The following is a 130,852-nucleotide window of genomic DNA, read 5'->3' as shown; positions in this document are numbered from 1 at the left end:
TGTGGATGGGGGTGGGGGGGGAAGAGCTGGTGGATGGGATGGGGGGGGGGAGAAGAGCTGGTGGATGGGATTGGGGGGGCGGGAGAAGAGCTGGTGGTTTGGATGGGGGGGGCGGGAGAAGAGCTGGTGGATGGGATGGGGGGGTGGAGAAGTGCTGGTGGATGGGATGGGGGGGGGAAAGCTGGTGGATGGGGGGGTGGAAGAGCTGGTGGATGGGGGGTAGAGCTGGTGGATGGGATGGGGGGGGGGAAGAGCTGGTGGATGGGATGGGGGGGGGGTAAGAGCTGGTGGATGGGATGGGGGGGGCAAGAGCTGGTGGATGGGATGGGGGGGGGGGGTAAGAGCTGGTGGATGGGATGGGGGGGGGGTAAGAGCTGGTGGATGGGATGGGGGGGGGGGTAAGAGCTGGTGGATGGGATGGGGGGGGGGTAAGAGCTGGTGGATGGGATGGGGGGGGGGTAAGAGCTGGTGGATGGGATGGGGGGGGGTAAGAGCTGGTGGATGGGATGGGGGGGGTAAGAGCTGGTGGATGGGATGGGGGGGTAAGAGCTGGTGGATGGGATGGGGGGGGTAAGAGCTGGTGGATGGGATGGGGGGGGGAAGAGCTGGTGGATGGGGGGGGGGGAAGAGCTGGTGGATGGGGGGGGGGAAGAGCTGGTGGATGGGGGGGGGGGGAAGAGCTGGTGGATGGGGGGGGGGGAAGAGCTGGTGGATGGGGGGGGGGGAAGAGCTGGTGGATGGGGGGGGGGGAAGAGCTGGTGGATGGGGGGGGGGGGAAGAGCTGGTGGATGGGGGGGGGGGAAGAGCTGGTGGATGGGGGGGGGGAAGAGCTGGTGGATGGGGGGGGGGGGAAGAGCTGGTGGATGGGGGGGGGGGGAAGAGCTGGTGGATGGGGGGGGGGGGAAGAGCTGGTGGATGGGGGGGGGGGGAAGAGCTGGTGGATGGGGGGGGGAAGAGCTGGTGGATGGGGGGGGGAAGAGCTGGTGGATGGGGGGGGGGAAGAGCTGGTGGATGGGGGGGGGGGAAGAGCTGGTGGATGGGGGGGGGGAAGAGCTGGTGGATGGGGGGGGGGGAAGAGCTGGTGGATGGGGGGGGGGGGAAGAGCTGGTGGATGGGGGGGGGGGAAGAGCTGGTGGATGGGGGGGGGGGAAGAGCTGGTGGATGGGGGGGGGGGGGGAAGAGCTGGTGGATGGGGGGGGGGGGGGAAGAGCTGGTGGATGGGGGGGGGGGGAAGAGCTGGTGGATGGGGGGGGGGGAAGAGCTGGTGGATGGGGGGGGGGGAAGAGCTGGTGGATGGGGGGGGGGGGAAGAGCTGGTGGATGGGGGGGGGGGGAAGAGCTGGTGGATGGGGGGGGGGGGGAAGAGCTGGTGGATGGGGGGGGGGGAAGAGCTGGTGGATGGGGGGGGGGGGAAGAGCTGGTGGATGGGGGGGGGGGGGAAGAGCTGGTGGATTGGTGGATGGGGGGGGGGGGGAAGAGCTGGTGGATGGGGGGGGGGGGAAGAGCTGGTGGATGGGGGGGGGGGGGGGAAGAGCTGGTGGATGGGGGGGGGGGGAAGAGCTGGTGGATGGGGGGGGGGGGGGAAGAGCTGGTGGATGGGGGGGGGGTGGAAGAGCTGGTGGATGGGATGGGGGGGGGGAGAAGAGCTGGTGGATGGGATGGGGGGGGAGGAGGAAGAGCTGGTGGATGTGATGTGATGGGATGGGGGGGTGGAGCTGGTGGATGGGGGTGGGGGGAGAAGAGCTGGTGGATGGGATTGGGGGGGCGGGAGAAGAGCTGGTGGTTTGGATGGGGGGGGCGGGAGAAGAGCTGGTGGATGGGATGGGGGGTGGAGAAGTGCTGGTGGATGGGATGGGGGGGGGAAAGCTGGTGGATGGGGGGGTGGAAGAGCTGGTGGATGGGGGGGTAGAGCTGGTGGATGGGATGGGGGGGGGGGAAGAGCTGGTGGATGAGATGGGGGGGGGGGGGAAAAGAGCTGGTGGATGGGATGGGGGGGGGAAAGAGCTGGTGGATGGGATGGGGCGGGGGGGGGGGGAGAAGAGCTGGTGGATGGGATGGGGGGGGGGGAGAGAAGAGCTGGTGGATGGGATGGGGGGGGGGGGGGGAGAAGAGCTGGTGGATGGGATGGGGGGGGGGGGAGAAGAGCTGGTGGATGGGATGGGGGGGGGGTAAGAGCTGGTGGATGGGATGGGGGGGGTGGTAAGAGCTGGTGGATGGGATGGGGGGGGGGGTAAGAGCTGGTGGATGGGATGGGGGGGGGTAAGAGCTGGTGGATGGGATGGGGGGGGGGTAAGAGCTGGTGGATGGGATGGGGGGGGGTAAGAGCTGGTGGATGGGATGGGGGGGGTAAGAGCTGGTGGATGGGATGGGGGGGGTAAGAGCTGGTGGATGGGATGGGGGGGGGGGTAAGAGCTGGTGGATGGGATGGGGGGGGGGGCAAGAGCTGGTGGATGGGATGGGGGGGGGGGCAAGAGCTGGTGGATGGGATGGGGGGGGGGTAAGAGCTGGTGGATGGGATGGGGGGGGGTAAGAGCTGGTGGATGGGATGGGGGGGGGTAAGAGCTGGTGGATGGGATGGGGGGGGGTAAGAGCTGGTGGATGGGATGGGGGGGGGGTAAGAGCTGGTGGATGGGATGGGGGGGGTAAGAGCTGGTGGATGGGATGGGGGGGGTAAGAGCTGGTGGATGGGATGGGGGGGGTAAGAGCTGGTGGATGGGATGGGGGGGGGTAAGAGCTGGTGGATGGGATGGGGGGGGGTAAGAGCTGGTGGATGGGATGGGGGGGTAAGAGCTGGTGGATGGGATGGGGGGGTAAGAGCTGGTGGATGGGATGGGGGGGGTAAGAGCTGGTGGATGGGATGGGGGGGGTAAGAGCTGGTGGATGGGATGGGGGGGGTAAGAGCTGGTGGATGGGATGGGGGGGGTAAGAGCTGGTGGATGGGATGGGGGGGGTAAGAGCTGGTGGATGGGATGGGGGGGGTAAGAGCTGGTGGATGGGATGGGGGGGGTAAGAGCTGGTGGATGGGATGGGGGGGGTAAGAGCTGGTGGATGGGATGGGGGGGTAAGGGCAGGTGGATGGGATGGGGGGGGTAAGAGCTGGTGGATGGGATGGGGGGGGGTAAGAGCTGGTGGATGGGATGGGGGGGGTAAGAGCTGGTGGATGGGATGGGGGGGGGTAAGAGCTGGTGGATGGGATGGGGGGGGGTAAGAGCTGGTGGATGGGATGGGGGGGGTAAGAGCTGGTGGATGGGATGGGGGGGGTAAGAGCTGGTGGATGGGATGGGGGGGGGTAAGAGCTGGTGGATGGGATGGGGGGGGTAAGAGCTGGTGGATGGGATGGGGGGGGTAAGAGCTGGTGGATGGGATGGGGGGGGTAAGAGCTGGTGGATGGGATGGGGGGGGTAAGAGCTGGTGGATGGGATGGGGGGGGTAAGAACTGGTGGATGGGATGGGGGGGGTAAGAGCTGGTGGATGGGATGGGGGGGGGGTAAGAGCTGGTGGATGGGATGGGGGGGGGGTAAGAGCTGGTGGATGGGATGGGGGGGGGTAAGAGCTGGTGGATGGGATGGGGGGGGGGTAAGAGCTGGTGGATGGGATGGGGGGGGGTAAGAGCTGGTGGATGGGATGGGGGGGGATAAGAGCTGGTGGATGGGATGGGGGGGGATAAGAGCTGGTGGATGGGATGGGGGGGGGTAAGAGCTGGTGGATGGGATGGGGGGGGTAAGAGCTGGTGGATGGGATGGGGGGGGTAAGAGCTGGTGGATGGGATGGGGGGGGTAAGAGCTGGTGGATGGGATGGGGGGGGTAAGAGCTGGTGGATGGGATGGGGGGGGTAAGAGCTGGTGGATGGGATGGGGGGGGTAAGAGCTGGTGGATGGGATGGGGGGGGGTAAGAGCTGGTGGATGGGATGGGGGGGGGTAAGAGCTGGTGGATGGGATGGGGGGGGGTAAGAGCTGGTGGATGGGATGGGGGGGTAAGAGCTGGTGGATGGGATGGGGGGGGTAAGAGCTGGTGGATGGGAGGGGGGGTGGTGGATGGGAGGGGGGGTGGTGGATGGGAGGGGGGGTGGTGGATGGAGGGGGGGTGGTGGATGGGAGGGGGGGTGGTGGATGGGAGGGGGGGTGGTGGATGGGAGGGGGGGTGGTGGATGGGAGGGGGGGTGGTGGATGGGAGGGGGGGTGGTGGATGGGAGGGGGGGTGGTGGATGGGAGGGGGGGTGGTGGATGGGAGGGGGGGTGGTGGATGGGAGGGGGGGTGGTGGATGGGAGGGGGGTGGTGGATGGGAGGGGGGGTGGTGGATGGGAGGGGGGGTGGTGGATGGGAGGGGGGGTGGTGGATGGGAGGGGGGGTGGTGGATGGGAGGGGGGGTGGTGGATGGGAGGGGGGGTGGTGGATGGGAGGGGGGGTGGTGGATGGGAGGGGGGGTGGTGGATGGGAGGGGGGGTGGTGGATGGGAGGGGGGGTGGTGGATGGGAGGGGGGGTGGTGGATGGGAGGGGGGGTGGTGGATGGGAGGGGGGGTGGTGGATGGGAGGGGGGGTGGTGGATGGGAGGGGGGGTGGTGGATGGGAGGGGGGGTGGTGGATGGGAGGGGGGGTGGTGGATGGGAGGGGGGGTGGTGGATGGGAGGGGGGGGTGGTGGATGGGAGGGGGGGTGGTGGATGGGAGGGGGGGTGGTGGATGGGAGGGGGGGTGGTGGATGGGAGGGGGGGTGGTGGATGGGAGGGGGGGTGGTGGATGGGAGGGGGGGTGGTGGATGGGAGGGGGGGTGGTGGATGGGAGGGGGGGTGGTGGATGGGAGGGGGGGTGGTGGATGGGAGGGGGGTGGTGGATGGGAGGGGGGTGGTGGATGGGAGGGGGGGGTGGTGGATGGGAGGGGGGGTGGTGGATGGGAGGGGGGGTGGTGGATGGGAGGGGGGGTGGTGGATGGGAGGGGGGGTGGTGGATGGGAGGGGGGGTGGTGGATGGGAGGGGGGGTGGTGGATGGAGGGGGGGTGGTGGATGGGAGGGGGGTGGTGGGAGGGGGGGTGGTGGATGGGAGGGGGGGTGGTGGATGGGAGGGGGGGTGGTGGATGGGAGGGGGGGGTGGTGGATGGGAGGGGGGGTGGTGGATGGGAGGGGGGGTGGTGGATGGGAGGGGGGGGTGGTGGATGGGAGGGGGGGTGGTGGATGGGAGGGGGGTGGTGGATGGGAGGGGGGGTGGTGGATGGGAGGGGGGGTGGTGGATGGGAGGGGGGTGGTGGATGGGAGGGGGGGTGGTGGATGGGAGGGGGGGTGGTGGATGGGAGGGGGGGTGGTGGATGGGAGGGGGGTGGTGGATGGGGGGGGGTGGTGGATGGGAGGGGGGGTGGTGGATGGGAGGGGGGGTGGTGGATGGGAGGGGGGGTGGTGGATGGGAGGGGGGGTGGTGGATGGGAGGGGGGGTGGTGGATGGGAGGGGGGGTGGTGGATGGGAGGGGGGGTGGTGGATGGGAGGGGGGGTGGTGGATGGGAGGGGGGGTGGTGGATGGGAGGGGGGGTGGGGTGGAGGGGGGGTGGTGGATGGGAGGGGGGGTGGTGGATGGGAGGGGGGGTGGTGGATGGGAGGGGGGGGTGGTGGATGGGAGGGGGGGGGTGGGTGGGGGTGGTGAGGGGGGGGGTGGGGTGGGAGGGGGGGTGGTGGATGGGAGGGGGGGTGGTGGTGGGAGGGGGGGTGGTGGATGGGAGGGGGGGTGGTGGATGGGAGGGGGGGTGGTGGATGGGAGGGGGGGTGGTGGATGGGAGGGGGGGTGGTGGATGGGAGGGGGGGGTGGTGGTGGGGGGGGGGTGGTGGATGGGAGGGGGGGTGGTGGATGGGGGGGGGGTGGTGGATGGGAGGGGGGGTGGTGGATGGGAGGGGGGGGTGGTGGATGGGGGGGGGGGTGGTGGATGGGGGGGGGGTGGTGGTGGGAGGGGGGGTGGGGTGGGGGGGGGGTGGGTGGGGGGTGGTGGATGGGGGGGGGGGTGGTGGTGGGGGGGGGGGTGGTGGGGGGGTGGGGTGGTGGGTGGGGGGGTGGGGGGGTGGGTGGGTGGGGGGGTGGGTGGGGGTGGGGGGGGGGGTGGGTGGGGGGTGGGTGGGGGGGGGGGGGGGGTGGGGGGGGGGTGGGGTGGTGGTGGGGGAGGGGGTGGGGTGGTGGATGGGAGGGGAGGGGGTGGAGGTGGTGGATGGGAGGGGAGGGGGTGGGTGGTGGGGATGGGAGGGGAGGGGCTGGTGGATGGGATGGGGGGGGTAAGAGCTGGTGGATGGGATGGGGGGGGGGTAAGAGCTGGTGGATGGGATGGGGGGGGTAAGAGCTGGTGGATGGGATGGGGGGGGGGGGTAAGAGCTGGTGGATGGGATGGGGGGGGGGTAAGAGCTGGTGGATGGGATGGGGGGGGGTAAGAGCTGGTGGATGGGATGGGGGGTGGTAAGAGCTGGTGGATGGGATGGGGGGGGTAAGAGCTGGTGGATGGGATGGGGGGGTAAGAGCTGGTGGATGGGATGGGGGGGGGTAAGAGCTGGTGGATGGGATGGGGGGGTAAGAGCTGGTGGATGGGATGGGGGGGGGGTGGAGGTGGTGAATGGGATGGGGGGGGGTGGAGGTGGTGAATGGGATGGGGGGGGGGGTGGAGGTGGTGAATGGGATGGGGGGGGGGGTGGAGGTGGTGAATGGGATGGGGGGGGGTGGAGGTGGTGAATGGGATGGGGGGGGTGGAGGTGGTGAATGGGATGGGGGGGGGTGGAGGTGGTGAATGGGATGGGGGGGGGGTGGAGGTGGTGAATGGGATGGGGGGGGTGGAGGTGGTGAATGGGATGGGGGGGGTGGAGGTGGTGAATGGGATGGGGGGGTGGAGGTGGTGAATGGGATGGGGGGGGTGGAGGTGGTGAATGGGATGGGGGGGGTGGAGGTGGTGAATGGGATGGGGGGGGGGGTGGAGGTGGAGGTGGTGAATGGGATGGGGGGGGGGGGTGGAGGTGGTGAATGGGATGGGGGGGGTGGAGGTGGTGGATGGGATGGGGGGGGGTGGAGATGGTGGATGGGAGGGGGGGGGTGGAGGTGGTGGATGGGAGGGGGGGGGGTGGAGGTGGTGGATGGGAGGGGGGGGGGTGGAGGTGGTGGATGGGAGGGGGGGGGGTGGAGGTGGTGGATGGGAGGGGGGGGGGGGTGGAGGTGGTGGATGGGAGGGGGGGGGGGTGGAGGTGGTGGATGGGAGGGGGGGGGTGGAGGTGGTGGATGGGAGGGGGGGGGTGGAGGTGGTGGATGGGAGGGGGGGGGGGGTGGAGGTGGTGGATGGGAGGGGGGGGGGTGGAGGTGGTGGATGGGAGGGGGGGGGGTGGAGGTGGTGGATGGGAGGGGGGGGGGTGGAGGTGGTGGATGGGAGGGGGGGGGGGTGGAGGTGGTGGATGGGAGGGGGGGGGGTGGAGGTGGTGGATGGGAGGGGGGGGGGTGGAGGTGGTGGATGGGAGGGGGGGGGTGGAGGTGGTGGATGGGAGTGGGGGGGGTGGAGGTGGTGGATGGGAGTGGGGGGGGTGGAGGTGGTGGATGGGAGTGGGGGGGGGTGGAGGTGGTGGATGGGAGTGGGGGGGGGAGGTGGTGGTGGGAGTGGGGGGGGTGGAGGTGGTGGATGGGAGTGGGGGGGGTGGAGGTGGTGGATGGGAGTGGGGGGGGTGGTGGGTGGTGGATGGGAGTGGGGGGGGTGGAGGTGGTGGATGGGAGTGGGGGGGGTGGTGGGAGTGGGGGGGTGGATGGGAGTGGAGGTGGTGGATGGGAGGGGGGTGGTGGATGGGAGGGGGGGGTGGTGGGATGGGAGGGGGGTGGTGGATGGGAGGGGGGGTGGTGGATGGGAGGGGGGTGGTGGTGGGAGGGGGGTGGTGTGGGTGGGGGGTGGTGGTGGGAGGGGTGGGTGGTGGGGGAGGGGAGGGGTGGGGTGGTGGGAGGGGTGGGGGGGGTGGTGGTGGGAGGGGGGGGGTGGGGGTGGGGGGGGTGGGTGGGGGGGTGGGGTGGTGGGTGGGGGTGGGGGGTGGGGTGGGGTGGGTGGGGGGGGGTGGGGTGGTGGATGGGTGGGGGGGGGTGGGGTGGTGGATGGGAGGGGGGGGGGTGGTGGTGGTGGGAGGGGGGGGGTGGGGTGGGGTGGGAGGGGGGGTGGGGTGGTGGATGGGTGGGGGGGGTGGGTGGTGGTGGGTGGGGGGGTGGGGTGGTGGATGGGAGTGGGGGGGTGGGGTGGTGGATGGGAGTGGGGGGGGTGGAGGTGGTGGATGGGGTGGGGGGGGTGGGGGTGGTGGGGGTGGGGGGGGGTGGGGGGTGGTGGATGGGAGGGGGGGTGGTGGGTGGGTGGGGGGGTGGTGGATGGGGGGGGGTGGTGGATGGGAGGGGGGGTGGTGGTGGGGGGGGGGGTGGGTGGTGGGAGGGGGGGTGGTGGATGGGAGGGGGGGGTGGTGGATGGGAGGGGGGGGTGGTGGATGGGGGGGGGGTGGTGGATGGGGGGGGGTGGTGGTGGGAGGGGGGGGTGGTGGATGGGAGGGGGGTGGTGGTGGGGGGGGGTGGTGGATGGGAGGGGGGGGGTGGATGGGGGGGGGTGGTGGTGGGGGGGGGGTGGTGGGGTGGGGAGGGGGGGTGGTGGATGGGAGGGGGGGGTGGTGGATGGGGGGGGGGGGTGGGGTGGAGGGGGTGGTGGTGGGGGGGGGGGTGGATGGTGGGGGGGGTGGTGGATGGGGGGGGGGGTGGTGGATGGGAGGGGGGGTGGTGGATGGGGGGGGGGGTGGTGGATGGGGGGGGGGGGTGGTGGATGGGGGGGGGGGTGGTGGATGGGAGGGGGGGGTGGTGGTGGGGGGGGGGTGGTGGTGGGGGGGGGGTGGTGGTGGGGGGGGGGGTGGTGGTGGGGGGGGGGGTGGTGGTGGGGGGGGGTGGTGGTGGGGGGGGGGTGGTGGATGGGAGGGGGGGTGGTGGATGGGGGGGGGGTGGTGGATGGGGGGGGGTGGTGGATGGGGAGGGGGGGGTGGTGGATGGGGGGGGGGTGGTGGATGGGGGGGGGGGTGGTGGGAGGGGGGGGTGGTGGATGGGAGGGGGGGTGGTGGATGGGAGGGGGGGTGGTGGATGGGAGGGGGGGTGGTGGATGGGAGGGGGGGTGGTGGATGGGAGGGGGGGTGGTGGATGGGAGGGGGGGTGGTGGATGGGAGGGGGGGTGGTGGATGGGAGGGGGGGTGGTGGTGGGAGGGGGGGTGGTGGATGGGGGGGGGTGGGGGGGGTGGTGGGGTGGGTGGGGGGGGTGGTGGTGGGGGGGGGGGTGGTGGATGGGAGGGGGGGTGGTGGATGGGAGGGGGGGGTGGTGGATGGGAGGGGGGGTGGTGGTGGGGGGGGGGTGTGGATGGGGGGGGGGGTGGTGGATGGGAGGGGGGGTGGTGGATGGGAGGGGGGGGTGGTGGATGGGAGGGGGGGTGGTGGATGGGAGGGGGGGTGGTGGTGGGAGGGGGGGTGGTGGATGGGAGGGGGGGTGGTGGATGGGAGGGGGGGTGGGGTGGTGGATGGGAGGGGGGGGTGGGTGGTGGATGGGAGGGGAGGGGGGGGGTGGAGGGTGGTGGATGGGAGGGGGGGTGGTGGATGGGAGGGGGGGGGTGGAGGTGGTGGATGGGAGGGGAGGGGGTGGAGGTGGTGGATGGGAGGGGAGGGGGTGGAGGTGGTGGATGGGAGGGGAGGGGGTGGAGGTGGTGGATGGGAGGGGAGGGGGTGGAGGTGGTGGATGGGAGGGGAGGGGGTGGAGGTGGTGGATGGGAGGGGAGGGGGTGGAGGTGGTGGATGGGAGGGGAGGGGGTGGAGGTGGTGGATGGGAGGGGAGGGGGTGGAGGTGGTGGATGGGAGGGGGGGGGGGTGGAGGTGGTGGATGGGAGGGGGGGGGGTGGAGGTGGTGGATGGGAGGGGGGGGGTGGGGTGGTGGATGGGAGGGGGAGGTGGAGGTGGTGGATGGGGGGGGTGGAGGTGGTGGATGGGGGGGTGGAGGTGGTGGATGGGGGGGTGGAGGTGGTGGATGGGGGGGTGGAGGTGGTGGATGGGGGGGTGGAGGTGGTGGATGGGGGGGGTGGAGGTGGTGGATGGGGGGGGTGGAGGTGGTGGATGGGGGGGTGGAGGTGGTGGATGGGGGGGGTGGGGTGGTGGATGGGGGGGTGGAGGTGGTGGATGGGGGGGTGGAGGTGGTGGATGGGGGGGTGGAGGTGGTGGATGGGGGGGTGGAGGTGGTGGATGGGGGGGTGGAGGTGGTGGATGGGGGGGTGGAGGTGGTGGATGGGGGGGTGGAGGTGGTGGATGGGAGGGGGGGGGTGGAGGTGGTGGATGGGAGGGGGGGGGGTGGAGGTGGTGGATGGGAGGGGGGGGGGTGGAGGTGGTGGATGGGAGGGGGGGGGTGGGGTGGTGGGATGGGAGGGGGGGGGTGGAGGTGGTGGATGGGAGGGGGGGGGTGGAGGTGTGGGATGGGGGGGGGGGGTGGAGGTGGTGGATGGGAGGGGGGGGGGTGGAGGTGGTGGATGGGAGGGGGGGGGGGTGGAGGTGGTGGATGGGGGGGGGGGGTGGAGGTGGTGGATGGGAGGGGGGGGGTGGAGGTGGTGGATGGGAGGGGGGGTGTGGAGGTGGTGGATGGGAGGGGGGGTGTGGAGGTGGTGGATGGGAGGGGGGGGTGTGGAGGTGGTGGATGGGAGGGGGGGGTGGAGGGGGGGGTGGAGGGGGGGGGTGGGGGTGGTGGATGGGAGGGGGGGGGGTGGAGGTGGTGGTTGGGAGGGGGGGGTGGAGGTGGTGGATGGGGGGAGGGGGGGTGGAGGTGGTGGATGGGAGGGGGGGTGGAGGTGGTGGATGGGGGGGGGGTGGAGGTGGGTGGATGGGATGGGGGTGGGGGGTGGATGGGATGGGGGTGGGGGGTGGATGGGATGGGGGTGGGGGGTGGATGGGATGGGGGTGGGGGGGTGGATGGGATGGGGGTGGGGGGGTGGATGGGATGGGGGTGGGGGGTGGAGGTGGTGGATGGGGGGTGGAGGTGGTGGATGGGGGGTGGAGGTGGTGGATGGGGGGAGGGGGGGTGGAGGTGGTGGATGGGGGGGAGGGGGGGTGGAGGTGGTGGATGGGGGGGGGGGGGTGGAGGTGGTGGATGGGATGGGGGGGGGGGTGGATGGGATGGGGGGGGGGTGGATGGGATGGGGGGGGGGGTGGATGGGATGGGGGGGGGGTGGATGGGATGGGGGGGGGGTGGATGGGATGGAGGTGGGGGGTGGAGGGTGGTGGATGGGGGGAGGGGGGGTGGAGGTGGTGGATGGGGGGAGGGGGGGTGGATGGGGGGAGGGGGGGGTGGAGGTGGTGGATGGGAGGGGAGGGGGTGGAGGTGGTGGATGGGAGGGGAGGGGGTGGAGGTGGTGGAGGGGAGGGGGTGGAGGTGGTGGATGGGAGGGGAGGGGAGGGGGTGGAGGTGGTGGATGGGAGGGGGGGGGTGGAGGTGGTGGATGGGAGGGGGGGGGAGGGGGTGGAGGTGGTGGATGGGAGGGGGGGGTGGAGGTGGTGGATGGGAGGGGGGGGGTGGAGGTGGTGGATGGGAGGGGGGGGGGTGGAGGTGGTGGATGGATTCACATCGACCCACCTCTGAAGTTCTTGATAAGCAGCTTCTTGGAAGCAGCCTGTTTGCCGCCGGGACCTGCCGCCCTACTCAGGCCATTGGTGTGTCCGAGCAGCGCCGAGAAGTTGGCCTTCCGCTGCCCGTCGTCAGCCATGCCGGCCTCGGCCTCTCCCAGGCCCGGAGCCTGAGTAGGGGCCGCGGCCGCCGTGTCCCCCGCTCGGACCCGCTTCTTGCCTTGCCCAGCCTGGGGTCCACTCAGCTGCTGCGGGGAGGCCGCTTTGCCCGGGGATGAGCCGCGGGTCCCTGCCTCGCCCGGCTCCGCTATCCGCACTCTCTTCTTTGGGTGGCCGCGGTTACTGACATCGGCGAGCCGCTCCTCCTCGGGGGAACTCTCACAGGGAGCCGCCGGCCGCAGCATCAACAGCGGCTGCACTCAGGCCCGGGGGTGCAGGGAGCAGCCGAGGAGGCCCGGCCTCACCGACCGCACTCTGGGACTCAGCCTGTGAAACCAGCTGCTGCCGACTCTTCACCACATCGTTCGGCCGAGTACTGGGCCGCACCCTCCGCTCTGTCCTGTCGCCAAGCGTGGGGAGAGAAGCGGGCAGATAGGCCCGGCACCACCGGAAGTAAACAGCCGCACCCTGACCCCTCACCCTGCAGATGACTGTTTCCGCTGGGTGGTTGGGAGGCGAGTGTGGTCCTGGCACCCTCAGGCTGGGGTAGGAGAGGCACTAACGGCACCCTCAGGCTGGGCCTGGAGCCGCTACTCCCGCTTCCACACGGGTCCCGTGTTGCAGACTGACCGCTGCACCAGGCGCTGCCCTCCCAGGTCAGTACGGGGTATGATCTTGAAGCAAGAGTGGGAGAGGGTGGGGATCTGAATTGTTATTAGGACGGACTGGGTGGATATTGGTAACTATTTGCGCCACACAAGTGCCAGGCAATGACCGTCTCCAACAAGAGAGAATATAACTGATATCAGTGTGTTTTATATATAATTCAACAGGAGCTCAGACACCAAGTCTTGACATAGGGAGGAAGTATTAGGGCAGGTTAGCTTGGTCAAAGAGAGATTTTATTGAAGCGTCTTGAAGGGAGGGAGAGAGAGGTGGACTGGTTTCAGTAAGAAATTCCAGGGCCTTGGCAGCAGAAGGCATGGCCACCAGTGGTGGACTGAAACAAGTCGAAGATGCCCAAGAGGCCAGACGTGGAGGAGTGCAGAGTTCCCCGAAGGCTGTAGGTCTGGAAGAGATCAGAGTTCGGAAGGGGCAAGATCATGGAAGAATTTGAACATGATAACTTTAAAAGTCCAGGCATTGCCAAACCGGGAGCCAGTGTACGTCAGTGGACTTGGGTAGCAGAGTTTTGGGTGAGCTCAACGTTATGGAGGGTGGGAGGCTGGCCAGGAGAGCATTGGAATAATCAAGTCTCGAAGTAACAATGGTCTGGATGAGGGCTTCAGCAGCAGGGGTTATGGTGGTGGAAATTGGCAGTCTTGATAATTGATATTATGGGTTTGGAAGCTCAGCTCGTGGTCAAATAAGGCACCACGATTACAAACAGTCTGGTTCAGTCTTGTATATTGGTTAGCGAGCGGGTGGAATCAGCAATGAGGGAACAGAATTTGTGCCAGGAACACAACAGTGACTGTCACTAACACAGACTGATTGGCACACTGGCCTGTTTCCATGTTGTAATTTCTATGGATTGAATTGATACTTCTGTCCTGTGCCTTTTATTGCAGACGTTGAAACTTATTTACTGTTCCTGTTGTATTATTCCCTACTTACTAGCTAATGTCCTGTGAAGTTGCACATAATGAGACAAAACCCAGGTGTAGTGGGGTTGAAAAGTCAGAGATAGTGCAGGTATAAATAGGACTGAATACTTGTCTTTATTATCGGAACCTGAATGTCGTCTATGTGGCCTGATCTAATAATCCCTCGCCTTCCATCTCTACTTCATCCAAAAGTTACTGTTCTTGAATCCCTGTGACTTCGTAATGTCAGAAGCTGCTTCTAGCAATTGAGTCCTTTCATTGTTTTTATCTTTATTGTATAATTGTTCATTCTACTTTGAAAAGTAAACTGGCGGTTAAACGGGTAAAAGGAAGTTAATGGCTGGAGGTGGGAAGCAGCAGTAGTATAGCTCACAAGCAAGACACCACTGGTGTCTGCTGGATTAATTCATTGATTTCTTAGTGTGCCTGCTATTCTGTGAACATATTCAGTGCAACTTTGTGCTCCATTAACCCATTGGTGTGTTTATTGCTCTATGTATTTATTAACTGGCACTTGCTCCTTTATTAATTTATTAAGTTTATGTGCACCTTGTTGATTTGCCCAATATCTATAGATTTACTGCTCCTAATAATATTTTATTGTTTTGTTGGTGTGCCCACTGCTCTGACTTTATTAACTCTCTGCTGCCTACTCTTCCACATCCTGCTGCCATTTTCTCTTTCTGTTGGTACTCATTGTGGTCCAAGTTTATTAATTGACTGCTGCTCTATATTTATTACTTCAATGATACCCATTACTCATTCATTTAATGACTAACGCATTGCCTGCTTCGCTTTGTTGCACCCTGTCACCTCTCTTTCAAAATCTTCAGTCTATACTCCCCACCCAAATAAGATAAAAATGTTCTCACCGAGATATCTTCACTGCTTTCCTCCCTCAACCCTTGCATTGAATGACTTCTGATCCTCGGTGATTTCAACCCCCATCTCAAATCATCGTGTTCTCTTTCCTCTGAGTTCACTGCCATCTTATCCTCCCTTAATTTCATCCTCCATGTAAACTCTCAAACTCATGTTCAGCCACCCCTGCTAGATCTGCTTCACTGCTAGATCTGGCTGGATCATCCTGGAATGCAAAAATAACGCCCGGCTTCTTTTCTGTACGGCAAATTATCATCTTAAAACCCCTCTCCCCTGTCTTCTCCACCCTTTCCTCCGACAATAAATTCAAAAAGCTCATGGACCTTTTTGTCACTAAGATCGTGACCATCTGATCAACTGCCTCTGCCACGAGCTCACCGGGTCAAAGTTGCCCGAAAACACCCCATGCCCTATGCCTTAAACTCATACCTCTCTCTAGTTTCTTTCCTATATCCCCTCATGTCCTCTCCGAGCTCATCTTGTCCATGGAACCTACCTCCTGCTCCCTCAACCCTATTCCCACTAACCTGTTGACCAGCCAGCTTTCCCTCCTCATCCCCACGTTAGCTGATATTGTTAATGGTTCTCTTTCTTCGGGTGTTTTCCCTCTCTCCTTTAAATCTGCAGTCATCACCCCTCCCCCAAAAACCCAACCCTGACCCGCTGTCCTTGCAAACTACCGTCCCATCTCCAACCTCCCTTTCTTCTCCAAAGTTCTTGAGCCTGTTGCCTCCCAAATCTGTCCCCATCTTTCCCAGAACACCATATTTGAAGCCCTCTGGTCAGGTTTCCTCCCCTGCCACGGTACCAAATCAGCTCTTATCAAAGTCACAAATGACAAATGTGACTGTGACAAAGGTAAACTATCGCTTCTACACCTTCTCGAGCTGTCTTTTTTTTAATTCATTCATGGGATGTTGGCGTCACTGGCCAGGTCAGCATTTATTGCTCCTCCCTAATTGCCCTTGAGAAGGTGGTGGTGAGCTGCCTTCTTGAACCGCTGCAGTCCATTTGGGGTAGGTAGACCCACAGTGCTGTTAGGAAGGGAGTTCCAGGATTTTTACCCAGTGACAGTGAAGGAACGGCGATATAGTTCCAAGTCAGGATGGTGTATGACTTGGAGGGGAACTTGCAGGTGGTGGTGTTCCCATGTATTTGCTGCCCTTGTCCTTTCCAGTTGGTAGAGGTCGCGGGTTTGGAAGGTACTGTCTAAGGAGCCTTGGTGCATTGCTACAGTGCATCTTGTAGATGGTACACACTGCTGCCACTGTGCGTCGGTGGTGGAGGGAGTGAATGTTTGTAGATGGTGCCAATCAAGCGGGCTGCTTTGTCCTGGATGGTGTCGAGCTTCTTGAGTGTTGGAGCTGCACCCATCCAGGCAAGTGGAGAGTATTCCATCACACTCCTAACTTGTGCCTTGTAGATGGTGGACAGGCTTTTGGGAGTCAGGAGGTGAGTTACTCGCCTCAGGAGTCCTTGCCTCTGACCTGCTCTTGTAGCCACGGTATTTATGTGGCTACTCCAGTTCAGTTTCTGGTCAATGGTAGCCCCTAGGATGTTGATAGTGGGGAATTCAGCGATGGTAATGCCTTTGAATGTCAAGGGGAGATGGTTATATTCTCTCTTGTTGGAGATGGTCATTGCCTGGCACTTGTGTGGCGCTATCGTTACTTGCCACTTATCAGCCTAAGCCTGGATATTGTCCAGGTCTTGCTGCATTTCTACACGGACTGCTTCAGTATCTGAGGAGTCATGAATGGTGCTGAACATTGTGCAATCATCAGTGAACATCCCCACTTCTGACCTTATGATTGAAGGAAGGTCATTGATGAAGCAGCTGAAGATGGTTGGGCCTAGGATACTACCCTGAGGAGCTCCTGCAGTGATGTCCTGGAGCTCAGATAATTGACCTCCAACAACCACAACCATCTTCCTTTGTGCTAGGTATGACTCCAGCCAGCAGAGGGTTTTCCCCCTGATTCCCATAGACCTCAGTTTTGCTTGAGCTCCTTGATGCCATACTTGGTCAAATGTTGCCTTGATGTCAAGGGCAGTCACTCTCACCTCACCTCTTGAGTTCAGCTCTTTTGTCCATGTTTGAACCAAGGCTGTAATGAGGTCAGGAGCTGAGTAGCCCAGGTGGAACCCAAACTGAGCGTCACTGAGCAGGTTATTGCTAATCAAGTGCCGCTTGATAGCACTGTTGATGACACCTTCCATCACTTTACTGATGATTGAGAGTAGGCTGGTGGGGCGGTAATTGGCCAGGTTGGGCTTGTCCTGATTTTTGTGTACAGGACATAACTGGGCAATTTTCTACATTGCAGGGTAGATGCCAGTGTTGTAGCTGTACTGGAACAGCTTGGTTAGGGGCGCGGCAATTTCTGGAGCACAGTCTTCAGTACTATTGCTGGAATATTGTAAGGGCCCCATAGCTTTTCCAGTATCCAGTGTCTTCAGTCGTTTCTTGATATCACATGGAGTGAATCGAATTGGCTGAAGTGTGGCATCTGTGATGCTGGGGATTTCAGGAGGAGGCCGAGATGGATTATCAACTCGGCACTTCTGGCTGAAGATTGTTGCAAATCCTTCAGCCTTATCTTTAGCACTGATGTGCTGGGCTCCCTCATCATTGAGGATGGGGATATTTGTGGAGCCCCCTCCTCCAGTTAGTTGTTTAATTGTCCACCACCAATCACGGCTGGATGTGGCAGGACTGCAGAGCTTAGATCTGATCCGTTGGTTAAGGGATCGCTTAGCTCTGTCTATCGCATGCTGCTTACGCAGTTTGGCACGCAGATAGTCCTGTGTTGTAGCTTCACCAGGTTGACACCTCACCATGCCTGGTGCTGCTCTTGGCATGCCCTCCTGCACTCTTGATTGAACCAGGGTTGGTCTCCTGGCTTGATGGTAATTGTAGAGTGGGGGATATGTCGGTCCATGAGGTTACAGATTGTGGTTGAGTACAATTCTGCTGCTGCTGATGGCCCACAGCGCCTCATGGATGCCCAGTTTTGCACTGCTAGATCTGTTCGAAATCTATCCCATTTAGCACGGTGATAGTGCCACACAACACGATGGACGGTATCCTCAATGTGAAGGCGGGACTTCGTCTCCACGAGGACTGTGCGGTGGTCACTCCTACCAATACAGTTATGGACAGAAGCATCTGTGACAGGCAGATTGGTGAGGACGAGGCCAAGTAGGTTTTTCCCTCGTGTTGGTTCCCCCACCACCTGCTGCATACCCAGTCTAGCAGCTATGTCCTTTAGCACTCGGCCAGCTCGGTCAGTAGTGGTGCTACCGAGCCACTCTTGGTGATGGACATTGAGGTCCCCCACCTAGAGTACATTTTGTGCCCGCGCCACCCTCAGTGCCTCTTCCAAGTGGTGTTCAAAATGGAGGAGCATTGATTCATCAGCTGAGGGAGGCCGGTAGGTGGTGATCAGTAGGAGGTTACCTTGCCCATGTTTGACCTGATGTCATGAGACTTCATGGGATCTGGAGTCGATGTTGAGGACTCCCAGGGCAACTCCCTCCCTACTGTATACCACTGTGCCACCACCTCTGGTGGATCTGCCCTGCCGGTGGGAAAGGACATCCCCAGGGATGGTGATTGCAGTGTCTGGGACATTGTCTGTAAGGTATGATTTCGTGAGTATGACTATGTCAGGCTGTTGCTTGACTAGTATGTGGGACAGCTCTCCCAACTTTGGCACAAGCCCCCAGATGTTAGTAAGGAGGATTTTGCAGGGTCGACAGGGCTGGGTTTGTCGTTGTCGTTTCCGGTGCCTAGGTCGTGCTGGGTGGTCCGTCCGGTTTCATTGCTTTTTATTGATTTCGTAGCAGTTAGGTACAACTGAGTGGCTTGCTAGGCCATTTCAGAGGGCATGTAAGAGTTAACCACATTGCTGTGGGTCTGGAGTCACATGTAGGCCAGACCAGGTAAGGACAGCAGATTTCCTTCCTTAAAGGACATTAGTGAACCAGATGGGTTTTTACAACAATTGTCAATGGTTTCATGGCCATCATTAGATTACCTTTTAATTCCAGATTTCCAGAGAAATACCCTGGGTCTCTGGGTTACTAGTCCAGTGATAATACCACTATGCCACTGCCTACCCCTGCAGCCTTTGACATGGTTGAGTATACCATCCTGCTCCAACGCCTCTCCACTGTTGTCCAGCTGGGTGGGACTGCTGTCACCTGGTTCCATTCTTATCTATCCAGTTGTAATCAGAGTATCTTCAGCAATGGTTTCTCTTCCTACTCACACATCGTTACCTCTGGCTCCCCCCAAGGATCCATTCCTGTTCCCCTCCTGTTTCTGTGCTGCATTTCGGAGACATCATTCGAAAGCACATCGTTAGTTTTCACATGTACTCCGACGACACCCAGCTTTACCTCTCCACCAGCTTTTTTGATACCTCCACTGTTGCTAAATCATCAGACTGCTTAGCCACATCCAGTACTCGATAAGCAGAAATTTCCTTGAATTAAACATTTGAAGATGGAAACCATTGTTTTTGGTCCCCGCTCCAAACTCTGTTCCCTCGCTATTGACTCCCTCCTCCTCCCTGTCTGAGGCTGAACAGACTGTTCGCAAGGTCGGTGTCATATTTGTCCCCGACATGAGCTTCCAACCACATTCTCGTGGCATCACTAAGACCGCCTATTTCCACATCCGTGACATCAGCCAGCTTTTTCCCTGCCTCAGCTCCGCTGCTGCTGAAACCCCTCTGGACTTGAATATTTCCGCGCACTCATGCCTGGTCTCCCACATTCTGCACTCTAAACATAAGGTGATTCAAAACTCTGCTGCCTGTGTCCTAACTCTTACTATGTCCCATTCACCTGTTGCCCCTGTGCTTGCTGATCTACATTGGCTTCTGGTCAAGCAATGTATTGATTTTAATATTCTCATCTTTGTCTTTGAATCTCTTGCCCCTCTCTGTCTCTGTAATCTCTTCCAGCCACTCAACCCTCAGAGATATCTGCACTCATCTAATTCTGGCCTCCCTGATTTTAATCGCTCCACCATTGGAGGCCATGCCTTCAGCTGCCTAGGCCCCAAGCTCCGCAGTTCTCGTCCTAAACCTCTCTGCCTTTACCTCGCCTTCCTCCTTAAGACACTCCTTAAAACTTCTTTGATCAAGCTTTTGATCATCTGCCCTCATCATCTTATGTGGCTGTGTATTGTTTTGTTTTATGATGCTACTGTGAAGTGTCTTGGGATGTTTTATTATGTTAAAGATGCTATATAAATGCAAGTCGTTGTTAGCAAAAAAATACTGATGAACATTCTAGCATTCACTTAGTCATGATGCATGTTGTTTGGGTTGGTTTAGGTGGGTGCAGTTTTCTTGTAATTATATTGTGTTTACACTAAGCTCCCAGTTTATTGATTGGTTTTGTATCTGTACGTTATTGTATATCGAAGCTTGCTTTCACTGTTTTCCGGTGCATTGTCATTACATTTGTAAGCGTTGAGATAAATCTCTTTAACCCTGGTCTTGACTCTTCATGTACCATGCCACTGGAGATTGTCTAGTAACTATAAAATAATAACATTATTCTGAATAAGAAGTCTGCAAATTTCCATTTTTCCAGAAATAGAGTAGGTCAAAAACCAGAATAGGTCATTTGTTTGTTATCTTAACTCGAGAATCTTACTTATTTTGAAGTAAATTGGTGGTTTAGTGACAGCTGTAAAGCAGCAAATAACCCCTGCGAGAGACCTGGGGTCAGCTTCATATCTGCCTCAGTTTTGAAGTATTTTTATCTATTTGAGAAAGTAAGATGAAAGACCTAGGCTTACAATGCAGGACAGCACCAAGATCAAAAGAAAAGGCTAGGGTTACATTAAACTAAGTTTAAAATCTGACATAAAATACCATCATGTTGTGACTTAAAAAAAAACTGCACTTTGGATTCCATTTAATAGGATTAAATTTTATAATTTGAAATAACTGCTTCATAAAACCAAACTTGCTGGTTGGCGAGTGTTCCATATTATGTTCTCAGGCCCATATATGGCGATACAGTTCTGTTTGGCACTAATTGCGACATAGAAAAACAGTGGTAGCATTTGTTTATAGAACCATCAAAATGACAGTACAGAAAGAAACCACGTAGCCCATTGTGCTTTTTTAACTGAAGTCATCTACTCTATTTTGTTTCCCTACCCTTTCCCCATATCCTTTTCCAATTCCCTTTTAAACAGTGTTCTACTCTGTCTCTAGACCCCTTGTGATAAAGCTTTTCATGGAAATCTGGAACTCCCATCTCCAAAAAGTGGTTGAGGCTGGGGGTCAGTAGAAGATTACAGCACTGATTGATTGACTTTTGTGAGGCGAGGGTATTAAGAGTATTGTAAACAAGGTGAATAAGTGGAGTTAAGATGTAGATCAGCCATGATCTACTTGAATGCAGAACAGGCTAGAGGGATCCTGGGTGTAAACATGTCTTCTAACGTCTCCATTTGTTATATAAATAATACTCACTCTCTCCCCTCGTTGCTGATTCACCAACTAGTGCAAATAATCTTTCCTTTCAAAGCCTTTTTTGTAATCTTGAAAACTTCTGTTAACCTCGTTTAATGAAAGAAGTCCAATTTTTCAAGCCTCTCTTTGCAATTGTAACCTCTTATTCCTGGTGTTATTCCACTGAATCGTTGCTGTCCCCTTTCAATGGCTGGAATATTCTTCCTATAATGGGAAGCCTAAATCTTTCTACAATTGTGTCCTAAACCAGCTGTAGTGGAAACAATGTCTTGCACATGTTCAACATCATTTCCTTGCTTTTATAAGCAATGCCCCTGTATATTAAAACAGAATCTGATTTGCTTTTTTATGGCCTTTACTACCAACACACCCATCTTTTAAACATCTCTTTATTTGCACCCCTATATTTCTCTCTTCCTCCATTCTTGGGAATCTTAGCATTTAGGGCATTTTTCCTTTCAGTATACTTGTCCCCAAAATGTGCCACTTCACGTATTTCTGCATTAACATGAATCTGTCACTCTTTGTCCTGGATGTAAAGAAAGCTAAGATACATTATTTGTTCAAACAGGGTTGTCCTATATATGGCCTGCTGAAGGTTTCCATCCGGCCCTCGGCTGTAAACTGTATCCGGGGCTGTTCCTCATCCTCGCTGGGAGTCCGTGACTGGAGTTAGGAAATTCCGGCTTTTGAAAAAGATCGCAAGTCAGCTTCACAGCTGACTGATCCTAACATCGGGGACAGCAGTTTCTGAACTTTGGATAGATTTGGGGTTTTTTAAAAGCCTGCAGGAAAACCCCGAATCTGTCCGAAGTTCAGAAACTGCTGTTCCCGATGTTAGGATCCATCAGCTATGAAACTGACTTGAGACTTTTTTTAAAAACTGATCAACCATCTGCTGAGTGTTCCTGCTGTCTGCAACTGTCACAGAGAGAAAGAGGGGGAGGGGGCAGAGAGAGAAAGGGGCACAGAGAAGAGGGGAGATAGAGGGAGGGAACAGAGAGAGAGAGTAATCAAGATTACTTCTGACAGAATGACATCTATCCGTAATACTCCGCATTGCTGCAAAAAGTGCATGCAAACATTGACTACTTGTGCAAGCAAAAAAAATGCCAGGTATCTCACTAAATCAGTGTCCAACATAGTGACCAGAAAGTAAGTCAGTAAATTAGCTTTCTAATTTAAAGCGTCTTCACAAAAATGCACATTTGTTGTTCTGATTAATAGTATAAATTTTAATGCCTTTATCTTTCTGAAATTCTCTCACCGCCTCCCCCCCCCGCCCCTCCCCCACCAATGTAAGATAAAAATTGTAATGTGGCCCCCCCCCCCACCCACCCCATGTTAAAAGGTTGGACAATGCTGTGTTAGAACAATACAGACACAAACAATTATTTCCTGTGAAACAGATGATGTGACCGAGAGCTTACGAACAGGAAGTGTTGCAGTTTGGTGGTAAATCAGATCATGTCCATTACATTCAATGATGGTAATTGGTTGCTCATGTGGTTTTTCCTCAGACTAATTCTGTCACAGTAGCTGTACCATCTTGCCCATGGGCCTATATTTGTAGTGTTAGCAGGCCCTCTAGAAATTGGGCATGTCCCATATATCTCAGTGACACAGGTGAGAAAGGGCAGCATCCAGCATGCAAAGAAAAATGGGAAATAAACCAAGACTACTGAGTTGACTTGCATGCAGCTTATCAGCCAAAAATCGTGCTGCTGATTGGTTGCGAAATTGTCCTGGTTGGATTGTTCTCTCTCTGCCAGCTGAAGGTGCTCAATGAGCATTTTGCATCAATAAGTGGTATTGAGGGTATGCAGGCAGCCTTTGTGTCCCGCTCCTGCCCTGCCAACTGGTGCGGAATCTGTATTCTTATAGTGCAGAATTAGACTTGCTGTAGAAATTGATCTGGAGCTGCCACTGGTTAAAGGGTTGTTGGGATGGCAGATAGGAAAGAGGAACTTGAACTTCTTGCAGCAGCTTTAGCAATGGAGAGGAATTGGCAGCTCCATTTCTGATCAGAGATGACAAAGCCAAGAATGGTGATCGGTGCCGAAAGGGTGGAGCTGTTGATTGTAAGAGGTGGTAGCTGTTGGTAGGCTTGCAAAAGACATGAAGAAACTGAAGAATTGAAAGCAAAAAGTTTTTCATTTCCCAATTGTAGGACATGGAGCTCATCAAGATTTTTGTCAATCTGAAATTAGACAGGGAAATAATCAGAGCTGGCATTACAACATTCATGTCTGGCAAGGCAGAAATCATGGAGTGAATGGATTTAATGATTTTATATAGGAGTATAATCTTGTATCATCCTGGTATAACCATAATGGAGATGTTGTTGACTGTGTGTTGCACTTTCAGTGTTAGGCCAGTGCATGCATTGTGCTTGGAGGGATCAGGTTCTAGGATTTAGTGAGTGAAGCAAGACAACATCTTCCCGATCAGATTGATGGATAGAGTCTGGCTGAAGATCCCTGCTTCTTTCAATGTTATATTCTTTCGCTTGTGACTATAGTTAAAAAAAAAAAGTGCTGAATTCCACCCCTTTCCCCCCCCCCCCCCCCCCACCCCCACCCCCAAACATATAAAACCATGGGTAGGGTCTACCGTGAAGGAGCTTGTTGGGATCATAGCATTGAAAAAGATTGTAGCATAAATGCCTACAAACGGGTAATTGTTGCTGTTTTTCCCTTTCAACTGTAACAGTTGCTTGTTTATCTGGTAATTTAACGATATCAGAATGGGCACTTTTCATTGGAAAAGCACATGGGCTGCATTGCATAAGTACTGATCTGCAACAGGCTAGCATGGGGGGAATGTATAAAAAAATATAAAGCATATATGCTATCGTTTGGAGAATAAACTTTCTCTTTGGCTGGTGAAGGATGAGTCAGGTGGCAACAGATGGTTAGTTACCCGAAGACAGGCTGTTTTGCAGGGTACAATCAATACAATGCATAGCATCCCCAAAGTCTACTCTATTGCCAATTCACTTGGCAATTGTATATTATCTACGCAGGTTCAACCTTGGCTGGTAGAAAGTGGAGACCTTGGTCCTCCTTTGATGCCCTGAATCTGCCCAGAGCTGGAATTTCTGAGGCCATCAGATCTTGTTTCTATACCAGGCACAGCCCAAAATACTCTGTCTGATATTCAGTCCTCTACAAGATCAAGGCTGGAGCAGACACATGGTGCTCTGTCAGTGGGGAAAACCTTCTGCACTCCCTTATGTACTATCTCTTTGTATTTCTTTTTTTGAAAGAAAGCAACTGAACCAGTAATGGTGCACCAGGCCCCGTTGTCCCTATCATCATGAGCCTGGGTAAGGCAGAACTGGATGTATGTATTCAGATGAACAAATGAAATTCTGCTCAGTGCCCTCTCCCCCCAATACCAGTGAGCTTCCCGCGATTACATTGACACCCAAATCATCACCTACATAATATAAGTAACTTGGACTGGCCTCTATACTTGTAACTGGTACAAATTGGTTCCACATAATTTAAAAAATGAAATAAATTATTTCATCAGTATACCAAATATTGTATCAATGATAGAAGTGTATCACTCCCAGAATTCTGACTACAATTTCCCGAATTTTTTGTTCTCTACATTTCCTCAGATGATCTCGTGCTACTTTGCTTCGGGGCTGTCTGAACTGTGATCCATCACACTCTGCGCTGCCACAAATGGCACATATCACGCTGAATCAGTATTTACAGCAGGTAATTCTATCACTAGCTTTTGGCAAAGAAGCACTATCAAATGAAGTGAAGCAGAGGTCGCTGAGCTAAGGCTACACAGACTCTTCACTGTATTTTGTGGTAAATTAATGAGCATATGCCTGTCCTGTTCGCATTTTCGCATCATTAATTGTGTACACTTCCTATATACACATGCTGCTGGTATTCTAACATCTTTCATTACTTGTTGCTTTATTAGGTTTTGGAATTCATCGACAGCAGAGATGGTAATTCCTGTGCTGAATTTATGTCGTTTAAACACCCTCATGTTGCAAACCGTAGGTTACAGGTAAGATACAGTACTCCCTCTGTGAACATGGTTGTAGCGGAGACGGGATATTTGAGAGCCTGGATAATTTACAATTGTTTTAGCATATTAAACCTACTAAGTAATCTATCAGAAAAATGCATTTATAACCTGTAGCTCTGCATGAAATTACTCATGGATTAGATGAAAAACCTCATCCATACCTTTGTTACTGCTAGACTTGACTATTCCAACAGATTCCTGGCCGGTCTCCCATCTTTCACCCTTCATAAACTTATGTTCATCCAAAAATCTAATACCCGAATCCTAACTTGCACCAAGTCCCTTTCACCCATCGTCCCGTGTTTGCTCGCCATCATTTAAGCAATGCCTCAATTTAAAAATTCTCATCTTTATTTTCAACTCCCTCCACGGCCTCTCCCCTCACTATCTCTGTAAGCTTGTACACCCTCTAACCTTCCAAGATAGCTATGCTTCTCCAGTTCTGGTCTCTTGCTTTTAATTGCTGTACCATTGATGGCCATGCCTTCAGCTGCCAAGGCCCTAAGCTCTGGAATTCCCTTCCTAAACCTCTCTACCTTTCTTTTCTCTTTCTTTAAGATGCTCCTTAAAACCTACCTCTTTGACCAAGCTCCTTCTGAGACTTGCTATCAAATTTTGTTTGATAACTCTCCTGTAAAGCATCTTGGAACATTTTAGTTAAAGGTGCTATATAAATGCATGTTCTTTTTGATTAAAGTAAGACCGCTTTCCCTGTTCAAAGCAATGGAAAGTGTTGACTAGGTAAAAGAATGAGCAAAGAAGCAGAGGGCATGGTGCAAAATTCACAAGCCTCGAGCAAGTTCAAGGAGCAAAAAAAGCTTTTTACCTCCTCAGGATTGTGGGGACAGGTTCCTAGGGAGATGATTCAGGACCTTTGAAAGGAGCTGCATCAATATCTGTTGAGCAGGGGGATTAGGGAGAGATTGACAGCAATTTGTTTTTTGTTTCAGGTATAGTCAGGCAAGAAAATTTGTGTTTCTTGAAGTAAAGGATCTGTCGGTGGGTTGGAAGGCAAGTTCATCCTGGAATCTAACTCGTAGACCTTGACCTCCACTCACTGGGCCCTATGCCCAGCCCCAACTTCCTCCCTTCAGTAGAAATATTAGTAATTGGAAGATGAGGGGGAGTACAGCCTGTGTAGTCGGAACAATGGGAGTGTGATATATACAGGGGAGCAAGAAAAGCACACCAGGGCAGCAGGGAAAGACAATATAAACTGGTTGGTCTTGCAAGATGATATGAATAGAATCATAGAATTTTATAGCACAGATGGAGGCCATTTGGCTCCACATATATGCTGGCTCTCTGGGAAGAGCTATTCAACAGAGTCTATTTCCCCTGCCCTTTCCCTGTATCCTCTTAAATTTTTCTTTTAAATGCATTCCCATTTCTCTCTTCAAAGCAATCTTCTTCCCCTGTTGTTTCCAGTGAGGCATTCTGTGCCCTAACCATCCTCTGCATGTAAATAAAAACAGAAAATGCTGGAAATACTCAGCCGCTCTGGCAGCATCTGTGGAGAGAAAAACTGAGTTAACATTTCATCTGATGAAAGGCCATCACCCTGAAATATTAACTCGGTGTCTCTCTCCAGAAATGCTCCCAGGCCTGCTGAGTATTCCCAGCATTTTCTGGTTTTATTTCAGATTTCCAGCATCCACAGTATTTTGCCCTGCACCTAAACATTTCTTCTAACCCTCTCTTTTTTGTTCTTTGGTAATGATGTTACTCTCTAAGTACCAACTATCTGACCAATAGAAATCGATTTTCCTGATTTACCTATTCAAAACCCCTCAGATTTGCAAATAGCTCTAATAAATCTCTGAGCTTTCTTTGCTCTAATGAAAAGAGCTCCCATTTCTCCGATCTCTTTTATCAGAACAGTAAGAAATTCAATTTATCCTGTAGCATTTAATTTAACGCAGACAAGTGCAAAGTGATGTATTTTGGGAAGGTAAACCAGGGTAGGACATATACAGTGAATGGCAGGGCCCTGGGGAGTGTTGTTGAGCAGAGAGACCTTGGGGTGCAAGTACATAGTTCCTTGAAAGTGGCAACACAGGTAGACAAGGTGGTGAAGAAGGCGTTTGGCATGCTTGCCTTCATTGGCCGAGGCATTGAGTACAAGAGTTGGGACGTCATGTTACAGTTGTACATAACGTTGGTTAGGCTGCACTTGGAGTACTGTGTGCAGTTCTGGTCACCGCACTACAGGAAAGATGTGATTAAGCTAGAGAGGGTGCAGAAGAGATTCACAAGGATGTTGCCTGGTTTGGAGGGCTTGAGTTATAAAGAGAGATTGGATAGGCTGGCTCTGTTTTCCCTGGAGCGAAGGAGGCTGAGAGGGGATATGATAGAGGTATATAAAATTATGAGAGGCATAGATAGGGTAGATAGCCAGAGTCTGTTTCCATGGTAGGGGTGAGTAAAACTAGAGGGCATAGATTTAAGGTGAGGGGGAGGAGGTTTAAAGGGGATCAAAGGGGTAAATTTTTCACACACAAAGAATATCTGGAATGAGCTGCCTGAGGAGGTGGTGGAGGCAGGAACAATAGCGACATTTAAAAGGCATCTGGACAGGTACTTGAATGAGAAAGGCAAAGAGAGATATGGAATTAATGCAGGCAGATGGGATTAGTATAAATAGGCATTATGGTCGGCATGGACATGGTGGGCCGAAGGGCCTGTTTCTATGCTGTACAGCTCTATGACTATCTGGTCATTTATGTCTACAATATAGTGGAGTGCACTATATTATATATAGTTGTCACTGAGACTGCCCTCAATGCAGCCCAGCCTCTACCAGTCATGGATGACCTGGACGTACAGCCAACAAAATCGCAACTCAGTGATGCCATTGATTCTCTAGCCAGCGGAAAAGCCCCTGGGAAGGACAGCATTACCCCTAAAATAATCAAGAGTGCCAAGCCTGCTATCGTCTCAGCACTACATGAACTGCTTTGCCTGTGCTGGGACGAGGGAGCAGTACCACAGGACATGTGCGATGCCAATATCATCACCCTCTATAAAAACAAAGGTGACCGCGGTGACTGCAACAACTACGGTGGAATCTCCCTGCTCAGCATAGTGGGGAAAGTCTTTGCTCGAGTCGCTTTAAACAGACTCCAGAAGCTGGCCGAGCGCGTCTACCCGAGGCACAGTGTGGCTTTCGTGCAGAGAGATCGACCATTGACATGCTGTTCTCCCTTCGTCAGATACAGGAGAAATGCCGCGAACAACATATGCCCCTCTACATTGCTTTCATTGATCTCACCAAAGCCTTTGACCTCGTCAGCAGACGTGGTCTCTTCAGATTACTAGAAAAGATTGGATGTCCACCAAAGCTAATAAGTATCATCACCTCATTCCATGACAATATGAAAGGCACAATTCAACATAGCAGCACCTCATCAGGCCCCTTTCCTATCCTGAGTGGCGTGAAACAGGGCTGTGTTCTCGCACCCACACTTTTTGGGATTTTTTTCTCCCTGCTGCTCTCACATGCGTTCAAGTCTTCAGAAGACAGAATTTTCCTCCGCACAAGATCAGGGGGCAGGTTGTTCAACCTTGCCCGTCTAAGAGCGAAGTCCAAAGTACGGAAAGTCCTCATCAGGGAACTCCTCTTTGCTGACGATGCTGCTTTCACATCTCATACTGAAGAGTGTCTGCAGTATCTCATCGACAGGTTTGCGGCTGCCTGCAACGAATTTGGCCTAACCATCAGCCTCAAGAAAACGAACATCATGGGACAGGACGTTACAGCACAGTGGCGCAGTGGTTAGCACCGCAGCCTCACAGCTCCAGCGACCCGGGTTCAATTCTGGGTACTGCCTGTGTGGAGTTTGCAAGTTCTCCCTGTGTCTGCGTGGGTTTCCTCCGGTTTCCTCCCACATGCCAAAGACTTGCAGGTTGATAGGTTAATTGGCCATTATAAATTGCCCCTAGTATAGGTAGGTGGTAGGGAAATATAGGGACAGGTGGGGATGTGGTAGGAATATGGGATTAGTGTAGGATTAGTATAGATGGGTGGTTGATGATCGGCACAGACTCGGTGGGCCGAAGGGCCTGTTTCAGTGCTGCATCTCTAAACTAAGCTAAACAGAAATGCTCCATCCATCAATATTGGTGACCACGCTCTGGAAGAGGTTCAAGAGTTCACCTACCTTGGCTCAACTATCACCAGTAACCTATCTATAGATGCAGAAATCAAGAAGCGCATGAGAAAGGCTTCCACTGCTATGTCCAGACTGGCCAAGAGAGTGTGGGAAAATGGCGCACTGACACGGAACACAAAAGTCCGAGTGCATCAAGCCTGTGTCCTCAGTACTTTGCTCTATGGCAGCGAGGCCTGGACAACGTATGTCAGCCAAGAGCGATGTCTCAATTCATTCCATCTTCGCTGCCTCCGGAGAATACTTGGCATCAGGTGGCAGGACCGTATCTCCAACACAGAAGTCCTTGAGGCTGCCAACATCCCCAGCTTATACACACTACTGAGTCAGCAGCGCTTGAGATGGCTTGACCATGTGAGCCGCATGGAAGATGGCAGGATCCCCAAAGACACATTGTACAGCGAGCTCGCCACTGGTATCAGACCCACCGGCCGTCCATGTCTCCGCTTTAAAGACATCTGCAAACGCGACATGAAGTCCTGTGACATTGATCACAAGTCGTGGGAGTCAGTTGCCAGCGTTCGCCAGAGCTGGCTAGCAGCCATAAAGGCGGGGCTAAAGTGTGGCGAGTCGAAGAGACTTAGCAGTTGGCAGGAAAAAAGACACAAGCGCAAGGGGAGAGGCAACTGTGTAACAGCCTCGACAACCAAATTTTTCTGCAGCACCTGTGGAAGAGTCTGTCACTCTAGAGTTGGCCTTTATAGCCACTCCAGGCGCTTACCCATTGTCTCTCGAGATAAGGAGGCCAAAGAAGAAGAATAGTGGAGTGCAATATTGTGCACAATGCATTTAACTCCTTAGGCTTGCATGATTTTATGCAAAATGTTAAGTTCATTGTTTCGAGCCAGTGTCAGAAACTGCATATGTCTGAGTGATGTCTTTGCTTTTTTGCTTTGAAACTAGTTAGCAAACCCAGAGGAGAGATGCCAGCAGATCCTGGAACTTCCTTACGATGAAATGGTGGCAGCTCATTTAAGGTAAGGGAAGCCTCAGTGTTTATTTGCCATTAACGTTTATTGAGAACTTATTTTTCATCTTTGAAATTGTTTTCTGTCTGCACTCCCCTGAATCAAATCAGTTACGATATCACTGTATAACTGCTCACTCCACTGCACGTGAGGGAACTCTGTATTAACTTGGTGTAATCCCTTTCCTCCCTAATTATAGGGAAACAGCTGCCTCGTTGATGTTCTCTGTCCACATGCACTTTGTGGCAAAAATATATTGGAAAAACCATTTACCTCTAGCCCTTGCTCAGCAAATAGTAATTGAGAACACTGAATGGTAATCACACTCTATACAAGGCTATGGGCCAAGTGCAGGAATATGGGATTAGAATAGTTGGTGGCTGTATGGCTAGCACAGACACGATGGGCCGAAGGGCCTGTTTCTGTGCTGAATAACTCTATAGCAAACTGACCCCAACCTCTGGGCTCCTTTCTTTAGTTCTTCCTCTCTCTTGCTCTCACTTTTTCTTTTCAGCCATCCCTTCCTCTGGTTGTCACTGCAACTGGTCCCCAGCCATTTTTCCGAGTCTTTCACTGATTAAAGATAACACGAATTTAATACGACATTCACACATCATGTTACAAATACTCTTGCATCTTCTCGGGCAATAACTGGTAGCTGTGAGGAGAATCCTTAGATATGGGACTGAATTTTACAGACCCCCCACCCCCGACAGAGGGAGTCAAGGCGGTGGGGGGGGGGGGGGGCCAGAAAATGCCTCCGGCAGAGGCCCGCCATGGGCCTCGATGCCAGAAAGGTGCGGCCTGATATTGCCGGTGGCTGCGAGGCCACATAGCGGCTACCCCGCTGCTCAGTGATGAGACACCAATTAACATATTTAAATCCATTAAAATTAATGAATTAATCAGACTTGCATCTCCGCCTTCCATCCCCATCCAGGATATTGGTGCCGGTGGCCAGCACTCCTTTCAAAATCTCAATCCATTCACCCCTTATTCCAGGGAATAGAAGACTTCTTTATGCACTCTTTCCTTGTAATTTAAACCTTGGAGCTTGGGGATGTTCTAGTGAACCCGCACTGCACTCCTTGTAAACCCAATATATATTTCTAAGATGCAGTGCCCAGAACTATGCCCAGTACTTCAGATGTGGTCTAACCAGGGCTTTGTATCACTGTCGCAAAGCTTCCTCTCTTTTCTATTCTAGCGCTCTAGATTAAAAGGCTGATATTCCATTAGCCTTTTTGATTATATTTTGTACCTGACTGCTATATTTTAGTGATGTGTGTACGTGGACTCCTAGACCTCTTTGGACCTCCACTGTTGCAAACTTTTCACCATTTAAATCATTTTTTTAATTCATTCATGGGATGTGGGCATTGCTGGCTAGTACAGCATTTATTGCCCATCCCTAATTGCCCTTGAGAAGGTGGTGGTGAGCCTCCGCCTTAAACTGCTGCAGTCCATGTGGGGTAGGTACACCCACAGTGCTGTTAGGAAGAGAGTTCCAGGATTTTGACTCAGCGACAGTGAAGGAATGGCGATATAGTTCCAAGTCAGGATGGTGTGTGGCTTGGAAGGGAACTTGCAGGTGGTGGTGTTCCCATGCAATTGCTGCCCTTGTCCTTCTAGATGATAGAGGTTGCAGGTTTGGAAGGTGCTGTCCACGGCGCCTTGGAGCATTGCTGCAGTGCATCTTGTAGATGGTATACACTGCTGCCACTGTGTGTCAGTGGTGGAGGGAGTGAATGTTTGTAGATGGGGTGCCAATCAAATGGGCTGCTTTGTCGTGGATGGTGTCGAGCTTCTTGAGTGTTGTTGGAGCTGCACCCATCCAGGCAAGTGGAGAGTATTCCATCACACTCCTGACTTGTGCCTTGTAGTTGGTGGACAGGCTTTGGGGAGTCAGGAGGTGAGTTACTCGCCGCGGGATTCCTAGCCGCTGACCTGCTCTTGTAGCCACTGTATTTATATAGTTACTCCAGTTCATTTTCTGGTCAATGGTAGCCCCCAAGATGTTGATAGTGGGGGTTTCAGTGATGGTAATGCTATTGAATGTCATGGGGAAATGGTTAGATCCTCTCTTGTTTGAGATGGTCATTGCTTGACACTTGTGTGGCACGAATGTTACTTGCCACTTATCAGCCTAAGCCTGGATATTGTCCAGATCTTGCTGCACTTCTGCACAGACTGTTTCAGTATCTGAGGAGTCGCGAATGGTGCTGAACATTGTGCAATCAGGGAACATCCCCACTTCTGACCTTATGATTGAAAGAAGGTCATTGATGAAGCAGCTGAAGATGGTTGGGCCTAGGACACTACCCTGAGGAACACCTGCAGTGATGTCCTGGAGCTGAGATGATTGACTTCCGACAACCACAACCATCTTCCTTTGTGCTAGGTATGACTCCAACCAGTGAAGAATTATTCCCCTGATTCCCATTGACTCTAGTTTTATCAGGACTCCTTAATGCTATACTCTGTCAAGTACTGCCTTGATGCTAAGAGCAGTCACTCTCACCTCACATCTTGAGTTCAGTTCTTTTGTCCATGTTTGAACCAAGGCTGTAATGAGGTCAGGAGCTGAGTGGCCCTGGCTGAATTCAAACTGAATGTCGGTGAGCAGGTTATTGCTAAGCAAGTGCCGCTTGATAGCACTAGCGACTACAACTTCCATCACTTTACTGATGATTGAGAGTAGACTGATGGGGTGGTAATTGGCCTGGTTGGATTTGTCCTGTTTTTTGTGTACAGGACAAACTGGGTAGATGTCAGTGTTGCAGCTGTACTGGAACAGCTTGGCTAGAGGCGCAGTAAGTTCTGGAGCACAGGTCTTCAGCACTATAGCTGGAATATTGTCAGGGCCCATAGCCTTTTCAGTATCCAGTGTCTTCTGTCATTTCCTGATTTAACGTGAACTGAATCGAATTGGCTGAACACTGGCATCTGTGATGCTGGGGACTTCTGGATGAGGCCGAGATGGATCATCAACTCGGCACTTCTGGCTGAAGATTGTTGCAAATGCTTCAGCCTTGTCTTTTGCACTGATGTGCTGGGTTCCCCCATCATTGAGGATGGGGATATTTGTGGAGCCGCCTCCTCCTATCAGTTGTTTAATCCTCCACCACCATTCATGACTGGATGCGACAGGATTTCAGAGCTTACTTAGTTCTGATCCGTTGGTTGTGGGATCGCTTAGCTCTGTCTATCGCATGCTGCTTACACTGTTTGGCATGCAAGTATTCCTGGGTTGTAGCTTCACCAGGTTGACTCCTCATTTTGAGATATGCCTGGTGCTGCTCCTGGCATGCCCTCCTGCACTCTTTATTGAACCAGGGTTGGTCTCCTGGCTTGATGGTAATGGTAGAGTAGGAGATATGCTGGGCCATGAGGTTACAGATTGTGGTTGAATACAATTCTGCTGCTGCCGATGGCCCACAGCGCCTCATGGATGCCCAGTTTTGATTTGCCAGATCTGTTTGAAATCTATCCTAGCGCGTTGGTAGTGCTACACAACACGATGGAGGGTATCCTCAGTGTGAAGACAGGACTTCGTCTCTACAAGGACTGTGCGGTGGTCACTCCTACCAATACTGTCATGGACAGATTCATTTGCGGCAGGCAGATTGGTGAGGACGAGGTCAAGTATGTTTTCGCCTCTTGTTGGTTCTCTCACCACCTGCCGCAGACCCAGTCTCGCAGCTATGTCCTTTAGGACTCGGCCAGCTTGGTTAGTAGTGGTGCTACCGAGCCACTCATGGTGATGGGCATTGAAGTCCCCCACCCAGAGTACATTCTGTGCCCTTGCCACCCTTTGTGCTTCCGCCAAGTGGTGTTCAACATGGCGGAGTACTGACTCATCAGATGGGGGAGGGCAGGAGGATTCCTTGCCCATGTTTGACCTGATGCCATGAGATTTCATGGGGTCCAGAGTCAATGTTGAGGACTCCCAGGGCAACTCCCTCCCGACTGTACACCACTGTGCTGCCCTCTCTGCTGGGTCTGTCCTACTGTTGGGACAGGACATACCCGGAAATGGGACATTGTAAGGTATGAATCCGTGATAATGACTGTGTTGGGCTGCTGCTTGACTAGTCTGTGGGACAGCTCTCCCAACTTTGGCACCAGCCCCCAAATATTAGTAAGGAGGACTTTGAAGGGTCGACAGGGCTGGGGTTGCCGTTTCCAGTGCCTAAGTCGAAGCCGGGTGGTCTGTCCTGTTTCATTCCTTATTGACTTTGTGGTAGTTTAATACAACTGAGTGGCTGTCTAGGCCATTTCAGAGGCCGTTAGAAGTCATCCACATTGCTGTGGGTCTGGTGTCACATATAGGCCAGACCAGGTAAGGACAGCAGCTTCCTTTCCCTAAAGTACATTAGTGAACCAGATGGCTTTTTACGACAATCAACCATGGTTTCATGGCCATCATTAGACTTGCATTTTTAATTCCAGAATTATTAATTGATTTGAAATTCCACCTTCAGCTATGGTGGGATTTGAACCCATGTTCCCAGAGCAATAACCTGGGTCTCTGGGTTATAATACTTAGATCTAGCATCTTTCAGTCTAAAATGGATGACCTCACATTTACCTCTGTTGAAATCCATCTGCCACAGTTTCACCCCTTCACTTAATCTATCAATGTATTACATAGTACCTACTACTTACAGAAGAGAAACAGGCCATTTGGCCCAGCAGGTTCATCCTAGTATTTATGCTCCACACAAGCCTCCTTCAACCTATCTTCATCTAACGCCATCAACATATCCCTCTATTCCTTTCTCCCTCATGTACTTATCTAGCTTCCCCTTAAATCCATCTATGCTACTGGCTTCAACCACTCCCTGTGGTAGCGAGTTCTATATTCTGACCCCTCTCCGGGAAAGAAGCTTCTCCTGAACTCCTGTTAGATTTATTTGTGACTGTCTTATATTTATGGCCTCTAGTTCACCTCTTCCCTGCAAGTGGAAACCTATCAAACTCTTCCATGATCTTAAAGGTCTCTGTCAGGTCACTCCTCAGTATTCTCTTTTCTCAAGAAAAGAGCTCCAACCTGTTCGTCTTTCCTGATAGAACTTAGAGGTTATACCTGATATTGTCCTAGTAAGTCATTTTTGCACCTTGTCTAGTGCCTCAATATCTTTTTTACAGTATGGAAACCAGAGACGTTCACTCTTAAGTGTGATCTAACCAAGGTTCTATAATGGCCTGGAGTTTCCGCTGAGTTGCACTGGTTATTTTGGCACAATTGACCTCAAATCAGCCAAACCAGCACAAAAGATCGAGGAATTCAAGCGCAAATTAAGTCCAGAGCAAATCGAGTTTCTGCGATCTTTTGTGCTAGTTTAAATAAAGCTGTGCTAGAAAATGTCCTGCCCACAAAACTGGCGATGCACCAAGTTTGAATTAATTATCATAGCAAGTTTCTGCCTTATAATTTGAGTACATACCTATGAGCCTTACTTCTGTTTTCTACTACCCAACCAAACTCTTAAGTAGGTCAATTATTTACTTTCAATTCTATGAGCTTTAATTTTAGCCGAACAGTCTAATGCAGAACCTTATCGAATGCCTTCTGGAAGTCCATATCAACTACATCCATAGGCATTCACTTGCCTACTACTTTGATTCCTCAAAAATTTCTATTAAGTTTGTGAGACATGATCTAGTCTTTATAATCTGTATTGGTTTTCTAATCAGCTCAAATTTCTCCGTACTTTGTTTTTAATTATAGTTGCCAATAACTTCCCCACAACAGATGTTAGACAACAGGTCTATAATTTCCTGGCTTCATCCCCTCACCTTTCTCAAATAAAAGAAGTTACATTTGTAATTTTTCAATCTAGTGGGTTAATTCCTATCTAAAGCAACTGCAATTTCCTAACCTACTTCCTTTAAAACCCTAGGTTGGAAGCCATCCGGTCCGAGGGACTTGTCATCTTTAGTGCCAGTATTTTTCCTAATACGTGTTTTGTTTCTTGCATTAACTTTAGTGAGTTTCAGTCCTTGATTGATTATTAGTTTCCCTGGAATGTCGGTATATCATCCTCCCATCTGCTGTGAAGACTGACACAAAATAATTAGTCAACAAGACTGCCATCTCATTTTCATTTGTAATATGACCCGCATCTGTTTTTAAAGAACACATGTTACACCTGAGTGTCCATTTCCTTCTAATATAACTGTAAAACTTTTTTGTGTGTTAATCTTGTACCCCTGGCAAGTTTCTTTTTGTATTCTCTTTGGAGCTCTTAATATCTTTTTTTTGTTTTCCTTGCTGTTCTTTATGTCTCTCCCAGTCCCTGGGATCTACACTATCCTTTGCACTTCTGTATGCTCTTTCCTTTAGTTTTATGTTATTTCTCATGGCTTCTGTTGACCATGGCTGTTTTATTTAATAAGTAGTACTCATCCCTGAGGGGTATGTAGCTTCCACTGTTCTTCTGTAGTATAACCTGGTATTAGTTTTGACCAGTTTGCTGTTGTCGGTCTCATCCTGTTAAACTACTAAAATCTAGAATATTAGTATTTTTTTTCATGCATGGCGTGTGGGCATCGCTGGCCAGGCCAGCATTTATTACCCATCCCTAATTGCCCTTGAGAAGGTGGTGGTGAGCTGCCTTCTTGAACTGCTGCTGTCCATGTGGGGTAGGTACACCCACAGTGCTGTTCGGAAGGGAGTTCCAGGATTTTGACCCAGCGACAGTAAAGGAACGGCGATATAGTTCCAAGTCAGGATGGTGTGTGACTTGTAGTGGAACTTGCAGGTGGTGGTGTTCCCATGTATTTGCTGCCCTTGTCTTTCGAGTTGGTAGAGGTCGCAGGTTTGGAAGATGCTGTCTAAGGAGCCTTGGTGCGTTGCTGCAGTGCATCTTGTAGATGGTACACACCGCTGCCACTGTGTGTCGGTGGATGAGGGAGTGCATGTTTGTAGATGGGGTGCCAATCAAGTGGGTTGCTTTGTGCTCGATGGTGTCGAGCTTCTTCAGTGTTGTTGGAGCTGCACTCATCTAGGCAAGTGGTGAGTATTCCATCACACTCCTGACTTGTGCCTTGTGGATGGTGGACAGGCTTTGGGGAGTCAGGAGGTGAGTTACTCGCCGCAGGATTCCTGCCCTCTGACTTGCTCTTGTAGCCACGGTATTTATATGCCTACTCCAATTCAGTTTCTGGTCGATGGTAACCCCTTGGATGTTGATAGTGGGGTATTCAGCGATGGTAATGCCATTGAATGTCATGGGGAGATGGTTATATTCTCTCTTGTTGGAGACATCATTGCCTGGCACTTGTGCAGCACGAATGTTACTTGCCACTTATCAGCCCAAGCCTGGATACTGTCCAAGTCTTGCTGCATTTCTACACAGACTGCTTCAGTATCTGAGGAGTCACGAATGTTTTTTTTTATTTTATTCATTCATGGGATGTGGGCGTCACTGGCTATGCCAGCATTTATTGCCCATCCCTAATTGCCCTTGAGAAGGTGGTGGTGAGCTGCCTTCTTGAACCGCTGCAGTCCATTTGGGGTAGGTAGACGCACAGTGCTGTTAGGAAGGGTGTTCCAGGAGTTTGACCCAGCGACAGTGAAGGAACGGCGATATAGTTCCATCACACTCCTGAACATTGTGCAATCATCAGCAAACATCCCCACTTCTGACCTTGTGATTGAAGGAAGGTCATTGCTGAAGCAGCTAAAGATGGTTGGGCCTAGGACACTACCCTGAGGAACTCCTGCAGTGATGACCTGGAGCTGAGATGATTGACCTCCAACAACCACAACCATCTTCCTTTGTGTTAGGTATGACTCCAGCCAGCAGAGGGTTTTACCCCTGATTCCCATTATCCTCAGTTTTGCTAGGGCTCCTTGATGGCATACTCGGTCAAATGCTGCCTTGATGTCAAGGGCAGTCACTCTGACCTCACCTCTTGAGTTCAGCTCTTTTGTCCATGTTTGAACCAAGGTTGTAATGAGGTCAGGAGCTGAATGGCCCTGGCGGAACCCAAACTGAGCGTCACTGAGCAAGTGCTGCTTTACTGATGATTGAGAGTAGGCTGATGGGGCGGTAATTGGTCGTGTTGGACTTGTCCTGCTTTTTGTGTACAGGACATACCTGGGCCATTTTCCACATTGCAGGGTAGATGCCAGTGTTGTAGCTGTACTGGAACAGTTTGGCTAGGGGCGCGGCAAGTTCTGGAGCACAGGTCTTCAATACTATTGCTGGAATATTGTCAGGGCCCATAGCCTTTGCAGTATCCAGTGCCTTCAGTCGTTTCTTGATATCACACGGAGTGAATCGAATTGGCTGAAGTCTGGCATCTGTGTTGCTGGGGACTTCAGGAAGAGGCCAAGATGGATCATCAACTTGGCACTTCTGGCTGAAGATTGTTAAATTTGTAAATGTGTTAAATTTTTGAATTCCAAACCTAATGTTGAGTTCAATCTCGTTATGATCACTGTTAGATAAATGTTCTCTTACTGTTAAATTGTTAACTAAGTCATACTGATAGTATGTGGAGGATACTACCAGTGAAGAAGAATCTTCAAGGTAGATAATCGAACCTTAAGGTGCTTTAGATTCAACATTATAATGCAGTGAGTAATCTTGTTCTTTTTCCTTTACAGGTGTGCCTTTGCTGTTGCAAATCATGACTTTGTAGAGGCATACAAATACCAAACGTTCGTGGTTCAATATCCTTCTGAACAAAGAACTATGAGAAATTATAAACGTGGCTGAAAGAAATCTGGAATTACAATTTTTGCATTTTTTCCCACTTGAGTAGTCATTGCCCTAGCCCTGAACCCGCATCTGGCCAAGTTTCTCTACTATCTTTCCAAGCTCATCTCATCCATCAGATCCACCTCCTGCTCCTTTGACCATCCCCCCCATTCCCTTCCTGAACCCCATGCTACCTGGCATTGCAATAGCTTTCCTCTCTTCAGGTGCTGTCCTTCCTTTCTTTCAAAACCACCATCGCTAACCCCTTCTCAAACAAAAACCTCGGCTCCATATGTCCTTGCAAACTACTGCTCGGTCTCCAACCTCCCTTTCCCCTGAAGTCCTTGAACACATTGATGCCTCCCAAATCCATGCCCAAGTTTCGTACAACACCCTGTTGTATCTTCACCAATTGCAAAGGGCCCTAACCAAAGTCACAAATGACATCCGCCACGACTGGTGCTTATCCCTCCTCAACTTCTTTGCAGCCATTGACATGATTGAGCACCTCATCCTCTTCAAGCACTTCCCTGTTGTCCTGCTGAATGGGACTGTCCTTACTTGGTTCCATTCTTATCTATCTAATATTAGCCAGAGAATTTGCAACTATGACTTCTGTTCCCATCCCTACACTTACCTCTGGAATCTCTGAAGAACCTGTCCTTCCTCATCTAAATGCTGTTCCTTGACAACAACATCTGCAGGCATGGGGTCAGCTTCCGTATGTATGCTGATGACACCAACTCTACACCTCCATCATCTCTCTCAACCTTCCTTCCCCCCCACCCCCCTTGCCTCAACTGTCAGACTGTTAGTCTGACATCTAACCCTGGAAAGAGCTGCAATTTTCTCCAATTAAACATTGAGAAGACCAAAATCGTGTCTTTGATCCCAGCCGCAAACTCCCTTCCCTGACCATCGACTCCAGCCCTCTCTCTGGCCACTGTCTCAGGCTGAACTAGACCGTTTGCAAGCTTGATGTCCAGTTTGCTTCTGAGATGAACTTCCAACCACAACCCCACTCTATCACAATGACTTCCTCCTTCCACCTCTGAAAAATAACTTGCTTGCGTTCCTACTTCAGCCCATCAGTTGCTGAACTCTCATCCACGCTTTTGTCATCTCCAGCATCCACGCTTTTGTCATCTCCAGACTCAACTATTCCAATGCTGTCTTAGCCAGCCTCCCATCCTCCACCCTCCAGAAACTTCAACTCATCAAACCACTGCTGTCTATATCTTATCCCGCACCAAGTGCTACTTATCTATCACAATTATCCTTGCTGACCAACAATGGCTTCTGGTTCCTTAATGCCTCCATTTTAAAATTCTCGTTGAGGTTGTTTTGTTATTGACCTGAAATGTTAATCCTATCCTTCTCTTGCCTGACCTGCTATGTTGTCAGCTTTTTCTGCTTTTATTTTGGATCTGCACTATTTCGCTTTTTTATAAAATACTCATCCTAGTGCTTAAATTGCTTCATAGCCTTGCCCCTCCCTATCTCTGCAATATCCTCTGGCCCCATCACTCTCCCCTTTCCAAACTCTCTTAATTCTGAGCTTTTGTACATCCCCACCCCCTTCCTTTGTTCCGCCATTGACAGTTGTGCCTTCGTCTGCCTAGGCCTCATGCTCAGCAATTCCCTCCCTTAAGCACTCTCAGCCTCTCCATCTCCCTCTCCTCCTTTAAGATGCTCCTTAAAATCCACTTTTTGACCAAGGGGGGAATTTCAATCTAACTAGCTGAGTGGGAAACTTGACAGAATCGAGATAGGCACCTGTTTTTACTGCATTGACTTTATTGAATAATAAATTTGGGCGGGTGTAAAACGGGCGCCAACCTGAGTTCTCCGTTTTCCACAAGACGAAGGTTAAAATTACCCCCCCCCCCCCCCCCAGAATTATTGGTCACCCAGTGCAGTGGCCTGGATTGTGCAGTCAGCAGCAAAGCAACTATGCTCGCTCCTGTTTTCGAAGAAAGCTGCCCACAAAGATCTAGCCATCTCTGTAGTATGGATTTCACTTTTCCAATGCTAATTTGATTCTGACGTCATGTAGAGAAGATCTTTTTTTTTTTTAGAGATACAGCACTGAAACAGGCCCTTCGGCCCACCGAGTCTGTGCTGATCATCAACCACCCATTTATACTAATCCTACACTAATTCCATATTCCTACCACATCCCCACCTGTTCCTGTATTTCCCTACCACCTACCTATACTAGTGGCAATTTATAATGGCCAATTTACCTATCAACCTGCAAGTCTTTTGGCTTGTGGGAGGAAACCGGACCACCCGGAGAAAACCCACGCAGACACAGGGAGAACTTGCAAACTCCACACAGGCAGTACCCAGAACTGAACCCGGGTCGCTGGAGCTGTGAGGCTGCGATGCTAACCACTGCGCCATTGTGCCGCCCCTCTAGGGCATCCAGCAGCAGTAGTATCATCAAACAGGGAAAGCAGCCAATCACATTGATGAATTCTCACATAGCAAACCAGGAAGTAATATGCACTGAATATCCTTCACTTTTTATCAATTTTACAGAGAGCAAAATAAAAATTGGGGCCTGCACATTAGAAGCTGAAATGCCTTAAAATTTTTGAGGTTTGTGGAAGTTTTATAATAATGGAAAAAATTGACATTGCACAAATATAAAACTAGTTTTCCAGGGCCAGAAAGATTGTTCAGTAGTTATGACTTAGTTAAAATATAGTTTTACCAAATAAACAAGGTGCAATTTTTTTGGGGGGGAGGTGGGGTTTCACAGCAGTATTATAACGTAAAAGCTGAAGTTCTCGTCAGTTCAGTGATTTCTAAAGATTGTTGTCTGTGGGGACTTAAACAACACAACCCGTGGAGGAGCAAGGAATCAAACTGACAGCAACTTCTCGATTTCTGTGTTTATATGTGCATGTGCAGATATCAGAAGTTGCTGTCAGTTTTACAGATAATGTTGGGCGGTGCAGTGTTTAGCACTGCAGCCTCACAGCTCCAGCGATCCGGGTTCAGTTCTGGGTACTGCCTGTGCGGAGTTTGCAAGTTCTCCCTGTGACCGTGTGGGTTTCCGCCGGGTGCTCCGGTTTCCTCCCACAGCCAAAGACTTGCAGGTTGATAGGTAAATTGGCCATTGGAAATTGCCCCTAGTGTAGGTATGTGGTAGGAGAATGGTGGGGATGTGGTAGGGAATATGGGATTAATGTAGGATTAGTATAAATGGGTGGTTGTTGGCCGGCACAGACTCGGTAGGCCGAAGGGCCTGTTTCAGTGCTGTATCTCTAAATAAATAAATGAATGCTGACAGTTTTGCCGCCCTTTACAGTGGAAAATCTGGACCAATATCATCTTTGTTCTGGAATCCAATTTATTTCTGATTATGCCTCTGTGAAGCATTTTGGGGTGTTTTTGTATATTGACTGTTAGATACAAATGCTGTACAAACTATTGTAATAGTGCATAATTCCCCTAAAACAGCAGCCTTCATAGGACTGGAAGCATGTGATTAAACGCCTCTATTTCTGGTGTGTAATGATCTGGGATTGTTCACAATGCTGCACAATTAATTAATAAGCAATAATTAAATAATTTGGAAATGTTGACAGTACAAAATCAGTGTGTGTATATATTAGAGATATATTTGCAGTTCTGTTATACATGAATATAATAGTCTTGTACTGCATGTACTTTGTCAACTTTTTCCATTATAAGTTCCTATATCCACATTTATAATGGAAATAACCTATGTAAACTTGTCACACTAATTATACCACCTTCCTAGTGGATATGCTGCAATGTAATTTCCTCCCTCAGCCCCTGTACCAAGCAACTTCTCATCCTCAGTGATTTCAACTTGCATCTCAACTCATCATGCTCTCCTCTGAGTTCACTGCCCTCTTATCCTCCCTAAATCTCTCCCTCCATCCAAACTCCCCAACACACATTCACAGACACTCCCTTAACCTTGCCATCTCATGTGATCTTATTAGTCCCATCCTATCAATCACAGATAAGGCCATCTCTGATCAGTTCCTTGTATCATTCTTCACCCACAACCCTCTTCCACACCCAAACCCTTCTGGATCAGCCCCTGGGAAAAAACTATCCCCCAATTCACTTACAACTGTACTTTCAAAATTCCAACTGTCTATCCTTTATCCCTCCGTTCACCACAATATTTCTGCAGCTACTGATTTACTCAACTGCACCCTCACCTCCACCTTTGTGCTGTAGGCCCCAATAAAGCCATTACTCTCTCTCACCCTGACTGTTTCCCCGGTAAGGCTCTCCCTCATCTCTACTCCCTAAAGTCCGAGGGACTTTGAAGGATATGGTGAACAACTGGTTTAACCATCCACTGGCTGGACCACATAAAGCATTGTCTTGGTCTTGTTTGCTAAAACTGCTTACTTTTCTAGGATCATCCTGGAATGCAAAGATAAGCCCCAGCTTCTTTTCTCTACTGCAAACAGTCTTCTTAAACCCCTTTCCCTGTTTCCTCCACCCTCATCTCCAACAATAAGTGTAAGGAGCTCATAGACTTCTTTGGATGGTCTCGATATTAGTGACAATCAGCTGCTTCTGTTGCGTTCCTCCCTTCCACTAGACCAAATTTCATCTAAAGTTCCCCTCTATCCTAACCGTGAACTCCCATCTTTCTCTAGTGTCTCTTCTATCTCCCCTCATGCCCTCTCTGAGCTCCCTTTGTCCATGAGGCCCCCCTCCTGCTCCCTTGACCCTATTCCCACTAAACTGCTGACTACCCAACTTCCCCTCCTTGTCCCCATGTTAGCCAATATTATTAATGGTGCTCTGTCCTCAGCTTCTTTAGTACTTTGTTTCACCAATCTATCAGATAAAAATATATTTGAAATATTTAAAATCCAGTTTACTGGGTAGGAACTCCATTGCCCTCTTGCTGACTTCCCATACCATCATTTCTGTTCTCCCCACCCCCCACCACCACCAAGTTTCAGACTGTGCTTGCCTGATTCCCACCTGGTTGTATTGTTGCTGACTGCCCAATTTCAGGTCAGCCTATCCCACTTTTTGCTTTCCGTCGTGGTGTACTGGCTGCCGTTGAGCCTACTCCATTGGGCTTCTGATCCCACTGTGATCCCTTCCCTTGCGACACCTGCCTCCACAATGACCCTTGCCCTCTCCCCACCATTACTTCCTCTGAATATTTGTAATCCCTTCTTTCTGAGTGGTTCAGTGATTTAGCCACATACTGAATTTTTAAAGAGGAAGAATCTTTACGAGCATGTAACCTCATTATATTAATTAATGACAGCATGTTCATTGTTTTAGATGCTATAGCAAATAAAAAGCCCCTTAACTGAAAGAGGTGCAGTATTTTTAAATTAGCTTTACTGTTGGTAAATACATGATGACTCATCGTACTTTGAAAAGTAAACAGCTGGTGAGACCAGCAGTAGGCAGTTAGTTGCCATGAGGGCAGGAAGCAATGGCAGTGGTAGGAAGAAGGTGTGAATTCCCCGATGCCTTTTGTTATTTGTTGGTGTGCCCACTGCTCCTATAATTCATTAATTTGCTGGTGCTGCATGTTGTATTAATTCATTGATTTGTTGATTAAGGAATCCCTGCTGCTTCATTAATTTATTAATTCACCAGTACCTACTTTGCTGTAATATTCATTGATATTCTTTCATTGGTACTTGGTCATGCTGCATGTAGTTTGGGTTTGCTGACCTGACTAGTCCAATACTTTCCTGGATGGCCTCTCACCCTCTATAACCTTCAGTTCCTCCAAAGATCTGCTGCCCAGATTCCAAGCTTTGATTTTTAACATTCTCATCCTTGTTTTCAAATCTTTCCATGGCGTCCCTTATCTTTGTAACTTCTTCCAGCCACACAACCCTCCGAGATATTTGCACTTCTCCAATTCTGGCCTCTTGAGCATCCCCAATTTTAATTGCTCCACCATTTCTGGCTGTGCATTCATTGTCTAGGCTCTAAGTTCTTAAATTCCCTCCCTCTCTCTGCCTCTACCTTGCTTTTTTCATTTAAGATGCTCATAAAAACCACTGACTAAATGTTTGGTCATTTATCCTATTATCTCCTTATGTGGCTCCGCGTCAGATTTTATTTGAGAGCACTCCTGTGAAGTGCCTTGCGATGTTTCACTAGGTTAAAAGCATTGTGTAAATACAATTTGTTTTGTTAGATTTGTTGATCTGAACTTTAGTTCTCTGATTATTGAAGTTATGAAACAAAATATAAATATTTTCCTTCATTGGAAAACATCATTCTTAAGGGCCTTCCAAGCTCATAAAGAGGAGAACTGGTAAGTCTCAACTGTTAATTTGAATGCCTTTTCAAAATATATTCTTATATTATGATGTCGAATTTTTTTTTTTAATGACAGTTTTTTACTACCCACATTTACAAGGATGAGCAATTTCTTTACTGCTTAGCCCAAGTGGTATATCAGGTGTTATCCTTGGCCCAGTGGGCTTGTACTCACCTGTGAATACGGAGGCTATGGGTTCAAGTCCCACTCCAGGGACTTGAGCATATAATTTAGGCTAACATCTCAGTGCAGCACTCAGGGAGTGCTGCATTGTCACAGGTGCTGTCTTTCAGAAAAAATGTAGGGCGTTCTCCTGTTGTCATGGCTTCCATTTATTCCCCAACCAGCATCATTTAACTTTGCTGTAATATTCGTTGATATCCTTTCATTGGTACTTGGTCATGCTGCATGTTTGTGTTTGCTGACCTGACCAGTCTAATACTTACTAGGCAGCCTCACACCCTCTGTAAACTTTAGTTCCTCCAAAGATCCAAAAAAAATCACTAAAACATATTGGGCTGCATTTTAAGAGTCTGCTGCTGAATTAGGCGAGGTCGTAAAAAAAAAAATGCGGCCCATCCGCACAGGCACTGTGTCACAAAGACGCTGCATCTCAAATGCAGCGGCTCATTTGCATGGCCGCGGCGCCCGCCCCCCCGCGATGACATGGAGGGGAGCGGGTGAGCTGGCAATGGCATCCGGTGCCAAGGCGCTGGTGCCATTTTTAAAGGGCTTGCAGCCTTCAATGGACATTTAAAATTTAAAGGGCCAGGTAAATTAAATTTTCTCAAAACAGAATTAAATGACCTTTACATGCATTTTCCCACCTCCCAAAGGCATTTCCAAATATTCATGCTCTTTCCCCCCCAAAATTTGACTATTGAGAATTTGACCTTCCCCACCGGCCCCCCCCCCCCACTCCCCCAAAGTTCTGCAACTTTGCCCTTAACCCCGTCCCATCACCCCCCCGCCCCCCCATACCCCCGACCAATCCACATCGTTGTCACCCCGCACAGAGAAAAAAATCCTGCTTCCCACCCCCCTCCCCACGCCGCGTTTCCCCGAACGGGCATTCGAAGGCGCAGCATTGTCAGCTGCCTGAATGAAAATCGATGCGGCGATTGAGGAGGCGACAGGCCCCTCATTAAATCAGGTATGTAAATTAGTTTGCATATTGAAATGGGGGTCCTGTTGCCGAGTGACGGAGCAGCTGCCACGAGGCCTCGCTGCTGCTGCCGAAATTGGCACGGGGCCTGGCAGGGTCGGTGGCGGGCCTCCGCCACACCGATCTTCATTGCCCCGCCACCGTTCCTGATGGCGGAGGGCCTTTAAAATCCACCCCATTATCTGGTCGTATATCTTATTGCTGTTTGTGGGGCCTTGCTGTACACACGTTGGCCATATTTCCCTGCAAAAGAGTAGCGACTATACTTCAAAAGTCCTTCATTGGCTGTGATATGCTTTGGGACTTTCTGAGGATTTGAAATGCTCTATATGAATGCAAGTTCATTCACATGTTTAATTCTGTGTGGCTTTAGAAGAAACTCATTCTTTGCTCTTATAAAACAATGCATTCCTGAAATTTGTATCCCGCATTTTGAGTTCAGAACTCGAAAGAAAACAAATTGGTAGTTTTCTCTCAACTGTTTATTACAGATAGTGAGGCTGGACCTGTCCAGGTACACAAACCCAACTTAATCAGGACTAATGTTTCCACATGTGCCATTTTAATGGGTCTCAATGATTCACACCAAACCAACTTAAGATCTAAAAACTGAAAGATAAATGAGCCTTTTAGAAGAATGAGAGATAAACTAGAAAGGTATTCCAGTCTAATGGGCTGAGTAATCTGTTTAAAGGAGAAGCAGGAGGTTACTAGATGATGTAATTTAAAGCGACAATGGATAGACAAAAGTGCAAATTATGAATGGTTCATCCAAGGGAAAGGTGGCGCAATGGAAGAAAGTAGAGAATAGAGAGAAAGCCAGCAAGGTGACAAATAAAATTTTTGACAATGTATTATGGGTTTAAGTCCCACTCCAGAGACTTGAACACATAATCCAGGCTGGTAGTTCAGTAACGTACTGTGGTATGCTGCTTTTCGGATGAGACGTTAAACCAAGTTTAAACATTGAACCAATGTCTGCTGTCTCAGGTGTACATAAGAGATTCCATAGTGCTATTTGCAAGAAGAGCAAGCAAGTTAACTCTGGTGTCCTGGTAAATATTTATCGCTCGATCAACTTTACCAAAGTAAATTATCTGTTCATTATCTCATTGCTGTTTGTGGGATCATGCTGTGTGCTGTTGTGTTTCCCTACATTACAATTTATCACAGTTCAAAAGTACTTCATTGGCTGGGAACTGCCTTGGGATGTCTTGAGGTGATATACTCTATACAAAAGCACAAATTTTTTTTTCTTTCTTGAACTGTGCTACAACTGGTCTGTTTTGTTACCAATTTGGAAATGGCACGCTAACTTTTAAGAATCTATTGTGGGAGGGAAAAGCTGAAGGGGTTACAGTGATGTGGTGCAAGATACAAGCTGCACTCCAGCCGTTGTTCAATTAGCAGTCCCCCGGCTGTATCAGGGTCTATGAAACCCGCCTGAAATACAGAATGTGATTTCTGTGTTTGCAGAAATGGAATCCAGAATTCAGCCTTCAGCACAGAATACTCCCCCAGTCCTGAACAATGACCCTGGGCACAGCTGTCTGAATTGCTGTAAAGTTAAAATAACAACTTCTGCAAACAAACAACCAATTTGGCACAGCTATTAGAAATGGATATCTGCAGACTTTTGACAAGTCATGTTCTCTCTGTGCTGTACTGGATTGTAGCCTTGATGCTGATAACGCTGTAAATTTTCTGTGATGCTAAATCTGTTGGTTACAGTCTGTGTGACATGAAGGCAGCACAGTGGCGCAGTGGTTAGCACCGCAGCCTCACAGCTCCAGGGACCCGGGTTCAATTCTGGGTACTGCCTGTGTGGAGTTTGCAAGTTCTCCCTGTGTCTGCGTGGGTTTCCTCCGTGTGGTCCGGTTTCCTCCCACATGCCAAAGACTTGCAGGTTGATAGGTAAATTGGCCATTATAAATTGCCCCTAGTATAGGTAAGTGGTAGGGAATTATCGGGACAGGTGGGGATGTGGTAGGAATATGGAATTAGAGTAGGATTAGCATAAATGGGTGGTTGATGGTCGGCACAGACTCGGTGGGCCGAAGGGCCTGTTTCAGTGCTGTATCTCTAAATAAATAAAAAAAAAATAAGGCCCTAAGTGTCAACTATCGCACCTGGGAGTCACTAGCTGGAAAAAGAGGGAAATGGCAACACAGACTGTGGACTGGTGTGCACTACCATGACAACCAGTTGCTTCAGCAGCTTGGCCACAGACGCCAATGTTAAAAACAACAACAGCTTCACGTGTAGCACTTGTAGCAGAACCTACCTTTCAAGGATTGACCTTCACAGCCATCAGCCAAAGTGCACCAAGAAAAGGGACCCCACCTAAATGGATTATTTGCTGTGTGTCCTTCGTCTTTCATAGCTAGAAGGATGCCAACCAATCATCCTAAATAGCACACCATATACAATCTCATTGTAACTATGTACAGCAGGAGAAATGTTGGTTTGTTTTAAAGTTTTCCTGACTGCCAATAAACTTTTCAGAACTCTGTAAAGTGGCAAAGATCTAGGAGCTTGGAAACTCTGAGCAGCTGAGAGAGGGTAGAAACATAGATTGATTTTTAAATGTGGTGCGTTTTTAAAAATTTTGATATATGTGTGTTTTGTTACTTAGGGCTTTACCGATTATGTATGTGGTAGCTCTGGACCTGCGAATCTTTGCAAATAATGTGAGTATTGCACTGTTTATGAGACTCTATTAAATGCAAATTCCTTTGCTAGAACTTGAACTACAATGCATCCTTCATTCTGCATCCTTCACATGGCACAGGAATTTCATAGGTTCTGGGAAACGCACACACTCAGTATATGTGAAAATGTCATTGTGACATTACTGACAGACAACCCTGTATTTGATCACCTATTTCTGCCTCGTATAAATCCTTAGGACCTGCAGCACTTCTCAGTTAATTGCATTGAACACCTTGTTATCGATTTTAGGATGACGTCCCGGTCTCTCTGCAGGCTTAGACAGTTGGATTAGACAGTTATCAAACATATAGTGAATTAATTTGACCTGTCCAGCCTTTCTTTTCAGGTCTCTCCCAAGCCCATGGTATTGGCACTGGGTGATGGTGTCCAAAAGAAAAATTACACTAGCATACAAGAATAAAATTAGGGACACTGTTAGTTATGTTACTGGAGTAATAATCCAGACAATGTGAGCTCAGATTCCACCATGGCAGTTTGAAAATTTATTTTAGTTTAAAATGTCTGGGAATTAAAATCTGGGATATCAGTCGATGTGACCAGTACGGTGTCCTCTATGAAAGGAAACCTGCTGTCCTTACCTGGTCTGTCCTGTACGTGACTCCAGTCCCACACCAACGTGATTGACTCTTAACTGCCCTCTGAGTGGCATAGCAAGACTTAGTTGTATCAAATCCCAATAACTACACCAGTTCAAGAAGGCCCACCACCGTCTTCTCAGGGCAAAGAGGGATAGGCAATGAATGCTGGCCTTGCCAGTGATGCACACGTCCTGGGAATGAATTAAAAATGAGAAGTAGAAAAACTGTGTCTTTGGTAATGTAACGCAGGCCATCAATGGACAGACAAGGGACAATTTTGTGCATCAGCAGAATGTAGCTTCTGGGACTGCTACAACTGTGGCAGGCCTGGTCAGACCACCCACTCCAGCAGCTTGGCTCAGTAGGTCTGTCATGTGAGAAGGAGAACATTTGCCTCACAACCGTAGTCCAAGAAATCATCTGGCAGCGAGCCTGGCTTCATATGGCCAGCTGCTCCCATTACGACTTGGCTCAACCACAGCCGGGCATCCTAAATGTAACACATTTCAGCATCCCCTTACTTTAATGTAATATTTGTGCTCAGAGACTCCCACTCTTCTTTCACAAGTAAACCTACAAGTTCCCAAAGGGTGTTCAAATCAGACCACCTATTGGACCCAGTTATGGTGGCAGTATTGTCAACCGAGACAGTCACCAATAGGAAGTTTTCATCCCAGTCAGGACGGAGAAAAGTTCTACTTCAGTTCATTATTTTTGTTGTAGTTCACACAAATCATTGATCTTCACAGTATTTAACTGAGAGAAATTGCAGTTCATCCAGATTTGGATGTCGAACAAACAGTCTGACAGCGGAGGCGATGGAGGGATTGCAGAGGTGGTGGTGAGTTACAGCTGGGTGTCATCAGAGTACGTGACCCCATGTCTTCAGGTGATATCACCAAGGGACAGCATGTAGATGAGGAAAAGGAAGGGGACAAGGATAGATCCTTGGGGAGTATGGGGGAAAATAATTGATAATGCTTCAGGGATTATAGTCAACATTTTGGTTTCATACCCTTTCACCAGAACCAAAAAGATGAGAAATGGTAAGCTGAAGCTCTATCCTGGATCTCTCATAGTCATAGAACAGCGTACTGTAGCAGAGTTTCCTGCCTCAACCCCATTCTTAACAACAAGGGGCGTCCATCTGCAAGAGATTCGGTTAAGAAGAGATGACAAATGGAGCAGTCTACCTGACACAGGGGCAGGTTGGAACTAAGAGCAGTGAGACTAACTCTCCAAAAACCCTTCACACTTTAATCAGATCTTTCATAACATGATCTGTTTATCTGAAACGAACTTCAGTTCCTCCAGTCTCTCCTCCCGATTCTAGTCTCATCCTGGTGAATCGCTTCTTCAAATAAAGTGCTCAAAATTTGATGCACTATTCTATCTGCAGCCTAAGAAGTGATTTGCACAGGTTTACCATGACCTGTCTGCTTTTGTGCTCTATGCTTGTATTTATAAAACCCAGGATCCTGTATGCCATTTCCCCCAGCTTTATCAATTTGTCCTTCCTTTTGATATTTGAAGCCATTAATCTCTATTCCTCTATCCCTTTTAGAGTTTTAGCCTTTAATGTACATTTTCTCTTTGCTCATCCTCCCAAAGTGTATTCCACACTTTATGCATTAAATATTATCAGCCTCCTTTCTGCACAATCCACTGACCTGTCTTCCCTCCTGAATTCACTTAACTCTTCACAGTTAACTATTTTCCTATTTTTCTGTTGGTTGCACATTTTGTGTCCCATATACCCAAGTCCAGATCATTTCGATATGCAGTTGCTACCACTTATGTCAGGCATGTTGGAGTTAACACGGTTTGCCCGCTGTGAGGTGAACAGTAATATAAGTAGTGCTTCTCAAACATTGAATTTCAAAATGCTTTCAAATCACCAGTTATCAAAAAATACCAGCATGTATAAGAGTTCTTTATTGAATCCACACTTCTTTGAAAATGTCATTGTGTCTGGATTAGAACTTTGGTGCCATTTTCTGAACAGCCATTTGGTGCCCAGCTAGTCATGCTGTCTCTGAGAGACGGTGATTTGGGCAGACCCAGGTGCTGCACTAGGCTGTGCTGTCTCATCTTTTGCCTATTTTTCTGGTTGATGCTGATGCTCGCGGTTTTTCCAGCTATGTTTGCTGCCGCAGACCGTGTTAGCTATAGCCTGAAAATAATGTAACTGAAGTAATCACACCTTAAGAAGCTGCAGGCAGCTGAGTCTGCTGGATAGACAGAACGTTTAATGTAATCTTAGCAGTGCCTTTGTCATTGACATCTATAGGATTGGTAAATGGCTAACATTAGTTGCCTGGTTGGTTGCAGTAACCATGGGCGGTATCAATCGTGGGGACTGTATTAACAAGAACAATAGTCCCAACAATGACCTTGGGGGACATCACTGTTTACATCCTTCCAGTGCGATAAACATCCATTAACCACGACTATGTGATTTGTGTCCTTTAACCAGCTTCTTATTCATGCTGCCACATTCCCTTTAATACTGCGTGCCTCCTATCCAGTTGAGAGGGTCTCAGCAGCTGCTTGATCCCTGTGCTCCAAACTTCCAAACAAAGGGCAGCCAAGTTGGTAGTGGAGTGTATCCATGGAAGTGACCAGGAGCATGTTTTTCCGTAATTGCCCTTGAGAAAGTGGTGATGATCTGCCTTCTTGAACCACTGCAGTCACATTACACATTACCACATTAGAGATACAGCACTGAAACAGGCCCTTCGGCCCACCGAGTCTGTGCCGAACATCAACCACCCATTTTATACTAATCCTACACTAATCCCATATTCCTACCAAACATCCCCACCTGTCCCTATATTTCCCTACCACCTACCTATACTAGTGACAATTTATAATGGCCAATTTACCTATCAACCTGCAAGTCTTTTGGCTTGTGGGAGGAAACCGGAGCACCCGGAGAAAACCCACGCAGACACAGGGGGAACTTGCAAACTCCACACAGGCAGTACCCGGAATCGAACCCGGGTCCCTGGAGCTGTGAGGCTGCGGTGCTAACCACTGCGCCACTGTGCCGCCCCAATCTAAAATACCTTTATACCTAGTTAGCTCCACAATATATTTTTCCAGGAAACTATTGTGGAAGGATTCTACAAACTCATCTTCCAGACTACCTTTGCCAAATTTGATTAAAATCCCCCATGATTATTACATTGCCTTTGTTACAAGCTCAAATTATTTCTTGCTTAATGCTTTGTCCAACGTATAATTACTGTTAGGAAGCCTACAAACTACTTATACCAGCATTTGCTGACCCTTGTGATTCATAATCCCCACTCATATTGATTCTGATTCCTAATCTTCTGAGCCAAGATCTGATCTTAACACTGTCCTTATGTCATCCTTTACTATTAGGGCTACTCCTTCAATTCCATTCTGCCTGCCTTTTCAAAACATCGTGTACCCTGGAACATTTATTTTCCAACACTGGTCACCTTGTAATCATGTCTCTGTAATAGCGATTAGATCAAAACCATTTATCTCTATTTGTGCTTTTAATTCATCTAGCTTTTTATGACTGCTTCACGCATTCAGATAACAAGCCTTTAATTTTATTTTTTAAACTATTCTTTGCACTATTTATTCTTATGCCAATTTGCAGGTGGCTCAGATAGTAATCTAGAGATTAATACCCTTGAGGTTCTACTTATTAATTTAGAAGACAAAATCAAACTCCCTCCTCAGAACCTCATTCTTAGTTCTACCTATGTCGTTGCTTCTTACCATGGACCATGACAACTGGATTCTGCACCAAGTTTTAAACAATAAACATGCTATCCACATCAGCTGGTGATTGTATCCAATTAATAACTCCAGAGAAGCTGAAATTAGTGACTACTATTAATAAACTAAAGGGTCATACTTTTAACCGATTTTTCAATGAAACTCATTTTAACAATCCAGTTTGTTTAAACAACAGCACTACATTACCAGTCTTGTCTCAGTGAGAGCAAGTTAAAAGACTGCAGGTTCATGTCCCAGTCCAAGATGAAAGAGTGTTGGAGATGCCATCTTTTGCATGAGATATTATACCAAGTCCTCATCTGAGCTCTTAGATCCCATGTTTGTTTCAAGTGACCAGGTGAGTTCGAATAACATCTTGGCCAACCCAGCACCACAAACACTCCTTGAGGTGTAGGTCTACAGTGCTGTTAGACTTCATAGCAGTTTGATACAACTGAGTGGCTTGCTAGGGCATTTAGGAGTCGACCACATTGCTGTGGGTCTGGAGTCACATGTAGGCCAGACCAGGTAAGGATGGCAGATTTCCTTCTCTAAAGGACATTAGTGAACCAGATGGGTTTTTACAACAATCGACAATGGTTTCATGATCACCATTAAATTAGCTTTTAATTCCAGATTTATTAATTGAATTCAAATCTGCCATGGTGGGATTCGAACCCATGTCCCCAAAGCATTAGCCTAGGCCTCTGGATTACTACTGCATTGACATTACCACTACGCCACTGCCTCCCAACCCACATCCATAATTGCTTCAATTGAATTCAGTTGAAATTACAAGGCTGCCACATGGAGCAATTCTGACAAATTTAAGCACTATTTAGAAAATCTAACTGCAGCACCGAGCAGATTGGTCTGAAGCTGGTATTCTGACTCCTGTGCAGGAATAAGTCCTTGCTAAAGTTGTACTTTGGCATCTTCCCACAGTATTTGGAAGATGTGGAATGAATCAGAAAGGTAGTGTTCATTCTCTGAATAACTTGCACACTCCACACACCCTGTTCCTCTCTGTTCCATGGGGCAGTGTTAAGTGGTTGGTTAGTTTCCCTTCACATTCAGGTTAAATAAGCTGCTGAGTCCTAGGGCTTTATATAACTCCAGAGCAGGAGACAATGGTGCAGTGTCATCGCATTTTAATTTGTATGCTCAGCACCTGATTTCCCCAGAGCAAAGCTTGCCTTTTCTATGACGTGCAGATTGTTTAACTCTCGAAGCAAAGAGGGCCATCTTGATAGAAGGTAAAAGGGATGTCTCACTCGGGAACTGGAATTAGCAGATGATTGACATCTCTAACATCTCAATTATCAAGTGTTGGTTTTGAAGTCATGGTCATAATCTAGAAGGTCACAGTTGAGTAGATACAGTATCATAAAACCATCCTTACCATATTACTATATTGGAAATTTCACTGAGAGACCATCAGATGGTCAGTATGAGAAACAGAAAATGGTCAAAATGGTGCTTTGAGGGGGGGATGCTTTTAGGCTTCAATTGAGATATATTGTTTCAGGACTAAAGGGAGCTCAAACTGCACCTAACCAATTTGAAGCTCCAGATATGCCTGGTCAGCAACAACTTGTATTTATGTAGTGTCTTTACATATAAATTCACAAGGAGCTTCACAGGAGCATTATAAAACAAAGTATGATACCGAGCTACAAAAGGAGTTATTAGGGTAGATGACCAAAAGCTTGGTCAAACAGGTAGGTTTTAAGGAATGTATTAAAGGAGGAAAGTGAGGTGGGTAGGGAGGGTATTCCGGAGTTTGGAGCCTAGGCAACTGAAAGCACGGTCACCAATGGTGGAGTGATTAAAATTGGGGCTGCATAAGAGGCCAGAATTAGAGGAGCATGGATATCTTGGAGGGTTGTGGGGCTAGAAGAGATTACGGAGATAGGGATTTGAAAACAACGATGAGAATTTTAAAATCAAGATGTTAATTGACCAGGAGCCAATATAGGTCAGCGAGCACAGGGGTGATGGGGGAAAGGGTCTTGATGTGAGTTGAGATACGAGCAGCAGAGTTTTGGATGACCTAAAGTTTATGGTGAGTAGAATGTGGAGGCCAGCAAGGAGTGCACTGGAATAGTCAAGTCTGGATGTAACAAAGGTATGAATGAGGGTTTCAACAGCAGGCTGAAGTTGGATGATGTTACGGAGGTGGAAATAGGCGGTCTCAGTGATGGCACGAATATGAGGTTCGAAGGTTATCACGAGGTTAAGTGTGACACCAAGGTTGTGACAGACTGGCTTAATGTCAGACTGTTGCCAGGGAGAGGGTTGGAGTCAGTAGCTAGGGAACGGAGTTTGTAGCGGGAACCGAAAACAGTGGCTTCAGTCTTCCCAATATTTAACTGAAGGAAAATTCTGCTCATCCAGTTCTGGATGTCAGATAAGCAGTCTGATAATTTAGCAACAGTGGAGGAGCCAAGAGAGGTGGTGGTGAGTTAGAGCTGACTGTCATCAGCATACATGGCAAAACTAACGCTGTGCTTTTGGATGATGTAGAGCAGCATGTAGATGAGAAACAGGAGAGGGCCAAGGATAGTTCTTTGGGGGACAGCAGAGGTAACAGTGCAGGATCAGGAAGAGAAGCCATTGCAAGTGATTCTCTGATGGCAAAGCCAGGTGAGATGGAAAATATTCTATTTACTAACATGAGCGACCATCGCCTTGATGTTACAAGTTGCCAAACGAGGTCAGCCAAACCGGAGAGGGTGATGGGGAGCAGGTCTGGTGCTGACTGATTTTCCCATGTGAAAGGCAACAGTTTATTCAATATTCGTATAAATTAAAACCTATTTCATCTGCTCCTTCAGATTGATCCTGCTCATGGATCTGTTTCTAGCATTTATAAGTTTTCTGTTTAGCCCATTGTGTTAAGGTTTGAGTTGCGTTATTAAAGTCATTGACATACAGTCCTAAATACAGTAAATACAATCCATCTTGGCTAATAAAGGCCTGTATTAGTTGTGTGAAATCAGATCATGTGCACAAGAGTTCGCTTGCATCACTTAAAAGTATCCAATGAAAAGGTGGTATAAATTTGCACTGGAGGCCACAGATTTAGTACAAATGCAATGATAACCAGAAGTATATCATCAGAAGCTGTTAAAATGTCATTTTCCCCCCTCATTTTCTTCCTCCTCCCTGTTTTCTGACCAGGCTGACCAACAGCAAGGAAAGAAAGGAAAGGGCAAAATGGGAGATATGCTGGAGAAAGCTGCTGAATTACTGATGAGTTGTTTCCGGGTCTGTGCCAGTGACAAGTAAGTGTTTTAATAACTTACCTTGTTCAATTATGTTAAGTACAGTGCTACATTAGCCTATGATTTAAAAACTACCTCCTGTGATCTTCTGTGATAAAGAATTTTCTAATTAGCCAAATTTTTAAATCGCAAGTGGCAGCAAACAAGCAATGGTGCATATTTATCTAATCTACGTAACAGGAGAGGACTATTCTCTTCCATCTGTTTCACAGCCACACCTCATGCTCTTAGAGCATTATCTTTTACTAATTTAAATCTTCATACCAGCAGTTCCCAAATGGACTGTCCACATGGGCCACGTAAGTGTGTACCCTGGAGTTTCAGGGACCACATCTAGAGGATAGGTACGTCACGTGGAGTTTTGGAGGTTGATACGAAAGTGCTTCCATTTTTAAAGTTTTTTTTTGAGGACTTGTGTATTTTATAATATGGACATTGTTTTATTTGGGAAAACTGAAAAGGATTCCATGGATGTCTTTTTCTTTGGGTTCATTGAAAGGACACTAAGAGGTCTTGTTTGAAAACATTTACTGGAAGTTACCTGTCTTCAGATAAATACCAAGCAGGCACTTTTTGACCTGCAGAGGATGTTTACCGAGAAGTGACAGGTCAAGATTTATAGGGGTCAGGAGGCTTGACTGTTGAGATTTTGCTTTTGGTTTCACTTTGGTCAGTATTGGGGTGTGAACTGTTTTGAAGACAGTTGGAGAAAACCAGTCAAGAGAGCAGTCACTATCAGCACCCTCTTCCATCTCTTTGAGAACTTCCTGAGAATCAAGTGTAATAAATAGAGACACCCCTGTTGTCACATTTCTCCAGGAAATCCTGCCAAACTGATCCTCAACATCGCCTGAAAAGAACTGCTCTAGAAAGATCCCAGTGACAGCTGTCTATGTGTATTTGGCACGCCAAACCAAAAAGGGACAACTGACATCTTTCCATATTTCTTTTTTTTCTTCAAGAATTAGCAAGTATTTGGCCAAAGTATACCTTTTTTGTCTTTTTTTTTTGTGACAGAGCTCCAAACAGAAAAACTCTATTTTTCGGTTAACCTGTGTATGTGTATGGGGCTAAGGTAAAAAGGGAACTTTTAAATTTCAATCTGTGTGTTAATGCTTTGCTTCATTACTGGTTAAGTCTTGTTTTATAATAAACTGATAATTTTGTTGTTTATTAAAGAAACCTGGTGGGCGTATTTTTATTCTGGGATAAAGAGCAGAGTTTATGATTGACCACATCAGAAACTGGATAAACATTTAAATATATATTGTGACCTGTGGAGAAGTGGAAATAGAAAAGACAGTGCACTCTTTCCACCTTGGTCCTACCATGGTCATGGACAAAGGATAGGTGTGTAGCATGGAGCATCAGTTGATGTACAAAGGACAGGTGTGTACCATGGAGTGTCAGCACAAAGAACTCTTTTCTTCTGATGAAAGGTCACTGACCTGAAACGTTAACTCTGCTTCTCTCTCCACAGTTGCTGCCAGACCTGCTGAGTATTTCCAGCATTTCTTGTTTTTATTTCAGATTTCCAGCATCTGAAGTATTTTGCTTTTATTTAAGATTTTGGGAAGGTTGTACTCGTCAGTTGCAGGCCCGCTGGTGGCTAGTCAGGCTTATCTGTGACCGGCAGATTCTCCCACAGCGGGTACAAGCGAAGGTGTAGTCGCTGCTGGGAGCAATTGCATCTATACTTCTCCTCTTTTTCTCTTTCATGCTGGTTCTTTGCTCCGTCTCAAAGGTGTCTGTATCCCTCCTGATCTTTTATCTCCAGGCATCACTATCAATGGCCTGCGCTTCCCATTGCTAACGGTCGATGTGGCACACAGAGAGGGACTTCCTCAGGGAGTCGATGACGATGCTTGGTGGTCTATATTCTTCTTGGGGTGTAGACTGATGCAGGACTTCATTTGTCTTTAAACTGATTTTGAGTCCGAAGAGTTGTGCCGACTCGGACAAATGTGTTGTTATACGTTGCAGGTCTGACTGACTGGGCCAGGACAGCACAGTAATCGGCAAAAGGAAGTTCACGGATGCGTTTTTCTTGTGTCTTTGTGCGAGCCTGAAGAGGCCTGAGGTTGAAAAGGCTTCCCTCAGTCCGGAAGCGAACGTAAACTCCCTCCTTTAAGGTCTTCTGTTGCCTGCTGCAGCATCATGCTGAAAAAGTTGAAGGGCCGGGGCCACCACACATTCCTGCTTCACAGCATTGGAGATTCGGAAGGGACTTGAGATGTTGCTGTTGTGCTTGACTTGTCTGTACTGATTGCCCGTGTTGCCTGAAAGGAGAGAAGGTTAGCACTCCCCTTAATGAGGATGGAAGGGGCTCTAGTGGCCTGACAACACACAAATGGTTACGGCATTGCCGTCTACTTAGTGGCTTCTAACCATGTCAGACTGCTCCAACTACTGTGGGATCACCCTCCTTTCTATTGCTGGGAAGATCCTGGTTAGAATACTTCTGAACAGCCTTGTGCCTACCATTGCAGAAGAAAACCTCCCAGAGAGCCAGTGTGGTTTCAGAGCAAACAGAGGAACCACAGACATGGTATTTGCACTCAGACAATTACAAGAAAAGTGTTGTGAACAAAACAAAGGCCTGCATGTCACTTTCGTAGATCTCATTTGACACTGTGAGCAGAGATGGACTTTGGAAAAATCCTTGAAAAACTTGGATGCCCACCCAGGTTCCTGGCCATGGTGAAGCAGTTTCATAAAAATCCAGATCCACAAAATTTAGAAAAGGCAAACAAGAAATATAAGTGCAAATAAAAATAAGTTGCCTGACCTTTGTGGGCTGAGTTCAAGGGCTGTATGAGGTCTGTAGATTGCAGTTTGGAACCCCTGCTTTCGATTGTCATCTTTGTTTTTTAAGGGACTGTATTTTTCAACTTCTAATTGGTATTTCTTACTGGGTACAAAATGATTGGTGGACAGACGTTTCCCTACAAAATGCTATCTGCAAGTTAAGCTGGCTTAATGGTTTCTCACCCGCTCCACTCCAAAATATTAGAGGTTTTGTGTAAGTGTGCACTAACTATTGCTTATTTGTTTTGCTTACCTTTGAGTCATCTGTGCTTGGTCTCCAAGGCATACCTACAGCTGAGATTTCTTCTTGTCCACAATGCCATGCATCTTGGAGCAGGTAAAATATGCCCCTCTCCCTGATGCCCCCTCTCATGGTTGTAGTTCTGCCCTAACATTGCAACCAGACCCCAATATGCTGCCTGAGATTTCTGCCACCTTTTAGTTTGTCAGCTCAGTTTTAGTAAATTTGCTGTGTCACACTTCCTTGGGAGAGGATTTCTTATTCATATAATCTTCCACTTGTGAACTTTTTAATGATTAAGAAAATTCCAAGCCAGATCCTCTGAACGACTCACTGGAGATAAATGCATTTTGTTGGCATTTGTACTTTTCCAAGGTCTAAACAATGAAGTACACTTTTTAATTTCGTCCATTTTGAGTAGACTGAGAATCTCGTCCAGTTTATGCTTCATATAATTTAAACTCATTAAAGAAATTAATTGCCACTGTGTATGCTCAAATACATTTTTCTCAATTTATTTATATGTAAAATTCTATAGAGCAGGAGCTGACCGTAATGTTCCACCCAGAACATAACACAGAGTGAAGAAGTGATATCTTCACCCTGACAGTGAGAGGCAACTTTGGTCAGGGAGCTCTTTTCATAGTACATTGAAATGTAAAAGGAATTTGGTAATTTTCTGACTTTACTGATTTTTTTTTTTTAATGATAGTTTTACTAAATTTTATCATTGCTTCTGAAAATAGCCGTGCTGGAATCGATGGCTCAAAGAAGTGGGGAATGCTGTTTCTCATCAATCAGCTGTTCAAAATATACTTTAAGGTAAGAAAAGTATTTACAGTTCTGTAACTGTACAACCAGCATTCATTCAATAGCCTCAATATGAGCAGGGAGGTAAGAAGTGTTGAAGATAGCCGAAGAACCCAGAAAAACTGGGAACAGATTGGTCAGGGCCTTCACAAAAGCAGGATCTCCTTACCATTCCTTTGTTCTGTTTCCTGCCCGGCAGCTGGTCAAATTGACAGCTTGATTGGCAGCTGGGTGAGGAAACCAGCAGCCAGGGATTCTTGGGTTAAGGACAGGGGGTGGGGGGGGAAAGGAGGTAGATTGGAAGAGATCAGCCATTGGGGCTGGAAGGGGAGGTCGCAGGAAGGGGAGGTTGAAGTCGTCTTTGAGGGACTGGGGGCCCGCTGCTGCTCCTGCTGGCCCACAAGGAGTGCTGGAAAAGGCATTTACCTGTGGAGCTGGCAGCTTCAGTTTCCCCGTCATTGCCAAGTTTCCCAACCTCTGGGGAAACCTGTGCAATAGTGGTGATTTTTCGGGATCCTAATTGTCCTTTAGGAGCCTCATTTAAATATGTTAATGAAGCATCCACCTCCGGTGAGACACTCTGGGCACTACTATATCTGTGTGGTGGGTTGGGACACATTCCCCATATTTAAGTTGTTAACCTCCCACCTGTATACGATTGGAGTTAATATCAAGTCCAATGCCTTAGTGGGAAGTGAACTGTCATACAAGAACACAAGAAATAGGAGCAGGAGTAGACAAAATGGCCCGTGCATGGACCAGTTCCTCACATTGCTTTATGCTATGTTAGTCCACGTGTTGCTTGGCAGTTCCATGTTTACTTGTTTGTCTTGTTCACTTAGTCAAGTACTGTGCTGGCAGGTCTCATAGGTTGATCCACAATAACCCATTCAACACTTACTCCCTTTTCTGGTTAGTACCTTGCACACATTGATGTTGACTGTATAAGAACCTAAGAGCAGGTGTAGACAATACGGCCCATCGAACCTGCTCCGCCATTCAGTACGATCATGGCTGATCTTTGGCTTCAACTCCACTTTATGCCTGATTCACCATATCCCTTGATTCCCTGAGAGACTGAAAATCTGTTTTCCTCAGCCTTAAATATACTCAACCATCTCGGGTTCCTAAGATTCACTACCCTTTGAGTGAAGAAATTTCTCCTCATCTCAGTCCTAAATGATCAGCCCCTTATCCAGAGACTTTACCCCCATGTTCTAGATTCCCCAGCCAAGGGAAGCAACCTCTCAGTGTCTACCCTTTCAAGCCCTTCAGAACCTTGTATGTTTCAATGCGATCACCTCTCATTCTTGTAAACTCCAGAGAATATAGACCCAATTTACTCAGCCTCTCATCATAGGACAGCCCTCATCCCAGGGATCAATCTACTGTACCGCCTCCAGTGCTAGTATATCCTTCCTTAAATATGGAGACCAAAACTGCGCATAGTACTCCAGGTGTGGTCTCACCAAAGCTCTGCACAATTGTAACAAGACTTTTTTATTCTTGCACTCCAATCCCCTTGCAATAAAGACCAACATGCAATTTGCCGCCTTAATTGCTTGCTGTCCCTGCATGCACACTTTCTGTGTTCCTTGTACAAGTACATCGCGTCCCTCTGAACATCAACATTTACAAGTTTCACGTCTTTTCAAAAAATTCTATTTTTCTATTCTTACTACCAAAGTGAATAACCTCGCACTTACCCACATTACACTCCATCTGCCACCTTGTTGCCCACTCACTTAACCTGTCTATATCTATTTGCAGCCTCTTTGTTTCCTCCTCACAGCTTCCATTCCCATCTAGCTTTGTGTCGTCAGCAAGCTTAGATACATTACCCTCGGTCTCTGTCTAAGTCTGTCACGTCCTGGCTTAGTTATCTAATAGTTCCAGTAGTGCTGTAAAAATAGTGGCAGGCACATGTGCAACAGGTTAACATCATGTTCTGTGTATTTTACTTTACTGCCTTCGACCCTCTCCCACACATAATGGAGCATAAATAAATAGGAATAGAACTGGATTGTTTGGAGTGTACTAAAAAATCATATTTGGTATTTTAATCATTTTCCAACAGATCAATAAACTCCATCTGTGTAAGCCCTTAATCAGAGCAATTGACAGCTCCAGTTTAAAGGATGAATACAGCATGGCACAAAGGGTGACTTACAAGTACTACGTTGGGAGAAAAGCTATGTTTGACAGTGATTTTAAGCAAGGTGAGGCATTATTATCACCAGGTACAGGGCAGGCTTATTATTATATCTGTTTTGTACTGTTAGAGGCATGTCGGAATGTTCTGCTGAAAAACAGAATTGTGTCTACTTATTGTATACTTAACATCTCATTCGTTGTGTAAAGTATGTAAAAAGAGAGAACACATAAAATATGCAGGGAGCTTAAACCTTGTACATTGTTATGTCCAGACAGTACATATGGACCAGAGCGATGATATTTTAAAAAGATGACCTCTATCCTCCTCTTTGCAGCCGAAGAATATCTGTCATTTGCGTTTCAGCATTGCCACAGGTCCAGCCAGAAAAACAAGCGGATGATTTTGATCTACCTGCTACCTGTGAAGATGCTTCTTGTAAGTAAGCCACATTATGTAGCAATAATAAAACTAAGTAACTAGGCATTTACATTTTAGGAGGCAATAACAGTTGAAAAAACATTGATACCGAATGTTGTGATTGCAGTTTTTTGACACTGCATTCTGTTTTCCAGCCACACACCAGAGGCGTGAGCACATAATCTAGAGTCCAATGCAGTAGTGAAGGGCTGCTTTTTGGATAAGGCATTAAAACAAGGCCCATTTCAGATCAGTGTAAAAGATCTCATGGTACAATTCAAAGAAGAGCAGTGGAGTTGTCTCAGTGTCCAGCCCAATATTTATCACTCATATAATTTCATTTCTTATTCATTTTCTATTTCTTTTTTTTCCTTTAACACAATACATTTATTTTACAGGGCCACATGCCAACAGTCCAGCTGTTACGAAAATATGACCTTTTGCAGTTTTCTGATGTCACCAAGGCTGTTGGGTATGAATTTTATGGAGACATGGTTTTTTTACTTTACATAATTTATAAGATTTGTGAAGAAAATCTTTACATTTAATACTAACTGGTAATGTGCTGGAGAATGATTCCTCAATTAGTTCAGTGATTCACTGACAAACTTTAGTTAATGTTAAGGACCTGCTGACCTGGAAGTTGACTGTCAGTATTGTTCAGCACTCAAGTTATCTAGTCTAGGGTCTGATGTGGGTTTTGATATAGAAATCAGGCTTATCTCATGACAGTTATAACCACTAGTTTGCTTTGAAATAGGAACATTAAAGTTAGTGTGAGGAAGAGTAGTTTCAATATTAAGTGCACTCCCTAACCAGGAATGTTAGTATTGTTGCCAAATACACTAGTACAAAGCAGAAGTTATGTCACAGTTATACAAAGCCCCAGTTACTATCCATTTAGAGTACAGTTCTGAGCACTGTGTCCCAGGAATGATATATTAACCTTGGAGCGGGTGCAGTGCAGATTCACCAGAATGATATCTGGCTAAAAGGGTTAAATTACGAGGACAGATGGCTTAGACTAGGCTTATATCCCATTGTATATAGAAGATTAAGGTATGATGTAATGAGGTGTTTAAGATGATTAAAGGATTTGATAGGTTACATAGAGAGGAACTATTTCCTCTGGTGAGGGAGTCCGGAACAAGGGGGCATAACCTTAAAATTAAAATTAAGCCATTCAGGGGTGATGTCAGAAAGCAGTTCTTCACACACGGGGTAGTGGAAATCTGGAACATTCTCCCCAAAAAGTTGTTGAGACTGGGAATCCACTGAAAATTCCAAACTTCGATTGATAGACTTTTGTTATGTAAAGGTATTGAAGGTTACCAAGGCAGGTAGATGGAATTAAGATACAGCACAGCCATGATCGAATTGAGTGAAGGAACAGGTTTGATAGTTGAAAGGACCAGGAGTAGACCAATCATCCTATATTATTAACTTGCGTATCTGTCTGAGCGGTCTACAAATCCGTCCCTCTGTCCTGTAATGTACACCGAGAATTATACCATTTCCCTTCCTCTTCCTTAAACCTATCCATATGGATTGTGTTTTAACAAAACCGCAGGGAATCCTAATGTTCTAGAGCTGTGATCGAATCCTTCACTCACACAGCCATACCGCCCCATTCCCCTTCCCCATCTCTTGAAAACTCTTTAGCCGGGGATATTAAGTAGCCTGTCCTGTCTGAGTCTGTGCCACGTTTCCATTAAAGCTCCTACATTGTATCCCTCCTTAGTTGTTAATGCTTCAACTCTTCAGTTTTGTTTTGTGCATTTACATAAATATCAATCAATCCTGACTCCAATTGTTTGCATCATTAACCCTAGTTCTTTTTCCTAGTTTTCTCACTTACCCCCTTTTGATATCCCTTGCCCCTTCCACAAACATTGTTTTTATCCCTCAAAGCCTCTTTCTTTTCCTATCTTTTCTAGAATATTTCCTCCATATTTGTTTTAGTGAAGCCTCATGCCCCTATCTCAATAGCTTTATTAATCCTGCTCTCCCTCTTTATTCTCAAACATAGACTTTCCATGCCCCTTGCCATATTAGTTTAAATCCTCCTTACTGCCCTATTAATCTTCTCTGCAGAGAGATTGCTGCCATTTCTGTTCAGGTGAAGACTGTCCCTTCAGGGTAGCCAACTCTTGTTTCAAAACTCTCTCCAGTGCCCCTTCCCTCATGCACCAATCCTGCAGCTCCACATTAACTTTCCTAATTGTGGCGCAGTGGTTAGCACCGCAGCCTCACAGCTCCAGGGACCCGGGTTCGATTCTGGGTACAGTCTGTGCGGAGTTTGCAAGTTCTCCCTGTGATCACGTGGGTTTTCACCGGGTGCTCCGGTTTCCTCCCACAGCCAAAGACTTGCAGGTGATAGGTAAATTGGCCATTGTAAATTGCCCCTAGTGTAGGTAGATGGTAGGGAATATGGGATTACTGTAGGGTTAGTATAAAATGGGTGGTTGTTGGTCGGCACAGACTCGGTGGGCCGAAGGGCCTGTTTCAGTGCTGTATCTCTAAATAAATAAAATAAATTGTCCTCTCCTTAACCTGTCAAATTCATGCACCAGCATGTATTATTTTTATAGTTTATTTTTTAAACAGTGCTGCAGAATCTGCCTCAATAGTCAGTAGTGCAGCATTGGCTGAGAGTGCCTCGCCACTGCTAGATCTGGATCAACCATGAGCCTGGCTCACCTCAGCCTAAACAATCTACTAATCTGGGATCATTTGGAGGGCGAGGGCAACTGATAGGTTCTTTTCTGTATCGCAATGCCCTCCTCAAAACCATTTCCCCATCCCTGCACCCTAATAAAATGAAAGAACTGATAGAATTCTTCACCTCTAAGTTTGAGATCATACAGCCGCCTCTGCTACTTGCTCCCATTCCTCTCTGGCCCTACTCCCAGTCTCCAACTCACTGAAGCCCTAATGCCATGTCATTGCAGTTTCTCTCCCATTCCCCCCAAGCCCATCTTTTTCATGAAACCCATCTCCTGCTCCTTTATTCCTTCTCCCATTGAGCTTTTGACCGTTTAACTATCCCTCCTGGCCCCAAAACCAGCCAACATTGTTAATGGCTCCCTTTCCTCAGGGACAATCCCTCTCCCTTTCAAAACCTCCAATATCATTACTCTTCTCAATATAACCGACTGTTAACCTGTAGGCCCTCTTGAACTTGAATCCCATTTTTAACATTACTTTCTTTGCTAAGATCCTCATAGTTCCTATTTCTGTGCCCATCTGTCTTACAACTCGTATTTCAACATACTCTCCAGTCCGGTTTCTGCCCTGCTCATAACACTGAGACTGCCCTAGCCAAAGTTACAAATTACATGCTCTTAAGATGCTGATATTGCTCTTTGTTCTCGATTTCTCCACAGCCTTTAGCGTGGTACAATCTCTGGAACTCCTCTCTAAATTCCTTCACTTCTCAAAAACAACTACTTGCATTTTATGTGGCCTCCTCTACATTGGGAAGACCAAACGCAGATTGGGTGACTGCTTTGCAGAACACCTCCGTCCAGTCTGCAAGCTAAAATTCTCCAGTCTAAAATTCTGTTGCCTGTATCCTAATGTGAACCAGGTCCCATTCACCAATCACCCCATTGTTCACTGAACTACATTGCTTCCCACTCCAGCAATGCCTCGATCAAAGTCTCTTCATATAATTCAAATCCCTCCATGGCCTCGCCCCTCCCTATCTCTATAACCTCCTCCAGCCCCGAGCTTCCAGTCACCTGTCATTTTAATTCTCCACCTTGCACCCACTCTGATCTCTCTGTCCTTGACCTCCTACATTGTTCTACTGAGGCTCAATGCAAGCTCAAACAGTACCTCATCTTTCGGCTGCACTGAGTTTCAACAATTTTAGATTGTAACCTCTTCGCCCATTTTGTTTTTTTTGCTGGTTTGGCTTTTTTTTCCTGCTTGTTTCTTTTCCCTTATTGTTGCTTTCTGATGGCAGCTTACCAGGATCCTGTCATTCACACTGCCTCTGAATACATCTTTTATTTCTTCACTTGTCCCATTACGACTCACTGTGGCCTTGCACCATGAAACCTTTTTATTATTTAATCTCTCTTGCCCTTCATCTTATAACACAGCTTCCCTTTTGTTGTTATTCCCACCTGCCCTCACCCCCACCGCCTCTTTCACTTGCTGTAAACTTATTACATTTCTAACTTTTGTCAGTTCTGCTGAAAAATCACTGACCTGAGACATTAACTCTGTTTCTCTCTCTCTCTTATATATACTGCCAGACCTGCTGAGTATTTCCAGCATTTTCTGTTTGTTTCTGTTTTTATTTTGGAATTTCAGCATCTGCAGTATTTGCTTATCCATTTATATAGCACCTTTAATATAGCAAAGCACCCCAGGTTGGTTCGCAGGAACTTTATCAAACAAAATTTGGCACTGAGGCACAGCATGTTATTGAAACAGATGACCAAAAAGCTTGATCAAAGAGGTAGGTTTTAAGGATTGTCTTAAAAAAGAAGAGACATGTAGGGAGGCAAAAGGTTTAGCAATAAGAATTCCAGAGCTTAGGGCCTTGGCAGCTGAAGGCATAGCTGCTAATGGTGCAGCAATGAAAATTGGGGATGTACTAGAGGCCAGATATTGAAGGAGTGCAGAAATTTAGGAGGGTTGTAAGGCTGGAGGAGGTTACAGAGATAGGGAGGGGTGAGGCCATGGAGGGATTTGAATTATCTGATGAGACTTTGATCGAGGCATTGCTGGAGTGGGAACCAATGTAGTTCAGTGAACAAAGAGGTGATTGGTGAATGGGACCTGGTGCAAGTTAGGATACAGGCAACAGAATTTTAGATGAACTCAAGTTTATGGAGGGTGCAAGGTGGGAGGCTGGCCAGAAGACTGTTGGAATAGTCAAGTCTAGAGGTAACATAGACATGGCTGTGGGTTTCAGCAGCAGATGAGCTGAGGCAGGGCAGAGATGGGCAATGTTATGGAGGTAGAAGGAGGCTGTCTTGGTGATGGAAAGGATTTGTAGTCAGAGGTTCAGCTCAGTCAAAATGAATGCCATAATGGGGATAGTCTGGTTCAGCCTCAGACAATTGCCAGGCAGAGGGATGGAGTCAGTGACTAAGGAGCAGTGTTTGTGGGACTGAAATCATTGGCTTCAGTCTTCCCAATATTTAATTGGAATAACTTCCTGCTTATTCAATACTGGATGTAAGCCAAGCAACATGACAACTCAGAGGCACTGGAGGGGTCAAGAGAGGTAATGGCGAGGTAGAGGTTGACATCATTAGTGTACATATGGAACCTGACTTTGAGTTTTTGGACGATATCGCGAGAGGCAGCATGTAGATGAGAAATAGTGGGTGTGGGGATGCTTGGGGTCTTCAGTGTTAATGATGCATGAGTGGGAAGAGAAGCCATTGCAGGAGATTCTCTGGCTTACAACTGGATAGATAGGAATGGAATCAGCTGAGGGCAATCCTACCCAGCTGAGCAAGGAAGGAGAGGAGTTGGAGAAGAATGGTGTGATCAACTATGTCAAAGGCTGCAAACAGGTCGAGAAGGATGAGGAGGGCTTTTTTACAAGGGTCAGCCACCTGGGATGTCATTTATGACTTGGATGAGGGCCATTTTACCTGGCCTCACTTTACATTTAGAACCTTTTTTAACCTGACCTTTATGACCAAACTGTTCATCGCCTTTCCTAATCACCATCCATTACTTGCCATCCATTGTGTTCCCTATTCCTGTTTGTTTTTGTTCTCCTGTCCTCCCTTTAAAGTCCCTTGAGTACTTTCTGTGTTAATGATGCCATATAAACACATACTCTTATTATCACAGTTGTCATTGTGGACAAATAGTAACCCCACGCCCACTCCAAACAAATGTCAAGGCAATAAGGGACCTGATTGCTGTTACTGGTTGGAGATAGCCCAGAGTATGGGTTGGGTAAAGGTTTGATTGGGCCCAGTTTTGGAGTGCAGTCTTCTTGTCCTTATTTTTTGTTTAATTAGTGAAGGGAACCTTCTGCTCCTGAATGAAGCTTTGGCGAAACATGAGGCGTTCTTCATTCGCTGTGGAATCTTTCTAATACTTGAAAAACTGAAAATCATCACATACAGAAACCTTTTCAAGAAAGTGTAAGTGCAGAGCATGTCTTCATTGTATTGGCACTTCATTTGCTGTCAGTATGTGTTATGCAGTTTTATAGGGCAATGATCTTTGTGTGAATAATCACACTGCTTCCTGATTAACTTCACTCTGTTCTTCCAGGTATTTATTGCTCAAGACACACCAGCTGCCACTCGATGCTTTCCTGGTTGCGCTTAATTTCATGCAAGTAGAGGATGTTGATATTGATGAAGTCCAGTGTATTTTAGCAAACCTCATCTACATGGTATGTGTTAGATCATCATAATATTCTATTTGGTTTGACTCCAAGTTTTCAATTTGAGGGAAATATAGATTACAAATGTCAGAATTAATATTGTCAGATTTTAGAAAAGTACATTAAATGAACAGAGGGAGTAAGACTAATTGGATAGCTCGTTTAAAGAGCCAGCAGAGGCATGATGAGCCGAATGGCTGTGCTGTATATGATTTAAAAGACTGTTAATTGCAACACCTTGTCTTCCAAACAATACAAATATTAATGTATTTAGCAGTTGATAAAAGAAAAGATTTGATCGTTCCCTTACCAGCATCACAGTTTTGAAGTCCAATCAGTGTTTGACCACACCAGCCTCTCCACTGTCATCCAGCTGGGTGCAACTGCTCTCACCTGGTTCCATTCTTATCTATCTTATCATAGCCTGAGAATCACTTGAAATGGTTCTCTTTCTCCTGCACTGTTATCTCTGGTGTCCCCCAAGGATCTATCCTTAGCCCCGTCCTATTTCTCATCTACATACTGCCCCTCAGCGACATCATCCGAAAGCAGAGCATTAGTTTTCACATGTATGCTGATTGCACTCAGCCCTACCTCACAACCACTTCTCTCGACTCCTTCACTGTTGCTAAGCTATCAGACTGCTTATCCGACATCCAGTTTGGATGAACAGAAATTTCCTCCAATTAAATATTGGGAAGACTGAAGCCATTGGCCGGAATTTTATGGTGGATGGATGAGAGCCGGACTCCGACGTGAAAGTCGTTGGTGAACCCGCTTCCGGCTAGCCCGGGGATCTGTCCCGTATTTTATGGGTCCCCGGGCTTCAATTGTCTCGAGGCGGGACTTCCACCCACTTGAGGGAGGAGGTCCCGCCTCGGTGAGCTGCTGGTCAGTCAGCAGGCCGGCAGCTCTTCGTCCCAGCAGTGCCACTGGGAGCGGTGGCTGCAGCCCAGCCGCCACCATGGATTAAGGAGGGAAGGTAAATAGGGGCATGCCTCACCAGTGGGATCGGTCCTTCCCTGGTCATTTGGGAGAGGGGGGGGATGGGTTGGGAGTTGGGGGGCAGCCCTCAATTGGGCACCCTGTGCCCGACTGCCATGCACCCCCCCCCCCCCCCCCCCCCCACCCCCGGGGCGTGGAAAGGACGGCAGCTATCGCTGGGCGGCCTTTCACGTCCCCAGCACACCCACTTGCCGCGGGTAAAATACCCTTGGAGGCGGGCGAGGGTCCTTAACTGGCCACTTAAGGGTCTTGATTGGCCTCGGGCAGGCCGTCCCCCACCCCCTGTCCGACGCAGTAAATTTGACCGGAGGTGGAAGCGCGGCAGGTAGGCCTCCTGGAGTCTGTGGCTCAATTTTACGCCACCCCCACGCCACCATCCAACCCGCTGGGGAGGTGTAAAATTCCGGCCATGATTCCCCACTCCAAACCCTGTTCGCTAGCTACCAACTCCATTCCTCTCCCTGGCAACAGTCTGACATTAAGCCGTCTGATCGTAACCTTGGTGTCACATTTCACCCCGAGATGAGCTCCCGACCTTATATTTGCGCCAACTCTAAGACCACCTATTTCCATCGCCGTAACATCACCTGACTTTGTCCCTGTCTCAGCTCATCTGCTGCTGAAACCCTTATTCGTGCCTTTGTTACCTCTGGACTTGACTATTCCAGTGCACCCCTGGCAGGTCTCCCACATTCTCCTCTCTGTAAACTTGAGGTCATCCAAAAAAAAAATAGGAGCAGGAGTAGGCCATTCAGCCCTTCGAGCCTGCTCCGCATTAATTATGATCATGGCTGATCATCCAACTCAGTAACCTGTTCCCGCGTTCCCCCCATACCCTTTGATCCCTTCAGACCAAGAGCTATATCTAACTCCTTCTTGAAAACATGCAATGTTTTGGCCTCAACTGCTTTCTGTGGTAGCGAATTCCACAGGCTCACCACTCTCTGGGTGAAGAAATTTCTCCTCATCTCAGTCCTGAAAGGTTTACCCCGTATCCTTAGACTATGACCCCTGGTTCTGGACTCCCCCACCATCGGGAACATCCTTCCTGCATCTACACTGTCAAGTCCTGTTAGAATTTTATAGGTTTCTATGAGATCCCTGCTCACTCTTCTGAATTCCAGCGAATATAATCCTAACCAACTCAATCTCTCCTCATTCGTCAGTCCCACCATCTCAGGAATCAGTCTGGTAAACCTTTGCTGCACTCCCTCAATAGCAAGAACATCCTTCCTCAGATAAGGAGACCAAAACTGCACACAATATTCCAGGTGTGGCCTCACCAAGGCCCTGTATAATTGCAGCAAGACATCCTTGCTCCTGTACTTGAATCCTCTTGCTATGAAGGCCAACATACCATTTGCCTTTTTTACCGCCTGTTGCACCTGCATGCTTACCTTCATCGACTGGTGTACGAGAACGCCCAGGTCTCGCTCAGTTTATAGCCGTTCAGATAATCTGCCTTCCTGGTTTTGCTACCAAAGTGGATAACCTCACATTTATCTACATTGTACTGCAACTGCCATGCATTAGCCCCCTCACTCAACTTGTCCAAATCACCCTGAAGCCTCTCTGCATCCTCCTCACAACTCACCCTCCCACCCAGTTTTGTGTCATCAGCAAATTTGGAGATATTACATTTAGTTCCTTCATCTAAGTCATTAATGTATATTGTGAATATCTGGGGTCCTAGCGGTACCCCGCTAGACACTGCCTGCCGTTCAGAAAAAGACCAATTTATCCCTACTCTTTGTTTTCTGTCCGTCAACCAATTTTCTATCCATCGCAATACACTACCCCCAATCCCATGCGCTTTAATTTTACACGCTAATCTCGTATGTGGGACTTTGTTGAAAGCCTTCCGAAAGTCCAAATAAACCACATCCACTGGCTCCCCCTCATCAACTCTACTAGTTACATCCTCGAAGAATTCTAGTAGATTTGTCAAGCATGATTTCCCTTTCGTAAATCCATGCTGACTCTGCCCAATTCTACCACTGTTCTCCAAGTGCTGTGCTATAAAATCTTTGATAATGGACCCTAGAATTTTCCCCACTACCGACGTCAGGCTGACTGGTCTATAATTCTCTGCTTTCTCTCTACCTCCCTTTTTAAATAGTGGGGTTACATTAGTGACCCTCCAATCTGTAGGAATTGTTCCACAGTCTATAGAATCTTGGGAGATGACCACCAATGCATCCATTATTTCTAGGGCCACTTCCTTAAGTACTCTGGGATGCAGACCATCAGGCCCTGGGGATTTATCGGCCTTCAATCCCATCAATTTCCCCAACACCATTTCTCTACTAATACTGATTTCCTTCAGTTCCTCTCTCTCACTAAGCCCTGTGTTCCCCAACATTTCTGGTATGATATTTGTGTCCTCCTTTGTGAAGACAGAACCAAAGTATGCATTTAGTTGGTCAGTCATTTCTTTACTCCCCATAATAAATTCCCCTGTTTCTGACTATAAGGGACTTACATTTGTCTTCACTAATCTTTTTCTCTTCACATGGCTATAGAAACTTTTAGTCAGTTTTTATGTTCCTCGCTATCTTGCTCTAGTACTCTATTTTCCCCTTTTTAATCCATCCCTTGGTCCTCCTTTGCTGAATTCGAAACTGCTCCCAATCCTCAGGTCTGTTCTTTTTCCTGGCAAATTTATATGCCTCTTCCTTGGATCTAATACAGTCTCTAATTTCCCTTGTAAGTCATGGTTTGGCTACCTTTCCCGTTCTACTTTTGTGCCAGACAGGGATAAATAATTGTTGCAGTTCATCCATGTGCTCTTTGAATGTTTGCCATTGCCTATCCACTTTCATCCCTTGAAGTAACGTTTCCCAATTTGTCATGGCCAACTCGCGCCTCATACCTTCGTAGTTTCCTTTATTAAGATTCAGGACCCTAGTCTCAGAATCAACTACATCACTCTCCATCTTGATGAAGAATTCTATCATATCTTAACTCACGCCAAGTCCCATTGCCCTATCACCCCTGTGCTTGCTGCCCTAAATTGGCTCCTGATCAAGCGACATCTTGATTTGAAAATTCTCATCCTTGTTTTCAAATCCCTCCCTATCTCTAATCTCCTCCAGCCCCACAACCCTCACAGATATCTGCGCTCCTCTAATTCTGGCCTCTTGTTCATCCCTGATTTTAATTGCTCCATCATTGGTGACCATGCCTTCAGTTAGTTGCCTTGGCCCTAAGCTCTGGAATACCCTCCCTATACCTCTCCACCTCACTTTCCCCCTTAAAGACACTCCTTAAAACCTACTTCCTCTTTTGCTCATCTGACCTAATAGCTCCTTATGTGACTTAGTGTCATACTTTGTTTTGTAATGCTCCTATGATGCGCCTTGGGACATTTTAGTACATTAAAGGCGCTATATAAATATAAGTTGTTGTTGTTGATGACTCAAGTTAACACACAGGTACCCTTGACATCCTTTCGACCTGGGTCTGGTGGCTATTGCACCCTCCCTTATACTTGGATGCTTCCAGTATGACGAACGTCAGTTGACCTCCCTGTTCTGGGGTTGGGAGCATGGTGGGAAAGGACTGAGTACAAAAGGTGGAAGTTGGTAGAGGAGAAATTGCAAAGGGGAAGGAGGAAAAAGAATGATGGGCCCAGTAATCAGGCATGGACTGTGGATGGAGTGTGATTGATGAGTTGAATTCCACATAGTTGGTGTTGGTGGATTTTTTTAATAAGGGTGCCATTAGTTGCTGTACTTGCCTGATGATAGAAGCTAGCTGTAATTTAAAGTCCTGCTTTGTAATTGACAAATTATTTGTAATTTAGAGTGTGATTGTGTCTTTAAAATTGCCAGAGTTTATGATAGCATTTTCAATATTTGTCTGTTAATTGACAGAGGAAGGGCTTAGCTGGTGCGATTTTGTAGTGTGTGAGTGACCAGGTTGCCTGATCCCTGCTGTTTTGAAGAGGTTACTGAACTAGCTTTATGGTGGGTGAAGGGGTCATTATGACGGGTTGACTGTCTGACATAATATAACTTTAAGGATGTTAACAACTGATGTCAGCCATGGCTCAGTGGGTCGCACTCACCTGTGAGTCAGAAGGTGGCGCTGGCGCCTGGATTCCCACTTCAGAAACTTTAGCATAGAATCTAGACTGACTGACCCTCCCTCAGTGCTGCATTGTCAGAGATGCTGTCTTTTAGACGAGATGATGAACTGAAGCCCTGCCTGAATTCTCAAGTATATGTAAGTGATCCCATAGGACTAGTTGGAAGAAGAGCAAGGGAGTTCTGGCCAGTATTTATCCCTCACTAAAACTAGAGTGTCTGCTAACCAGCATTGCTATTTGTGGGAGCTTGCTGTGCACAAATTGGCTGCAGCATTTCCTACAGTACAGCAGTGACATTACTTCAAAATGTATTTCATTGGCAGTGAAGCACTTTGGGATAATGTGAGATCATTAAATACGTAAGTCTTTTTGTTAAATGGTATAGAGGAGCTTTTGTGTGTAGTCACGTTCACTGTTTGTTTTGTAGGGACACATCAAGGGTTACATCTCTCACCAGCATCAGAAGCTTGTTGTCAGTAAACAGAACCCTTTCCCACCACTGTCCTCAGTGTGTTAACCAGTCAAGGTTGAAGATTCATGTATTGCCTCCCCACATCAATCCAAGGACACACACGTGGTGGTGGCTGATAGCCTCCTTACCAAGGATCATATGTAAAGCTAACGATAATCTGACCTGCATTCCAGTAAGGATTCCCTGCCACTGTTTGAAGTATTTCCTCTGATCTTCTCAGTGTAATTTTGTATTTCTCATTAAAGATGCAAATGTATTGTAAGGTATATTTTGTTACCTTGAATTTAAGTGGCACCGTTCTTGTAATAAATACAAACTATTCTTTTTATTGAAGTGTGCTGTTTATTTATCTCTGATGCAGAAACCCAGGGATTTAGATTATGCTGTCACCCCATTAGTAACTTTTACCTCATCTAAAATGCTTCAAAGTGGAACACACAACCTACCAACAATTGAAATTTTGCTGGGTCAGCTTACCCTCAAACACCCCACACCTGCCCAAACCAGAAAATAAATTCTATACAAAATATAGTGTATAACCTCTGCTAAACTTGCCTCTTCTGAAATAAGAACAGAAAATGCTGGAAATACTCAGCACATCAGGCAGCATCTGTTAAAAGAGAAACAGTTAACGTTTCAGTACAGCTACAACACTGGCATCTACCGAACAATGTAGAAAATTGCCTGGGTATGTCCTGTCCACAAAAAACTGGACAAATCCAACCCGGTTGATTATTGCCCCACAGGTGCACTCTCAATCATCAGCAAAATGATGGAAGGTGGTGTTGACAGTGCTATCAAGCAGCACTTAATTACCAATAACCTGCTCAGTGATGCTCATTTTGGGTTCCGCCAGGACCACTTGGCTCCAGCCCTTATTACAACCTTACCAAACATGAACCAAAGAGTTGAGGTGAGTGCGACAGTCCCAAACGTCGAGGCAGCATTTGACAGAGTATGGCATCAAGGAGCCTGAGTAAAATTGAAGTCAATGGGAATCGGGGAAAACTCTCTTCTGGCTGGAGTCATACCTACCACAAAGGAAGATGGTTGTGGTTGTAGGAGGTGAATCTTCTCAGCTCTAGGACATTACTGTAGGAGCTCCTCAGGGCAGTGTCCTAAGCGCAACCATCTCCAGCTGCTTTATCCCTCCATCATTAGGTCAGAAATGGGGATGTTTGCTGATGACTGCACAGTGTTCCGTTCCTTTCGCAACTTCTCAAATTAAGAGTCAGTTCATAGCTGCATGCAGCAAGATCTGGATGATGTTCAGGCTTGGACTGATAAGCGGCAAGTAACAGTCATGCCACATAAGTGCCTGTCAATGACTATCTCTAAACAAAAGCGAATCTAACCATCTCCCCCTGACATTCAATGGCATTACCATTGCTGAATCAGCCAAGATCAACATCCTGAGAATTACCATTGATCAGAAACTTAACTGCACCAGGCACGTAAATACTGTGGCTATAAGAGCAGATCAGTGGCTGGATATTCTGCAGCGAGTAACTTACCTGACTCGCCAAAGCCTGTCCACTTTTGCACAGCAGAAGTCAGGAGTGTGATGGAATATTCTGCATTTGACTGGATGAGTGCAGCTCCAACAATGCTCGACTCTCAACACTATCCAGGACAAAGTAGCCCACTTAATCAGCACCTCATCCACCACCTTAAACATTCACCCTCTCTACCACCAGCAAGTCATGGCAGTAGCATATATGTTATACATGATGCACTGCAGCAACTTGCCAATCCTCTGTCGACAGCACCTTCCAAACCTGTAACCTCTACAACCCAGAAAAACAAGGGATCACCAACACCTGCCAGTTTCCCTCCAAGTCACACACCACCCTGACTTGGAAATATATCACTGTTCCTTCACTATTGCTGGTTAAAAATCCTGGAAATCTTTCCCTAAGGCCACATGCACTGCAGTGGTTCAAGAACCACCTTCTGATGGGCAATAAATGATGGCCTAGCCAGTGACACCCATATCCCGTGAATAAACAAAAAAAAGGTCAGGATGCTACCTGACCTGCTGAATATTTCCAGCATTTTCTGTTCGTACTTTCCTTATGCATTGTCCATCTGTTTAGTTTGTGGGTTTTTAAAAAGAAGCCTAAAAGTGATGTAAAATTAAGAACAGATTGAAGTAATTTTGTACCGTTACAATAACTTTTCTCAACGGTAATTAGTGTCACCAAATAAATGTAAATAACCATTAAGTTGAGGATTTTTATTCGGAAGTATGTCCTTCGTGCCATAACTCTTGCATTTACTCAGTCTGGGGGCTGCTTCCATGGGCCCAGCCCCTACTTTCTATGAACCAGAACTCGACCTAGTGTAATAAAATCTGCCATTAGCTATGTACCAGGAATTGATAGAAGATGATGACAGACTCATAACTCAGGAAAAGAACTATGGGCTGGATGATCCTGACATTCCTGTGTTCCCCATGCACGAAGTTAAGTGACACGGAGGTGAGTTCCGCCAGCAGTTCCTCCCCACTGGGGAGGTGCAGCAAATTCACGGAAAGGGAGGTGGGTGAAACCTCATTGTTTAAGAGGGTGGATCGCTTTAAAGGGGCCTCTGGTAAGCAGGAATACAATGGCAGCTGCAAGAGTAGAGAAAAGGTAAGCTTTGCGTTTTTGAGGCGGATATTGAAGTCGTACTTTCAGAGAGAGGCAGGATGCTATTGTTGGAAGAACTAGGAGGAAGTTATCACACAGCAGCATAGCTCATATGGAATGAGGTGGGAAGTATACAGTAAATGGCAGAACCCTTAGGAGTATTGACAGGCAGAGAGATCTGGGCGTACAGGTCCACAGGTCACTGCAAGTGACAACGCAGGTGGATAAGGTAGTCAAGAAAGCGTACGGCATGCTTGCCTTCATCGGTCGGGGCATAGAGTATAAAAATTGGCAAGTCATGCTGCAGCTGTACAGAACTTTAGTTAGGCCACACTTAGAATATTGTGTGCAATTCTGGTCGCCACACTACCAGAAGGATGTGGAGGCTTTGGAGAGGGTACAGAAGAGGTTTACCAGGATGTTGCCTGGTCTGGAGGGCATTAGCTATGAGGAGAGGTTGGATAAACTCGGATTGTTTTCACTGGAACGACAGAGGTGGAGGGGCGACACGATAGAGGTTTACAAAGTTAGAAGCGGCATGGACAGAGTGGATAGTCAGAAGCTTTTTCCCAGGGTGTAAGAGTCAGTTACTAGGGTACATAGGTTTAAGGTGAGAGGGGCAAAGTTTAGAGGGGATGTGCGAGGCAAGTTTTTTGCACAGAGGGTGGTGAGTGAGTGCCTGGAACTTGTTGCCGGGGGAGGTGGTGGAAGCAGGTACCATAGAGACGTTTAAGAGGCATCTTGACAAATACATGAATAGGATGGGAATAGAGGGATATGGACTCCGTAAGTGCAGAAGGTTTTAGTTTAGGCAGGCATCAAGATCAGCGCAGGCTTGGAGGGCCGAATTGGCTGTTCCTGTGCTGTGCTGTACTGTTCTTTGTTCTTTGAGGTGGCTGTGAGGGGGACCTCCATAACACTAAGGACTATTTTAGTGGCTAGTGAAGTTTAATGACCTCACTAGGTCAATCGAGGTAGGTTCAACATATTGTCAGCTGAATAACAGGGTAGCTTACAGAAACAACAAGCAGGCTGTTTCCTGCCCCAATATTTAAGCAATGCCCATTTGGATATCATATGACATCTTGTTACTTGGCCTGGAAACAATATAGCTTGGCATCACTCATGTCAATTCTCACATCCTGTAATGCATGCTAGTGCATTGACGTCACACCCCCTCATTCCTTGCTCCCTTCTACATACCATTGCTGTTATCCAGTCCATGAATCCTAATGGGTTGAGACTGCAGAATCTGGAGACTTGCAGCCACTTAATACAGTGGATTCCTCTTGCACAAGAATCCAGCACATGATGCCAGTGACTGATTCAAAGCACAGGCGCTCATTTAAGTCATCACAAAGAAGTGGCACTGTCAATCGTTGAATTCAGCACCAGCCTTGCATTTGGGAATGGAGATGTGGGGGTCATTGTGCCTTCAGTGAGTTCATGAGGATATACACCTTGTTCTAATGTTTATGCAAATTTTTCAATCTCTCCACCAGTGTCCTTATAAGAGATCTGTTTCAGATAACTTGGGGGTCTGCCTAACCCACATGCTAACTTTATTTTCCTCCAGAGAGTGCAAGGCAGGAAAAGAAAGAAGGATGTTGAGGTCCCCTCTACCTCTGGCACCACTGCTACCTGCACACTCACCCTGTCATTTAGCCTACCCTCTGCACTGAACAGCCCAGAGCCAGTCTCTTGCGGGAGTCCACAGATAATGCTGACGAGGAATTGACAGTTGGTGAGACGTTGTATACAGGACAGTATTCCAGAGGGACTAGAGGATATTCCATTTACTCAGTCAGGGATTCCAAGATCCTTGTACTTCAATGCGTTCAGTTGTCCCATTGATCGCTGGTGACCAGAATGCTATACCCAGTGTCATGTGGAGTTGTTGCTAGTAATGAGGCTGCTGTCCCTCATGGCAGCAGGATAGCAGCCTCTCCAAAAGCCTTGAACTCTACTGGACAGGGGCTGCCTCTCTGCCCCATAAAAAGATTAGTGAAGACAAATGTAGGTCCCTTACTGTCAGAAACGGGTTCTGTCTTCACAAAGGAGGACACAAATAACCTCCTAGAAATGTAAGGGAATCAAAGGTCTAATGAGAGGGAGGAACTGAAGGAAATCAGTATTGGTAAAAAAAATAGTGCTAGGGAAATTAATGGGGTTAAAGGCTGACAAATCCCCAGGACCTGATAATCTACATCCCAGAGTACTAAAGGAAGTGGCCCTGGAAATAGTGGATGCAATTGTGGTCATCTTCCAAAATTCTATAGACTCTGGAGCAGTTCCTACAGATTGGAGGATGGCAAATGTAACCCCACTATTTAAAAAAGGAGGGAGAGAAAAAACAAGGAATTACAGACCAGTTAGCCTTACATCAGTAATGGGGAAAATGCTAGAATCTATTATAAAGAATGTGATAGCAGAACACCTGGAAAGCATAAACAGGATTGGACAAAGTCAGCATGGGTTTACGAAAGGGAAATCATGCTTAACAAATCTACTGGAGTTTTTTGAGGATGCAACTAGTAGAATAGATAAGGGAGAACCAGTGGATGTGGTGTATTTGGATTTTCAGAAGGCTTTTGATAAGGTCCCACATAAGAGGTTAGTGTGCAAAATTAAAGCACATGGGATTGGGGGTAATATACTGGCATGGATTGAGAGTTGGTTGACAGGAAACAGAGAGTAAGAATAAACGGGTCCTTTTCCGGGTGGCAGGCAGTGACTAGTGGGGTACCACAGGGATCAGTGCTTGGGCCCCAGCTATTCACAATAAATGACTTGGGTGAGGGAACTAAATGTAACATTTCAAAGTTTGCAGACGACACAAAGCTGGGGGAGTGGGTGGGCAGGTGGTGGAATGTGAGCTGTGAGGAGGATGCAAAGAGGCTCCAATGGGATTTGGACAAGTTGGGTGAGTGGGCAAATGCATGGCAGCTGCAGTATATCATGGATAAATGTGAGGTTATCCACTTTGGTTGTAAAAACAGAAAGGCAGATTATTATCTGAATGGTGATAGATTGGGAAAGGGGGAGGTGCAACGAGACCTGGGTGTCCTTGTACACCAATTGCTGAAAGCAAGCATTCAGGTGCAGCAAGCAGTTAGGAAGGCGAATGAAATGTTGGCCTTCATTGCAAGAGGATTTGAGTACAGGAGCAAGGATGTCTTACTGCAGTTATACAGGACATTGATGAGACCACATCTGGAGTATTGTGTGCAGTTTTGGTCTCCTTATCTGAGGAAGGATGTTCTTGCCATGGAGGGAGTGCAAAGAAGATTGACTAGGCTGATTCCTGGGGTGGCAGGATTGACGTATGAGGAGAGATTGGGTCGACTAGGTCCACGTTCACTAGAGTTTAGAAGAATGAGAGGGGATCTCATAGAAACCTATAAAATTCTAACAGGACTAGAGAGGCTAGGTGCAGGGGGAATGTTCCCGATGGCTGCGGAGTTCAGAACCAGGGGTCACAGTCTCAGGATACAGGGTATGCCATTTAGAACCGAGATGAGAAATTTCTTCACTCAGAGGGTGGTGAACATGTGGAATTCTCTACCACAGAAGGCAGTGGAGCCAAGTCATTAAATATATTCAAGAAGGAGATAGATATATTTCTTAATGCCAAAGGGATCAAGGGATATGGGGAGAAAGCGGGAACAGGGTACTGAATTAAATGATTAGCCATGATCTTTTTTGAATGGTGGAGCAGGCCAGAAGGGCAGAATGGCCTACTCCTCCTATTTTCTATGTTTCTATAACAAAGAGTCATCCTGCCCTGTGCCCATCCCAGGGCTGAGTGGAGGGGGCCATCTCCATCCCACGAGGCTCAGAGTAACTTGGAGCAGCTGTCTACAGCTCAGAGCCCAGGTATGACATAGAAGTGTTAGGATTGGGCAGAGAAAAGGTCAGGTGGTCACAAGAAGTGTTCATGGTGAAGAAGCTAATAATGTTTTTGTAAATAGTACTAAATCACTGGAATTATTGATGCAATGACTGCTTGGTGTTTATTTGTCTAGTAGGACAATGGGGAAATGTGAACTGTGCTGATGTTCATGCTCATTATTATGATCTGATGATTAGTTTTGAGGAGCAATGGTTTTACTTAGACCGTTGACAAGTTGATGCCCTTTGGTGGGCTGTGATTGCAAGAAATGATTGCTTTTCATGTCTACGAAGGAGTCCTCTCAGCAGTCTAGTTGCCTTTTCCGCTGCACCTAATCTCCTGTTCCACTTGGCCGGGCCATCTACATTGGCAGTGCTGTTGTCAGCCTCTCTGGCATCCTCTGAGCCTTCTGTGCTCAGGCCCCAGGCCAACATGAGCAATGCTACAGGACATTGACTATGTTTAAATATTCCGATTAGTGTTGGTCTTTCACTGGCTAATCTATACCATTATTTGTGCTAAACCTCAAGGCTACAGCTACAAAGATCACAGGACACAAAAATATAATTGTATAAGTTCCATTAGAAATGTGTCATCTTACATAAAATTGTTTGAACACAGATGTGGGAGAAACAAATATTTCACACATCACCACCATCAATTATCATCCTTATCAGAACTGTCGTTGTTACTATCATAAACATCACAATTGTCACCATCATTGTGTGGGGTGATGATTATGATCCTAACAATCACTATCACCAGTCCTGTCACCAGCACCATCAGTATCACTGGTGTGTATCACTGTGGTTCCATTCCATTTGCTCATTACATTATTTTTCAATCATATCACATCATTTCATCAGCAGCTGTACATATTTTTTGGAATGGTTTAAACCAGTTGCTATCTATAGGCTTAAGCATCCATTTTTGTTTCTGTAAATGGCCACATGGAGTTAGAATTAGAGAACCGAGGTAGAACTTGAGTCAGTAAAGTAATTATTTTTTAATCACTATTTTTGTTGAAGAATGCCAACTCAATTCTCTCCAGTCTGTGGGAACACTGGTGACAAAAATACATCCTGAAGTTATGTAAGTTTGTTGGACACACAGCTAAAGACCTGAGAGCGATTGGGCCATTATTTTTTTGATCCAATTTATGTATCTTGATACTTTTGTATAAACTGGTATCATGTTGCAGTCATATTTTTCTACTCCTAAACTCATGCCTGTCAAATACCAGACACTCCGATACTTAGTGACAAAGGGACCTCCTCTGGTTAAATAACACAGTGGATCTACTAGTTCTTCAAACCCTGCACAAAACATTCGATGTACAATGGGAAAATGCTGCAGCCCCTCACATTTTGTATATTTGATGTAAGGAACATATGGAAGGCCAAGTAGAACTGGCTGTTCAACGCGTCCCTTTTTCAGTTTCCATCCACTTACAGCCCCATATTCAGAGTTCATCAAAAAGAATTCGGCAAAGTCAGTCTCGGGAAGACAGATGGGGATGGTGTAGTTGTTGAACTCAATTGGTGTCTCTAACCTCAGTAGTGCAAGATCATTCTCAAAGGTAGCCTGGGAGTACCTTGAATGAATGTGTATGTGACTGACGTTGAGTGTTTGCTCACTGCCTTCATCTACTTCCAGGTTGTGCTCTCCTATTAAAAAGGACAAAGTAGATTTTCAGCCTGCAAAAATATACATTTTTAATTTATTAAAAAATTATATTTTCTGGGATATAATTAGAAAGACAGAAGTGGTATTTATACAGAGCCATTCTCAACTTCAAGGTGTCCCAAAGTGCTTTACAGCCAATGAGTTACTTTTGAACTGTAGTCATTTGTTGGGAAACACAGACAGATTGCACACAGGAAGGCCCCCACAAACAGAAATGAGATACCTGATCAGATAATCTGTTTTAAGTGATGTTGGTTCAAAGAATAATATTGGCTAGGACACTGGGAGAACTTGGACAGGAGAAACACACCAGAGATGTGTAGCTCCTGTCCAGTGCTAGCATGGGGCAGAACAAAAAAAGCTATTTCAAAATTAAAACCACAGAACGTTTGAACATGCACCTCAGCCAAACAATATATTGGGGGACTTATAAACTGTGTATAAATTACAGAAATATTAAAGCAGTAAATTTGCAGAATTGTGAAGGAATATTGGTGTAATAGGCTTGATTATGTAGAATTTGGAAATAGTGTATTATGCCTTTAGAGTTAAAGATTGAATAAATGGTTAGTTTTCAGAGCTCACTGAAGGTCCCCTTTAAGCTGGTAGAGTCAAACATTTCAAGGTCTCTGTTAGAATTGAATCTCTGTTACCAGGGGTCTCTGTTAGAATAGAATCGCTGTTGCGAGGGACTTGGGAGATAAACACACACATTGAAATATCCTGTGCGACCTCAGTAAGAGATAGCAATAAAACTTAATTGGTTTATGGGGTTGTTGTTCAGACAGGTCAGCTCTGGAGGTTGCTGTGGGTAGCATGGAAAGGGTAATTAACAATAAATGGAATGTACTCACAGGAACAAGAGAGGTCAGGTGAACACAATTATGAACATTTTGACCACATAAAAGCTCACAAACTGAAAATTCCAGTAAAACATTAAATTACAGATATAGATTTAAAAAGGGAGCACAGAAAGGTCACATCTAATGCAAAAGTCATATGACACCTTAGAAATAGTATAACAATACAAGGTTATGAAGCAGATACTTAGGAGTGTTGGATCCTCAAACAACACTACTCATCCCATGCCTTATTCAGGGATTTACGGTATAAGTTTATTTTAAATTTTGGTGGATATTCTACGATAATTTTGTTGCAACATTAGCAAGGTTAAACTTTTGGATTCTATGTTAGAAATAAGAATATGTGTTACATCTCTCGGTAATATTTGATATTGTGATATACTTATCTACTTAAGAAGTTTATTGCATGTTAAATTATTTAATAAATATATAAAAGTTAATAAATCATCTCATGTAGTATTCTGTATACAATTACAATAACCCCCTCTCTGTGTCTCTTTAAGTGGAGAGGTATGTATTGAAGAGAGTTTCCCAGACCCTTACAATATCTAGGATATTATGACTTCGCCATAATTATGTTAAAATAGGCTATCCGAAAGATGGTAATATTCTCTTGTTAGTTTTCTTTCTTTGAAGGAAAGCTAGTGCAATTTTTTGGACCCAAATAAGTGTCAGCGAATTTGTCTGGTTTGAACTAAATTAAAGGAAATTCGTGGGGATGTACTCCTGATTTGCTTTAGTCCCTACGAGGGGTTAAAGTCATAAATCACTTCAGAATTACATAGAATTTACAATACAGAAAACGTCCAATTGATCCAATATGTCTATGTCGGTGCTTATGATCTGTATGAACCTCCTCCCACCTTATTTTGTCTCATCTTCAGCATAATCTTCTAAAGCAACTGGCCTGACTTTATGGGCTGTGTGTATAGGGGACAAAAACCTGCCACAGTTCCTGCTGCTTGTCGCTATCGCTGCTGGAAAGCCTTTACATGAGGCAGCTGGTTAGGACAGTGCTGTCTATGGTTAAATAGCTTTCCAAAGCACACTAATTAGGCTCACAAATGACCAACAGACAGAGGCAGACGAGATATGATGCCTATGGGCGTAGCCCAGTTTGAGGCAGTGCTTTAAGGAGAAAAGGGGAGAAAATAAAACATAACTTTAATGTCATTTGTTCATCAAATTTAAATTGGTTTCAGAAAGGCAGAAACTAAAATTGAAGGAACTCACCCACAACAACTGTGAAGGAACGCAACTGGTTCACACAATCAGCTGAGGTTAGCACAAAGTCCTTGTTTAGAATGGCACCTGCGCAGATTTTTTCATTATCATGTTTTAAAAGCACCTAAGGAAGAAACATATAAGCCATCTTAGCCCAGAAATTCCACAAGTTAGAATTGTTTAAGATTTCTGGTCAGGGTTGGAATCTCAGCCAGGACTAGGACAACCCGACAGTCCATTCCCCATTACCATTGTGTCGGACATCCTGGTGGAAATGGGGAAGACAGGTGAATGTATGGGACTTGTTGGATGATGATGGCCAGTGTAATGAGTCAGAGATTCTGCCATCTCAGCACTTGGCTTTGCTCACATCTGTATAAAGCAGGTCATGCTTAGTGGATAAAGGAGCAGGTGACTGGTTGAAGCTTTGGTTAACATTGCTCCAGTTACTGGTGCGATTCAAACAATTTTGATCTCCTAGTGCTGAGGAGAGCTCAGGCAAGCTGCCGTTAAACAATGTCTTCACATCGATGTCGCAGGGCCATTCCCTGATCAATGGAGGCAGAACAGGAACAGGATGAAGAGAGAATCACATCAGTCAGGCTGCACTGAAGTGGGCAGAGGCAGTGCACTGTTCATTCATGGAAGGCAGAGGTAGAATTTCCCTCAGCGGAGGAACTTAGCAACCTTGATCTGAGGGCCTTTAGGGAGCAATGATTTGGGAGTATTTATCTCATGTGCAAGCAGTGGTGAGGATTTCCCACAGATAAGATTGAGATGATGGGGAAGTGGGAGGCGTTTACTATGACATGTGCAGGGAGGTGTGTAATGTCATGCAGAACACCCTGGACAGAGTGACAGTCCACAAGATGTCTGCAACAACAAGGCACCAAAGAGATGATAAGGAAAGTGGGGCGGCTGGCACTGCTTCAGTAGATGCCTTGAAGGTCAGGCTTAACACAATTAGACAGGTCTTCCAAGATTCATTGGGACTACTGAGTCTGTTCTCTCACCATCCAGTAGCCCCTCAGAGCCTGAACTCAGCACCTGTGGGCTACAGGGAATGCCAGCAGATATTACTGTCTCTCAAAGTGACAACAAGCCCACTTTCTTAATGACCCCTTCCAGTTGGGAAGTTGAACCCTCAGGGATAGCAAATTCACTAAGATGAGACTCACCCCCAACTTTCAGGGAATATTTCCGAGCAATGAGGGGTTTGAAGCAGGAGTTAGTAAGGAAATAGGTACAGGCTGGTAAGACGTAGTTGTGGATAGACTTTTAAATTGTGGTGATAATTTGGAAAATATACATGAAAGTAAAAGTGATTTGGCTATGTAAAGTTCAGTTAATTTCTCAGCTTGTTGGTCTGAATTGATACACTGTGAGAATGTGAGGCTTATATCACTGAAGCAAAGCGCACAGGCCTTTGGGAAAGCAGGTGATAGAGAAACAGTTGGGTAAGGGGCTGGGGTTGTGGGTTGGAGGGAATGGGTTGGGAGGAGTGGCTTGGAGGGGAGTGGGTTTGGGGGAGTGGGTTGGGGGAGAGGGTTGGAGGGGGTGGGTTGGGAGGGAGTGCGTTGGGGGAGTGGGTGGGGGAGAATGGTTGGGGGGAGTGGGTTGGGGGAGTGGGATGGGGGGAGTGTGTTGGGGAGAATGGGTTAGGGGGAGTGGGTTGGGGGGACTGGGTTGGGGAGAATGGGTTGGGGGAGTGGGATGGGGGTAATGGGTTGGGGGGAGTGGTTTGGGGGGAATGGGTTAGGGGGAGTGGGTTGGGGGGACTGGGTTGGGGAGAATGGGTTGGGGAGTGGGATGGGGGAGTGGGTTCGGGAGAGTGGGTTTGGGGGGAGTGGGTTGGGGAGAATGGGTTAGGGGGAGTGGGTTGGGGGGACTGGGTTGGGGAGAATGGGTTGGGGGAGTGGGATGGGGGTAATGGGTTGGGGGGAGTGGGTTGGGGGGAATGGGTTAGGGGGAGTGGGTTGGGGGGACTGGGTTGGGGGGAATATGTTGGGGGAGTGGGATGGGGGTAATGGGTTATGGGTAGTGGGTTGGGAGGAGTGGGTTGGGGAGAATGGGTTGGGGGAGTAAGTTGGGGGAGTGGGATGGGGGAGTGGGTTCGGGAGAGTGGGTTTGGGGGGAGTGGGTTGGGGAGAATGGGTTGGGGGGACTGGGTTGGGGAGAATGGGTTGGGGGAGTGGGATGGGGGTAATGGGTTGGGGGGAGTGGGTTGGGGGGAATGGGTTAGGGGGAGTGGGTTGGGGGGACTGGGTTGGGGAGAATGGGTTGGGGGAGTGGGATGGGGGAGTGGGTTCGGGAGAGTGGGTTTGGGGGGAGTGGGTTGGGGAGAATGGGTTAGGGGGAGTGGGTTGGGGGGACTGGGTTGGGGAGAATGGGTTGGGGGAGTGGGATGGGGGTAATGGGTTGGGGGGAGTGGGTTGGGGGGAATGGGTTAGGGGGAGTGGGTTGGGGGGACTGGGTTGGGGAGAATGGGTTGGGGGAGTGGGATGGGGTAATGGGTTGGGGGAGTGGGTTGGGGGGAGTGGACTGGCAGGAATGGGTTGGGGGAATGGGTTTGGGGGAGTGGGTTGGGGAGAATGGGTTGGGGAAGTGGGTTGGAGGAGTGCATTGGGGGCATTGGGTTGGGGAGAATGGGTTGGGGGAGTGGGTTGTGGAGAATGGGTTGGGGGGTGTGGGTTGGGGGGAATGGGTTTGGGAGGAGTGGGTTGGGGAGAATGGGCTAGGGGGAGTGGGTTGGGGAGAATGGGTTGGGGGGAGTGGGTTGGTGAGAATGGGTTGGGGGAGTGGGTTGGGGGAGTGGGTTGGGGGTAATTGGTTGGGGGGAATGTTTTGGGGGGGAGTGGGTTGGGGAGAATGGGTTGGGGGAGTGGGTTGGGAGAGTGGGTTGGGGGTAATGGGTTGGGGGCAGTGGGTTGGGGCGAATGGGTTGAGGGGATTGGTTTGGGGGAGTAGGTTTGGGGGAGTGGGTTGGGGAGAATGGGTTGGGGGAGTGGGTTGGGGGGAGTGGGTTGGGGAGAATGGGCTGGGGGAGTGGGTTGGGCGAGTGGGTTGGGGGTAATAGGTTGTGGGTGTGGCTTGGGGGGGAGCTGGTTAGGGGGAATGAGTGGGGGGAATGGGTTGGGGGAGTGGGTTGGGGGGAATGGGTTGGGGGAGTGGGTTGGGGGGAGTGGGTTGCGGGAGTGGGTTGGGGAAAATAGGTTGGGGGTTGTGGGTTGGGGGAGTTGGTTTGGGGGAGTGGGTTGGGGAGAATGGGTTGGGGGAGTGGGTTGGGGAAAATGGGTTGGGGGTTGTGGCTTGGGGGAGTTAGTTGGGGGAGTGGGTTGGGGAGAATGGGTTGGGAGAGTGGGTTGGGGGAGTGGGTTGGAGGTAATGGGTTGGGGGCAGTGGGTTGGGGGAGTGGGTTGGGGGAGTGGGTTGGGGGAGTGGGTTCGGAGGAGTTGGTTTGGAGGGAGTGGGTTGGGGAGATTGGGTTGGGGGAGTGGGTTAGGGGAGTGGGTTTGGGGTAATAAGTAGTGGGTGTGGCTTGGGGGGCAGCTGGTTAGGGGGAATGAGTGGGGGGAATGGGTTGGAGGACTGGGTTGGGGGGAGTGGGTTGGGGAAACTGGGTTGGGGGTTGTGGGTTGTGGGAGTTGGTTTGGGGGAGTGGGTTGGGGAGAATGGGTTGGGGGAGTGGGTTGGGGGAGTGGGTGGGAGTAATGGGTTGGGAGAGTGGGTTGGGGGGGAGTGGGTTGGAGGAGTGGGTTTGGGGCGAATGGGTTGGGGGAGCGAGTTTGGGGGAGTGGGTTGGGGAGAATGAGTTTTTGGTGTGGGTTCGGGGGAGTGGGTATGGGGGGAGTGGATTGGGATGAATGGGTTAGGGGGAGTGGGTTGGGGGAGTGGGTTGGGGATAATGGGCTGGGGGAGTGAGTTTTGGGGGAGTGGGTTGAGGGGAAGGGGTTGGGGGAATGGGTTGGGGGAGTGGGCTGGGGCTAGTGGGTTGGGGGGTGTTGGTTGGAAGGGAGTGGTTTGAAGAGAATGGGTTGGGGGGAGTGGGTTGCGGGTGTGTGTTTTGGAGGGTGAGTTGGGGAGAATGGGTTGGGGGAGTGGGTTGCGGGAGTGGGTTCGGGGGAATGGGTTGGGGGGAGTGGGTTGGGGGAGTGGGCTGGGGGGAGTGGGTTGGGGGGTGTAGGTTGGGGAAATGGGTTGGGGGGAGTGGGTTTGTGGAGTGGGTTGGGGGGGAATGGGTTGGGGTGAGAGGTTTGGGTGGAGTGGGTTGGGATAGTGGGGTGGTGAGACTGGGATGGGGGGATTGTGTTGTGGGGAGTGGTTTGGGGGGGGAGTGGGGTAGGGGAGTGGTTTGGGTGAAATGGGTTGGGAGGAATGGGTTGGAGGAGTGCGTTGGGGGGAGTGGGTTTGGGGGAGTGGGTAGTGGGAAGTGGGTTGGGGGAGTGTGGGGTGGGGGGAGTGGGGTGGGGGGAGTGGTTTGTGGGGAGTGGGATGGGGAGAATGGGTTGGGAGGAGTGAGTTGGGGGAGAGTGGGGTGGGGGGAGTGGATTGGTGGGGAGTGGGTTTGGGGTGAGTGGGTTGGGGTGAATGGGTTGGGGGGAGTGTTTTGGGGGGGAGTGGGTTGGGGGAGTGGGTTGGGGAGAATGGGTTGGGGGAGTGGGTTGGGGGAGTGGGTTGGGGGTAATGGGTTGGGGGCAGTGGGTTGGGGCGAATGGGTTGAGGGGATTGGTTTGGGGGAGTAGGTTTGGGGGAGTGGGTTGGGGAGAATGGGTTGGGGGAGTGGGTTGACGAGTGTGTTGGGGCGAATGGGTTGGGGGAGTAGGTTGGGGGAGTGGGTTGGGGGAGTGGGTTCGGAGGAGTTGGTTTGGAGGGAGTGGGTTGGGGAGAATGGGTTAGGGGGAGTGGGTTTGGGGGAGTGGATTGGGGAGAATGGGTTGGGGGAGTGGGTTGGGGGAGTGGGTTGGGGGTAATAGGTTGTGGGTGTGGCTTGGGAGGAAGCTGGTTAGGGGAAATGAATGGGGGGAATGGGTTGGGGGAGTAGGTGGGGGGGAGTGGGTTGGGGGAGTGGGTTGGGGAAAATGGGATGGGGGTTGTGGGTTGGGGGATTTGGTTTGGGGGAGTGGGTTTGGGAGAATGGGTTGGGGGAGTGGGTTGGGGGAGTGGGTTGGGGGTAATGGGTTGGGGGCAGTGGGTTGGGGAGAATTGGTTGGGGGAGTGGGTTGATGAGTGTGTTGGGGAGAATGGGTTGGGGGAGTAGGTTGGGGGAGTGGGTTGGGGGAGTGGGTTCGGAGGAGTTGGTTTGGAGGGAGTGGGTTGGGGAGAATGGGTTAGGGGGAGTGGGTTGGGGGGAGTGGGTTGGGGAGAATGGTTTGGGGGAGTGGGTTGGGGGAGTGGGCTGGGGGTAATAGGTTGTGGGTGTTGCTTGGGGGAGCTGGTTAGGGGAAATGAATGGGGGGAATGGGTTGGGGGAGTGGGTGGGGGGGAGTGAGTTGGGGAAACTGGGTTAGTGGTTATGGGTTGGGGGAGTTGGTTTGGCGGAGTGGGTTGGGGAGAAAGGGATGGGGGAGTGGCTTGGAGGAGTGGGTGGGAGTAATGGGTTGGGAGAGTGGATTGGGGGGGAGTGGGTTGGAGGAGTGTGTTGGGGAGAATGGGTTTGGTGAATTGGTTGGGGGAGTGGGTTGGGCAGAATGAGTTTTTGGTGTGAGTTCGGGGGAGTGGGTATGGGGGGAGTGGATTGGGATGAATGGGTTAGGGGGAATGGGTTGGGGGGAGTGGGTTGGGGGAGTGGGCTGGGGGGAGTGGGTTGGGGGGTGTAGGTTGGGGAAATGGGTTGGGGGGAGTGGGTTTGTGGAGTGGGTTTGGGGGGAATGGGTTGGGGTGAGAGGTTTGGGTGGAGTGGGTTGGGGTAGTGGGGTGGTGAGACTGGGATGGGGGGATTGTGTTGTGGGGAGTGGTTTGGGGGGGAGTGGGGTAGGGGAGTGGTTTGGGTGAAATGGGTTAGGAGGAATGGGTTGGAGGAGTGCGTTGCGGGAGTGGGTTTGGGGGAGTGGATAGTGGGAAGTGGGTTGGGGGAGAGTGGTGTGGGGGGAGTGGGGTGGGGGGATTCGTTTGTGGGGATTGGGTTGAGGGGGGAATGGGGTGGGGGGAGTGGGTTGGGGGGGAGTAGGCTGGGGAGAGTGGTTTGGGGGGAGTGGGTTGGGGGGGAGATGATTTGGGGAGTGGGTTGGGGAGAATGGGTTGGGAGGAGTGAGTTGGGGGAGAGTGGGGTGGGGGGAGTGGGTTGGAGGGGAGTGGGTTTGGGCGAGTGGGTTCGGTGGAGTGGTTTTGGGGGGAGTGGGTTGGGGAGAATGGGTTCGGGGGAGTGGGTTGGGGGTGAGGGTTGGGGATAATGGGCTGGGGGGAGTGGGATTTGGGGGAGTGGGTTGAGGGAATGCGTTGGGGGAATGAGTTGGGGGAGTGGGTTGGGGGTAGTGGGTTGGGGGGTGTTGGTTGGAGGGGAGTGTGTTGGGGGAGTGGGTTGGGGAGAATGGGTTGGGGGAGTGGGTTGGGGAAGTGGGTTTGCGGGAGTGGGTTGGGGGGAGTGGTTTTGGGGGAGTGGGTAGTGGGAAGTGGGTTGTGGGAGAGTGGGTTGGGGGTAGTGGGTTGGGGGAAGTGGGTTGGGGAGAGTGGGTTTGGGGGAGTGGGTTGGGGGAGTGGGTTCGGAGGAGTTGGTTTGGAGGGAGTGGGTTGGGGAGAATGGGTTAGGGGGAGTGGGTTTGGGGGAGTGGATTGGGGAGAATGGGTTGGGGGAGTGGGTTGGGGGAGTGGGTTGGGGGTAATAGGTTGTGGGTGTGGCTTGGGAGGAAGCTGGTTAGGGGAAATGAATGGGGGGAATGGGTTGGGGGAGTAGGTGGGGGGGAGTGGGTTGGGGGAGTGGGTTGGGGAAAATGGGATGGGGGTTGTGGGTTGGGGGATTTGGTTTGGGGGAGTGGGTTTGGGAGAATGGGTTGGGGGAGTGGGTTGGGGGAGTGGGTTGGGGGTAATGGGTTGGGGGCAGTGGGTTGGGGAGAATTGGTTGGGGGAGTGGGTTGATGAGTGTGTTGGGGAGAATGGGTTGGGGGAGTAGGTTGGGGGAGTGGGTTGGGGGAGTGGGTTCGGAGGAGTTGGTTTGGAGGGAGTGGGTTGGGGAGAATGGGTTAGGGGGAGTGGGTTGGGGGGAGTGGGTTGGGGAGAATGGTTTGGGGGAGTGGGTTGGGGGAGTGGGCTGGGGGTAATAGGTTGTGGGTGTTGCTTGGGGGAGCTGGTTAGGGGAAATGAATGGGGGGAATGGGTTGGGGGAGTGGGTGGGGGGGAGTGAGTTGGGGAAACTGGGTTGGTGGTTATGGGTTGGGGGAGTTGGTTTGGCGGAGTGGGTTGGGGAGAAAGGGATGGGGGAGTGGCTTGGAGGAGTGGGTGGGAGTAATGGGTTGGGAGAGTGGATTGGGGGGGAGTGGGTTGGAGGAGTGTGTTGGGGAGAATGGGTTTGGTGAATTGGTTGGGGGAGTGGGTTGGGCAGAATGAGTTTTTGGTGTGAGTTCGGGGGAGTGGGTATGGGGGGAGTGGATTGGGATGAATGGGTTAGGGGGAATGGGTTGGGGGGAGTGGGTTGGGGGAGTGGGCTGGGGGGAGTGGGTTGGGGGATGTAGGTTGGGGAAATGGGTTGGGGGGAGTGGGTTTGTGGAGTGGGTTTGGGGGGAATGGGTTGGGGTGAGAGGTTTGGGTGGAGTGGGTTGGGGTAGTGGGGTGGTGAGACTGGGATGGGGGGATTGTGTTGTGGGGAGTGGTTTGGGGGGGAGTGGGGTAGGGGAGTGGTTTGGGTGAAATGGGTTAGGAGGAATGGGTTGGAGGAGTGCGTTGCGGGAGTGGGTTTGGGGGAGTGGATAGTGGGAAGTGGGTTGGGGGAGAGTGGTGTGGGGGGAGTGGGGTGGGGGGATTCGTTTGTGGGGATTGGGTTGAGGGGGGAATGGGGTGGGGGGAGTGGGTTGGGGGGGAGTAGGCTGGGGAGAGTGGTTTGGGGGGAGTGGGTTGGGGGGGAGATGATTTGGGGAGTGGGTTGGGGAGAATGGGTTGGGAGGAGTGAGTTGGGGGAGAGTGGGGTGGGGGGAGTGGGTTGGAGGGGAGTGGGTTTGGGCGAGTGGGTTCGGTGGAGTGGTTTTGGGGGGAGTGGGTTGGGGAGAATGGGTTCGGGGGAGTGGGTTGGGGGTGAGGGTTGGGGATAATGGGCTGGGGGGAGTGGGATTTGGGGGAGTGGGTTGAGGGAATGCGTTGGGGGAATGAGTTGGGGGAGTGGGTTGGGGGTAGTGGGTTGGGGGGTGTTGGTTGGAGGGGAGTGTGTTGGGGGAGTGGGTTGGGGAGAATGGGTTGGGGGAGTGGGTTGGGGAAGTGGGTTTGCGGGAGTGGGTTGGGGGGAGTGGTTTTGGGGGAGTGGGTAGTGGGAAGTGGGTTGTGGGAGAGTGGGTTGGGGGTAGTGGGTTGGGGGAAGTGGGTTGGGGAGAGTGGGTTTGGGGGAGTGGGTTGGGGGGGAGATGATTTTGGGAGTTTGTTGGGAGAATGGGTTGTGGATAGTGGGTTTGGGGGAGTGGGTAGTGGGAAGTGGGTTGTGGTAGAGTGGGGTGGGGGGAGTGGGATGGGGGAGTGGTTTGTGGGGAATGGGTTGGGGGGAATGGGGTGGGGGGAGTGGGTTGGGGGGAAATGGGCTGGGGAGATTGGGTTGTGGGGAGATGATTTGTGAGTGATTTGGGGAGAATGGGTTGGGGGTGTGGGTTGGGTGGAGTGGTTTGGGGAGAATGGGGTGGGGTGAGTGGGTTGGGGGTGAATTTGTTGGGAGAGTGGGTTGGACGAGACTGGGGTGGGGGGAGAGGTTGGGTGGAGTGGGTTGGAGGGGAGTAAGTTGGGGGAGTGCGTTGGGGAGAATGGGTTGGGGGGAGTGAGTTGGGGGAGAGTGGGGTGGGGGGAGTGTGATGGGGGGAGTGGTTTGGAGGACAGTGGGTTGGGGGAGTGGGTTGGGGAGAATGGTTTGGGGGGAGTGAGTTGGGGGAAAGTGGGGTGGGGAGAGTGGCTTGGGGAGAATGGGTTTGGTGGAGTGGGTTTGGGGGGAGTGTGTTGGGGAGAATGGGTTGGGGGAGTGCGTTGGGGGCATAGGGTTGGGGAGAATGGGTTGGCGGAGTGGGTTGTGGAGAATGGGTTGGGGGGAGTGGGTTGGGGAAATGGGTTTGGGGGGAGTGGGTTGGGGAGAATGGGTAAGGGGAATTGGGTTTGGGGGGAATGGGTTTTGGAGAATGGGTTGGGGGAGTAAGTTGGGGGAGTGGCTTGGGCGAATGGGTACGGTGGAGTGGGTTTGGGGGGAGTGGGTTCGGGAGAATAGGTTCGGGGGAGTGGGTTGGGGGAGAGGGTTGAGGATAATGGGCTGGGGGGAGTGGGTTTTGGGGGAGTGGGTTGAGGGGAATGCGTTGGGGGAGTGGGTTGGGGAGAATGGGTTGGGGGGAGTGGGTTTGGGGAGTGGGTTTGGAGGAGTAGGTTGGGGAGAATGGGTTGGGGAGTGGGTTTGGGGAGTGGGTTGGGGTTAATGGGTTGGGGGGAGTGGGTTGGGGCGAATGGGTTGCAGGGAGTGGGTTGTGGGAGTAGGTTTGGGGGTGTGGGTTGGGGAGAATGGGTTGGGGGAGTAGGTTTGGGGAGTGGTTTCGGGGTAGTTGGTATGGGGTGAGTGAGTAGGGGGGAATGGGTTGGGGGATTGGGTTGGGGGGAGTAGTTTGGGGAGAATGGGTTGGGGGAGTGGGTTGGGGGAGTGGGTTGGGGGTAATGGGTTGTGGGGTGTGGCTCGGGGGGGGAGTTGGTTGGGGGGAATGGGTGGGGGGAATGGTTTGGGGGAGTGGGTTGGGGGAGTGGGTTGGGGTGGAATGAGTTGGGGGAGTGGGTTGGGGAGAATGGGATGGGGGAGTGGGTTGGGGGAGTGGGTTCATAAGATCATAAGAACTAGGAGCAGGAGTAGGCCGTCCGGCCCCTCGAGCCTGCTCCGCCATTCAATAAGATCATGGCTGATCTTTTCGTGGACTCAGATCCACTTACCCGCGTTCTCACAGTATCCCTTAATTCCTTTATTGTTCAAAAAGATATCTACCTTAGCTTTAAAAATCTTTACTGAGGAAGCGTCAACTACTTCACTGGGCAAGGAATTCCATAGATTAACAACCCTCTGGGTGAAGAAGTTCCTTCTTAATTCCGTCCTAAATCTGCTCCCTCTAATCTTGAGGCTATGCCCTCTTGTCCTAGCTTCACCTGCCAGTGGAAACATCCTCTCTACTTGTATCTTATCTATTCCCTTCATAATTTTATATGTTTCTATAAGATCCCCCCTCATTCTTCTGAATTCCAATGAATATAATCCCAATCTACTCAGTCTCTCCTCATAAACCAACCCCCTCAACTCCGGAATCAACCTAGTGAACCTCCTCTGCACCCTCTCCAGTGCCAGTACATCCTTTCTCAAGTAAGGAGACCAAAACTGCACACAGTACTCCAGGTGCGGCCTCACCAGTACCTTATACAGCTGCAACATAACCTCTCTGCTTTTAAACTCAATCCCTTTAGCAATGAAGAACAAAATTCCATTTGCCTTCCTAATTACTTGCTGTACCTGCAGACCAACCTTCTGCGATTCATGCACAAGGACACCTAGGTCCCTCTGCATAGCAGCATGCTGCAACTTTTTACCATTCAAGTAATAATCCTTTTTACTGTTGCTCCTACCGAAATGAATGACTTCACATTTATTAACATTGTATTCCATCTGCCAGACCTTTGCCCACTCACTCAACGTATCTATGTTCCTCTGCAAAGTTTCACAGTCATCTGCACACTTTGCTCTGCCACTCATCTTAGTGTCATCTGCAAACTTTGACACCCTACACGTGGTCCCCAACTCCAAATCATCGATATAAATACAGATTATATTTGGGGGAGTGGGTTCGGCGGAATGGGTTGGGGGGAGTGGGTTGGGGGAGTGGGTTGGTGTGAAGTGAGTTGGGGGAATGGGGTGGGGGATTTGGTTGGGGGGAGTGGTTGGTGCCCGTTTGGTTGGGGAGTGGGTTGGCCGGAGTGGGTTGGGGGAGTAGGTTGGGGGAATGGGTTGGGGGGAGTGGGTTGGGGGGAGTGGGTTGGGGAGAATGGGTTGGGGGGAGTGGGTTGCGGGGTAGTTGGTTGGGGGAGTGGGTTGGGGAGAATGGGTTGTGGGGAGTGGGTTGGGGGGAAGTGTGTTGGGGAGAATGGGTTAGGGGGAGTGGGTTGGGGGAGTGGGTTGGGGAGAATGGGTTGGAGGAGTGGGTTGGGGGGAGTGGGTTTACGGGGAGTAAGTTCGGGGGCGTTGGTTTGTGGGAGTGGGTAGTGGAAGTAAGTTGGGGCAGAGTGGGGTGAGGGGACTGGGTTGGAGAGAATGGGTTAGGGGGTGTGGGCTGGGGGGAGTGGGTTGGGGAGAATGGGTTGAGGGAGTGAGTGGGGGGTAGTGGGTTGGGGAGAATGGGTTGGGGGAGTAGTTTGGGGGAATGGGTTGGGGGAGTGGATTCGGGGGAGTGGGTTTGGGGGGAGAGGGTTGGGAAGAATGTGTTAGGGGGAGAATGGGTTGGGGGAGTGAGTTGGGGGAGTGGGTTGGGTGTAATGGGTTGGGGGAGTCGGTTAGAGGGGGGAGAGGATTGAGGGGAATGGGTTGGGGAGAATGGGTTGGCGAAGTAGGTTGGGTGAGTGGGTTGGGGTGGAGGGTTTGGGGGGAGTGGGTTGGGGTGAATGGGTTAGAGGGAGTGGGTTGGGGGAGTGGGTTGGGGAGTTGGTTGGGGGAATGGGTTGGGGGTAAAAGGTTGGGGGGAGTGGGTTGGGGGGTATGGGTTGGGGGGAATGGGTTGGCGGAGTGGGTTGGGGGAATGGGTTGGGGGAGTGGGTTGTGGGGAGTGATTCGGGGAGAGTGGGTTGGGGGTGAGTGGGATGGAGGAGTGTGTTGGGGAGAATGGGTTGGGGGGAGTGGGTTGCGGGGGAGTTGGTTGGGGGAGTGGGTTGGGGAGAATGTGTTGTGGGGAGTGGGTTGGGGGAGAGTGTGTTGGGGAGAATGGTTTGGGGGAGTGGGTTGGGGAAGTGGGTTGGGGAGAATGGGTTGGAGGAGTGGGTTGGGGGGAGTGGGTATGCGGGGAGTGAGTTTGTGGGATTGGTAGTGAGAAGTAAGTTGGGGCAGAGCGGGGTGAGGGGAGTGGGTTGGGGTGAATGGGTTAGGGGGTGTGGGCTGGGGGGAGTGGGTTGGGGAGAATGGGTTGGCAGTGGGTTGTGGGAATGGGTTGGGGGCCGTTTGGTTCAGGGAGTGGGGTTGGAGGAGTGGGTTGGGAGAATGGGTTGGGGGAGTGGTTTGGGGGGGAGTGGGGTAGAGGGAGTGGGCTGTGGGTTTTGGAGAGTGGGGTGGAGGAGTGGGTTGGGAGGAGTGGATTGTGGGGAGTGGCTTGGGGGGGAATGGGGTGGGGGGAATGGGGTGGGGGGAATGGGTTGGCCGGAGTGGGTTGGGGGGAGTTGTTTGGGGGAAATGGCTTGGGCGGAATGGGTTGCAGGAGTGGGTTGGGGGGAGTGGGTTGGGAGGAGTGGGCTGTGGGGAGTGGGTTGTGGGGAAATTGGGCGGGGAGAGTGGGTTCGGGGGGACTGGGTTTGGGGGGAGTGGGTTGGGGGAGTGGGTTGGGGGGAGCTGGTTGGGGGACTAGATTGGGGAGAATGCGTTGGGGGAGTGGGTTTGGAGGTTGTGGGTTGGGGAGAATGGGTTAGGGGGAATGGGTTGGGGGGAGTGGGTTGGCAAGAATGGGTTGGGGGAGTAGTTTGGGGGAATGGGTTGGGGGAGTGGATTCGGGGGAGTGGGTTTGGGGGGAGAGGGTTGGGGAGAATGTGTTAGGGGGAGTGGGTTGGGGGGAGTGGGATGGGGATAATGGGTTGGGGGTGTGAGTTGGGGGAGTGGGTTGGCTGTAATGGGTTGGGGGGGAGTCGGTTGGGGGAGAGAGGATTGAGGGGAATGGGTTGGGGAGAATGGGTTGGCGAAGTAGGTTGGGTGAGTGGGTTGGGGTGGAGGGTTTGGGGGAAGTGGGTTGGGGCGAATGGGTTAGGGGAGTAGGTTGGGGGAGTGGGTTTGGGGAGTGGGTTCGGTGGAGTGGGTTTGCGGGGAGTGGGTTGGGGAGAATGGGTTACGGGGAGTGGGTTGTGGGGAATGGGTTGGGGGAAGTGGACAGGAGGGAGTGTGTTTGGGGGGAGTGGGTTGGGGAGAATGGGTTAGGGGGAGTCGGCTGGGGGAGAATGCGTTGGGGGAGTAGGTTGGGGTAGTGGGTTGGGCGAGTGGGTTGGGGGGAGTGGGTTTGTGGGGAGTGGGTTGGGGAGAATCGGTTGGAGGAGTGGGTTGGGGGAGTTGGTTGGGGGAATAGGTTGGGGGTAATGGGTTGGGGGGAGTGGGTTGGGGGAGTGAGTTGGGGGGGAATTGAGTGGGGGGAGTGGGTTCGGGGGACTGGAGCTGGGGGGAGTGGCTTGGGGGGGAGCTGGTGGGGGGACTAGATTGGGGAGAATGGGTTGGGGGGAGTGGTTTCTGGGAGTGTGTTCGGGGGGCGTGGATTGGGGAGAAGGGGTTGGGGGAGTGGGTAGTGGGAGTGGGTTCGGGGAGTGGGTTCGGGAGAATGGGTTGGGGGAGTGGGTTGGGGGGAGTGGTTTGGGGGCTGTTTGGTTGGGGGAGTGCGTTGGGTGGAGTGGGTTGGGGGGAGTAGGTTGGGGGATTGGGTTGGGGGGAGTGGGTTGGGGGAGTGGGTTGGGTGGGAATAGGTTGGGGGGAGTGGCTTGGGGGCAGTGGGTTGGCGTGGAGTGAGTTGGAGGGAATAGGTTGGAGGACACTGGGTTGGCGAGAGTGTGTTGGAGGTTTGTGGGTTTGGGGAGTGGCTTGTGGGGGAGTGGTTTGGGGGAGTGGGCTGAAGGGGAGTGGGTTGGGGGAGTGGGCTGGTGGAGTGTGTTGGGGGGAGTGGTTTGGAGGAGTGTGTTGGGGAGACTGCGTTTGGGGGGCGTGGGATGGGGGTCTTGGGTTTGGGGGAGTGGGTTGGGGGCGTGGGTTTGGGGGAGTGGGTAGTGGGAAGTGGGTTGGGGGAGAGTGGGGTGGGGGGAGTGGGTTGGGGGCATGGGTTGGTGGAGTGGGTTGGGGTGGAGTAGGTTGGGGGAATGGGTTGGGGGTGTGGGTTGGGGCTGTGGGTTGGGGGGAGTGCATTGGGGGGAGTGGATTGGAGGGGAGTGGTTTGGGGGGGGTTGGGTTGAGGGGAGTGGACTGGGGGAGTAGGTTGATGGGAAGTCAGTTGGGGGAATGGGTTGGGGGCAGTGGGTTGGGGGAGTGCGTTGGGGGATTGGATTGGAGGGGAGAGGTTTGGGGGTGTGGTTTGGGTGTGTGGGTTGGGGGAATGGGTTGGGGGTGTAGGTTGATGGGAAGTCAGATGGGAGAATGGGTTGGGGGAGTGGTTTGGGGACGGAATGGAGTGGGGGCAGTGGGTTGGGGGGAGTGCGTTGGGGGGGTGGATTGGAGTGGAGGGGTTTGGGGATGTGGTTTGGGGGTAGTGGGTTGGGGGAATGGGTTGGGGGAGTGGGTTTGGGGGGACTGGGGTGGGGGAGTGGGCTGTGGGTTGTGGGGAGTGGGTTGGGAGGTGCGTGGAGTGGGTTGTGGGGAGTGGGTTGCGGGGATGTGGTGTGGGGGGAATTGGTTGGGGCAGTGGGTTGGTTGGAGTTTGTTGTGGGGAGTGGGGAGGGGGAGTGGGTTGGGGGGAGTGGGCTGGTGGAGTGGGTTGGGAGGAGTGGGTTGGGGTGGAGTGAGTTGGGGGGAATGGGTTGTGGGGAGTAGTTTGGGGGAGTGGTTTGTGGGGAGTGGATTGTGGGGGAGTGGATCGGGGGGGAGTGCGTTGGGGGGACTGGTTTGGGCTGACTGAGTTGGGGGGGAGTGATTTGAGGGGGAGTGGGTTGGGGGTAATGGGTTGTGGGGTGTGGGTTGGGGGGTTGTGGGTTGGGGGGAATGGGTTGGGGGAATGGGTTGGTGGAGTGGGATGGGGGAGTGGGTTGGGGGAGTGGGTTCGGGGGAATAGGTTGCCGGGTGTGCATTGGAGGAGTGGGTTCGGGGAGTGGGTTGGGGTGGAGTGAGTTGGGGGAATGGGTTGAGGGAGTGGGTAGGGGGGAGTGGCTGGGGGGCTGTTTGGTTGGGGGATTGCGTTGGGGTGAATGGGTTGCGGGGAGTAGGTTGGGGGAATGGGTTGGGGGGGAGTGGGTTTGGGGAGTGGGTGAGGGGGAATGGGTTGGGGGGAGTGGCCTGGGGGGAGTGGGTTGTCGTGGAGTGAGTTGGGGGGAATAGGTTTGGGGGCACTGGGTTGGCGAGAGTGTGTTGGAGGTATGTGGGCTGGGGGAGTGGCTTGTGGGGGAGTGGTTTGAGGGAGTGGGCTGGAGGGGAGTGGGTTGGGGGAGTGGGCTGGTGGAGTGGGTTGGGAGGAGTGGGTTGGGGTGGAGTGAGTTGGGGGGAATGGGTTGTGGGGAGTAGTTTGGGGGAGTGGTTTGTGGGGAGTGGATTGTGGGGGAGTGGATCGGGGGGGAGTGCGTTGGGGGGACTGGTTTGGGCTGACTGAGTTGGGGGGGAGTGATTTGAGGGGGAGTGGGTTGGGGTGAGTGGGTTGGGGGGAGTGGGTTGGTGGGGAGTGGTTTGGTCCACTGCACCCAATGCAAGAAGACCATTCATGTGCGAAGGAGTTTTATTTTTCTGTGTATGAGTGTCCCAGGGTGAGACGTAGACAGGTTTGTGAACAGGACAGTGCCCTACCCCAGCCACCAAGAGGGTAAGTGTGAAGCGACAAGAACACGGCTCATACTTTCAGTGTCACAGGACCTCATAGTACGGTAAATCCTCACCTGCCAGGGGTATTCGCCCCTCCTACATTGTTGGTCACCATTGATTGCCCTGAGGATCAAATCTGTATCTTGAATCGATGAAGGGACCATCACCTTTCCACATGGATAAGGTACTGTTCAACATAAAAGAGTCAGTGCTGGGGTTAGGCTGGCTGCCATGGCCCTGACATTACACTGTATCTTCTCCCCAGTGGGTCGGTGCAATCATCAACAAGAGAATGTTTGCATTCTGACTTTTGTGGGGAACATTGCACCTCCCCCACCCCCTCACCAGCAGCACTTCCCGGAGAACCTGACATCATTTTCAGAGCAGCTGATATAACAACCCAGGCCTCGGATCTGTAACGTATGAATGGATGGATCTTCTACCTACTTCTACCACTGCCCAAATAAAAGGGGCATATGTGGCAGAGCTCCTGGGCTACCTTGTCAGCATGGTTGCCAACACACCAGGATTGTCCCAAAGTCCCCAGGAATTAAAGATCAATCTCCTGGACACTTCTGCAAGTAACACATAGGAAAAATCATAGATGCATTTCAAAAATGCTGTTTTCTCCCCCTATTTTCTTCAAGCACATTCCTTCATGATCCTATAAAAATATTGGAGGCGAGAGAAAAGGCTGTTTGAATGGGAGGGGCAGTTGGAGGTCACGTGATGAGACCTCCAGGCAAATGCCAACCAGAGTTGGCAACCTCCCCGTAAGCCCTCTATGGTCCTCAGTGGTACCCTGGGGCTCAGGTGGGTGTGTTCCTCTTGGTTACATGGGCGCTGGGTGAATAGAACCCCAGGAATGTTCTGAAGTGACCATTCAGAGCAGCACTTTGCTGGTTAGTTTGCAGGTTCCTGTGTCACTGATGGTACTTCACTGGGGCTGATTCTCCTGCCACTCGAGGTTTATGCAGGCTAGATGCTTAGGTATTACGGAAAAGGGACTAGGAACAGAGAGACAGGGCGCTGGGCCTCCACTTCTTCTGTACATGACCTTGATTTGTTGGAACTAAATGGGTAAAAACAGGAAGAGCCTGCCCATAACAGGCAGATGCTTTCAAATGGGGTTGAAATGTTGCAGCGGTGATATCACAACACCTTGGAATAATTTTCTTGGTAAATGCTGGACTGTCGACTGTTTGGCAATCTGCCCTTTGGAAGCTTGCCATAGGGAAAAGTGAGGTTGCACTCTCAGGTTGGAGGGCTTTTAATGGAGCAGGTTCAGGGCCTTTTCACTTGGGGATTATTCATCAGTTCAGACATTGGCACAAAGCTATAGTTGCACTGGGGCTGCAAGGTGGGCTGCAGGGATTTAGTTGCACTGGGTAGCTGTGATTTGAAGCTGCAGGTTTTCCTACATTGGGGTTGTATTGTGTAACTCCAGGGTTTGCTGCATTGGAGCTGTGATGTGTTGCTGCAGGGTTTGCTGCATTGAGGCTGTGATGTGTTGCTGCAGGGTTTGCTGCATTGGGGCTGTGTTGTGTTGCTGCATTGGGGCTTCATTGATCGTACAATGTGTTGCTGCAGGGTTTGCTACATTGGGGCTGCATTGTATAACTGCAGGGTTTGCTGCATTGGAGCTGTAATGTGTTGCGGCAGGGTTTGCTGCATTGAGGGTGCGATGTGATGCTACAGGGTTTGCTGCATTGGGGCTGCATTGTATAACTGCAGGGTTTGCTCCATTGCAGCTGTGATGTTTTGCTGCAGGGTTTGCTGCATTGGGGCTGTGTGGTGTTGCTGCATTGGGGCTACAATGTGTTGCTGCAGCATTTGCTCCATTGGGGCTGCCATGTGTTTCTGCAGGGTTTGCCGCATTGGGGCTGTGATATGTTGCTGCAGAGTTTGCTGCATTGGGGCTGCCATGTGTTTCTGCAGGGTTTGCCGCATTGGGGCTGTGATATGTTGCTGCAGAGTTTGCTGCATTGGGGCTGCCATGTGTTTCTGCAGGGTTTGCCGCATTGGGGCTGTGATATGTTGCTGCAGAGTTTGCTGCATTGGGGCTGCCATGTGTTTCTGCAGGGTTTGCTGCATTGGGGCTGCCATGTGTTGCTGCAGGGTTTGCTGCATTGGGGCTGTGATATGTTGCTGCAGAGTTTGCTGCATTGGGGCTGCCATGTGTTTCTGCAGGGTTTGCTGCATTGGGGCTGCCATGTGTTTCTGCAGGGTTTGCTGCATTGGGGCTGTGATATGTTGCTGCAGAGTTTGCTGCATTGGGGCTGCCATGTGTTTCTGCAGGGTTTGCCGCATTGGGGCTGTGATATGTTGCTGCAGAGTTTGCTGCATTGGGGCTGCCATGTGTTTCTGCAGGGTTTGCTGCATTGGGGCTGCCATGTGTTTCTGCAGGGTTTGCCGCATTGGGGCTGTGATATGTTGCTGCAGAGTTTGCTGCATTGGGGCTGCCATGTGTTTCTGCAGGGTTTGCCGCATTGGGGCTGTGATATGTTGCTGCAGAGTTTGCTGCATTGGGGCTGCCATGTGTTTCTGCAGGGTTTGCTGCATTGGGGCTGTGATATGTTGCTGCAGAGTTTGCTGCATTGGGGCTGCCATGTGTTTCTGCAGGGTTTGCTGCATTGGAGCTGTGATCTGTTTCTGCAGGGTTTGCTCATTGGGGCTGCCATGTGTTTCTGCAGGGTTTGCTGCATTGGAGCTGTGATCTGTTTCTGCAGGGTTTGCTCATTGGGGCTGCCATGTGTTGCTGCAGGGTTTGCTGCATTGGGGCTGCCATGTGTTTCTGCAGGGTTTGCTGCATTGGGGCTGTGATATGTTGCTGCAGAGTTTGCTGCATTGGGGCTGCCATGTGTTTCTGCAGGGTTTGCCGCATTGGGGCTGTGATATGTTGCTGCAGGGTTTGCTGCATTGGGGCTGCCATGTGTTGCTACAGGGTTTGCTGCATTGATGGTGCAATGAGTTGCTGCAGGTATTTAGTTGCTGGCATGAAGTGGTGCTAAATCCCATCTCCACTTTCCCAGTTCTGCAGGTGCAGAACACGGCTCTTCACTGGTTTATATGCTCTAGCCATAATCCCAAAGGACCATAGGCATCTCTCCCACTAGAGAGAGACAGTTGGTGATGTATAGCTTGAGGGTCACCACTCCTCAAGCGTGGAGTAAGGTGAGGAAGCAGGCCTCCATGAACTACCACACCCGGCACGGGGATTGAACCCGTGCTGTTCGCGCCTTTCTGCATCACACTGTAGCCAACTGAGCTAACTGACCACCCCACCCACTGATATATAAAATAATGAAAGGAAGTACATCATTGACATCTACCTTCAGGAATACAGCTCTTTTGATCCTCTCCAAGTTTATATCCTTGGGCACAGTAACAGACATAGCTGTCGTCGTGTGACTTACAGAAGTGGTCGCAGGTGTGTCCATGTGACGAACAGTCTTTGGGACCTGAAATTCAAAGAGTTGGTCACATCTATTCATCTCCATACACAGTGACTGGGTGAACTATCAGGGCCATGAGGAAATCTCCTCCTGAAATTGACAATGGCATCGCTCATCTTTTCCCTACTAGGGTAATATGTAAATTGATTTTGAGATTGAAATCTGTTAATAATTATTTGAAGTATGAAGATCAAAATTTAGATTATTAAACATCACTAACTCTGCCCTCAGATTCTTCGACATCGCATTGTCCCAAATAAGATAGCTACCTTGCGATATCCAGATATTGGGGCGGCACAGTGGCGCAGTGGTTAGCACCGCAGCCTCACAGCTCCAGTGACCCGGGTTCAATTCTGGGTACTGTCTGTGTGGAGTTTGCAAGTTCTCCCTGTGTCTGCGTGGGTTTTCTCCGGGTGCTCCGGTTTCCTCCCTCATGCCAAAAGACTTGCAGGTTGATAGGTAAATTTGCCATTATAAATTGCCCCTAGTATAGGTAGGTGGTAGGGACAGGTGGGGATGTGGTAGGAATATGGGATTCGTGTAGGATTCGTATAAATGGGTGGTTGATGGTCGGCACAGACTCGGTGGGCCGAAGGGCCTGTTTCAGTGCTGTATCTCTAACTAACTAACAGCAAGTTCTAAGGTAAAATCCTTTATGTTATGTATTTAATTCCATCATTATAACAATCAATCTGTTACCACGGCAACAAATATAACAGAGTTTTAGCCATCAAATAATCAGTATAAGGCGAGTTAGTGTCAGGTGTATATTACCTCTTCAGCTATTGGTCCTTGTGCTGCTTTATCAAGTGTAACTGTAATGTGATTGGTCTGTTCTGGCTTAACATTCTCTAACAGAGAAGCTAGGAGCTTTAAACCTACAGGAAATAGAACACTTTCATTGGCTCTCTGTTCTGTTGAAGTGTAACCACAATCTGCAGCTCCCATTTTAAAACAGATTCCACGGACACTGGCAAGACCAGTGTTTACTGTCTATTCCCAGTTGTCTTCAGAAGCTGGTGGTTGGCCGCCTTCGTGAATCACTGGTAGTGGTTTTGATAAAACTGAGTGTCTTGCTAGACCACTTCAGAGGGCAGTAAAGGGTTAAACACATTAAGTGTGAGACTGGAGTCGCACGTAGGTCAGACCAGGTAAGGATGGCAGGTTTCCTTCCCTATGGGACATTGGTGAATCAGTTGTGTTTTTAATGACAATCCAACAGCTTCATGGTCACAAAAGGAAATGGGTCATATGAAGGTTACACTAGAAGCAGAGAGGGAAGTTATGGACAGGATAATAATAGATAGAGAAGATATACTAAAAGGATTAGCATTACTGAAAGTTGTTAAGACACCTGGTCCAGATGGAATGCAAACCAGGTTACTGAAGGATGCAAAGGTAGAAATAGAAGAGGCATTGGTCACAAACTTCCAATCCACATTGGATACAGGAGTAGTGTCAGAGAACTGGAGGGTTGCTAACATTATATCACTATTCAAGAAAGGGCAGAGGGAGACACCAAGAAACTACAGGCCAGTCAGCCTATCATTAGTAATGCAGATGTTGTTAGGATCCATTACGTATCAGGACGGGTGTCAAGCAAGGCTGTGTGATTGTGCCTACTGTCTTCACTATCAACATCAGCCTAGTGATGGAACTCATTCATGACCAACTTCCACAAGGGATCATGACTGAGTTTCAACTTGACGGGATGCTTTTTTGGGAAGACTTTAGAAGTCGTTGAACACTTCTCATATCTTGGCAGCTGCCTTTCTCAAAAGGCCACCATCGAAGCAGAGATCCAGCACAGAATCGGCTGTGCTAGCGCAGCCTTCCAAAATTGGTGTAACCGTGTCTTTGACAACAGAGATCTCCAAAAGAAGATGAAGGCTTTAGTCTACAATGCTGTTGTTGCCACCACCATTCTATATGGCAGTGTGACTTGGGTCACCTACCAAAAGCACCTCTGGGCGCTGGAAAATTTCCACTAGTGGTGCCTTCATAGGATACTCAAAGTCAAGTGGGAAGACAGGCGAACAAACTCCAGCATCCTCGCTGAAATCAATTCCTCTAGCATCACAACCGTGATTATGCGAGATCAGCTCTGCTGGTCTGGACTCTGCATCCCGAATAATCGGCTTCCAAGGCAAATCCTCTTTTCACAACTCAAGGATGGCACCCAATCTCAAGGAGGATGGACAAAACATTTTAAGGACACTGCAAAGGTCTCTTTGAAAAGGGGACAAATTTACATCAGTGCATGGGAGGAACTTGCCACAAACCATACCATGTAGCAGTGCCTCATCCAACGAGCCAGAACACAGTCGAAAACTAACTGCATAAACTCTGCTGTGGAGAAGCAACAAAAGCAGAAGGAAAACAAAAACTGCTTGAGAATCTCCCTTCCCCAGGCCAACTTCTATCCTCTTTACCCAAAGATCTGTGGCTCCAGGATTGGCCTGTTGAGTCGCCTGAGGACACACAAATCATGAATGCCTGGCAGATGTCATCCTCGTTTCAAGGGATTGACAACAAAAAAACACTATTCAAGAAAGGGGAGAGATAAACTAGGAAACTACAGGTCAGTCAGCCTAACATTGGTAATGGGCAAATTATTAGAATCCATTAACAGGGACAAAATAAACTTTCATTTGCAAAGGCATGGGTTAATCGAGGAGAGTCAGCATAGATTTGTTCAAGGCAAGTTGTATCTAACTAACTCATTCTTTGATGAGATAACAGAGAAGATTTATCAAGGTAGTGCAGTAGATGTTGCATATATGGACTTTCAGAAAGAACTTGAAGTGCCACACAGGAGGCTTGTACTGAAGATGGAAGCCCAGGGAATTAAGGAGAACGTGGCAGTTATGGATACGAAATTGGTTCAGTGACAGGAAGCAGAGGAGATGTGGGACTAAGTACGGCTGCTCATCAAAGCAGCAACACAGGCACAATGGGTTAAATAGCCTCCAATGTTTAGTTTTTAGTTTAGTTTAGAGATACAGCACTGAAACATGCCCTTCGGCCCTCCGAGTCTGTGCCGACCATCAACCACCCATTTTATACTAATCCTACACTAATTCCATATTCCTACCACATCCCCACCTGTCCCTATATTTCCCTACCACCTACCTATACTAGGGGCAATTTATAATGGCCAATTTACCTATCAACCTGCAAGTCTTTTGGCATGTGGGAGGAAACCCACACAGACACAGGGAGAACTTGCAAACTCCACACAGGCAGTACCCAGAATTGAACCCGGGTCGCTGGAGCTGTGAGGCTGCGGTGCTAACCACTGCGCCACTGTGCCGCCCCAATGCTGTAGGTTTCTATAATATATGGATTTTACAATCAATATCCATTACTTTCTATGGTCAATACCCATCATTATTTGTAGATAATACCTATGATGTTTAATTAGCAATCAACATCATTGGTTACTATCAATATCCATAATTTTTTACTGTTAATGCCCAAAATATCAGTTTTTACTATCAATATGCATAATTTTCAGCACCAATATTCATCATTTTCACCATTAATATTCATAAATTTACTAACAATATCCATCATTATTTACTATCAATACCAATCACTTTTTACAATGTTACCAAGGTGCTTCTGTTTTTAAAAAATATTTTTAAAGGCATTCATAGTCAAACTGAATAAAGGTTGGACCAGTTTTTCTTAAAAGAGAGCCATCAAGAGGACATGGAGGGAGCCAGTTTGGCAACAATGTTACTGGTTGTCACATGACTCAAGTTAAAGATAGAACAGAAAGCCTGGTAATAGGGGCAGAGAAGTGACAAGCACCCTTTAATTGGATCATGCCCAGCAGCAGCAGAGCGCACTTGGGAGGGCAGAAAAATCTCACAAGCTTTTTGGTTGTTGGGTCAGTGTATGTTTTACCTTCTGGAGTGAGAGAAAGTCAAGTCTGCTGAAGAAGTATCAAGGAAGGACAGAAGATCACAACCTAGTTCACTTTGCAGAAACTCTCTAAAAGACTCTGAGAAGTCCACTGTGTCAATTCATCTCGTTTCCTGTCTTTGAAGAAAGCCTGCTAAATTACTTCTCAATGCCGCCCGAAAAGAACTGTTCTGAAGGATCGTAGTGACCTGTCGATGTGTACTCAGAAGTTAGACAGTATGCCAGTTTTGGAACAACATATCTCATCTGCTGTTTTCTTCAAAAATGAGCAAGTAATCTGCCCGGGTGTTTTTTTCTGTCTGTAACAGAGCTCTGAATTTTAAAAATCAGTTAATCAGGTATATGTGTGTGTGTGAGTGTGAGGGACTGAAAAAACGGACTACAAAATTTCGATCTGTGTGTTTATGTTTTACTTCATTGCTGGTTAAGACTTGTTTTATAATGAACTGATAATTTTGTTGTTCATTAAAGAAACCTGGTTCGTGTGTTCTATTCTGGGAAAAATAGAGCACTTGATTGACCTTATCAGTAAGGGGGAAAATTTAAAATCTATGTTGTGACCTGTGGAGAAATGGGACTAGCATAAACAGTGCACTCCTCCTGCCTCAGTCATAACAACAATCAATATCCATCAGTTTTTATTTTCAACATGCATTATTATTATCAATGTCCATTATTTTTACCATCAGAACCCGTCAATATTTACAGTCATTATCCATCAGTTATTACAATGAATGCCCTTCATTTTGTACTATCAACACACTTCAATTGTCATCACTCATGCTCATCAGTGTTTGCTGCACCCTACAGCTGTGGGTCGATTCCCTTATCACATCTCTCACAAGCCCAGAATTTCCCCACGGTTGCTTTAAGTCCCCAGACCTTTTACTAGGAAATTGGACTTGAAAGAAATAAACTTGCAGGGTTATGGGGATAGAACAGGGCAATGGGACTGACTGGATTGCTCTCCTGAGAGCTGGCATGGACTTGATGGGCCAAATGGCCTCCTTCTGTGCTGTCATGACTCAGTTTTGGCAACAGCTGGACAGAACGTGTTGTGTAAATTATCTCATTGCTGCAAGAAGAAGTTAGTCATTACTATGCTTTAAAGAACTTCTGTACCTCTGTACTGGTAACCGACTAGACAGTCAAAGCTGGCAAGACTTACAGTATTGGAGGTACTTTACCAAGTTCACAATTTAGACCATGAAAACCACTTCCACAGGCACAATAATACTGTGTGGCACTATTGTGGCACCATCCTCCATTCTTGCACGGGTTGGATGCACACTTATTTTCTGCTAAGATAAAATTATGAAATTTATTGAGGAAATTGTATTAGTAATTCAAAATAGCAGCATAAGAATTTAAAATTCAAATTGGAATCCCATGGTTTATTCATAAGGACACAGAGATCTTTCTCAAGATTTCAGTTTCAAATATAATGACACTTGCAATATAAAGTAGCATATGGAACTTTAACCCAAAACCTTCTGACCAGAGAGTTACCACTGAGCAACAGCTGACATTAGATGCAACAAGCTGATCAAACTCCAGGGACCTCACCGCTTCCGAATCTGAACATCCAGACCGGGGCTTGGTCTTGACGTATACTCCCACAGCAGCCCGAGGGCAACTCAATTCACACATTGCTGGGCAGGCAAACAGTCTTGGTATTGCCAGCAATTGGTTAGTTGTGCCAGGTTTGAGGTGGTGGGGGGGGGGGGGGGGGTCTGAGGGTGAAACCTGTTGGTTGGGAAGGAAGGGTCGAAGAGCTGGTGAGATTGCTGAAGTGAAAGGTCTGCAGTAGATTAAAGGTGGTCAGTGGCAGCATGAAATCATACTGGAAATGGCAGCAACACTGGGGGAGGAACAGAGGGCAGCTAACTTTCCCGAGGCTGACATAGAGATGGTGCTTGCTGCTGTGGGACCCAGTTAATTGGCTCACTCACTCGCTCGTGCAGGTGGCAGTGGCTGTGAGTGCCCTTGCCCTGGCTCCCTGGACACCTCATGAAGATGATGGTGAGGGACTGCTCTGGACCAGCAACTGAGCCAGGCATGAGGATAAACTGATTAGGTGCTATAAGTGGGGAAATCTCATCAATGAGCCCCTTTAAATAAATGTTCAACACTAGCTAGTGCAAACATCTGTCATCTCACTTCAATAATCACAACTTTTTGTGTTGGCCTTACCAATCTCACAGCTCCTGCCACCATAGCCTGTCCTACAAGTGCAGTTGTATTCACCAATGCCACTGTGGCAGGTCCCACCATTCCAGCAAGGAGTCGATGCACACACATCCTTACCAGCTGCAACTAGCAGAAAGCATTGAGAAAGAGGGTTTGCAAAGAATTTGCCAGTGACATCAGATTAACAAATAATCAAATACTGTAATCCATCCTACAGAAATATACAGAAAGTACAACCTGGAAACAACCCATTCGGCCCAAGCTATCCCTGTTGGCATTAAGCACCACACGAGCAAATAGTCTTAATGATATTTAGCCATCCTGTTGCAATATCCTTCAACCCCTTTCCCTTCATCCATCCTAACTAATCTAATCTTGAATATTTGCTGTTTCTGTCTGAACCACTAACCCTGAAAGTGAACTCCACAGCCTCAAAACTCTCTATCGGAGGGTGTTTCTCCTGTCCTCTGTTCTATATTTCCTATTTAATCTTATAAGTTTTTCCTCTCATTCTTGATTCCTCAACTATTGGAAACAGTCTGCTTCTATCTGCCTGCTCTCATCCTGTCATCAAGTTAAACTAATTTATCACCTGGTAATCTGAGTTCTGGGGAGATTCCTGGGAACTCCTCCCACTGGAAGTTAGGTATTAAACCCTGCCAATGGGGTTTCCAACACACCTAGGCCAGGATATTGTGAGGCCCCCTGAGGTGAAGGAGTGGGGGCATGGAGTATCGCGGCAGGTGGTGGAGTGGGGGGGGGGTCGGTGGGGCAGAGGGCCCGTTGCTTCCCCGTTGCCCATTGATCTTCCCTGAGGCGCGATAGGCCAACAATGGCCTTTCCGCCCAGAGGCCAATTGATGCCCTTGAGTGGCCTATTAAGGGGCAATTAAGGGCCTCTTCCTGCCGCCACTGGGATCTTACTAGCGGTGGTGGGGGGGTTGGGGAGGGCCTCCAATACACAGGGAGGACGACTTGTAAAGTGAGGCGCAGCCTTGGGGAAGTTTCCTCCTTCCTGGGCACTTTGCGGCCCACAGAGGATCCCCACCGGGAGCAACTTTACCCCTTGGGACCCCTCCCCTACCCCTGGACTGCACCGCCCCACACCCCTCACTGAGGGCTTCCGGACTGGCCCCGGCGACCCCAACTCACCTAACTTTGCTCCGGGGTTCCAGCGCTGGGCCTGGGTCCGAGGCCTCTGCAGTACCGCCAGTAACTGGCTGGCAGCTCTTTGGAGGTGGGACCCCACTTCCTAAAACTTTGATTCAAAAAGACGGAGGATTGCTCCGGGGGGTGGGTGGGGCGGGGTGGATGGCACAAAAATACAGAGGTGGGGCTCTCCCCGCCTTTTCAGCCCGGCCCCTCCAGCACAAAGTTCAGCCCTTGGGGTGAAATTATGGTAGCTGAGCAAGAGGAACTTCGAGGATATTCCCAGCCCCCACTTTTCAAGTCTTTCTTTGCAGACATTTAAAGGGCATGTCAGGGAGTCTGTGAGGAACCTGTGTAATATTCCTGCCTTCAGCAAAGAGGTTGGCGGGCTGGCACACAGCACACCTTGGGAATACAAATGGGGAAGTCAGATCCTGGAAACATTTCCCAATGGAGCGTCCCGCAGGAGCACAGACATTCTGGGACTGAATTTTGCCCTGAGGGGTCTGGAACACAGCGCCGACCCCGCATGTTACAATCACACACCCGCAAGACCGAGCACCACAGAGAGAGGGAGGGAGGAAACAGCCAGAAAGATTCTCTTAATCCCCAGCACTCTCAGTGGCAGCAGGCTCCAAGAGAGACTGCTGCAGTGGCAGACCTCTGTCTTCTGATTATTGACTGATCTCATGAAAAGCTGGAGCTGCTGGGCACTCCCGCTGTGTACTCGCCTCCTGTCAGCAGTATGCCCCAATGAAGGTCTCGCGTATTGTTGTGGTCTGCTGTGCTCTGCACAATCGAACGCCGCGGGGGGGGGGGGCAGCCTTTCATGAAGAGGACATGATTGATTGCCAGCCCTCGTCCGACGAGGAGGACCCTAATGAGTAGGCAGGACGGGATGTTGAACCCCTTGGCCAGGAACATTGAGAGACAGGCAAGGGAGGCATGAAACAATCTCATACATACTCACTTCCTGTTACCATGATGGCTTCTCAAAGTGAGCTCAATAAAGACCCACCTCAGTGTATTCCACCTGTTGCCTCCTTCCTATCACACTCCAGTGCCCAGTGCTCCGCTTCACTGTGCACTCTGGCACATCTGAGATGTTGACCAAATGCGGCCGGTGCCTACGAGCCATTTACATGAATCTGAAATCTATTACAGCAATTGCAGAAACCGATGCAAAGGCCACAATTAATACACTGTGAATCCCCAAGAGCCTCTTGGTACTCTTCTTTCTACGATTTTATGTGTTTCTACGTGGTGCGACCCCTGTGCTGGCAGCTCAGGTGGAGGCAGGCTGCAGATCGGGCTGTCCCTTGGCCTGGGATGACTTTGGCGTACATCCTCTGGCTGCCTGAGGCCTGGAAGGCCCTGGCTGGCTGGGGGTTTCCTACGCATGAGTAGGAGCCTCCTCAGTTTTTGTGGCTGCTAGAGCTGGGTCACTGGCAGAAGTGCTGAGGAGCTGCTGTCCACACTCAGAGCACCCGAGGGGAGGCCCCAGGTGGCGGTCAGCCTCTCTTCCTCCCTTTCAAGGCTCACTTGAACCTCCCTGCTCACCAGACAAGGATGAGGACCTACAGAAGACTCCAGGCGCCTCGCCCTTCTCTCACCTTGCCATTGCTTTTTTTGAATTCATTCATCGGATGTGGGCATCAAGGCTAGGCCAGCATTATTGCCCATCCCTTGAGAAGATGGTGGTGAGCTGCCTTCTTGAACCGCTGCAGTCCATGTGAGGTAGGTACACCTACAGTGCTGTCAGAAAGGGAGTTCCAGGATTTTGACCCAGCGACAGTGAAGGAACGGCGATATAGTTCCAAGTCAGGATGGTGTGGCTTGGAGGGGAACTTGCAGGTGGTGGTGTTCCCATGCATCTGCTGCTCTTGTCCTTCTAGATTGCCGATGCCATGGGTTTGGAAGGTGCTATCGAAGGAATCTTGGTGTGTTGCTGCAGTGAATCCTGTAGATGGTACACACTGCTGCCACTGTGCGTCGGTGGTGGAGGGAGTGAATGTTCGTGAATGAGGTGTCAATCAAGTGGGCTACATTGCCCTGGATGGTGTTGAGCTTCTTGAGTGTTGTTGGAGCTGCACCCATCCAGGCAAGTGGAGAGTATTCCATCACACTCCTGACTTGTGCCTTGTAGATGGTGGACAGGCTTTGGGGAATCAGGAGGTGAGTTACTCGCCGCAGGATTCTTAGCCTCTGACCTGCTCTTGTATCTATGGAGATGGCTCTACAAGTATCCCCATCATCAATGATGGGGGAGCCCAGCACATCAGTGCAAAAGACAAGGCAGAAGCATTTGCAAAAATCTTCAGCCAGAAGTGCCGAGTGCATGATCCACCTGGGCCTCCTCCTGAAGTCCCCAGTATCACAGATGCCAGTCTTTTGCCAGTTCAATTCAGTCCTCATGGATGCCCAGTTTTGCAGTGCTAGATCTGTTCAACGTCTATCCCATTTAACAAGGACTGTGTGGTGGTCACTCCTACCAATAGCGTCATGAATAGATGCACCTGGGGCAGGTAGATTACTGAGGATGAGGTGATGTTTTTCGCTCTTGTTGGTTCCCTCACCACCTGCCGCAGACCCAGTCTAGCAGCTATGTCCTTTAGAACTCGGCCAGCTCGATCAGTAATGATGCTACCGAGCCACTCTTGGTGATGGACATTGATGTCCCCCACCCAGAGTACATTCTGCGCCCATGCCACCCTCAGTGCTTCCTCCAAGTGTTATTCAACATGGAGGAGTACTGATTCATCAGCTGAAGGTGACGGGGGTGGTGGGGGGGGAGGCGGTAGGTGGTAATCTGCAGGAGGTTTCCTTACCCATATTTGACCTGATGCCATGAGATTTCATGGAGTCCAGAGTCAGTCTTGAGGACTCTTAGGGCAACTCCCTTCCGACTGTATATCACTGTGCCATCACCTCTGCTGGGTCTGTCCTGCCGGTGGGACAGGACATACCCGGGGATGGTGATTGCAGTGTCTGGGACATTGTCAGGTATGATTCCGTGAGTATGACTACATCAGGCTGTTGCTTGACTAGTCTGTGGGACAGCTCTCCCAACTTTGGCACAAGTCCCCAAAGGTTAGTAAGGAGGACTTTGCAAGGTCAACAGGGCTGGGTTTACCGTTGTCATTTCTGGTGCCTCGGTCGATGCTGAGTGATCCGTCTGGTTTCATTTCTTATTGACTTCGTCGTGGTTAGATACAACTGAGTGACTTGCTAGTCCATCTCAGAGGGCATTTTAAGAGTCAACCACATTGCTGTGGATCTGTTGTTACGTGTAGGTCAGACCAGGTAAGGACAGCAGATTTCCTTCCTTAAAGGACATTCGTGAACCAGATGGATTCTTACGACAATTGACAATGGTTTCATGGCCATCATTAGACTAGATTTTAATTCCAGATTTATTAATTGATTTCAAATTCCACCTTCTGCTGTGGTGGGATTTGAATCCATGTCCCCAGAGCAATACCCTGGGTCTCTGGGTTACTAGTCCAGTGACAATACCACTACACCACCGCCTCTTGTCGAGCTGAAGCCCATGATGGTCAAACGCTCGATAGAGGAAGCCATGCACTCACTCACTAGAGACATGGCAGCACTCATGGCATGGATGGACTCCTCCATCATCTGCTCATAGCTGCTCATTGCCTCTGGCATCTCAGCCAGATGTTGCCTTACTCCTCTCTGCAATTCCAGCATGCACTGGGATCAGCATGTGCCTGGCCACCCACAGTCCTCTGACAGTCAGTGGCCTCGGCTGTCATAGTCTCCGTCAGCTGCTTGGGCACGTGACCCTGTATCTAAGCCTGAGCACATACCCACCGACATGAAAGTATGTGTGCTGGTGGAGGATGAAGGGGAATGATGTGTCAGTGCATCCTCTGACTCCTCTTCCTCAGAGGTCGACGGCAGGCCCCCCACCCCCCATCCCAGAGGCTGTACTTGCCTCCAAAGTGCCATGACCTGCATAAAAGGACACAAACATTTTGTGGGTTAGATTTTTCAGATCTCCTCATGTCAGCCATGGCTTTCCAGCAGTGTGGTGGAAGACACGTGAACACAACGCCTCCTCACTCTCTTGTGCGAGCACTCCAGTCTCACCGTCTGCACGGCCGTCCTGGGCCCCCGCTAGTTCCAGAGCCTCATCCTCTGCCCATGTCAGAGGAAGCACATCAGGAATTCCACCGTGAGTCCTCGATGTCTCCCTGCTGTTAAGGGCCTGTTTCTCCTGCAACTGGAAAGAGGGACGCAGTTGGACTTCACATAAAGAGCAACAGAACACTTATGTTAGTGACAGCCCCTTATTCCCTGATGGGATCTGTTAAATGGCTCCTCCCCATGTCCGCTCTTAGGGAACAGCAGCCGCAGAGATGTCCAGCAGCACTCAATGGTCACTGTATCAGGGAAAGGCAGCACTTTAAAAATGGCGTCAGCACCTTCACACGGGTCATCTGACAGTCTGCCATCAGTGCCTCGGAGCATGCCCCCATCCTACAATGGGACAGGCCCCGCACCTCGAATATGTTATTTCGCTGACTGCCACATGGTTGCATTCGGCCGGCCGTACACGTGACATGTGGCGATGGCACGGCTTTTGGTTCTGCTGCCGGGACCCATGAATGGCTGACACAATTCAGCCCTCAGTGTGCATTACTGCAGAGAGCGGGAGATCGGTCGTCAGCTCAGAGAGATACAGTAGCTCAACAGGGTAATAATATTCGGTGATTTTAAATGTACCAAGATAGACTGGAATCAAGATAATGCACATCCTCAATGTTTCATACATCAGCCTGTTCCTATCCCAACATGACGTATTGCTCAATTTAATGCTGGGAAATGAAGTGGACAAATAACTGATGAGAATTAGAGACCTATTGAGAAATAGCAATCCCAACATAACTTCAGTTGCTGTTAAAAGAGAAATGGATAATAAAGAGTTAAAGGATAAGGGTGCTGAACAGGAAAAGACAAAGTTTAGTGAGATAAGGGATCCAGGAAAAATTAACTGAGCAGAGAAGTTAGCAAACAAGCAGTTGGAAATCGGTAAATATGATATAGACAGAATCCAGAATAAATCTGTTTCCTCAAGGTGAAAAGGGGAACTATAGAATGCAGTTCCATGGATAAACAGGGATTGAAACTTAAAAGGAAGGTGCATGATGAAGTCGGAGTCTAACAGAATAAAAATAATCATGAGGTGAAAAGGGAGATTAGAAGAGCTAAAAGGGAGCATGAAAAGGGCAGTAGATTATATAACAGGCAATAGTAATGGCTTCTACAAGCATTAAAAAAGTGAAATAATAGTTAAAGAGAGGGATGTCACCGAGTGGTGTGCCCATCATCTTTCCACCACCATGCCATCTTGCCAGAGGTGGGAAAGGTGACAGATAGCCTGCCTGGAGCCCAATTGAGTCACTTAATTGGTGAAATAAGGTCCTATTCGCACTTCCAATTGCATTTTAACAGCTGCTGAGGGGCCCGCTACTGAGTAGGGAGGTCGCCAAGTAAACCATGGGTAGGATGCGGCGGTGAAGCCCTCCTTTTCATGCAGCCTTTGGACAACACTTGCCGGGGCCTGCCTGGCTGGCCCTGGCACCCCTAGACCCCACTTACCTGCCTTTGTGGGCACTTGTCCATCGATGCACCCTTCACCTGCAGGTGCAGCCCCAGCACTAGCCACTGGTAGCAGTGGCGCTGCTGAGCTGCCCGCTTTCTGATTGGCCGGCAGCACTTGGGGGTGGGCCGCCATCCTCAATGAAATCTTTCACATTGTGACTGTGAAAGCAAATGTATTTGGTGGGATATTTACGCAGTGTGAAGTTATTTTGATGTGGTTTCCACCATTTTTCGATACTAAGTGACTACCGCCAATGGGTGATTGAGGATTCTGGTTTGGTGTTAGAGTTAGGGTAGTGATTAAGGTAAGGTTTAGGTTTAGGGTTCGGGATGGGGCTGCTGGTTGCGCCTAGGCAATGGAGTTTGGGTTTGGTGGGAGTGGGACTAATTGGATAGCAGCTTCAAAGAGCCAGCACAGGCACGATGGACAGAATGGCCTCCTACTGTATGATTCTATGACACTAACATGGTTCTTTTTCTTATTGAGACCTGAAAATACATCGAGGTGATGGAGTTTGGGTTTGGTGTTGCTGTGGGGGTTAGGGTATTATGGTTAGGGTTAGTGTCAGAAACTACTTTTGGTAGCACTGTCATAGAGTCATAGAGTCGTACAGCATAGAAACAGGCCCTTCGGCACACCGCGTCCATGCCGACCATAATGCCTATCTATACTAATCCCACCTGCCTGTATTAATTCCATATCCCTCTATGCCTTGCTCATTCAAGTACCTGTCCAGATGCCTCTTAAATGTTGCTACTTTTCCTGCCTCCACCACCTCCTCAGGCAGCTCATTCCAGATACCCACTATTCTTTGTGTGAAAAATTTACCCCTTTGATCCCCTTTAAACCTCCTACCTCTCACCTTAAATCTATGCCCTCTAGTTTTAGTCACCCCTACCATGGGAAACAGACTCTGGCTATCTACCCTATCTAGGCCTCTCATAATTTTAGATACCTCTGTCATGTCCCCTCTCAGCCTCCTTCGCTCCAGGGAAAACAGACCCAGCCTATCCAATCTCTCTTTATAACTCAAGCCCTCCAAACCAGGAAACATCATTGTGAATCTTTTCTGCACCCTCGCTAGCTTAATCACATCTTTCCTGTAGTGCGGCGACCAGAACTGCACACAGTACTCCAAGTGCAGCCTAACCAACGTTATGTACAACTGTAACATGACGTCCCAACTCTTGTACTCAATGCCTCGGCCCATGAAGGCAAGCATGCCATACGCCTTCTTCACCACCCTGTCTACCTGTGTTGCCACTTTCAGGGAACTGTGTACTTGCACCCCAAGGTCTCTCTGCTCAACAACACTCCTCAGGACCCTGCCATTCACTGTATATGTCCTGCCCTGGTTTAACTTCCCAAAATGCATCACTTCACACTTGTACATATTTCCCTTGTTTATGTTGCTGTTTTTGCGGTAGGACTGTCAATTACATTTAATGTGAGGTGGGAGGGGGAGAGGGGGAGGGTGGCACTGGGGTGAAAATTGCCAACATTGGCTGGGAATTTCCTCAGAGCCATAACTTCACTGGAAGTGTGTTGGAAATCCCCAGAAAGGGAGCACGAACAACTTCGAGAAAATTCACAGACCATGTATTTTCAGGTCTCAATGAGAAAAAGAACCATGTTAGAGTCATACAATCATACAGTAGGAGGCCATTCTGTCCATCGTGCCTGTGCTGGCTCTTTGAAGCTGCTATCCAATTAGTCCCACTCCCTGGCTCATTTCCCAGAGACTGGCAAATTTTTTCCCCTTCAAGTATTTATCCAATTCCCTTTTGAAAGTGACCACCTTTTCAGGCAGTGCATTCCAACTCGCGAAAAAATATTCTCCTCATGTCACCTCTGGTTCATTTGCTGGCTATCCTAAATCTGTGTCTTCTGGATACTGACCCTCCTGCCAGTGGAAATAGTTTCTCCCTATTTACTCTATCAAAATCCTTCATCATTTTGAACACCTCTATCAAATCTCTCCTTAATCTTCTCTGATCTTAGGATAAGAACCCCAGTTTTTTTCATCGCTTCACCTAACTGAAATCTTTCTTCCCTAGTGCCATTCTGGTAAATCTCCTCTAGACCCTGTCCTTGGCATCCCTTACAGTCATCAATACCTTTAGTATGAAGTCTCGATGAGTTAAGTAAATAAGTGACTCACCAGTGTAAGTACTCATGAACCTCAGCTAGAGAAAGAAAACAGAATGTTACAAAGTGTAAGGAGGCACCATCTTGGTGAATTGTTTTGCCACAAGTATCAATACAGTATGTTCCAGATTTCCTTATATACACCAGGCAAGGACGACAGTATTTACCCAGAAAACCTTCGCTGTGGCTCAATAGTCTCTGAATTGGAAGGTTGTGGGTTTAATTCCTGCCTGAGAAACTTGAGCATTAAATCTCAGCTGACATACCCAGTACAGTCCTGAGGGGGCGCTGCCTTTCGGATTGGTTGTTAAACCAAGGCCCTGTCCGCCCTCTCAGGTAGATAGAGAAGATCCCACGGTCACAATTCACAGGAGAGCAGGGCCGTTCTTCCTGGTGTCCTGCTCAATATTTATCTGTCAACCAACATTGCTAAAACAGATTATGTGGTCATTTCTCTCATGGGGGTTTGTGGGGGTTTGTTGCAGTTCCCTTTAAAAATAATTGATTGGATGTGAAGCATTTTGGAATATGCTGAAAATGTGAAAATGTGAAATTCAAATGCAAATTTGCTCTTATCTTTCTTGAACTGTAAGTGTCAGCTTAGTGTAACAGAATGAGATAGAGATGATATGTGAACCATAGACTTTTGAGGGCTCTGTAACGGCTCCAGGGGTACAGCTTTAAGAAATTATACAAGATGTCAGAATGACTAAGGCAAGGTGGTATAGCTTTAAGAAATCTTTAAAGGCAATTGAGATCAATCAAGAATGCCACCTAAGCCTGGAAGGATAAAAGGCAGGGAAATAGTTCAGTTGGGGAAAAGGTTGGAGAGGAAGGTGAGCCTGAGAAGGAACAGGCGGGAAATTAATTACTGTTTTGCTCATTTCTGCACTAATGGACACCATTGTTTCAAAGATTACGCTTCCAATTAACCACTCAGTCCTCGGCCTGCATTACTAGATCATGCAATGAAGTCCTGGGAACTTGAACCCACCAGCTTCTGACTGAGAGGTGGTAGTGATACCACTGAGCCAAGTTGACATTTAACATTGTAGGAGACCGCCCCTGGATTGCAACCTGATGGCCACACAAGCACCTTCCTCTTCTACACCTTACACAGAGTATAGGCTCTGCACGGCTGTTGAGGCACGCTGCCCAATATGAATCAGATTGTTGAAACTCCCAAGAGCTACTGGTCTGTGTGCAGGTCCCTAACCAATGAGAGGCTGCTGGAGATAGTCCTGAACAATTTGCTGAGCCAGACTTCATGGCTTTACCTAAAATAAAAGCAAAATACTGCGGATGCTGGAAATCTGAAATAAAAACAAGAAATGCTGGAAATACTCAGCAGGTCTGGCAGCATCTGTGGAGAGATAAGCAGAGTTAATGTTTCAGGTCAGTGACCCTTTTTCAGAACTGGCAAATATAAGAAATGTGGGTAGGCACAGTAGAAACAAACTAAAATAAAATAAACAAAAAAAGAGAAAAATTTAACTAAAAATAAAACTAAAATTGGGGGCCCATCATGCTCTGAAATTATTGAACTCAGTGTTCAGACCGGCAGGCTGTAGCGTGCCTAATTGGTAAATGAGATTCTGTTCCTCGAGCTTCTACACTTCTACACCTCAACTACACCTCCTCACACGCTGCTTCCTGTAAGGACTCCATTCCATTCTCCCAGTTTCTCTGTCTCCGACGCATCATCAGAGCAGATCAGAGCACCCAAGTGAAGACAGATAGAAGGAAAGGGTAAGAGTTCAAGGTGTGGTAGGTGTTTGTGGTTTACAGTAAACGTGTTGAATCTTCGAAGTAGGACAATCTCTTTTAAAGATGCAGGCCTGTCTTTAAAGGGATGGGGATCCTGGCGTGGGACACTTAGGCAGTAAAACAACAGAGGATCACTCCTGGGTGTGGGGGGTGGGGGCACAAAAAGGTTGTGGCGGGGATCCCCCCGCCTCTTCAGCCCGGCGCCAGGAGCCCCACCTCCTCCAAAAACTCTAGCCCAATGTGTCTACTTCACACCTTCTTTGTCTCAGCAGAAAACCATTGAATTCAGGAATGTCTTTTCATCGTTTCAGGATGGGTGTAGTCGACACCTCTTAGCATTTTTCCTTTCGAGACAGAAAAGCAGTGTTTGACTACATAGGTCAGGTCATCTGACCTTTGGTGGCTATCTTGCAGCACGTTGTCCACTTATTTAAAGCGAAATCAATTTCAAAGAGTCCGCCATGAATAAAGTTTGTATCATAAAAATAGGAATTTTCTGTGTCGTTACTGGGCAGAGTGAATACATTCACACTTCCCCACCTTATGCTCCATCTGCCACCTTGTTACCCAGTCACTTAACCTATCTATATCTCTTTGCAGTCTCTTTGTGTCCTTCGCACAGCGTACATTCTCACCTTATTTTGTATCATCAGCAAACCTTAATACATTACTCACAGTCTCTCTATTTCAGTCATTAATATAGATTATAAATAAATGAGGCTCCAGCACTGATTCTTGCGGCACTCCACTAGTCACAGCCTTCCAACTTGAAAATGCCTCTTTATCCCCACTCTGCTTCCTGTCCGTTAACCAAACCTCTATCCATGCTAATATATAACCCCAAATCCATGAGCCCTTATCTTGTGTATTAACTTTTTGTTATTGAATCTTACTGAATGCATTTTGGAAATCCAAGTATACTACATCTACTACATACTACTCTCTCCCTATGACTCTACACCTCCATCCCCCACCAGGATGGTTTGAGGGCTCTCCGCTTCTTCCTTGAGCAGAGGCCCAACCAGTCCCCATCCACCACCATCCTCCTCCGCCTGGCTGAACTTGTTCTCACATTGAACAACTTCTCCTTCAACTCCACTTACTTCCTTCAAATAGAAAGTGTTGCTATGGGTACCCACATGGCTCCTAGTTATGCCTGTCTTTTTGTGGGATATGTCGAACATTCTTTATTCCAGTCCTACTCAGGCCCCTTCCCCCAACACTTTTTTCGGTACATTGATGACTGTATCGGTGCCATTTCCTGTTCCTGCCCCGAATTGGAAAACTTTATCAACTTTGCTTCCAATTTCCACCCTACTCTCACCTTTACATGGTCCATCTCTGACACTTCCCTTCCCTTCCTCGACTTCTCTGTCTCCATCTCTGGGGATAGGTTGTCTACTAATATCCATTATAAGCCCACTGACTCCCACAGCTACCTTAACTACACTTCTTCACACCCTGCAACCTTCCATGACAGTGCTTCTGATACGTCTTCCTTTTTCCCCAACTGAGGATTCCCCCCTACTGCGTTTGACAGGGCCCTCAACCGTGTCCGGCCCATTTCCCGCACCTCTACCCTCACCCCTTCCCCTCCCTCCCAGATTCGCGACAGGGTTCCGCTTGTCCTCACTTTCCACGCCATTTCCACATCCAAAGGATCATCCTCCGCCATTTCCGCCACTCTAGCTTGATGCCACTACCAAACACATCTTCCCCTCCCTTCCCCTGTCAACATTCCAAAGGGAGCGTTTCCTCCGTGACACCCTGGTCCACTCCTTCATTACCCCCAACACCTCATCCCCTTCCCACGGCACCTTCCCCTGCAATCACAGGAGGTGTAATACGTCCTTTCTCCTCACTATCCAAGGCCCCAAACACTCCTTTCAGGTGAAACAGCAATTTACTTGTACTTCTTTCAATGTAGTATACTGTATTCACTGCTCACAATGTGGTCTCCTCTACACTGGGGAGACCAAACGCAAATTGGGTGATTGATTTGCGGAACATCTCTGCTCAGTCCGAAAGCAGGACCCGGAGCTTCCGGTTGCTTGCCACTTCAACACTCCTCTTTGCTCTCATGCCCACATCTCTGTCCTGGGCTTGCTGAACATCAACGCAAACTCGAGGAACAGCATCTCATTTACCGATTAGGCACACTACAGCCTGCCGGACTGAACATTGAGTTCAATAACTTCTTAGCATGACGGGCCCCCCATTTTATTTTCAGTTTTTTATTTTATTTTTCTTTTTTCTTTTTATTTTATTAAGTTTGTTTCATCATTCATTTTTCTTACCATGTGCCTGTCCATTTTTTTTTTCATGTTTGTGCTTTGGGCCAGGGCTGTTCATTTTTCAGTCCATTAACACCCTCTCTGTACCGCTTTGTCTTTCAACACACCATTAACATGCCGTTTGCCTTTGTTCCATGACCTTCTGGTCAGTTATTCTCTGTGACCTTGTCCTATCAACACCTTCACTTTTGTTATCTCTTGCCCCACCCTTGCTTTATCTGCTTAAAACCTATTACATTTCTAATATTTGCTAGTTCTGAAGAAGGGTCACTGTCCTGAAACGTTAACTCTGCTTCTCTCTCCACAGATGCTGCCAGACCTGCTGAGTATTTCCAGCATTTCTTGTTATTGTTTGTACTACATCAACTGGTTCCCCATCATCTACCCTATTAGTTGCATCCTTAAAAAGCTCAAATAAATTTGTCAAACACGATTTCCCTTTCATAAAGCCATGCTGACTTTGTCTGATCATACTATGATTTTCTAAGTGCCTTGTTAAGATTTCCTTAATAATAGATTCCCGATGACTGATGTCAGGCTAACTGGCCTGTAGTTCCCTGTTTTTGCTCTCCCTCGTCACCTGAATAACAGTGTTACATTTGCTAACTTCCAATCTCCTGGGACCGTTCTAGAATCTAGGGAATTCTGGAAAATCATCACCAGTGCATCCACAATCTCTGCAGCTATCTCTGTTAGAATCCTAGGATGTCGGCCATCAGATCCTGGGGATTTGTCAGCTTGTAGTCTCTTAAGTTTCTCCAGTTCTTTTTCTGCTAATATTAATTACCTTAAGTTGCTTACTCTCATTAGCCCCTTGGTTACCCTCTATTTCTGGTAAGTAATTTTGTGTTTTTTACTGTGAAGACAGACTCAAAATGTTTGTTCAATACCTAGAGTCGCGTTGGCTGCCCAATTAGCGGTGGTGGATACAGGAGGAAGGCAAGGCAGTCAGCACAAAGCCTAATGTAAAGGGTGAGCAACAGACATTGCAGTGGCTGCTGCTCATCTAAAAAATGGAAGTGAAGCTGTGCAGAGGGCATTGGGCAGGGAGGGCCCCCATGCCAGGGCAGCCTCCCATTCTTCTGATGCTCACTCGAGGACGCAGTGACAGCAAGGAGAAGCATCCTGTTTTGCCAGTTGCAATGGAAAGCCTGAAATACTAGAAGGCATGGCTGGAGGTGGCGCAAGAGGTCAGCAGAAGAGAAGTGGTGAGGAGCAACTGGCGCAGGAAATGTTTCAATGACCTGCTTAGGGCTGGCAAGGTGAGTCCAAATATAGATCCAGATGCTACGCCTCCAGGTCGCCAGTTACTAGAGTGCAAAAACGATAGGCATCTGAGGGTGCATAGAGTTCTCCTGACTGTGGGAGAGATGTGTGCTCAGTAGCCTTGGTGACTCATAAGCAGAGGTCAGAACCCTACTGCTGTTAGATCTGAGGCTGGAGTGCAAACGGCAACATCTAATGTGATTGTAAAGCTGTAAGTGGTGAGGGAGAGAGGCACCTTTCCTCACCTTGCAGGTCAAACGGAAGATCAATGCCAGGTGAGCAAGAGGGCACATCTCGACAGTGGGGTGCCCCAACACGTGGCACTGGCACATTTTGAGGAGCTGGCCCTTGATGTGGCCAGAGTGACAAGCCACAGGAATGCTGGAGATGGAGAAATGGGAGTCCACCATAGACAGGGTGAAAAGATCTCAATATCTCCAGGTTCAGGGGATGCTGGCAATGATCTCTGTGCAAGGAGTTGTCAATGCATTAGGTGTCATCTCATTATTTTAATTAGCAGAAGCATCTGTTGACTGTCCTGAACTCTCATTACCACCTTCCCTTATGTCTCCCACAGGGCCAGCTGTACAGGGGCAGGAGCCCACACAGCACCAACAATTTCAGAGGAAAAAGACAGCTCGGAGCCTGCACGGTCACCTCTTTCTTGTGCATCCTCTACCAGTGCAGACACTCACACCTCGGTGGGCTCATGTGCGTTACAAGAGAAGGTGGAAGAGGGTGAAGCGCACATCACATCAAAGCAGGAGGATACGGGAGAGGTAGAGTCGGCTGTGGCTAGTCCCACTACAGGACGGAGGACAGGCACAACCCTGCTCAGCAGTGCGGAGATGTCACAAAACAGGCAGCTCTACCCGGAGAACCAGTGTGAGATGTGTGCCCACATGTTGGATTTACCTGAGGTATTGCAGAGTCATGGGGTGAGAATGGTGGAGTCCATTCATCTCATATTCTTCACGATGTCTCAGTGCTTTGAGTATATGAGATCCTCCATTGAGAGAGTGGCCATCCTTATGGAGAGCCACATACAGCATTACCTAGAGTGGTTGCAGGACCAGCGCAGACACACACAGAATGATAGCCACAGCATTGACTGTTCAGTGGCGCAAGTGGTGCAACAAAGCATGGAGTGGATGCCAGCTGTGGTCCTGCTGGTTGTTCCCTCTAGCGATCAAGAGTGCCATGAAAGGACTGAGGTGGGGACAGATGGTGATGAAGAGGCCACCCCTCATGGGGCTCTGTCATCATCATCTGCCTCTATGGCCCCTCCAATGGATGAAGCATCTGTCGAGTCACGCCTGTGACAGTTGTTGGTGCAGCAGCCTTTGGAGGTGACCCACTCCCCCACCACCCCCCCACCAGCATCTCCACAATGAGGCCGACTGCCATGGGTATCTCAGTCCCAGACAGACCCTAGTGAGCAGTCTGACTCCACCTTATCCTCAGGCACAGGGGGTGCACCTCGTAGGAGCTGCCATGAGTGGAGGCCACTGCGTTGTTAATGTCACTTTGCGGATAGCTTGGCTGTGTCTGTTGTAAATAATATCACACTGCACACGTTGTTGCACTAAGGCAGACTTGTGTGTCTTCATTTCATCATGGTGAAAGGCAGGCGAAGGGGAAATAAGGGTTAGCAAAGCAAAGGAGTGTGTTGGGGAAGAGTGTGTCAGGTGGAGACTCTGGAAGGTTGCAGACTTTTGTTCTTAACAGATGTTTTCTGTCACTCAGGTGAAGGAGAATCTCCTCTCCAAATATCCTGCAGTCTGAAACATGTCTGGATCAGAGTGGCCTGGGCATCCCTGTCATCCCAATGAGTGCTCCACTTCCTGAGCAAATCACAGTGACATCCCTGAGAAGCATGGGGACAGTTCTCCAATTCTTCTTCAGCCTCCTCCTCATCTTCATTTTCTTCCTCCTCTGCGGAGCTGTGCCGTTCCAGTGCTTCTCTCTCTTCAAGGTCCGCAGCTCTCTGGAGAACAATGTTATGAAGTGCACAGGAGACCACCACAATATGCAAGACCCTTGAGGGAGTGCTTCATCCCGACTGCTCAAGGCACCCGAACCTCATCCGATGTCCCGCTCAATGATGACCCTTGTGCTCAGGTGGCATTGGTTGTAGTGTCTCTCAGCCTCCGTGGTGGGGTAATGCACTGGAGTCATCAATCATCTCCTCATGAATAAGCCATCCGCTAACAGCCATCCATGGATTTCTGATGGCTCCATGAGAGCTGTGGCACCTGTGACTGCCGAAGGATGAAGGGATCATGGCAGCTTCCAGGATAGCATGCACGCACCTGCATGAAGTGCTTCCTGTGGTCGCAGACCAGCTGAATGTTCAGGGATTGGAATCCCTTCCTGTTGAGAAATCTCCTTGGCTGGTCAGCCGGTGCCAAAATGACCACATTGACGCAATTGATGATTCCCTGCAGCTGAGGGCAATAAGGGATGGCCTTGCCAGTGATTCCCACATCCCATGAAAGAATTAGGAAAAAAAAGGGAATTAGGCGACGGAGGCAAATCTCACTGCGCTTTGAGTTCGAGTTCCGCTATCCACCTTGAATTCAATGTAATTCCCTGCCCTCTTTGAACAGAGTATCCGTTACTTCCATGATGCAATGATGTGCTGGTTCCATGTGAGATACCTCCAATGTCTGCTGCTGCTGCTGCTTGGAAAGACCCGATTGCAAGGCCACTCTGACTTTTATAGCCAAGCGAAGGTTTTGGCAATGGTTCCTGCAAACCCTTGGATTACCCTCAATGAGAGCACCCAAGTCAGCAACCATCTGCCTGGACAGATACAGCCTTCTGTGGCACTGACTCTCTGACGTGTTCAGTTAGTTTCTCCTTTGGCAGTAGACCCTATGCTGAGGGTATCGCCTTCATTGTCTTCTTGCCTCTCTTTCCTGACCTGTTGTCCAGGAGTCTGCCTCTGCTGCTGCAGATGCTGCTTCTCATCATTAGTCGATCCTATCTCGGAATAGCTTAATCCCATTTCCTATCATGTCCTTCCTTCCTTTTAATTGGAATATGCAGTCTTCCTGAAACTCCCTCTTATGAATCCGTGAGGTCTCTAAGCACAAGGAGACCAGTTTGGATCCTGCACAGATTCCATGCCTCCAAAATTAAATTTAAAACAGGCCCTTTTTTTCTCCAATTCTTTCACGGGATGTGGGAGTCACCGGCAAAGCCAGCATTTGTTGCCCATCCCTAATTGCCCTTGACAGCTGAGAGACTTGTTAGGACATTTCAGAGGGTAGTTAAGAGTCAACCACATTGCTGTGGGTCTGGAGTCACATGTAAGTCAGACCAGGAAAGGACGGCAGATTTCCTTCCCTAAAGGATATTAGTGAACCAGATGTCTTTTTTTAACAACAATCCAGTAGCTTCATGGTCGCCACTAATGAGAATAGTTTTTAATTCCAGATTTATTTAATTAACTAAAGTTAAATTTCCAGCTGCCGTGGTGGGCTTTGAACTTGTATTTCTGGATTACTACACAGTAACATTACTGCTATGCTACCAATCCCAACAAAAACTGACAACAAGCTTGTTAAGTGGATTAACTCGCCATTTAAGCGATCTCGGGCGGTTTGGCTTCTCTGGCTCAGAGCAGAGCCTTTTAAAATTTGAACGTGTATTCCTTTGCCTTGTTTGACCTTCCCAAATGCATCACCTCACACTTCTGCAGGTTGAATTCCATTTACCACTTTTCTGCCCACCTGACCAGACCATCAATATCTTCCTGCAGCCTACAGCTATCCTCCTCGCTATCTACCACACGGCCAATCTTTGTATTGTCTTCAAACTTCTTGATCATGCTCACTACACTTACGTCCAAATCGTTAACATATACCACAAAAAGTAGGGGACCCAGTACTGAGCCCTGTGGAACCCCACTGGAAACAGCCCTCCAGTCGCTAAAACAGCCGTTAACAATTACCCTTTGTTTCCTGCCACTGAGCCAATTTTGTATTCACCTTGCTGCATTTCCCTGGATCCCATGGGATTTTATTTTTTTAACCAGTCTGCCATGTGGGACCTTGTCAAAAGTCTTGCAAAAATCCACACAGAGCAGCACCCCCCACCACACCCCCCCCCACCCCCACCACATCAACTGCACTGCCCTCATCAATCTTCCTTGTTATTTCAAACATGATCTTCCCTTACAAATCCAGGCCGACTATCCTTGATTAACCTGTGCCTTTCTAAGTGACAGTTTATCCTGTCTCTCAGAATTGATTCCAGTATTATGCCCACGACTGAGGTTAGACTGACTGGCCTGTAATTATTCGGTCCATCCCTCGCTCCCTTTTTAAACAGAGGTACAATGCTAGCAGTTCTCCAATCCTCCGGCACCACACCTGTATCCAGTGAGGACTGGAAAATGATGGTCAGACCTCCTGCTATTTCCTTTCTTGCTTCTTTTAACATTCTGGGGCACATTTCATCCGGTCCTGGTGATTTATCAACTTTCAAGGATGCTAATCCCATTAATACTTCCTCCCTCCCTATGTTTATCACATCCAGTACTTTACACCCCTCTTCCTTAAGTACAATATCTGCATCGTCCCCATCTTTTGTGAAGCCAGACACAAAGTATTCATTAAGAACAATACCCACATCTTCCGCTCCTACACATAGGTTACCTTTTTGGTCTTTTATGGGCCCTACTCTCTCCTTAGTTATCCCCTTACTCCTAATGTGTTGATAAAACATCTTTGGGTTCACCTCGATCTTGCTTGCCAATATTCTTTCATTCCTCTCTAAGCTTTCCTAATTTCCTTTTTGATTTCACCCCTCCACTTTCTCGGCTCTCGGCTTTCTGTAGTATTGAGTTCTCAGTGTTGGACATAAGCTTTCCTTTTCTGCCTTATATTACTGTGTAAGCCCCTTGACATCCATGGGGCTCTAGAATTGACCGTCTGACCCTTTTTCTTTGTGGGAACATGTTTGCTTTGAAAAGAACCAACTTACAAAACAATGGCTGGAAAATTTCTCAGAGCTGGTCCCTACCTTGCGTTACTTGGTTGGAAGTGTGGTGAGGGGGGGGGGGGGGGCGCCTGGAGGTATCCAAGGGATACAGTCTCACAGGATGTTCCACTGCTTTTCCCTGTCACCAAGCATTAACCATAAATTGCCGATCATGGTGTGACACTGGTTTACTCACCGTCTTCTCCATATCTTCAAATACCTCTCTGGCCTCCTCAAAGTTGCACTGTTCCTCTATGCACTCTCGCTCCAGGTTACCGGGCCTCAACTCCTCCAGCAGGAAATTCTTACGTTTCTGTCTGCTCAACAGGGTTTGGGCAGCGTTCCTGGGGAGGAAGACTGAGAGGGAGCTTTGCGTGATTATTAAAAGTCAACATTATGATTACCAAAGAAGCATATGGAAAACATTTGTATTGTAAATAGGCTGTGTTCTCCCTGCAGAACAAACCTTGTTGATATGCTTCAGCGGGAACCAGTAACGAGAGGACAAGCCCCAGAATCCAAGCCATTGTGGATAAAATCCCTGTTTAAAACTACTAGCCTCAGTCTCTCCTAACACTGGACTGTGCAGCAAGGTCTAAAGTCCAATGTCTGATGTTACTGGAGCATGTTTACTTGTGCAGTCAGTCATTTCATCCAGTTGACACATGCTGAGCCCACACTCAGCTCTTCAGTTTGTTCAATTCTCGGGAAAGGAATTCAACCTCAAATAATAAGGGGGAGGAGCAGGGAACTCGTCACTTTAGAGCAAAGTTTCCCTCCCTCATCCCCAAATTTCTTAATCATTCAGAATTCTAAATGCAGCACTGAGAGTGTGCCTGGCAGCTGGGAGGTGTTTAATCAGTGGCTTGACATGAAAACCAAAGCCTAATTTAAGCAAATATGACCTTCCCTCCAAAATGTGACTTAAGAATTCTTTTTTTCATTCATGGGATGTGGGCGTCGCTGGCCAGGCCAGCATTTATTGCCCATCCCTAATTGCCCTTGAGAAGGTGGTG

The 130,852-nt window shown here is 49.1% G+C and overlaps 2 protein-coding genes and 1 non-coding gene across 9 annotated transcripts; 2 read left to right on the top strand and 1 right to left on the bottom strand.

The window, feature by feature from the left end:
- Positions 1–11,675: 11,675 nt before the first annotated feature.
- On the top strand, positions 11,676–75,188 carry pcid2 (PCI domain containing 2). Its single transcript, XM_068040117.1, has 15 exons — positions 11,676–12,414; positions 24,379–24,481; positions 24,699–24,788; positions 29,882–29,955; positions 38,567–38,634; positions 44,922–44,961; positions 48,768–48,822; positions 56,386–56,489; positions 60,285–60,360; positions 62,426–62,567; positions 62,838–62,938; positions 63,319–63,392; positions 68,920–69,045; positions 69,179–69,302; positions 74,816–75,188. Exons 2-15 carry the CDS (start codon positions 24,446–24,448, stop codon positions 74,903–74,905), a joined length of 1,200 nt encoding a protein of 399 aa, XP_067896218.1. The 5' UTR covers positions 11,676–12,414; positions 24,379–24,445; the 3' UTR covers positions 74,906–75,188.
- On the top strand, positions 58,762–58,888 carry LOC137374766 (U6atac minor spliceosomal RNA). Its single transcript, XR_010975903.1, has one exon. It is a non-coding gene; the product is annotated as a U6atac minor spliceosomal RNA (small nuclear RNA).
- A 6,756-nt stretch (positions 75,189–81,944) lies between the features above and the next one.
- On the bottom strand, positions 81,945–130,506 carry LOC137374294 (coagulation factor X-like). Of its 7 annotated transcripts, none has more exons than XM_068040109.1 (9): positions 130,303–130,506; positions 130,033–130,193; positions 119,534–119,558; positions 110,599–110,721; positions 109,593–109,706; positions 104,353–104,481; positions 101,095–101,207; positions 85,165–85,279; positions 81,945–83,049 (listed from the first exon to the last, which is right to left on the bottom strand). In XM_068040109.1, the coding sequence occupies exons 1-9, from the start codon at positions 130,361–130,363 to the stop codon at positions 82,496–82,498; spliced, it is 1,395 nt and encodes a 464-aa protein (XP_067896210.1). In that variant the 5' UTR covers positions 130,364–130,506; the 3' UTR covers positions 81,945–82,495. The 7 variants fall into 7 exon arrangements, with proteins under 7 accessions (XP_067896210.1, XP_067896211.1, XP_067896212.1 ...); XM_068040110.1 differs by having other exon boundaries at positions 109,593–109,703; XM_068040111.1 differs by having other exon boundaries at positions 110,599–110,715.
- Between the last annotated feature and the right edge of the window lie 346 nt (positions 130,507–130,852).

Source organism: Heterodontus francisci, chromosome 10 (genome assembly GCF_036365525.1).
Source record: "Heterodontus francisci isolate sHetFra1 chromosome 10, sHetFra1.hap1, whole genome shotgun sequence".
Classification (NCBI taxonomy): Eukaryota; Metazoa; Chordata; class Chondrichthyes; order Heterodontiformes; family Heterodontidae; genus Heterodontus; species Heterodontus francisci.
Note: the sequence above shows the minus strand (reverse complement) of the source record. Positions and strands in the feature narration are given on the sequence as shown.

Bases quoted from the DNA above. Each gene is read 5' to 3' on its own strand.
- pcid2 (XM_068040117.1), top strand. From the start codon at position 24,446: ATGGCACATATCACGCTGAATCAGTATTTACAGCAG. The intron at 48,823-56,385 runs GTGAGTATTGCA...TTTTCTGACCAG, and splicing joins TGCGAATCTTTGCAAATAAT to GCTGACCAACAGCAAGGAAA. The intron at 60,361-62,425 runs GTAAGAAAAGTA...ATTTTCCAACAG, and splicing joins TGTTCAAAATATACTTTAAG to ATCAATAAACTCCATCTGTG.
- LOC137374294 (XM_068040109.1), bottom strand. From the start codon at position 130,363: ATGGCTTGGATTCTGGGGCTTGTCCTCTCGTTACTGGTTCCCGCTGAA. The intron at 130,194-130,302 runs GTTTGTTCTGCA...GCTCCCTCTCAG, and splicing joins CGCTGAAGCATATCAACAAG to TCTTCCTCCCCAGGAACGCT. The intron at 119,559-130,032 runs GTGAGTAAACCA...TTCTTTCTCTAG, and splicing joins TTGAAGATATGGAGAAGACG to CTGAGGTTCATGAGTACTTA.